Source organism: Pongo pygmaeus, chromosome 7 (genome assembly GCF_028885625.2).
Source record: "Pongo pygmaeus isolate AG05252 chromosome 7, NHGRI_mPonPyg2-v2.0_pri, whole genome shotgun sequence".
Taxonomy (NCBI): Eukaryota; Metazoa; Chordata; class Mammalia; order Primates; family Hominidae; genus Pongo; species Pongo pygmaeus.
Genome location: NC_072380.2, coordinates 54,774,320 through 54,917,780, shown reverse-complemented (window position 1 = coordinate 54,917,780; position 143,461 = coordinate 54,774,320).

The following is a 143,461-nucleotide window of genomic DNA, read 5'->3' as shown; positions in this document are numbered from 1 at the left end:
AAGGTTCAGGGAGGTTGGTCAGCTTGCTGGGCCCACACAGCAACCCATGGAGCCAGGACTGGGCCAGCAGTCTGCTACATGCTGGAGGGCATGCCTCTCTCTGGGGCTGCCTTTCCCTGCTCTGTGCACTCCTCCACTGTGGGCAAACTGAAGACAGGAAGTGGACCGCATCCACTTCTCTCCCAGGATTTGGGCAATATTCAGTACAGGGGGTCTTCCGAAAGTTCATAGAAAATGTACATGGTGAGAAATCTATGCATGGATTTCAATTCGTTTTCACTAAAATAAACATGTACTAACTTCTTACAACCTTTCTGAACTGGATCTCATTGGAGGCACTAAGAAGGATGGGACATCCACTGAAAAGGCCTCCTATCAGTGCAACTTGAATTCCGCTAAAATTGCAGCAAGAGCAAACATCCAATTGACGGTGAAGCTTGGGTGGAAGAATGAAGAAATCATTGATGTTTGAAGAAAAGCTTCTAAGGACACTAGCCCAAAGAAATCAACTCTTTACGGAGGTATGGCTTGTTTCAAGAAGAGATGAGAAGATGTGGAAGATGAATCCTGCAGTGGCTGTGAAAACCATTGTGCCCAGATCAGCTGCAGTGACGACGAGAGCTATCAGTGGAAATTTTCAACAGGAGGGATCACGATCCTGGGGCACCTGTTTGACAAATTGTAACCGGAATTTGGAACATGGCTTTGCCAATATGATCCTGAAGACAAAGCGTCATCAAAGCGATGGCTACCAAGAGATGGCAGTGGTCCAGTCAAAGGAAAAGGAGGGCAGACCAAAGGCAACATCATGGCATCAGTGTTATGGGACGCTCAAGGCATTTTGCATGTTGACTTTCTGAAGAGCCAAACATCTGCTTATTAGGAGAGTGTTTTGCGAAACTTAGACAAAGCTTTGGTAGAAACATGCTGGGAAAGTCTCACTCGAGTCCTTTTTGACCACATCAATGCTCTGCTCATTCCTCTCGTCAAACAAGGGCCATTTTGTCAGTTTCAATGGGCAATCCTTAGGAATTCACCTTCCAGGCTGGTTTCGTTCCTTCCAACTTCTTTTTGTTTCCTCATGAGAAAAAGTCTCCTTGCCTTGCTTGGAAAGATGAGAGAAAGTCTCGTTGCCTTGCTTGGAAAGATGAGAGATGAGATCCTCCTCTTGTCTCCCAGGGCAGAATGGTCAGACTTGAGTTTCCTTTCTCCTCACTCTTGTCTTCCTTGAGGGAGCTGCTGTGCCAGACAGAACTGCTCCCGTGTCTAGACACTGGTAGACTCGTTGAAGATCCGCACAGGCAATCCTCCGTGGGGTCAAAGTGGAAGGACTTATTTCTTTAGGGCTCAGTAGTCCGCATCCTGACGCGCACCTTCAGCAGGCCAGGGTGGGGAAAAGGAGGGTGAAAGGGGGTGGCTCAGAGCCCGCTTCTTCAGCTTGGGGGTATCCTGGGAGGAACCGTTGTCCAGTGAGCAGGTCTTCGTCTCCACCAAATTCCCTAGGGGGAAATTTCTGGCAGCCCTTCTTGTTCAGCAGCTTATTGGGGCCAGGTGGACCTCGGCTAGTCACCAGCCGGAAGGCCTTTCTCCATTTCAGTTAGTTTTGCAAGTTGCCTAGGTGACTATTGACCTCATTATCCAGAACAGCAAAGGGACGAGGGGTGAGAAGAGTGGCCGTCTGGGTTTGCAGCATATTGCTGCCTTATAGGAGTTGTGCAGTCATCGGGTGTGTGGAACTCCACCTGGCTGATCGGTGGGAACGCCTCCACAAACTCGCTAAATTCAGTAGCTTTTGCCTTCCAAGATTCATTTGCCCAATGTAGAATGCTTTAAACGAACGAGCATGAAGAGTGCTGGGCCGGAAAGTGACGATACGGATGGTAGGGGCTCCTCGGAGTAGAGGAGTAGAGTTTTACTATGATAACTAGGAGGCAAATAACAAGGAGCTGAACGTGATGCATAATAAACGAAGCACACACTCACGAAGCTCCATACCAACTACATTCAAATGGTAATCATGATATTTGGAAATACAACTTAATGGGAAATCATTAAGTAATCTCATCCAACTTTCTTTAGTGGGTCGCAGGGCTACGGAGGGGAAACAGCAATGGTTCTGGTACCTCCTTAACTTTCTTCCATTAAATTCACCCAACAAGCCTCCAGAGAAGATATTACTGCTTTGATATTACAAAGGGAAAGACAGGTATGGCATCTCTAAAGAGCACAATGTTCTAGGACTGGGATGACTTGAAATCCACACACACACATTTCTGAGAGAATTTTGCCATAAGGTACCTTACACCTTACTGTAAACTTATTTTACAATAAGTCTTGAACATCATTCCAAGTTACCATTTGGAAGAGTTTCCTCCATTTGGTTTTGTTCTAGCTGCATAGTATTCTTCTGTAAGGATGAACGTACTCTGATTTAGTTAGCCAGCCTCTTACTGATGTACAATTAAGTCGTTTTTAAATCTTTCACTCTTGAAAATCTTGTTTCTCACACATAAGTATTTGTTTCCAATAAATAGTTGAAGTAGAATTGTTGGAGTTCGAGACCAGCCTGGCCAACATGGTGAAAACCCATCTCTCCTAGAAACAGAAAATTGGCCGCACATGATGGGACATGCCTTTAATCTCAGCTGAGGCAGGAGAATCACTTCAGCCTGGGAGGCAGAGGTTGTAGTGAGCCGAAATCATGCCACTGCACTCCAGCCTGGGGAACACGAGCGAAACCATATCCCCCCCAAAACAATAATAATAAATGTCTATCTATCTATCTATCTATCTATCTATATAGGTACATATATCCAATAGAATCCTATTCAGCCTTGAAAAAGAAAGAAATCTTATCATTAGCAACATGAATGAGCCTAGAGGATGTTCTACTGTGTGAAATAAAGCAAAGGCCAGACACAGTGGCTCAGGCCTGTAATCCCAGGACTTTGGGAGGAGAAGGGAGGAGGAAGAGTTGAGCCCAGGAGTTGGAGATCAACCATCTCTACAAAAAATACAAAAATTAGCCAGGTGTGGTGTTGGACGCCTGTAGTCCTAGCTACTCAGGAGGCTGAAGTGGGAGGATCTCTTGACCCCGGGAGGTGGAGGCCGTGGTGAGCCGTGTTTGTGTCACTGTACTCCAGCCTTGGTGACAGACTCCGACACTGTCTGAAAAAATACATCAATACATCATAAAGTTTTAAAAAGCAAACACAGAAATACAAATACTGCACGATCTCACTTCTATGTGCAATGTAAAAAAGTGGAACTCAGAGTCGTAGAGAGCAGAACGCTGCTTACCCGAGGCAGGGGCCGGGGAGGGATTGGGAGATGTTAGTCTAATGATACAAAATTCCAGATACGAATAGTTCTAGAGATATGTTGAACAGCACGGCAACCACAGTGGGTAACTATGTACTGTATACTTGAAATGTGCTATCAGAGTAGATTTGAAACATGTTCTCATCACCATAAAATCAGTATGTGAGGAAACGAATGTGTTAATTAGCTTGATTTTTGTGTCATTCCACAATGTATACATATATGAAACATCATGTTGTACACCATAAATATATATCATTTTTATTTGTCAATTTCAAATGACAATTCAAATAAATTATAAAAATACAATGAAATAACGTACACTGCAAAAGACTTTTATCTATTAAATCTCCAGAGAAGAACTCTAAGTTATAAAGGAAAATAAAATTCCAGGAACGGTGAAATCCATCAGAAATGCCCTTCTTCAGCGCTTTCTGAAATTTGTCTGACACACTGGAAATCCAGTTCTTCACTAAGTCAGTGTTCTGGAAGTGTTAGTGTGTGTGTATATACGTGTGCGTGGGCTCACATACACAAATTAAATGAATGGAAATGTAAGCATCCAGATTATCAGTTTAATTTAGTTATCCATACATACACACACACACACACACTCACACACCGAAAACATTGACAAAATCAGCCATTCCACCAAAACTAGCTGCTTAGTGTCTCATCTCTCATTGAAGATTCCAAATAGAAACGTGGATTTAAAGAGGCATGGTGGTTCATTCTCTCTTGGAGCCCTGTTGGAAGTTGACTGACTGATTCAGGCATTGTGTTTGCTCTTGCTTCCCTGGTTCTTTGAATTGGGACGTGAGGGTGTCCATTTTAGATCTTTCCTGCTTTCTCTTGTGGGCATTTAATGCTACGTTTCCCTCTACACACTGCTTTCAATGTATCCCAGAGATTCTGGTATGTTGTGTCTTTGTTCTCATTGGTTTCAAAGAACATCTTTATTCTGTCTTCATTTCGCTATGTACCCAGTAGTCACTCAGGAGCAGATTGCTCCGTTTCCGTGTAGTTGAGCGGTTTTGAGTGAGTTTCTTCATCCTGAGGTCCAGTTTGACTGCCCTGGGGTCTGAGAGACAGTTGGTTGTAATTTCTGTTCTTTTGCATTTGCGGAGGAGTGCTTTCCTTCCAACTATGTGGTCAGTTTTGGAATAAGTGTGATGTGGTGCTGAGAAGAATGTATATTCTGTTGATTTGGGGTGGAGAGTTAATGTAGATGTCTATTCGGTCTGCTTGGTGCAGAGCTAAGTTCAGTTCCTGGATATCCTTTTCAACTTTCTGTCTCGTTGATCTGTTTCATGTTGACGGTGGGGTGTTAAAATCTCCCATTGCTATTGTGTGGGTGTCTAATTATCTTCTGATGACACTTGAAAGATCAAGAAGTAGAAGCGCAAAAAAGTTATGCGTCCAATATGACAAAGCTAGTCAGTGGTGGAATTGGAATGGGAACCCAGATGTCTAACTCCAGAGCCTAAGGGCTTGAGCCACCTCACAGTGGTGCCTCTAGAGAAAACCAGGTAAGCGCACATTCAAAAGCAAAGGACTTTGAGTTGTTTTTAGCTTTTTTTTTATTTTTAATTTTTAACTTCATACAGACATTTATTCTGCGCCTGCCCCGGGGGCGGGGGAAAAATCGGGTGGGGGAGGGGAGGTTCAGACAGCCCCACAGAAGGGGAAGAGGCCCAAGAACGAAGACGATCAGGAGGCTGGTGGGCCTGGGGGCTGGCCTTGTTGTCAGAGGCCGGGGAAGTCCAGGTGGCTGGGGGAGGCTAGTGGTGGAAGGCCAGAGGTCTGGGAGGGGCAGAGGGATGGGCACAGGCGCCAGGGGCGGCGGCAGGGTCTCCGGGGACTGGGAGTGGCGGCTGGGGCCTCGGGGAGCCCATTGGTGGAAGGACAGAGGTCTGGGAGGGGCAGAGGGATGGGGACAGGGACGACGGCCCGCGGCAGGGACTCCGGGGGACTGGGAGTCCGGGGTCGGGGTTAGTCTTGGCTTTTGGCCCTCTCCTGCCGCCGGCTGCTCCAGTTTCTTTCGCTTTGCGGCGAGGTGGACAGGGCTAGCTCTCGGGATCGATGGCAGTTTGGGAAGAGGCCTGGGGCTCAGGACAGGCCAGGGCGGCGGGAGAGGCGGACCGGTGGCGTGGCTGGATCTGGGCGCGCTGTCGAACCTTCCACATCGCCAGCTGCAGGCAGGCGTTTGCGTCCTCGCTGGAGTTGTGGCCGTCCTGGCTGTCCTGGATGATCTGTCCCAGGTAGTCGGCCGCGAGATTCCTGAGGGAACGCTTGTAGGGGAAACCCAGGTAGTGCGGGAAGAGCACGGCCGTGTCCACCACGGTGCTGTGGATCAGCTTGAGGGCCAGCAGATCGCTCTCCAGGCTGTGCCCGATGAGGATGGTTTGGGCGCTGAAAAAGCTCAGCAGGATGGCTTGGACTTCGGGCAACGTGACGCTCGTCTTGGCGACGTCGGCCTCGGTCACTCCGGAAAACCTGGTGTTGTAGTCCACGATCTCGTTGTCGGGCTTGACGAAGGTGTCGTACACCACTTGCATGTCGGCGTCCACCACGGTGACGCGGGTCAGCTCCAGGCCATGCGTGGTGTAGCACATCTCACAGTCCATGGCGTAGATTCCTGGATAAGCGTCTGTGGAAAACTCTTTCTTGAAGGTCTTCACGAAGCCATGGAGGCTCTCCTTGCGGCCGTCCCGCACGTGCTGCTTCGCCACCTGGCAGCCCACTGAGCCAGGAGCAGCTGCACAGCAGGTGTACTGGCTAACCCGGCCTCCAGCCACTTGGCTGGAGCGGACCCGCCCCCAGTGATAATAACACAACTGGTCGCGTAGACAGCGGCCCGAGGAGGACACCAGGTAGTCGGTGCCACAACGGCAGCAGACCCTGCAGGAGGAGTCGCCGGGCCCCTTCCCCTGGCCAGTGAAGAGGACGGCGCCTCCGGGCCGCTCGGGGTGCGGGAAGGGGTAGCCGTTCTCCTTGAGCTGGTCCTGGGTGAGCAGGAACTCCTGGAGGCGGCTGTACAGGGCGGCCCTGCTGAGGCCCGGCATGGAGCTGGGGGTCAGGCCCTTCAGTCTCTTGAGGGTGTTCAGGACCACATTCAGGTACATGTTCTTGTTGGGGCTGCAGTCGTAGGCCACCTTCTCCTCGTTCAGCGCCTTCTCCTCGGCCTCCTGCTGGGAGGCGCAGAACTTGAGACACTCTTTGGTGAACAGTTGGAGATAGCCTCGGCGGATGACGGTGGGGACTTGGCAGCGAGACCTTCGGAGGATAATGGGTTTCTTCCAAGTCGGTAAGGATGGACGACGGACGATTCGCTTAGAGCTGAGTGTGGTGGAGGTCTTGCATGCCCTCCCCCGTCTGTTGCGACCAGTCTTCCGTGGCTGTGTGCCGACCCTGGAGCCATTGGAGCGTTGGCTGCTGCCGGCCACCCGGGTTCTCTTGGCATCGGTGCGACCTGCGACCAAGCAGGGGCTGGGAAAGTGGGCGATCCTCTTCCTCTCCCTGGGGGCTGAGATGCGGACTCCACAGGGCCTCTCTGTCAGCCTTGGGGCGGCTGGCAAGCAGCAGGCCGACCCCCTCTGCGCGGGGAAGTACCACGCCTCCGTCGCCATCTTGGGCCACGCTGGGGGCACCGCCGGACCCCTATTCTGGGGCTCCGCCCGGATGTCCACGAGTGCTGAGGCCTGGTTGTGCATCTGGGGCACGCAGAGCCCGAAGCTCTGGGCAGGCTGATGAGAGGGCAGTGGGAATTCTGGAGCCTCGAGGGCCGCCTCCTCGGCCACCTTCTTGGCTTCTGGGTATGCAGGAGGGAACCAGCAGGGAGCTGTGGCTCGCAACATCTTGCTGCCTTCGGGAACACCGACCTGGCTCTGCTCCACTCCCAAATGGCGGCTTGCCTCGTGGGGCGCCTCCTCGGCCACCTTCTTAGCTTCTGGGTATGCAGGTGGGAACCAGCAGGGAGCTGTGGCTCGCAACATCTTGCCGCCTTTGGGAGCACCGGCCTGGCTCTGCTCCTCTCCCAACTGGCGGCTTGCCTCGAGGGCCGCCTCCTCGGCCACCTTCTTGGCTTCTGGGCATGCAGGTGGGAACCAGCAGGGAGCTGTGGCTCGCAACATCTTGCTGCCTTCGGGAACACCGACCTGGCTCTGCTCCTCTCCCAAATGGCGGCTTGCCTCGTGGGCCGCCTCCTCGGCCACCTTCTTAGCTTCTGGGTATGCAGGTGGGAACCAGCAGGGAGCTGTGGCTCGCAACATCTTGCTGCCTTCGGGAGCACCGGCCTGGCTCTGCTCCTCTCCCAACTGGCGGCTTCAATGAGTGGCGCGGCCGCCCCGCCTCACCTTTATACAGGCACAGGGCAGAGTGGGTGGGACTTCCCCTTCATTGGATTGGTGCTTCAGTCTAGTCACACTGAACCTCATCTTCCACGAGACTTCAGCTTGGGGATTCCTCAGGGGGTCCGCCCATGGAATCAACTGGAATTCCCGGTTGCCAACCTTGGAGCTAGGTTCCTTTTCTTAAGTTAATTGACTGTCCCTGCACAGCAGTCCTATAATAGCGAGTGGAATTGGGCTACCTAGGATTAAATTAAGGTTCAGGGAGGTTGGTCAGCTTGCTGGGCCCACACAGCAACCCATGGAGCCAGGACTGGGCCAGCAGTCTGCTACATGCTGGAGGGCATGCCTCTCTCTGGGGCTGCCTTTCCCTGCTCTGTGCACTCCTCCACTGTGGGCAAACTGAAGACAGGAAGTGGACCGCATCCACTTCTCTCCCAGGATTTGGGCAATATTCAGTACAGGGGGTCTTCCGAAAGTTCATAGAAAATGTACATGGTGAGAAATCTATGCATGGATTTCAATTCGTTTTCACTAAAATAAACATGTACTAACTTCTTACAACCTTTCTGAACTGGATCTCATTGGAGGCACTAAGAAGGATGGGACATCCACTGAAAAGGCCTCCTATCAGTGCAACTTGAATTCCGCTAAAATTGCAGCAAGAGCAAACATCCAATTGACGGTGAAGCTTGGGTGGAAGAATGAAGAAATCATTGATGTTTGAAGAAAAGCTTCTAAGGACACTAGCCCAAAGAAATCAACTCTTTACGGAGGTATGGCTTGTTTCAAGAAGAGATGAGAAGATGTGGAAGATGAATCCTGCAGTGGCTGTGAAAATCATTGTGCCCAGATCAGCTGCAGTGACGACGAGAGCTATCAGTGGAAATTTTCAACAGGAGGGATCACGATCCTGGGGCACCTGTTTGACAAATTGTAACCGGAATTTGGAACATGGCTTTGCCAATATGATCCTGAAGACAAAGCGTCATCAAAGCGATGGCTACCAAGAGATGGCAGTGGTCCAGTCAAAGGAAAAGGAGGGCAGACCAAAGGCAACATCATGGCATCAGTGTTATGGGACGCTCAAGGCATTTTGCATGTTGACTTTCTGAAGAGCCAAACATCTGCTTATTAGGAGAGTGTTTTGCGAAACTTAGACAAAGCTTTGGTAGAAACATGCTGGGAAAGTCTCACTCGAGTCCTTTTTGACCACATCAATGCTCTGCTCATTCCTCTCGTCAAACAAGGGCCATTTTGTCAGTTTCAATGGGCAATCCTTAGGAATTCACCTTCCAGGCTGGTTTCGTTCCTTCCAACTTCTTTTTGTTTCCTCATGAGAAAAAGTCTCCTTGCCTTGCTTGGAAAGATGAGAGAAAGTCTCGTTGCCTTGCTTGGAAAGATGAGAGATGAGATCCTCCTCTTGTCTCCCAGGGCAGAATGGTCAGACTTGAGTTTCCTTTCTCCTCACTCTTGTCTTCCTTGAGGGAGCTGCTGTGCCAGACAGAACTGCTCCCGTGTCTAGACACTGGTAGACTCGTTGAAGATCCGCACAGGCAATCCTCCGTGGGGTCAAAGTGGAAGGACTTATTTCTTTAGGGCTCAGTAGTCCGCATCCTGACGCGCACCTTCAGCAGGCCAGGGTGGGGAAAAGGAGGGTGAAAGGGGGTGGCTCAGAGCCCGCTTCTTCAGCTTGGGGGTATCCTGGGAGGAACCGTTGTCCAGTGAGCAGGTCTTCGTCTCCACCAAATTCCCTAGGGGGAAATTTCTGGCAGCCCTTCTTGTTCAGCAGCTTATTGGGGCCAGGTGGACCTCGGCTAGTCACCAGCCGGAAGGCCTTTCTCCATTTCAGTTAGTTTTGCAAGTTGCCTAGGTGACTATTGACCTCATTATCCAGAACAGCAAAGGGACGAGGGGTGAGAAGAGTGGCCGTCTGGGTTTGCAGCATATTGCTGCCTTATAGGAGTTGTGCAGTCATCGGGTGTGTGGAACTCCACCTGGCTGATCGGTGGGAACGCCTCCACAAACTCGCTAAATTCAGTAGCTTTTGCCTTCCAAGATTCATTTGCCCAATGTAGAATGCTTTAAACGAACGAGCATGAAGAGTGCTGGGCCGGAAAGTGACGATACGGATGGTAGGGGCTCCTCGGAGTAGAGGAGTAGAGTTTTACTATGATAACTAGGAGGCAAATAACAAGGAGCTGAACGTGATGCATAATAAACGAAGCACACACTCACGAAGCTCCATACCAACTACATTCAAATGGTAATCATGATATTTGGAAATACAACTTAATGGGAAATCATTAAGTAATCTCATCCAACTTTCTTTAGTGGGTCGCAGGGCTACGGAGGGGAAACAGCAATGGTTCTGGTACCTCCTTAACTTTCTTCCATTAAATTCACCCAACAAGCCTCCAGAGAAGATATTACTGCTTTGATATTACAAAGGGAAAGACAGGTATGGCATCTCTAAAGAGCACAATGTTCTAGGACTGGGATGACTTGAAATCCACACACACACATTTCTGAGAGAATTTTGCCATAAGGTACCTTACACCTTACTGTAAACTTATTTTACAATAAGTCTTGAACATCATTCCAAGTTACCATTTGGAAGAGTTTCCTCCATTTGGTTTTGTTCTAGCTGCATAGTATTCTTCTGTAAGGATGAACGTACTCTGATTTAGTTAGCCAGCCTCTTACTGATGTACAATTAAGTCGTTTTTAAATCTTTCACTCTTGAAAATCTTGTTTCTCACACATAAGTATTTGTTTCCAATAAATAGTTGAAGTAGAATTGTTGGAGTTCGAGACCAGCCTGGCCAACATGGTGAAAACCCATCTCTCCTAGAAACAGAAAATTGGCCGCACATGATGGGACATGCCTTTAATCTCAGCTGAGGCAGGAGAATCACTTCAGCCTGGGAGGCAGAGGTTGTAGTGAGCCGAAATCATGCCACTGCACTCCAGCCTGGGGAACACGAGCGAAACCATATCCCCCCCAAAACAATAATAATAAATGTCTATCTATCTATCTATCTATCTATCTATATAGGTACATATATCCAATAGAATCCTATTCAGCCTTGAAAAAGAAAGAAATCTTATCATTAGCAACATGAATGAGCCTAGAGGATGTTCTACTGTGTGAAATAAAGCAAAGGCCAGACACAGTGGCTCAGGCCTGTAATCCCAGGACTTTGGGAGGAGAAGGGAGGAGGAAGAGTTGAGCCCAGGAGTTGGAGATCAACCATCTCTACAAAAAATACAAAAATTAGCCAGGTGTGGTGTTGGACGCCTGTAGTCCTAGCTACTCAGGAGGCTGAAGTGGGAGGATCTCTTGACCCCGGGAGGTGGAGGCCGTGGTGAGCCGTGTTTGTGTCACTGTACTCCAGCCTTGGTGACAGACTCCGACACTGTCTGAAAAAATACATCAATACATCATAAAGTTTTAAAAAGCAAACACAGAAATACAAATACTGCACGATCTCACTTCTATGTGCAATGTAAAAAAGTGGAACTCAGAGTCGTAGAGAGCAGAACGCTGCTTACCCGAGGCAGGGGCCGGGGAGGGATTGGGAGATGTTAGTCTAATGATACAAAATTCCAGATACGAATAGTTCTAGAGATATGTTGAACAGCACGGCAACCACAGTGGGTAACTATGTACTGTATACTTGAAATGTGCTATCAGAGTAGATTTGAAACATGTTCTCATCACCATAAAATCAGTATGTGAGGAAACGAATGTGTTAATTAGCTTGATTTTTGTGTCATTCCACAATGTATACATATATGAAACATCATGTTGTACACCATAAATATATATCATTTTTATTTGTCAATTTCAAATGACAATTCAAATAAATTATAAAAATACAATGAAATAACGTACACTGCAAAAGACTTTTATCTATTAAATCTCCAGAGAAGAACTCTAAGTTATAAAGGAAAATAAAATTCCAGGAACGGTGAAATCCATCAGAAATGCCCTTCTTCAGCGCTTTCTGAAATTTGTCTGACACACTGGAAATCCAGTTCTTCACTAAGTCAGTGTTCTGGAAGTGTTAGTGTGTGTGTATATACGTGTGCGTGGGCTCACATACACAAATTAAATGAATGGAAATGTAAGCATCCAGATTATCAGTTTAATTTAGTTATCCATACATACACACACACACACACACTCACACACCGAAAACATTGACAAAATCAGCCATTCCACCAAAACTAGCTGCTTAGTGTCTCATCTCTCATTGAAGATTCCAAATAGAAACGTGGATTTAAAGAGGCATGGTGGTTCATTCTCTCTTGGAGCCCTGTTGGAAGTTGACTGACTGATTCAGGCATTGTGTTTGCTCTTGCTTCCCTGGTTCTTTGAATTGGGACGTGAGGGTGTCCATTTTAGATCTTTCCTGCTTTCTCTTGTGGGCATTTAATGCTACGTTTCCCTCTACACACTGCTTTCAATGTATCCCAGAGATTCTGGTATGTTGTGTCTTTGTTCTCATTGGTTTCAAAGAACATCTTTATTCTGTCTTCATTTCGCTATGTACCCAGTAGTCACTCAGGAGCAGATTGCTCCGTTTCCGTGTAGTTGAGCGGTTTTGAGTGAGTTTCTTCATCCTGAGGTCCAGTTTGACTGCCCTGGGGTCTGAGAGACAGTTGGTTGTAATTTCTGTTCTTTTGCATTTGCGGAGGAGTGCTTTCCTTCCAACTATGTGGTCAGTTTTGGAATAAGTGTGATGTGGTGCTGAGAAGAATGTATATTCTGTTGATTTGGGGTGGAGAGTTAATGTAGATGTCTATTCGGTCTGCTTGGTGCAGAGCTAAGTTCAGTTCCTGGATATCCTTTTCAACTTTCTGTCTCGTTGATCTGTTTCATGTTGACGGTGGGGTGTTAAAATCTCCCATTGCTATTGTGTGGGTGTCTAATTATCTTCTGATGACACTTGAAAGATCAAGAAGTAGAAGCGCAAAAAAGTTATGCGTCCAATATGACAAAGCTAGTCAGTGGTGGAATTGGAATGGGAACCCAGATGTCTAACTCCAGAGCCTAAGGGCTTGAGCCACCTCACAGTGGTGCCTCTAGAGAAAACCAGGTAAGCGCACATTCAAAAGCAAAGGACTTTGAGTTGTTTTTAGCTTTTTTTTTATTTTTAATTTTTAACTTCATACAGACATTTATTCTGCGCCTGCCCCGGGGGCGGGGGAAAAATCGGGTGGGGGAGGGGAGGTTCAGACAGCCCCACAGAAGGGGAAGAGGCCCAAGAACGAAGACGATCAGGAGGCTGGTGGGCCTGGGGGCTGGCCTTGTTGTCAGAGGCCGGGGAAGTCCAGGTGGCTGGGGGAGGCTAGTGGTGGAAGGCCAGAGGTCTGGGAGGGGCAGAGGGATGGGCACAGGCGCCAGGGGCGGCGGCAGGGTCTCCGGGGACTGGGAGTGGCGGCTGGGGCCTCGGGGAGCCCATTGGTGGAAGGACAGAGGTCTGGGAGGGGCAGAGGGATGGGGACAGGGACGACGGCCCGCGGCAGGGACTCCGGGGGACTGGGAGTCCGGGGTCGGGGTTAGTCTTGGCTTTTGGCCCTCTCCTGCCGCCGGCTGCTCCAGTTTCTTTCGCTTTGCGGCGAGGTGGACAGGGCTAGCTCTCGGGATCGATGGCAGTTTGGGAAGAGGCCTGGGGCTCAGGACAGGCCAGGGCGGCGGGAGAGGCGGACCGGTGGCGTGGCTGGATCTGGGCGCGCTGTCGAACCTTCCACATCGCCAGCTGCAGGCAGGCGTTTGCGTCCTCGCTGGAGTTGTGGCCGTCCTGGCTGTCCTGGATGATCTGTCCCAGGTAGTCGGCCGCGAGATTCCTGAGGGAACGCTTGTAGGGGAAACCCAGGTAGTGCGGGAAGAGCACGGCCGTGTCCACCACGGTGCTGTGGATCAGCTTGAGGGCCAGCAGATCGCTCTCCAGGCTGTGCCCGATGAGGATGGTTTGGGCGCTGAAAAAGCTCAGCAGGATGGCTTGGACTTCGGGCAACGTGACGCTCGTCTTGGCGACGTCGGCCTCGGTCACTCCGGAAAACCTGGTGTTGTAGTCCACGATCTCGTTGTCGGGCTTGACGAAGGTGTCGTACACCACTTGCATGTCGGCGTCCACCACGGTGACGCGGGTCAGCTCCAGGCCATGCGTGGTGTAGCACATCTCACAGTCCATGGCGTAGATTCCTGGATAAGCGTCTGTGGAAAACTCTTTCTTGAAGGTCTTCACGAAGCCATGGAGGCTCTCCTTGCGGCCGTCCCGCACGTGCTGCTTCGCCACCTGGCAGCCCACTGAGCCAGGAGCAGCTGCACAGCAGGTGTACTGGCTAACCCGGCCTCCAGCCACTTGGCTGGAGCGGACCCGCCCCCAGTGATAATAACACAACTGGTCGCGTAGACAGCGGCCCGAGGAGGACACCAGGTAGTCGGTGCCACAACGGCAGCAGACCCTGCAGGAGGAGTCGCCGGGCCCCTTCCCCTGGCCAGTGAAGAGGACGGCGCCTCCGGGCCGCTCGGGGTGCGGGAAGGGGTAGCCGTTCTCCTTGAGCTGGTCCTGGGTGAGCAGGAACTCCTGGAGGCGGCTGTACAGGGCGGCCCTGCTGAGGCCCGGCATGGAGCTGGGGGTCAGGCCCTTCAGTCTCTTGAGGGTGTTCAGGACCACATTCAGGTACATGTTCTTGTTGGGGCTGCAGTCGTAGGCCACCTTCTCCTCGTTCAGCGCCTTCTCCTCGGCCTCCTGCTGGGAGGCGCAGAACTTGAGACACTCTTTGGTGAACAGTTGGAGATAGCCTCGGCGGATGACGGTGGGGACTTGGCAGCGAGACCTTCGGAGGATAATGGGTTTCTTCCAAGTCGGTAAGGATGGACGACGGACGATTCGCTTAGAGCTGAGTGTGGTGGAGGTCTTGCATGCCCTCCCCCGTCTGTTGCGACCAGTCTTCCGTGGCTGTGTGCCGACCCTGGAGCCATTGGAGCGTTGGCTGCTGCCGGCCACCCGGGTTCTCTTGGCATCGGTGCGACCTGCGACCAAGCAGGGGCTGGGAAAGTGGGCGATCCTCTTCCTCTCCCTGGGGGCTGAGATGCGGACTCCACAGGGCCTCTCTGTCAGCCTTGGGGCGGCTGGCAAGCAGCAGGCCGACCCCCTCTGCGCGGGGAAGTACCACGCCTCCGTCGCCATCTTGGGCCACGCTGGGGGCACCGCCGGACCCCTATTCTGGGGCTCCGCCCGGATGTCCACGAGTGCTGAGGCCTGGTTGTGCATCTGGGGCACGCAGAGCCCGAAGCTCTGGGCAGGCTGATGAGAGGGCAGTGGGAATTCTGGAGCCTCGAGGGCCGCCTCCTCGGCCACCTTCTTGGCTTCTGGGTATGCAGGAGGGAACCAGCAGGGAGCTGTGGCTCGCAACATCTTGCTGCCTTCGGGAACACCGACCTGGCTCTGCTCCACTCCCAAATGGCGGCTTGCCTCGTGGGGCGCCTCCTCGGCCACCTTCTTAGCTTCTGGGTATGCAGGTGGGAACCAGCAGGGAGCTGTGGCTCGCAACATCTTGCCGCCTTTGGGAGCACCGGCCTGGCTCTGCTCCTCTCCCAACTGGCGGCTTGCCTCGAGGGCCGCCTCCTCGGCCACCTTCTTGGCTTCTGGGCATGCAGGTGGGAACCAGCAGGGAGCTGTGGCTCGCAACATCTTGCTGCCTTCGGGAACACCGACCTGGCTCTGCTCCTCTCCCAAATGGCGGCTTGCCTCGTGGGCCGCCTCCTCGGCCACCTTCTTAGCTTCTGGGTATGCAGGTGGGAACCAGCAGGGAGCTGTGGCTCGCAACATCTTGCTGCCTTCGGGAGCACCGGCCTGGCTCTGCTCCTCTCCCAACTGGCGGCTTCAATGAGTGGCGCGGCCGCCCCGCCTCACCTTTATACAGGCACAGGGCAGAGTGGGTGGGACTTCCCCTTCATTGGATTGGTGCTTCAGTCTAGTCACACTGAACCTCATCTTCCACGAGACTTCAGCTTGGGGATTCCTCAGGGGGTCCGCCCATGGAATCAACTGGAATTCCCGGTTGCCAACCTTGGAGCTAGGTTCCTTTTCTTAAGTTAATTGACTGTCCCTGCACAGCAGTCCTATAATAGCGAGTGGAATTGGGCTACCTAGGATTAAATTAAGGTTCAGGGAGGTTGGTCAGCTTGCTGGGCCCACACAGCAACCCATGGAGCCAGGACTGGGCCAGCAGTCTGCTACATGCTGGAGGGCATGCCTCTCTCTGGGGCTGCCTTTCCCTGCTCTGTGCACTCCTCCACTGTGGGCAAACTGAAGACAGGAAGTGGACCGCATCCACTTCTCTCCCAGGATTTGGGCAATATTCAGTACAGGGGGTCTTCCGAAAGTTCATAGAAAATGTACATGGTGAGAAATCTATGCATGGATTTCAATTCGTTTTCACTAAAATAAACATGTACTAACTTCTTACAACCTTTCTGAACTGGATCTCATTGGAGGCACTAAGAAGGATGGGACATCCACTGAAAAGGCCTCCTATCAGTGCAACTTGAATTCCGCTAAAATTGCAGCAAGAGCAAACATCCAATTGACGGTGAAGCTTGGGTGGAAGAATGAAGAAATCATTGATGTTTGAAGAAAAGCTTCTAAGGACACTAGCCCAAAGAAATCAACTCTTTACGGAGGTATGGCTTGTTTCAAGAAGAGATGAGAAGATGTGGAAGATGAATCCTGCAGTGGCTGTGAAAACCATTGTGCCCAGATCAGCTGCAGTGACGACGAGAGCTATCAGTGGAAATTTTCAACAGGAGGGATCACGATCCTGGGGCACCTGTTTGACAAATTGTAACCGGAATTTGGAACATGGCTTTGCCAATATGATCCTGAAGACAAAGCGTCATCAAAGCGATGGCTACCAAGAGATGGCAGTGGTCCAGTCAAAGGAAAAGGAGGGCAGACCAAAGGCAACATCATGGCATCAGTGTTATGGGACGCTCAAGGCATTTTGCATGTTGACTTTCTGAAGAGCCAAACATCTGCTTATTAGGAGAGTGTTTTGCGAAACTTAGACAAAGCTTTGGTAGAAACATGCTGGGAAAGTCTCACTCGAGTCCTTTTTGACCACATCAATGCTCTGCTCATTCCTCTCGTCAAACAAGGGCCATTTTGTCAGTTTCAATGGGCAATCCTTAGGAATTCACCTTCCAGGCTGGTTTCGTTCCTTCCAACTTCTTTTTGTTTCCTCATGAGAAAAAGTCTCCTTGCCTTGCTTGGAAAGATGAGAGAAAGTCTCGTTGCCTTGCTTGGAAAGATGAGAGATGAGATCCTCCTCTTGTCTCCCAGGGCAGAATGGTCAGACTTGAGTTTCCTTTCTCCTCACTCTTGTCTTCCTTGAGGGAGCTGCTGTGCCAGACAGAACTGCTCCCGTGTCTAGACACTGGTAGACTCGTTGAAGATCCGCACAGGCAATCCTCCGTGGGGTCAAAGTGGAAGGACTTATTTCTTTAGGGCTCAGTAGTCCGCATCCTGACGCGCACCTTCAGCAGGCCAGGGTGGGGAAAAGGAGGGTGAAAGGGGGTGGCTCAGAGCCCGCTTCTTCAGCTTGGGGGTATCCTGGGAGGAACCGTTGTCCAGTGAGCAGGTCTTCGTCTCCACCAAATTCCCTAGGGGGAAATTTCTGGCAGCCCTTCTTGTTCAGCAGCTTATTGGGGCCAGGTGGACCTCGGCTAGTCACCAGCCGGAAGGCCTTTCTCCATTTCAGTTAGTTTTGCAAGTTGCCTAGGTGACTATTGACCTCATTATCCAGAACAGCAAAGGGACGAGGGGTGAGAAGAGTGGCCGTCTGGGTTTGCAGCATATTGCTGCCTTATAGGAGTTGTGCAGTCATCGGGTGTGTGGAACTCCACCTGGCTGATCGGTGGGAACGCCTCCACAAACTCGCTAAATTCAGTAGCTTTTGCCTTCCAAGATTCATTTGCCCAATGTAGAATGCTTTAAACGAACGAGCATGAAGAGTGCTGGGCCGGAAAGTGACGATACGGATGGTAGGGGCTCCTCGGAGTAGAGGAGTAGAGTTTTACTATGATAACTAGGAGGCAAATAACAAGGAGCTGAACGTGATGCATAATAAACGAAGCACACACTCACGAAGCTCCATACCAACTACATTCAAATGGTAATCATGATATTTGGAAATACAACTTAATGGGAAATCATTAAGTAATCTCATCCAACTTTCTTTAGTGGGTCGCAGGGCTACGGAGGGGAAACAGCAATGGTTCTGGTACCTCCTTAACTTTCTTCCATTAAATTCACCCAACAAGCCTCCAGAGAAGATATTACTGCTTTGATATTACAAAGGGAAAGACAGGTATGGCATCTCTAAAGAGCACAATGTTCTAGGACTGGGATGACTTGAAATCCACACACACACATTTCTGAGAGAATTTTGCCATAAGGTACCTTACACCTTACTGTAAACTTATTTTACAATAAGTCTTGAACATCATTCCAAGTTACCATTTGGAAGAGTTTCCTCCATTTGGTTTTGTTCTAGCTGCATAGTATTCTTCTGTAAGGATGAACGTACTCTGATTTAGTTAGCCAGCCTCTTACTGATGTACAATTAAGTCGTTTTTAAATCTTTCACTCTTGAAAATCTTGTTTCTCACACATAAGTATTTGTTTCCAATAAATAGTTGAAGTAGAATTGTTGGAGTTCGAGACCAGCCTGGCCAACATGGTGAAAACCCATCTCTCCTAGAAACACAAAATTGGCCGCACATGATGGGACATGCCTTTAATCTCAGCTGAGGCAGGAGAATCACTTCAGCCTGGGAGGCAGAGGTTGTAGTGAGCCGAAATCATGCCACTGCACTCCAGCCTGGGGAACACGAGCGAAACCATATCCCCCCCAAAACAATAATAATAAATGTATATCTATCTATCTATCTATCTATCTATATAGGTACATATATCCAATAGAATCCTATTCAGCCTTGAAAAAGAAAGAAATCTTATCATTAGCAACATGAATGAGCCTAGAGGATGTTCTACTGTGTGAAATAAAGCAAAGGCCAGACACAGTGGCTCAGGCCTGTAATCCCAGGACTTTGGGAGGAGAAGGGAGGAGGAAGAGTTGAGCCCAGGAGTTGGAGATCAACCATCTCTACAAAAAATACAAAAATTAGCCAGGTGTGGTGTTGGACGCCTGTAGTCCTAGCTACTCAGGAGGCTGAAGTGGGAGGATCTCTTGACCCCGGGAGGTGGAGGCCGTGGTGAGCCGTGTTTGTGTCACTGTACTCCAGCCTTGGTGACAGACTCCGACACTGTCTGAAAAAATACATCAATACATCATAAAGTTTTAAAAAGCAAACACAGAAATACAAATACTGCACGATCTCACTTCTATGTGCAATGTAAAAAAGTGGAACTCAGAGTCGTAGAGAGCAGAACGCTGCTTACCCGAGGCAGGGGCCGGGGAGGGATTGGGAGATGTTAGTCTAATGATACAAAATTCCAGATACGAATAGTTCTAGAGATATGTTGAACAGCACGGCAACCACAGTGGGTAACTATGTACTGTATACTTGAAATGTGCTATCAGAGTAGATTTGAAACATGTTCTCATCACCATAAAATCAGTATGTGAGGAAACGAATGTGTTAATTAGCTTGATTTTTGTGTCATTCCACAATGTATACATATATGAAACATCATGTTGTACACCATAAATATCTATCATTTTTATTTGTCAATTTCAAATGACAATTCAAATAAATTATAAAAATACAATGAAATAACGTACACTGCAAAAGACTTTTATCTATTAAATCTCCAGAGAAGAACTCTAAGTTATAAAGGAAAATAAAATTCCAGGAACGGTGAAATCCATCAGAAATGCCCTTCTTCAGCGCTTTCTGAAATTTGTCTGACACACTGGAAATCCAGTTCTTCACTAAGTCAGTGTTCTGGAAGTGTTAGTGTGTGTGTATATACGTGTGCGTGGGCTCACATACACAAATTAAATGAATGGAAATGTAAGCATCCAGATTATCAGTTTAATTTAGTTATCCATACATACACACACACACACACACTCACACACCGAAAACATTGACAAAATCAGCCATTCCACCAAAACTAGCTGCTTAGTGTCTCATCTCTCATTGAAGATTCCAAATAGAAACGTGGATTTAAAGAGGCATGGTGGTTCATTCTCTCTTGGAGCCCTGTTGGAAGTTGACTGACTGATTCAGGCATTGTGTTTGCTCTTGCTTCCCTGGTTCTTTGAATTGGGACGTGAGGGTGTCCATTTTAGATCTTTCCTGCTTTCTCTTGTGGGCATTTAATGCTACGTTTCCCTCTACACACTGCTTTCAATGTATCCCAGAGATTCTGGTATGTTGTGTCTTTGTTCTCATTGGTTTCAAAGAACATCTTTATTCTGTCTTCATTTCGCTATGTACCCAGTAGTCACTCAGGAGCAGATTGCTCCGTTTCCGTGTAGTTGAGCGGTTTTGAGTGAGTTTCTTCATCCTGAGGTCCAGTTTGACTGCCCTGGGGTCTGAGAGACAGTTGGTTGTAATTTCTGTTCTTTTGCATTTGCGGAGGAGTGCTTTCCTTCCAACTATGTGGTCAGTTTTGGAATAAGTGTGATGTGGTGCTGAGAAGAATGTATATTCTGTTGATTTGGGGTGGAGAGTTAATGTAGATGTCTATTCGGTCTGCTTGGTGCAGAGCTAAGTTCAGTTCCTGGATATCCTTTTCAACTTTCTGTCTCGTTGATCTGTTTCATGTTGACGGTGGGGTGTTAAAATCTCCCATTGCTATTGTGTGGGTGTCTAATTATCTTCTGATGACACTTGAAAGATCAAGAAGTAGAAGCGCAAAAAAGTTATGCGTCCAATATGACAAAGCTAGTCAGTGGTGGAATTGGAATGGGAACCCAGATGTCTAACTCCAGAGCCTAAGGGCTTGAGCCACCTCACAGTGGTGCCTCTAGAGAAAACCAGGTAAGCGCACATTCAAAAGCAAAGGACTTTGAGTTGTTTTTAGCTTTTTTTTTATTTTTAATTTTTAACTTCATACAGACATTTATTCTGCGCCTGCCCCGGGGGCGGGGGAAAAATCGGGTGGGGGAGGGGAGGTTCAGACAGCCCCACAGAAGGGGAAGAGGCCCAAGAACGAAGACGATCAGGAGGCTGGTGGGCCTGGGGGCTGGCCTTGTTGTCAGAGGCCGGGGAAGTCCAGGTGGGCTGGGGGAGGCTAGTGGTGGAAGGCCAGAGGTCTGGGAGGGGCAGAGGGATGGGCACAGGCGCCAGGGGCGGCGGCAGGGTCTCCGGGGACTGGGAGTGGCGGCTGGGGCCTCGGGGAGCCCATTGGTGGAAGGACAGAGGTCTGGGAGGGGCAGAGGGATGGGGACAGGGACGACGGCCCGCGGCAGGGACTCCGGGGGACTGGGAGTCCGGGGTCGGGGTTAGTCTTGGCTTTTGGCCCTCTCCTGCCGCCGGCTGCTCCAGTTTCTTTCGCTTTGCGGCGAGGTGGACAGGGCTAGCTCTCGGGATCGATGGCAGTTTGGGAAGAGGCCTGGGGCTCAGGACAGGCCAGGGCGGCGGGAGAGGCGGACCGGTGGCGTGGCTGGATCTGGGCGCGCTGTCGAACCTTCCACATCGCCAGCTGCAGGCAGGCGTTTGCGTCCTCGCTGGAGTTGTGGCCGTCCTGGCTGTCCTGGATGATCTGTCCCAGGTAGTCGGCCGCGAGATTCCTGAGGGAACGCTTGTAGGGGAAACCCAGGTAGTGCGGGAAGAGCACGGCCGTGTCCACCACGGTGCTGTGGATCAGCTTGAGGGCCAGCAGATCGCTCTCCAGGCTGTGCCCGATGAGGATGGTTTGGGCGCTGAAAAAGCTCAGCAGGATGGCTTGGACTTCGGGCAACGTGACGCTCGTCTTGGCGACGTCGGCCTCGGTCACTCCGGAAAACCTGGTGTTGTAGTCCACGATCTCGTTGTCGGGCTTGACGAAGGTGTCGTACACCACTTGCATGTCGGCGTCCACCACGGTGACGCGGGTCAGCTCCAGGCCATGCGTGGTGTAGCACATCTCACAGTCCATGGCGTAGATTCCTGGATAAGCGTCTGTGGAAAACTCTTTCTTGAAGGTCTTCACGAAGCCATGGAGGCTCTCCTTGCGGCCGTCCCGCACGTGCTGCTTCGCCACCTGGCAGCCCACTGAGCCAGGAGCAGCTGCACAGCAGGTGTACTGGCTAACCCGGCCTCCAGCCACTTGGCTGGAGCGGACCCGCCCCCAGTGATAATAACACAACTGGTCGCGTAGACAGCGGCCCGAGGAGGACACCAGGTAGTCGGTGCCACAACGGCAGCAGACCCTGCAGGAGGAGTCGCCGGGCCCCTTCCCCTGGCCAGTGAAGAGGACGGCGCCTCCGGGCCGCTCGGGGTGCGGGAAGGGGTAGCCGTTCTCCTTGAGCTGGTCCTGGGTGAGCAGGAACTCCTGGAGGCGGCTGTACAGGGCGGCCCTGCTGAGGCCCGGCATGGAGCTGGGGGTCAGGCCCTTCAGTCTCTTGAGGGTGTTCAGGACCACATTCAGGTACATGTTCTTGTTGGGGCTGCAGTCGTAGGCCACCTTCTCCTCGTTCAGCGCCTTCTCCTCGGCCTCCTGCTGGGAGGCGCAGAACTTGAGACACTCTTTGGTGAACAGTTGGAGATAGCCTCGGCGGATGACGGTGGGGACTTGGCAGCGAGACCTTCGGAGGATAATGGGTTTCTTCCAAGTCGGTAAGGATGGACGACGGACGATTCGCTTAGAGCTGAGTGTGGTGGAGGTCTTGCATGCCCTCCCCCGTCTGTTGCGACCAGTCTTCCGTGGCTGTGTGCCGACCCTGGAGCCATTGGAGCGTTGGCTGCTGCCGGCCACCCGGGTTCTCTTGGCATCGGTGCGACCTGCGACCAAGCAGGGGCTGGGAAAGTGGGCGATCCTCTTCCTCTCCCTGGGGGCTGAGATGCGGACTCCACAGGGCCTCTCTGTCAGCCTTGGGGCGGCTGGCAAGCAGCAGGCCGACCCCCTCTGCGCGGGGAAGTACCACGCCTCCGTCGCCATCTTGGGCCACGCTGGGGGCACCGCCGGACCCCTATTCTGGGGCTCCGCCCGGATGTCCACGAGTGCTGAGGCCTGGTTGTGCATCTGGGGCACGCAGAGCCCGAAGCTCTGGGCAGGCTGATGAGAGGGCAGTGGGAATTCTGGAGCCTCGAGGGCCGCCTCCTCGGCCACCTTCTTGGCTTCTGGGTATGCAGGAGGGAACCAGCAGGGAGCTGTGGCTCGCAACATCTTGCTGCCTTCGGGAACACCGACCTGGCTCTGCTCCACTCCCAAATGGCGGCTTGCCTCGTGGGGCGCCTCCTCGGCCACCTTCTTAGCTTCTGGGTATGCAGGTGGGAACCAGCAGGGAGCTGTGGCTCGCAACATCTTGCCGCCTTCGGGAGCACCGGCCTGGCTCTGCTCCTCTCCCAACTGGCGGCTTGCCTCGAGGGCCGCCTCCTCGGCCACCTTCTTGGCTTCTGGGCATGCAGGTGGGAACCAGCAGGGAGCTGTGGCTCGCAACATCTTGCTGCCTTCAGGAACACCGACCTGGCTCTGCTCCTCTCCCAAATGGCGGCTTGCCTCGTGGGCCGCCTCCTCGGCCACCTTCTTAGCTTCTGGGTATGCAGGTGGGAACCAGCAGGGAGCTGTGGCTCGCAACATCTTGCTGCCTTCGGGAGCACCGGCCTGGCTCTGCTCCTCTCCCAACTGGCGGCTTCAATGAGTGGCGCGGCCGCCCCGCCTCACCTTTATACAGGCACAGGGCAGAGTGGGTGGGACTTCCCCTTCATTGGATTGGTGCTTCAGTCTAGTCACACTGAACCTCATCTTCCACGAGACTTCAGCTTGGGGATTCCTCAGGGGGTCCGCCCATGGAATCAACTGGAATTCCCGGTTGCCAACCTTGGAGCTAGGTTCCTTTTCTTAAGTTAATTGACTGTCCCTGCACAGCAGTCCTATAATAGCGAGTGGAATTGGGCTACCTAGGATTAAGTTAAGGTTCAGGGAGGTTGGTCAGCTTGCTGGGCCCGCACAGCAACCCATGGAGCCAGGACTGGGCCAGCAGTCTGCCGCATGCTGGAGGGCATGCCTCTCTCTGGGGCTGCCTTTCCCTGCTCTGTGCACTCCTCCACTGTGGGCAAACTGAAGACAGGAAGTGGACCGCATCCACTTCTCTCCCAGGATTTGGGCAATATTCAGTACAGGGGGTCTTCCGAAAGTTCATAGAAAATGTACATGGTGAGAAATCTATGCATGGATTTCAATTCGTTTTCACTAAAATAAACATGTACTAACTTCTTACAACCTTTCTGAACTGGATCTCATTGGAGGCACTAAGAAGGATGAGACATCCACTGAAAAGGCCTCCTATCAGTGCAACTTGAATTCCGCTAAAATTGCAGCAAGAGCAAACATCCAATTGACGGTGAAGCTTGGGTGGAAGAATGAAGAAATCATTGATGTTTGAAGAAAAGCTTCTAAGGACACTAGCCCAAAGAAATCAACTCTTTACGGAGGTATGGCTTGTTTCAAGAAGAGATGAGAAGATGTGGAAGATGAATCCTGCAGTGGCTGTGAAAACCATTGTGCCCAGATCAGCTGCAGTGACGACGAGAGCTATCAGTGGAAATTTTCAACAGGAGGGATCACGATCCTGGGGCACCTGTTTGACAAATTGTAACCGGAATTTGGAACATGGCTTTGCCAATATGATCCTGAAGACAAAGCGTCATCAAAGCGATGGCTACCAAGAGATGACAGTGGTCCAGTCAAAGGAAAAGGAGGGCAGACCAAAGGCAACATCATGGCATCAGTGTTATGGGACGCTCAAGGCATTTTGCATGTTGACTTTCTGAAGAGCCAAACATCTGCTTATTAGGAGAGTGTTTTGCGAAACTTAGACAAAGCTTTGGTAGAAACATGCTGGGAAAGTCTCACTCGAGTCCTTTTTGACCACATCAATGCTCTGCTCATTCCTCTCGTCAAACAAGGGCCATTTTGTCAGTTTCAATGGGCAATCCTTAGGAATTCACCTTCCAGGCTGGTTTCGTTCCTTCCAACTTCTTTTTGTTTCCTCATGAGAAAAAGTCTCCTTGCCTTGCTTGGAAAGATGAGAGAAAGTCTCGTTGCCTTGCTTGGAAAGATGAGAGATGAGATCCTCCTCTTGTCTCCCAGGGCAGAATGGTCAGACTTGAGTTTCCTTTCTCCTCACTCTTGTCTTCCTTGAGGGAGCTGCTGTGCCAGACAGAACTGCTCCCGTGTCTAGACACTGGTAGACTCGTTGAAGATCCGCACAGGCAATCCTCCGTGGGGTCAAAGTGGAAGGACTTATTTCTTTAGGGCTCAGTAGTCCGCATCCTGACGCGCACCTTCAGCAGGCCAGGGTGGGGAAAAGGAGGGTGAAAGGGGGTGGCTCAGAGCCCGCTTCTTCAGCTTGGGGGTATCCTGGGAAGAACCGTTGTCCAGTGAGCAGGTCTTCGTCTCCACCAAATTCCCTAGGGGGAAATTTCTGGCAGCCCTTCTTGTTCAGCAGCTTATTGGGGCCAGGTGGACCTCGGCTAGTCACCAGCCGGAAGGCCTTTCTCCATTTCAGTTAGTTTTGCAAGTTGCCTAGGTGACTATTGACCTCATTATCCAGAACAGCAAAGGGACGAGGGGTGAGAAGAGTGGCCGTCTGGGTTTGCAGCATATTGCTGCCTTATAGGAGTTGTGCAGTCATCGGGTGTGTGGAACTCCACCTGGCTGATCGGTGGGAACGCCTCCACAAACTCGCTAAATTCAGTAGCTTTTGCCTTCCAAGATTCATTTGCCCAATGTAGAATGCTTTAAACGAACGAGCATGAAGAGTGCTGGGCCGGAAAGTGACGATACGGATGGTAGGGGCTCCTCGGAGTAGAGGAGTAGAGTTTTACTATGATAACTAGGAGGCAAATAACAAGGAGCTGAACGTGATGCATAATAAACGAAGCACACACTCACGAAGCTCCATACCAACTACATTCAAATGGTAATCATGATATTTGGAAATACAACTTAATGGGAAATCATTAAGTAATCTCATCCAACTTTCTTTAGTGGGTGGCAGGGCTACGGAGGGGAAACAGCAATGGTTCTGGTACCTCCTTAACTTTCTTCCATTCAATTCACCCAACAAGCCTCCAGAGAAGATATTACTGCTTTGATATTACAAAGGGAAAGACAGGTATGGCATCTCTAAAGAGCACAATGTTCTAGGACTGGGATGACTTGAAATCCACACACACACATTTCTGAGAGAATTTTGCCATAAGGTACCTTACACCTTACTGTAAACTTATTTTACAATAAGTCTTGAACATCATTCCAAGTTACCATTTGGAAGAGTTTCCTCCATTTGGTTTTGTTCTAGCTGCATAGTATTCTTCTGTAAGGATGAACGTACTCTGATTTAGTTAGCCAGCCTCTTACTGATGTACAATTAAGTCGTTTTTAAATCTTTCACTCTTGAAAATCTTGTTTCTCACACATAAGTATTTGTTTCCAATAAATAGTTGAAGTAGAATTGTTGGAGTTCGAGACCAGCCTGGCCAACATGGTGAAAACCCATCTCTCCTAGAAACACAAAATTGGCCGCACATGATGGGACATGCCTTTAATCTCAGCTGAGGCAGGAGAATCACTTCAGCCTGGGAGGCAGAGGTTGTAGTGAGCCGAAATCATGCCACTGCACTCCAGCCTGGGGAACACGAGCGAAACCATATCCCCCCCAAAACAATAATAATAAATGTATATCTATCTATCTATCTATCTATCTATATAGGTACATATATCCAATAGAATCCTATTCAGCCTTGAAAAAGAAAGAAATCTTATCATTAGCAACATGAATGAGCCTAGAGGATGTTCTACTGTGTGAAATAAAGCAAAGGCCAGACACAGTGGCTCAGGCCTGTAATCCCAGGACTTTGGGAGGAGAAGGGAGGAGGAAGAGTTGAGCCCAGGAGTTGGAGATCAACCATCTCTACAAAAAATACAAAAATTAGCCAGGTGTGGTGTTGGACGCCTGTAGTCCTAGCTACTCAGGAGGCTGAAGTGGGAGGATCTCTTGACCCCGGGAGGTGGAGGCCGTGGTGAGCCGTGTTTGTGTCACTGTACTCCAGCCTTGGTGACAGACTCCGACACTGTCTGAAAAAATACATCAATACATCATAAAGTTTTAAAAAGCAAACACAGAAATACAAATACTGCACGATCTCACTTCTATGTGCAATGTAAAAAAGTGGAACTCAGAGTCGTAGAGAGCAGAACGCTGCTTACCCGAGGCAGGGGCCGGGGAGGGATTGGGAGATGTTAGTCTAATGATACAAAATTTCAGATACGAATAGTTCTAGAGATATGTTGAACAGCACGGCAACCACAGTGGGTAACTATGTACTGTATACTTGAAATGTGCTATCAGAGTAGATTTGAAACATGTTCTCATCACCATAAAATCAGTATGTGAGGAAACGAATGTGTTAATTAGCTTGATTTTTGTGTCATTCCACAATGTATACATATATGAAACATCATGTTGTACACCATAAATATCTATCATTTTTATTTGTCAATTTCAAATGACAATTCAAATAAATTATAAAAATACAATGAAATAACGTACACTGCAAAAGACTTTTATCTATTAAATCTCCAGAGAAGAACTCTAAGTTATAAAGGAAAATAAAATTCCAGGAACGGTGAAATCCATCAGAAATGCCCTTCTTCAGCGCTTTCTGAAATTTGTCTGACACACTGGAAATCCAGTTCTTCACTAAGTCAGTGTTCTGGAAGTGTTAGTGTGTGTGTATATACGTGTGCGTGGGCTCACATACACAAATTAAATGAATGGAAATGTAAGCATCCAGATTATCAGTTTAATTTAGTTATCCATACGTACACACACACACACACACACTCACACACCGAAAACATTGACAAAATCAGCCATTCCACCAAAACTAGCTGCTTAGTGTCTCATCTCTCATTGAAGATTCCAAATAGAAACGTGGATTTAAAGAGGCATGGTGGTTCATTCTCTCTTGGAGCCCTGTTGGAAGTTGACTGACTGATTCAGGCATTGTGTTTGCTCTTGCTTCCCTGGTTCTTTGAATTGGGACGTGAGGGTGTCCATTTTAGATCTTTCCTGCTTTCTCTTGTGGGCATTTAATGCTACGTTTCCCTCTACACACTGCTTTCAATGTATCCCAGAGATTCTGGTATGTTGTGTCTTGGTTCTCATTGGTTTCAAAGAACATCTTTATTCTGTCTTCATTTCGCTATGTACCCAGTAGTCACTCAGGAGCAGATTGCTCCGTTTCCGTGTAGTTGAGCGGTTTTGAGTGAGTTTCTTCATCCTGAGGTCCAGTTTGACTGCCCTGGGGTCTGAGAGACAGTTGGTTGTAATTTCTGTTCTTTTGCATTTGCGGAGGAGTGCTTTCCTTCCAACTATGTGGTCAGTTTTGGAATAAGTGTGATGTGGTGCTGAGAAGAATGTATATTCTGTTGATTTGGGGTGGAGAGTTAATGTAGATGTCTATTCGGTCTGCTTGGTGCAGAGCTAAGTTCAGTTCCTGGATATCCTTTTCAACTTTCTGTCTCGTTGATCTGTTTCATGTTGACGGTGGGGTGTTAAAATCTCCCATTGCTATTGTGTGGGTGTCTAATTATCTTCTGATGACACTTGAAAGATCAAGAAGTAGAAGCGCAAAAAAGTTATGCGTCCAATATGACAAAGCTAGTCAGTGGTGGAATTGGAATGGGAACCCAGATGTCTAACTCCAGAGCCTAAGGGCTTGAGCCACCTCACAGTGGTGCCTCTAGAGAAAACCAGGTAAGCGCACATTCAAAAGCAAAGGACTTTGAGTGGTTTTTAGCTTTTTTTTTATTTTTAATTTTTAACTTCATACAGACATTTATTCTGCGCCTGCCCCGGGGGCGGGGGAAAAATCGGGTGGGGGAGGGGAGGTTCAGACAGCCCCACAGAAGGGGAAGAGGCCCAAGAACGAAGACGATCAGGAGGCTGGTGGGCCTGGGGGCTGGCCTTGTTGTCAGAGGCCGGGGAAGTCCAGGTGGGCTGGGGGAGGCTAGTGGTGGAAGGCCAGAGGTCTGGGAGGGGCAGAGGGATGGGCACAGGCGCCAGGGGCGGCGGCAGGGTCTCCGGGGACTGGGAGTGGCGGCTGGGGCCTCGGGGAGCCCATTGGTGGAAGGACAGAGGTCTGGGAGGGGCAGAGGGATGGGGACAGGGACGACGGCCCGCGGCAGGGACTCCGGGGGACTGGGAGTCCGGGGTCGGGGTTAGTCTTGGCTTTTGGCCCTCTCCTGCCGCCGGCTGCTCCAGTTTCTTTCGCTTTGCGGCGAGGTGGACAGGGCTAGCTCTCGGGATCGATGGCAGTTTGGGAAGAGGCCTGGGGCTCAGGACAGGCCAGGGCGGCGGGAGAGGCGGACCGGTGGCGTGGCTGGATCTGGGCGCGCTGTCGAACCTTCCACATCGCCAGCTGCAGGCAGGCGTTTGCGTCCTCGCTGGAGTTGTGGCCGTCCTGGCTGTCCTGGATGATCTGTCCCAGGTAGTCGGCCGCGAGATTCCTGAGGGAACGCTTGTAGGGGAAACCCAGGTAGTGCGGGAAGAGCACGGCCGTGTCCACCACGGTGCTGTGGATCAGCTTGAGGGCCAGCAGATCGCTCTCCAGGCTGTGCCCGATGAGGATGGTTTGGGCGCTGAAAAAGCTCAGCAGGATGGCTTGGACTTCGGGCAACGTGACGCTCGTCTTGGCGACGTCGGCCTCGGTCACTCCGGAAAACCTGGTGTTGTAGTCCACGATCTCGTTGTCGGGCTTGACGAAGGTGTCGTACACCACTTGCATGTCGGCGTCCACCACGGTGACGCGGGTCAGCTCCAGGCCATGCGTGGTGTAGCACATCTCACAGTCCAAGGCGTAGATTCCTGGATAAGCGTCTGTGGAAAACTCTTTCTTGAAGGTCTTCACGAAGCCATGGAGGCTCTCCTTGCGGCCGTCCCGCACGTGCTGCTTCGCCACCTGGCAGCCCACTGAGCCAGGAGCAGCTGCACAGCAGGTGTACTGGCTAACCCGGCCTCCAGCCACTTGGCTGGAGCGGACCCGCCCCCAGTGATAATAACACAACTGGTCGCGTAGACAGCGGCCCGAGGAGGACACCAGGTAGTCGGTGCCACAACGGCAGCAGACCCTGCAGGAGGAGTCGCCGGGCCCCTTCCCCTGGCCAGTGAAGAGGACGGCGCCTCCGGGCCGCTCGGGGTGCGGGAAGGGGTAGCCGTTCTCCTTGAGCTGGTCCTGGGTGAGCAGGAACTCCTGGAGGCGGCTGTACAGGGCGGCCCTGCTGAGGCCCGGCATGGAGCTGGGGGTCAGGCCCTTCAGTCTCTTGAGGGTGTTCAGGACCACATTCAGGTACATGTTCTTGTTGGGGCTGCAGTCGTAGGCCACCTTCTCCTCGTTCAGCGCCTTCTCCTCGGCCACCTGCTGGGAGGCGCAGAACTTGAGACACTCTTTGGTGAACAGTTGGAGATAGCCTCGGCGGATGACGGTGGGGACTTGGCAGCGAGACCTTCGGAGGATAATGGGTTTCTTCCAAGTCGGTAAGGATGGACGACGGACGATTCGCTTAGAGCTGAGTGTGGTGGAGGTCTTGCATGCCCTCCCCCGTCTGTTGCGACCAGTCTTCCGTGGCTGTGTGCCGACCCTGGAGCCATTGGAGCGTTGGCTGCTGCCGGCCACCCGGGTTCTCTTGGCATCGGTGCGACCTGCGACCAAGCAGGGGCTGGGAAAGTGGGCGATCCTCTTCCTCTCCCTGGGGGCTGAGATGCGGACTCCACAGGGCCTCTCTGTCAGCCTTGGGGCGGCTGGCAAGCAGCAGGCCGACCCCCTCTGCGCGGGGAAGTACCACGCCTCCGTCGCCATCTTGGGCCACGCTGGGGGCACCGCCGGACCCCTATTCTGGGGCTCCGCCCGGATGTCCACGAGTGCTGAGGCCTGGTTGTGCATCTGGGGCACGCAGAGCCCGAAGCTCTGGGCAGGCTGATGAGAGGGCAGTGGGAATTCTGGAGCCTCGAGGGCCGCCTCCTCGGCCACCTTCTTGGCTTCTGGGTATGCAGGAGGGAACCAGCAGGGAGCTGTGGCTCGCAACATCTTGCTGCCTTCGGGAACACCGACCTGGCTCTGCTCCACTCCCAAATGGCGGCTTGCCTCGTGGGGCGCCTCCTCGGCCACCTTCTTAGCTTCTGGGTATGCAGGTGGGAACCAGCAGGGAGCTGTGGCTCGCAACATCTTGCTGCCTTCGGGAGCACCGGCCTGGCTCTGCTCCTCTCCCAACTGGCGGCTTGCCTCGAGGGCCGCCTCCTCGGCCACCTTCTTGGCTTCTGGGCATGCAGGTGGGAACCAGCAGGGAGCTGTGGCTCGCAACATCTTGCTGCCTTCGGGAACACCGACCTGGCTCTGCTCCTCTCCCAAATGGCGGCTTGCCTCGTGGGCCGCCTCCTCGGCCACCTTCTTAGCTTCTGGGTATGCAGGTGGGAACCAGCAGGGAGCTGTGGCTCGCAACATCTTGCTGCCTTCGGGAGCACCGGCCTGGCTCTGCTCCTCTCCCAACTGGCGGCTTCAATGAGTGGCGCGGCCGCCCCGCCTCACCTTTATACAGGCACAGGGCAGAGTGGGTGGGACTTCCCCTTCATTGGATTGGTGCTTCAGTCTAGTCACACTGAACCTCATCTTCCACGAGACTTCAGCTTGGGAATTCCTCAGGGGGTCCGCCCATGGAATCAACTGGAATTCCCGGTTGCCAACCTTGGAGCTAGGTTCCTTTTCTTAAGTTAATTGACTGTCCCTGCACAGCAGTCCTATAATAGCGAGTGGAATTGGGCTACCTAGGATTAAATTAAGGTTCAGGGAGGTTGTTCAGCTTGCTGGGCCCACACAGCAACCCATGGAGCCAGGACTGGGCCAGCAGTCTGCCGCATGCTGGAGGGCATGCCTCTCTCTGGGGCTGCCTTTCCCTGCTCTGTGCACTCCTCCACTGTGGGCAAACTGAAGACAGGAAGTGGACCGCATCCACTTCTCTCCCAGGATTTGGGCAATATTCAGTACAGGGGGTCTTCCGAAAGTTCATAGAAAATGTACATGGTGAGAAATCTATGCATGGATTTCAATTCGTTTTCACTAAAATAAACATGTACTAACTTCTTACAACCTTTCTGAACTGGATCTCATTGGAGGCACTAAGAAGGATGAGACATCCACTGAAAAGGCCTCCTATCAGTGCAACTTGAATTCCGCTAAAATTGCAGCAAGAGCAAACATCCAATTGACGGTGAAGCTTGGGTGGAAGAATGAAGAAATCATTGATGTTTGAAGAAAAGCTTCTAAGGACACTAGCCCAAAGAAATCAACTCTTTACGGAGGTATGGCTTGTTTCAAGAAGAGATGAGAAGATGTGGAAGATGAATCCTGCAGTGGCTGTGAAAACCATTGTGCCCAGATCAGCTGCAGTGACGACGAGAGCTATCAGTGGAAATTTTCAACAGGAGGGATCACGATCCTGGGGCACCTGTTTGACAAATTGTAACCGGAATTTGGAACATGGCTTTGCCAATATGATCCTGAAGACAAAGCGTCATCAAAGCGATGGCTACCAAGAGATGGCAGTGGTCCAGTCAAAGGAAAAGGAGGGCAGACCAAAGGCAACATCATGGCATCAGTGTTATGGGACGCTCAAGGCATTTTGCATGTTGACTTTCTGAAGAGCCAAACATCTGCTTATTAGGAGAGTGTTTTGCGAAACTTAGACAAAGCTTTGGTAGAAACATGCTGGGAAAGTCTCACTCGAGTCCTTTTTGACCACATCAATGCTCTGCTCATTCCTCTCGTCAAACAAGGGCCATTTTGTCAGTTTCAATGGGCAATCCTTAGGAATTCACCTTCCAGGCTGGTTTCGTTCCTTCCAACTTCTTTTTGTTTCCTCATGAGAAAAAGTCTCCTTGCCTTGCTTGGAAAGATGAGAGAAAGTCTCGTTGCCTTGCTTGGAAAGATGAGAGATGAGATCCTCCTCTTGTCTCCCAGGACAGAATGGTCAGACTTGAGTTTCCTTTCTCCTCACTCTTGTCTTCCTTGAGGGAGCTGCTGTGCCAGACAGAACTGCTCCCGTGTCTAGACACTGGTAGACTCGTTGAAGATCCGCACAGGCAATCCTCCGTGGGGTCAAAGTGGAAGGACTTATTTCTTTAGGGCTCAGTAGTCCGCATCCTGACGCGCACCTTCAGCAGGCCAGGGTGGGGAAAAGGAGGGTGAAAGGGGGTGGCTCAGAGCCCGCTTCTTCAGCTTGGGGGTATCCTGGGAGGAACCGTTGTCCAGTGAGCAGGTCTTCGTCTCCACCAAATTCCCTAGGGGGAAATTTCTGGCAGCCCTTCTTGTTCAGCAGCTTATTGGGGCCAGGTGGACCTCGGCTAGTCACCAGCCGGAAGGCCTTTCTCCATTTCAGTTAGTTTTGCAAGTTGCCTAGGTGACTATTGACCTCATTATCCAGAACAGCAAAGGGACGAGGGGTGAGAAGAGTGGCCGTCTGGGTTTGCAGCATATTGCTGCCTTATAGGAGCTGTGCAGTCATCGGGTGTGTGGAACTCCACCTGGCTGATCGGTGGGAACGCCTCCACAAACTCGCTAAATTCAGTAGCTTTTGCCTTCCAAGATTCATTTGTCCAATGTAGAATGCTTTAAACGAACGAGCATGAAGAGTGCTGGGCCGGAAAGTGACGATACGGATGGTAGGGGCTCCTCGGAGTAGAGGAGTAGAGTTTTACTATGATAACTAGGAGGCAAATAACAAGGAGCTGAACGTGATGCATAATAAACGAAGCACACACTCACGAAGCTCCATACCAACTACATTCAAATGGTAATCATGATATTTGGAAATACAACTTAATGGGAAATCATTAAGTAATCTCATCCAACTTTCTTTAGTGGGTGGCAGGGCTACGGAGGGGAAACAGCAATGGTTCTGGTACCTCCTTAACTTTCTTCCATTCAATTCACCCAACAAGCCTCCAGAGAAGATATTACTGCTTTGATATTACAAAGGGAAAGACAGGTATGGCATCTCTAAAGAGCACAATGTTCTAGGACTGGGATGACTTGAAATCCACACACACACATTTCTGAGAGAATTTTGCCATAAGGTACCTTACACCTTACTGTAAACTTATTTTACAATAAGTCTTGAACATCATTCCAAGTTACCATTTGGAAGAGTTTCCTCCATTTGGTTTTGTTCTAGCTGCATAGTATTCTTCTGTAAGGATGAACGTACTCTGATTTAGTTAGCCAGCCTCTTACTGATGTACAATTAAGTCGTTTTTAAATCTTTCACTCTTGAAAATCTTGTTTCTCACACATAAATATTTGTATCCAATAAATAGTTGAAGTAGAATTGTTGGAGTTCGAGACCAGCCTGGCCAACATGGTGAAAACCCATCTCTCCTAGAAACACAAAATTGGCCGCACATGATGGGACATGCCTTTAATCTCAGCTGAGGCAGGAGAATCACTTCAGCCTGGGAGGCAGAGGTTGTAGTGAGCCGAAATCATGCCACTGCACTCCAGCCTGGGGAACACGAGCGAAACCATATCCCCCCCAAAACAATAATAATAAATGTCTATCTATCTATCTATCTATCTATATAGGTACATATATCCAATAGAATCCTATTCAGCCTTGAGAAAGAAAGAAATCTTATCATTAGCAACATGAATGAGCCTAGAGGATGTTCTACTGTGTGAAATAAAGCAAAGGCCAGACACAGTGGCTCAGGCCTGTAATCCCAGGACTTTGGGAGGAGAAGGGAGGAGGAAGAGTTGAGCCCAGGAGTTGGAGATCAACCATCTCTACAAAAAATACAAAAATTAGCCAGGTGTGGTGTTGGACGCCTGTAGTCCTAGCTACTCAGGAGGCTGAAGTGGGAGGATCTCTTGACCCCGGGAGGTGGAGGCCGTGGTGAGCCGTGTTTGTGTCACTGTACTCCAGCCTTGGTGACAGACTCCGACACTGTCTGAAAAAATACATCAATACATCATAAAGTTTTAAAAAGCAAACACAGAAATACAAATACTGCACGATCTCACTTCTATGTGCAATGTAAAAAAGTGGAACTCAGAGTCGTAGAGAGCAGAACGCTGCTTACCCGAGGCAGGGGCCGGGGAGGGATTGGGAGATGTTAGTCTAATGATACAAAATTTCAGATACGAATAGTTCTAGAGATATGTTGAACAGCACGGCAACCACAGTGGGTAACTATGTACTGTATACTTGAAATGTGCTATCAGAGTAGATTTGAAACATGTTCTCATCACCATAAAATCAGTATGTGAGGAAACGAATGTGTTAATTAGCTTGATTTTTGTGTCATTCCACAATGTATACATATATGAAACATCATGTTGTACACCATAAATATATATCATTTTTATTTGTCAATTTAAAATGACAATTTAAATAAATTATAAAAATACAATGAAATAACGTACACTGCAAAAGACTTTTATCTATTAAATCTCCAGAGAAGAACTCTAAGTTATAAAGGAAAATAAAATTCCAGGAACGGTGAAATCCATCAGAAATGCCCTTCTTCAGCGCTTTCTGAAATTTGTCTGACACACTGGAAATCCAGTTCTTCACTAAGTCAGTGTTCTGGAAGTGTTAGTGTGTGTGTATATACGTGTGCGTGGGCTCACATACACAAATTAAATGAATGGAAATGTAAGCATCCAGATTATCAGTTTAATTTAGTTATCTATACATACACACACACACACACTCACACACCGAAAACATTGACAAAATCAGCCATTCCACCAAAACTAGCTGCTTAGTGTCTCATCTCTCATTGAAGATTCCAAATAGAAACGTGGATTTAAAGAGGCATGGTGGTTCAATCTCTCTTGGAGCCCTGTTGGAAGTTGACTGACTGATTCAGGCATTGTGTTTGCTCTTGCTTCCCTGGTTCTTTGAATTGGGACGTGAGGGTGTCCATTTTAGATCTTTCCTGCTTTCTCTTGTGGGCATTTAATGCTACGTTTCCCTCTACACACTGCTTTCAATGTATCCCAGAGATTCTGGTATGTTGTGTCTTGGTTCTCATTGGTTTCAAAGAACATCTTTATTCTGTCTTCATTTCGCTATGTACCCAGTAGTCACTCAGGAGCAGATTGCTCCGTTTCCGTGTAGTTGAGCGGTTTTGAGTGAGTTTCTTCATCCTGAGGTTCAGTTTGACTGCCCTGGGGTCTGAGAGACAGTTGGTTGTAATTTCTGTTCTTTTGCATTTGCGGAGGAGTGCTTTCCTTCCAACTATGTGGTCAGTTTTGGAATAAGTGTGATGTGGTGCTGAGAAGAATGTATATTCTGTTGATTTGGGGTGGAGAGTTAATGTAGATGTCTATTCGGTCTGCTTGGTGCAGAGCTAAGTTCAGTTCCTGGATATCCTTTTCAACTTTCTGTCTCGTTGATCTGTTTCATGTTGACGGTGGGGTGTTAAAATCTCCCATTGCTATTGTGTGGGTGTCTAATTATCTTCTGATGACACTTGAAAGATCAAGAAGTAGAAGCGCAAAAAAGTTATGCGTCCAATATGACAAAGCTAGTCAGTGGTGGAATTGGAATGGGAACCCAGATGTCTAACTCCAGAGCCTAAGGGCTTGAGCCACCTCACAGTGGTGCCTCTAGAGAAAACCAGGTAAGCGCACATTCAAAAGCAAAGGACTTTGAGTGGTTTTTAGCTTTTTTTTTATTTTTAATTTTTAACTTCATACAGACATTTATTCTGCGCCTGCCCCGGGGGCGGGGGAAAAATCGGGTGGGGGAGGGGAGGTTCAGACAGCCCCACAGAAGGGGAAGAGGCCCAAGAACGAAGACGATCAGGAGGCTGGTGGGCCTGGGGGCTGGCCTTGTTGTCAGAGGCCGGGGAAGTCCAGGTGGGCTGGGGGAGGCTAGTGGTGGAAGGCCAGAGGTCTGGGAGGGGCAGAGGGATGGGCACAGGCGCCAGGGGCGGCGGCAGGGTCTCCGGGGACTGGGAGTGGCGGCTGGGGCCTCGGGGAGCCCATTGGTGGAAGGACAGAGGTCTGGGAGGGGCAGAGGGATGGGGACAGGGACGACGGCCCGCGGCAGGGACTCCGGGGGACTGGGAGTCCGGGGTCGGGGTTAGTCTTGGCTTTTGGCCCTCTCCTGCCGCCGGCTGCTCCAGTTTCTTTCGCTTTGCGGCGAGGTGGACAGGGCTAGCTCTCGGGATCGATGTCAGTTTGGGAAGAGGCCTGGGGCTCAGGACAGGCCAGGGCGGCGGGAGAGGCGGACCGGTGGCGTGGCTGGATCTGGGCGCGCTGTCGAACCTTCCACATCGCCAGCTGCAGGCAGGCGTTTGCGTCCTCGCTGGAGTTGTGGCCGTCCTGGCTGTCCTGGATGATCTGTCCCAGGTAGTCGGCCGCGAGATTCCTGAGGGAACGCTTGTAGGGGAAACCCAGGTAGTGCGGGAAGAGCACGGCCGTGTCCACCACGGTGCTGTGGATCAGCTTGAGGGCCAGCAGATCGCTCTCCAGGCTGTGCCCGATGAGGATGGTTTGGGCGCTGAAAAAGCTCAGCAGGATGGCTTGGACTTCGGGCAACGTGACGCTCGTCTTGGCGACGTCGGCCTCGGTCACTCCGGAAAACCTGGTGTTGTAGTCCACGATCTCGTTGTCGGGCTTGACGAAGGTGTCGTACACCACTTGCATGTCGGCGTCCACCACGGTGACGCGGGTCAGCTCCAGGCCATGCGTGGTGTAGCACATCTCACAGTCCATGGCGTAGATTCCTGGATAAGCGTCTGTGGAAAACTCTTTCTTGAAGGTCTTCACGAAGCCATGGAGGCTCTCCTTGCGGCCGTCCCGCACGTGCTGCTTCGCCACCTGGCAGCCCACTGAGCCAGGAGCAGCTGCACAGCAGGTGTACTGGCTAACCCGGCCTCCAGCCACTTGGCTGGAGCGGACCCGCCCCCAGTGATAATAACACAACTGGTCGCGTAGACAGCGGCCCGAGGAGGACACCAGGTAGTCGGTGCCACAACGGCAGCAGACCCTGCAGGAGGAGTCGCCGGGCCCCTTCCCCTGGCCAGTGAAGAGGACGGCGCCTCCGGGCCGCTCGGGGTGCGGGAAGGGGTAGCCGTTCTCCTTGAGCTGGTCCTGGGTGAGCAGGAACTCCTGGAGGCGGCTGTACAGGGCGGCCCTGCTGAGGCCCGGCATGGAGCTGGGGGTCAGGCCCTTCAGTCTCTTGAGGGTGTTCAGGACCACATTCAGGTACATGTTCTTGTTGGGGCTGCAGTCGTAGGCCACCTTCTCCTCGTTCAGCGCCTTCTCCTCGGCCTCCTGCTGGGAGGCGCAGAACTTGAGACACTCTTTGGTGAACAGTTGGAGATAGCCTCGGCGGATGACGGTGGGGACTTGGCAGCGAGACCTTCGGAGGATAATGGGTTTCTTCCAAGTCGGTAAGGATGGACGACGGACGATTCGCTTAGAGCTGAGTGTGGTGGAGGTCTTGCATGCCCTCCCCCGTCTGTTGCGACCAGTCTTCCGTGGCTGTGTGCCGACCCTGGAGCCATTGGAGCGTTGGCTGCTGCCGGCCACCCGGGTTCTCTTGGCATCGGTGCGACCTGCGACCAAGCAGGGGCTGGGAAAGTGGGCGATCCTCTTCCTCTCCCTGGGGGCTGAGATGCGGACTCCACAGGGCCTCTCTGTCAGCCTTGGGGCGGCTGGCAAGCAGCAGGCCGACCCCCTCTGCGCGGGGAAGTACCACGCCTCCGTCGCCATCTTGGGCCACGCTGGGGGCACCGCCGGACCCCTATTCTGGGGCTCCGCCCGGATGTCCACGAGTGCTGAGGCCTGGTTGTGCATCTGGGGCACGCAGAGCCCGAAGCTCTGGGCAGGCTGATGAGAGGGCAGTGGGAATTCTGGAGCCTCGAGGGCCGCCTCCTCGGCCACCTTCTTGGCTTCTGGGTATGCAGGAGGGAACCAGCAGGGAGCTGTGGCTCGCAACATCTTGCTGCCTTCGGGAACACCGACCTGGCTCTGCTCCACTCCCAAATGGCGGCTTGCCTCGTGGGGCGCCTCCTCGGCCACCTTCTTAGCTTCTGGGTATGCAGGTGGGAACCAGCAGGGAGCTGTGGCTCGCAACATCTTGCCGCCTTCGGGAGCACCGGCCTGGCTCTGCTCCTCTCCCAACTGGCGGCTTGCCTCGAGGGCCGCCTCCTCGGCCACCTTCTTGGCTTCTGGGCATGCAGGTGGGAACCAGCAGGGAGCTGTGGCTCGCAACATCTTGCTGCCTTCAGGAACACCGACCTGGCTCTGCTCCTCTCCCAAATGGCGGCTTGCCTCGTGGGCCGCCTCCTCGGCCACCTTCTTAGCTTCTGGGTATGCAGGTGGGAACCAGCAGGGAGCTGTGGCTCGCAACATCTTGCTGCCTTCGGGAGCACCGGCCTGGCTCTGCTCCTCTCCCAACTGGCGGCTTCAATGAGTGGCGCGGCCGCCCCGCCTCACCTTTATACAGGCACAGGGCAGAGTGGGTGGGACTTCCCCTTCATTGGATTGGTGCTTCAGTCTAGTCACACTGAACCTCATCTTCCACGAGACTTCAGCTTGGGGATTCCTCAGGGGGTCCGCCCATGGAATCAACTGGAATTCCCGGTTGCCAACCTTGGAGCTAGGTTCCTTTTCTTAAGTTAATTGACTGTCCCTGCACAGCAGTCCTATAATAGCGAGTGGAATTGGGCTACCTAGGATTAAGTTAAGGTTCAGGGAGGTTGGTCAGCTTGCTGGGCCCGCACAGCAACCCATGGAGCCAGGACTGGGCCAGCAGTCTGCCGCATGCTGGAGGGCATGCCTCTCTCTGGGGCTGCCTTTCCCTGCTCTGTGCACTCCTCCACTGTGGGCAAACTGAAGACAGGAAGTGGACCGCATCCACTTCTCTCCCAGGATTTGGGCAATATTCAGTACAGGGGGTCTTCCGAAAGTTCATAGAAAATGTACATGGTGAGAAATCTATGCATGGATTTCAATTCGTTTTCACTAAAATAAACATGTACTAACTTCTTACAACCTTTCTGAACTGGATCTCATTGGAGGCACTAAGAAGGATGAGACATCCACTGAAAAGGCCTCCTATCAGTGCAACTTGAATTCCGCTAAAATTGCAGCAAGAGCAAACATCCAATTGACGGTGAAGCTTGGGTGGAAGAATGAAGAAATCATTGATGTTTGAAGAAAAGCTTCTAAGGACACTAGCCCAAAGAAATCAACTCTTTACGGAGGTATGGCTTGTTTCAAGAAGAGATGAGAAGATGTGGAAGATGAATCCTGCAGTGGCTGTGAAAACCATTGTGCCCAGATCAGCTGCAGTGACGACGAGAGCTATCAGTGGAAATTTTCAACAGGAGGGATCACGATCCTGGGGCACCTGTTTGACAAATTGTAACCGGAATTTGGAACATGGCTTTGCCAATATGATCCTGAAGACAAAGCGTCATCAAAGCGATGGCTACCAAGAGATGACAGTGGTCCAGTCAAAGGAAAAGGAGGGCAGACCAAAGGCAACATCATGGCATCAGTGTTATGGGACGCTCAAGGCATTTTGCATGTTGACTTTCTGAAGAGCCAAACATCTGCTTATTAGGAGAGTGTTTTGCGAAACTTAGACAAAGCTTTGGTAGAAACATGCTGGGAAAGTCTCACTCGAGTCCTTTTTGACCACATCAATGCTCTGCTCATTCCTCTCGTCAAACAAGGGCCATTTTGTCAGTTTCAATGGGCAATCCTTAGGAATTCACCTTCCAGGCTGGTTTCGTTCCTTCCAACTTCTTTTTGTTTCCTCATGAGAAAAAGTCTCCTTGCCTTGCTTGGAAAGATGAGAGAAAGTCTCGTTGCCTTGCTTGGAAAGATGAGAGATGAGATCCTCCTCTTGTCTCCCAGGGCAGAATGGTCAGACTTGAGTTTCCTTTCTCCTCACTCTTGTCTTCCTTGAGGGAGCTGCTGTGCCAGACAGAACTGCTCCCGTGTCTAGACACTGGTAGACTCGTTGAAGATCCGCACAGGCAATCCTCCGTGGGGTCAAAGTGGAAGGACTTATTTCTTTAGGGCTCAGTAGTCCGCATCCTGACGCGCACCTTCAGCAGGCCAGGGTGGGGAAAAGGAGGGTGAAAGGGGGTGGCTCAGAGCCCGCTTCTTCAGCTTGGGGGTATCCTGGGAAGAACCGTTGTCCAGTGAGCAGGTCTTCGTCTCCACCAAATTCCCTAGGGGGAAATTTCTGGCAGCCCTTCTTGTTCAGCAGCTTATTGGGGCCAGGTGGACCTCGGCTAGTCACCAGCCGGAAGGCCTTTCTCCATTTCAGTTAGTTTTGCAAGTTGCCTAGGTGACTATTGACCTCATTATCCAGAACAGCAAAGGGACGAGGGGTGAGAAGAGTGGCCGTCTGGGTTTGCAGCATATTGCTGCCTTATAGGAGTTGTGCAGTCATCGGGTGTGTGGAACTCCACCTGGCTGATCGGTGGGAACGCCTCCACAAACTCGCTAAATTCAGTAGCTTTTGCCTTCCAAGATTCATTTGCCCAATGTAGAATGCTTTAAACGAACGAGCATGAAGAGTGCTGGGCCGGAAAGTGACGATACGGATGGTAGGGGCTCCTCGGAGTAGAGGAGTAGAGTTTTACTATGATAACTAGGAGGCAAATAACAAGGAGCTGAACGTGATGCATAATAAACGAAGCACACACTCACGAAGCTCCATACCAACTACATTCAAATGGTAATCATGATATTTGGAAATACAACTTAATGGGAAATCATTAAGTAATCTCATCCAACTTTCTTTAGTGGGTGGCAGGGCTACGGAGGGGAAACAGCAATGGTTCTGGTACCTCCTTAACTTTCTTCCATTCAATTCACCCAACAAGCCTCCAGAGAAGATATTACTGCTTTGATATTACAAAGGGAAAGACAGGTATGGCATCTCTAAAGAGCACAATGTTCTAGGACTGGGATGACTTGAAATCCACACACACACATTTCTGAGAGAATTTTGCCATAAGGTACCTTACACCTTACTGTAAACTTATTTTACAATAAGTCTTGAACATCATTCCAAGTTACCATTTGGAAGAGTTTCCTCCATTTGGTTTTGTTCTAGCTGCATAGTATTCTTCTGTAAGGATGAACGTACTCTGATTTAGTTAGCCAGCCTCTTACTGATGTACAATTAAGTCGTTTTTAAATCTTTCACTCTTGAAAATCTTGTTTCTCACACATAAGTATTTGTTTCCAATAAATAGTTGAAGTAGAATTGTTGGAGTTCGAGACCAGCCTGGCCAACATGGTGAAAACCCATCTCTCCTAGAAACACAAAATTGGCCGCACATGATGGGACATGCCTTTAATCTCAGCTGAGGCAGGAGAATCACTTCAGCCTGGGAGGCAGAGGTTGTAGTGAGCCGAAATCATGCCACTGCACTCCAGCCTGGGGAACACGAGCGAAACCATATCCCCCCCAAAACAATAATAATAAATGTATATCTATCTATCTATCTATCTATCTATATAGGTACATATATCCAATAGAATCCTATTCAGCCTTGAAAAAGAAAGAAATCTTATCATTAGCAACATGAATGAGCCTAGAGGATGTTCTACTGTGTGAAATAAAGCAAAGGCCAGACACAGTGGCTCAGGCCTGTAATCCCAGGACTTTGGGAGGAGAAGGGAGGAGGAAGAGTTGAGCCCAGGAGTTGGAGATCAACCATCTCTACAAAAAATACAAAAATTAGCCAGGTGTGGTGTTGGACGCCTGTAGTCCTAGCTACTCAGGAGGCTGAAGTGGGAGGATCTCTTGACCCCGGGAGGTGGAGGCCGTGGTGAGCCGTGTTTGTGTCACTGTACTCCAGCCTTGGTGACAGACTCCGACACTGTCTGAAAAAATACATCAATACATCATAAAGTTTTAAAAAGCAAACACAGAAATACAAATACTGCACGATCTCACTTCTATGTGCAATGTAAAAAAGTGGAACTCAGAGTCGTAGAGAGCAGAACGCTGCTTACCCGAGGCAGGGGCCGGGGAGGGATTGGGAGATGTTAGTCTAATGATACAAAATTTCAGATACGAATAGTTCTAGAGATATGTTGAACAGCACGGCAACCACAGTGGGTAACTATGTACTGTATACTTGAAATGTGCTATCAGAGTAGATTTGAAACATGTTCTCATCACCATAAAATCAGTATGTGAGGAAACGAATGTGTTAATTAGCTTGATTTTTGTGTCATTCCACAATGTATACATATATGAAACATCATGTTGTACACCATAAATATCTATCATTTTTATTTGTCAATTTCAAATGACAATTCAAATAAATTATAAAAATACAATGAAATAACGTACACTGCAAAAGACTTTTATCTATTAAATCTCCAGAGAAGAACTCTAAGTTATAAAGGAAAATAAAATTCCAGGAACGGTGAAATCCATCAGAAATGCCCTTCTTCAGCGCTTTCTGAAATTTGTCTGACACACTGGAAATCCAGTTCTTCACTAAGTCAGTGTTCTGGAAGTGTTAGTGTGTGTGTATATACGTGTGCGTGGGCTCACATACACAAATTAAATGAATGGAAATGTAAGCATCCAGATTATCAGTTTAATTTAGTTATCCATACGTACACACACACACACACACACTCACACACCGAAAACATTGACAAAATCAGCCATTCCACCAAAACTAGCTGCTTAGTGTCTCATCTCTCATTGAAGATTCCAAATAGAAACGTGGATTTAAAGAGGCATGGTGGTTCATTCTCTCTTGGAGCCCTGTTGGAAGTTGACTGACTGATTCAGGCATTGTGTTTGCTCTTGCTTCCCTGGTTCTTTGAATTGGGACGTGAGGGTGTCCATTTTAGATCTTTCCTGCTTTCTCTTGTGGGCATTTAATGCTACGTTTCCCTCTACACACTGCTTTCAATGTATCCCAGAGATTCTGGTATGTTGTGTCTTGGTTCTCATTGGTTTCAAAGAACATCTTTATTCTGTCTTCATTTCGCTATGTACCCAGTAGTCACTCAGGAGCAGATTGCTCCGTTTCCGTGTAGTTGAGCGGTTTTGAGTGAGTTTCTTCATCCTGAGGTCCAGTTTGACTGCCCTGGGGTCTGAGAGACAGTTGGTTGTAATTTCTGTTCTTTTGCATTTGCGGAGGAGTGCTTTCCTTCCAACTATGTGGTCAGTTTTGGAATAAGTGTGATGTGGTGCTGAGAAGAATGTATATTCTGTTGATTTGGGGTGGAGAGTTAATGTAGATGTCTATTCGGTCTGCTTGGTGCAGAGCTAAGTTCAGTTCCTGGATATCCTTTTCAACTTTCTGTCTCGTTGATCTGTTTCATGTTGACGGTGGGGTGTTAAAATCTCCCATTGCTATTGTGTGGGTGTCTAATTATCTTCTGATGACACTTGAAAGATCAAGAAGTAGAAGCGCAAAAAAGTTATGCGTCCAATATGACAAAGCTAGTCAGTGGTGGAATTGGAATGGGAACCCAGATGTCTAACTCCAGAGCCTAAGGGCTTGAGCCACCTCACAGTGGTGCCTCTAGAGAAAACCAGGTAAGCGCACATTCAAAAGCAAAGGACTTTGAGTGGTTTTTAGCTTTTTTTTTATTTTTAATTTTTAACTTCATACAGACATTTATTCTGCGCCTGCCCCGGGGGCGGGGGAAAAATCGGGTGGGGGAGGGGAGGTTCAGACAGCCCCACAGAAGGGGAAGAGGCCCAAGAACGAAGACGATCAGGAGGCTGGTGGGCCTGGGGGCTGGCCTTGTTGTCAGAGGCCGGGGAAGTCCAGGTGGGCTGGGGGAGGCTAGTGGTGGAAGGCCAGAGGTCTGGGAGGGGCAGAGGGATGGGCACAGGCGCCAGGGGCGGCGGCAGGGTCTCCGGGGACTGGGAGTGGCGGCTGGGGCCTCGGGGAGCCCATTGGTGGAAGGACAGAGGTCTGGGAGGGGCAGAGGGATGGGGACAGGGACGACGGCCCGCGGCAGGGACTCCGGGGGACTGGGAGTCCGGGGTCGGGGTTAGTCTTGGCTTTTGGCCCTCTCCTGCCGCCGGCTGCTCCAGTTTCTTTCGCTTTGCGGCGAGGTGGACAGGGCTAGCTCTCGGGATCGATGGCAGTTTGGGAAGAGGCCTGGGGCTCAGGACAGGCCAGGGCGGCGGGAGAGGCGGACCGGTGGCGTGGCTGGATCTGGGCGCGCTGTCGAACCTTCCACATCGCCAGCTGCAGGCAGGCGTTTGCGTCCTCGCTGGAGTTGTGGCCGTCCTGGCTGTCCTGGATGATCTGTCCCAGGTAGTCGGCCGCGAGATTCCTGAGGGAACGCTTGTAGGGGAAACCCAGGTAGTGCGGGAAGAGCACGGCCGTGTCCACCACGGTGCTGTGGATCAGCTTGAGGGCCAGCAGATCGCTCTCCAGGCTGTGCCCGATGAGGATGGTTTGGGCGCTGAAAAAGCTCAGCAGGATGGCTTGGACTTCGGGCAACGTGACGCTCGTCTTGGCGACGTCGGCCTCGGTCACTCCGGAAAACCTGGTGTTGTAGTCCACGATCTCGTTGTCGGGCTTGACGAAGGTGTCGTACACCACTTGCATGTCGGCGTCCACCACGGTGACGCGGGTCAGCTCCAGGCCATGCGTGGTGTAGCACATCTCACAGTCCAAGGCGTAGATTCCTGGATAAGCGTCTGTGGAAAACTCTTTCTTGAAGGTCTTCACGAAGCCATGGAGGCTCTCCTTGCGGCCGTCCCGCACGTGCTGCTTCGCCACCTGGCAGCCCACTGAGCCAGGAGCAGCTGCACAGCAGGTGTACTGGCTAACCCGGCCTCCAGCCACTTGGCTGGAGCGGACCCGCCCCCAGTGATAATAACACAACTGGTCGCGTAGACAGCGGCCCGAGGAGGACACCAGGTAGTCGGTGCCACAACGGCAGCAGACCCTGCAGGAGGAGTCGCCGGGCCCCTTCCCCTGGCCAGTGAAGAGGACGGCGCCTCCGGGCCGCTCGGGGTGCGGGAAGGGGTAGCCGTTCTCCTTGAGCTGGTCCTGGGTGAGCAGGAACTCCTGGAGGCGGCTGTACAGGGCGGCCCTGCTGAGGCCCGGCATGGAGCTGGGGGTCAGGCCCTTCAGTCTCTTGAGGGTGTTCAGGACCACATTCAGGTACATGTTCTTGTTGGGGCTGCAGTCGTAGGCCACCTTCTCCTCGTTCAGCGCCTTCTCCTCGGCCACCTGCTGGGAGGCGCAGAACTTGAGACACTCTTTGGTGAACAGTTGGAGATAGCCTCGGCGGATGACGGTGGGGACTTGGCAGCGAGACCTTCGGAGGATAATGGGTTTCTTCCAAGTCGGTAAGGATGGACGACGGACGATTCGCTTAGAGCTGAGTGTGGTGGAGGTCTTGCATGCCCTCCCCCGTCTGTTGCGACCAGTCTTCCGTGGCTGTGTGCCGACCCTGGAGCCATTGGAGCGTTGGCTGCTGCCGGCCACCCGGGTTCTCTTGGCATCGGTGCGACCTGCGACCAAGCAGGGGCTGGGAAAGTGGGCGATCCTCTTCCTCTCCCTGGGGGCTGAGATGCGGACTCCACAGGGCCTCTCTGTCAGCCTTGGGGCGGCTGGCAAGCAGCAGGCCGACCCCCTCTGCGCGGGGAAGTACCACGCCTCCGTCGCCATCTTGGGCCACGCTGGGGGCACCGCCGGACCCCTATTCTGGGGCTCCGCCCGGATGTCCACGAGTGCTGAGGCCTGGTTGTGCATCTGGGGCACGCAGAGCCCGAAGCTCTGGGCAGGCTGATGAGAGGGCAGTGGGAATTCTGGAGCCTCGAGGGCCGCCTCCTCGGCCACCTTCTTGGCTTCTGGGTATGCAGGAGGGAACCAGCAGGGAGCTGTGGCTCGCAACATCTTGCTGCCTTCGGGAACACCGACCTGGCTCTGCTCCACTCCCAAATGGCGGCTTGCCTCGTGGGGCGCCTCCTCGGCCACCTTCTTAGCTTCTGGGTATGCAGGTGGGAACCAGCAGGGAGCTGTGGCTCGCAACATCTTGCTGCCTTCGGGAGCACCGGCCTGGCTCTGCTCCTCTCCCAACTGGCGGCTTGCCTCGAGGGCCGCCTCCTCGGCCACCTTCTTGGCTTCTGGGCATGCAGGTGGGAACCAGCAGGGAGCTGTGGCTCGCAACATCTTGCTGCCTTCGGGAACACCGACCTGGCTCTGCTCCTCTCCCAAATGGCGGCTTGCCTCGTGGGCCGCCTCCTCGGCCACCTTCTTAGCTTCTGGGTATGCAGGTGGGAACCAGCAGGGAGCTGTGGCTCGCAACATCTTGCTGCCTTCGGGAGCACCGGCCTGGCTCTGCTCCTCTCCCAACTGGCGGCTTCAATGAGTGGCGCGGCCGCCCCGCCTCACCTTTATACAGGCACAGGGCAGAGTGGGTGGGACTTCCCCTTCATTGGATTGGTGCTTCAGTCTAGTCACACTGAACCTCATCTTCCACGAGACTTCAGCTTGGGAATTCCTCAGGGGGTCCGCCCATGGAATCAACTGGAATTCCCGGTTGCCAACCTTGGAGCTAGGTTCCTTTTCTTAAGTTAATTGACTGTCCCTGCACAGCAGTCCTATAATAGCGAGTGGAATTGGGCTACCTAGGATTAAATTAAGGTTCAGGGAGGTTGTTCAGCTTGCTGGGCCCACACAGCAACCCATGGAGCCAGGACTGGGCCAGCAGTCTGCCGCATGCTGGAGGGCATGCCTCTCTCTGGGGCTGCCTTTCCCTGCTCTGTGCACTCCTCCACTGTGGGCAAACTGAAGACAGGAAGTGGACCGCATCCACTTCTCTCCCAGGATTTGGGCAATATTCAGTACAGGGGGTCTTCCGAAAGTTCATAGAAAATGTACATGGTGAGAAATCTATGCATGGATTTCAATTCGTTTTCACTAAAATAAACATGTACTAACTTCTTACAACCTTTCTGAACTGGATCTCATTGGAGGCACTAAGAAGGATGAGACATCCACTGAAAAGGCCTCCTATCAGTGCAACTTGAATTCCGCTAAAATTGCAGCAAGAGCAAACATCCAATTGACGGTGAAGCTTGGGTGGAAGAATGAAGAAATCATTGATGTTTGAAGAAAAGCTTCTAAGGACACTAGCCCAAAGAAATCAACTCTTTACGGAGGTATGGCTTGTTTCAAGAAGAGATGAGAAGATGTGGAAGATGAATCCTGCAGTGGCTGTGAAAACCATTGTGCCCAGATCAGCTGCAGTGACGACGAGAGCTATCAGTGGAAATTTTCAACAGGAGGGATCACGATCCTGGGGCACCTGTTTGACAAATTGTAACCGGAATTTGGAACATGGCTTTGCCAATATGATCCTGAAGACAAAGCGTCATCAAAGCGATGGCTACCAAGAGATGGCAGTGGTCCAGTCAAAGGAAAAGGAGGGCAGACCAAAGGCAACATCATGGCATCAGTGTTATGGGACGCTCAAGGCATTTTGCATGTTGACTTTCTGAAGAGCCAAACATCTGCTTATTAGGAGAGTGTTTTGCGAAACTTAGACAAAGCTTTGGTAGAAACATGCTGGGAAAGTCTCACTCGAGTCCTTTTTGACCACATCAATGCTCTGCTCATTCCTCTCGTCAAACAAGGGCCATTTTGTCAGTTTCAATGGGCAATCCTTAGGAATTCACCTTCCAGGCTGGTTTCGTTCCTTCCAACTTCTTTTTGTTTCCTCATGAGAAAAAGTCTCCTTGCCTTGCTTGGAAAGATGAGAGAAAGTCTCGTTGCCTTGCTTGGAAAGATGAGAGATGAGATCCTCCTCTTGTCTCCCAGGACAGAATGGTCAGACTTGAGTTTCCTTTCTCCTCACTCTTGTCTTCCTTGAGGGAGCTGCTGTGCCAGACAGAACTGCTCCCGTGTCTAGACACTGGTAGACTCGTTGAAGATCCGCACAGGCAATCCTCCGTGGGGTCAAAGTGGAAGGACTTATTTCTTTAGGGCTCAGTAGTCCGCATCCTGACGCGCACCTTCAGCAGGCCAGGGTGGGGAAAAGGAGGGTGAAAGGGGGTGGCTCAGAGCCCGCTTCTTCAGCTTGGGGGTATCCTGGGAGGAACCGTTGTCCAGTGAGCAGGTCTTCGTCTCCACCAAATTCCCTAGGGGGAAATTTCTGGCAGCCCTTCTTGTTCAGCAGCTTATTGGGGCCAGGTGGACCTCGGCTAGTCACCAGCCGGAAGGCCTTTCTCCATTTCAGTTAGTTTTGCAAGTTGCCTAGGTGACTATTGACCTCATTATCCAGAACAGCAAAGGGACGAGGGGTGAGAAGAGTGGCCGTCTGGGTTTGCAGCATATTGCTGCCTTATAGGAGCTGTGCAGTCATCGGGTGTGTGGAACTCCACCTGGCTGATCGGTGGGAACGCCTCCACAAACTCGCTAAATTCAGTAGCTTTTGCCTTCCAAGATTCATTTGTCCAATGTAGAATGCTTTAAACGAACGAGCATGAAGAGTGCTGGGCCGGAAAGTGACGATACGGATGGTAGGGGCTCCTCGGAGTAGAGGAGTAGAGTTTTACTATGATAACTAGGAGGCAAATAACAAGGAGCTGAACGTGATGCATAATAAACGAAGCACACACTCACGAAGCTCCATACCAACTACATTCAAATGGTAATCATGATATTTGGAAATACAACTTAATGGGAAATCATTAAGTAATCTCATCCAACTTTCTTTAGTGGGTGGCAGGGCTACGGAGGGGAAACAGCAATGGTTCTGGTACCTCCTTAACTTTCTTCCATTCAATTCACCCAACAAGCCTCCAGAGAAGATATTACTGCTTTGATATTACAAAGGGAAAGACAGGTATGGCATCTCTAAAGAGCACAATGTTCTAGGACTGGGATGACTTGAAATCCACACACACACATTTCTGAGAGAATTTTGCCATAAGGTACCTTACACCTTACTGTAAACTTATTTTACAATAAGTCTTGAACATCATTCCAAGTTACCATTTGGAAGAGTTTCCTCCATTTGGTTTTGTTCTAGCTGCATAGTATTCTTCTGTAAGGATGAACGTACTCTGATTTAGTTAGCCAGCCTCTTACTGATGTACAATTAAGTCGTTTTTAAATCTTTCACTCTTGAAAATCTTGTTTCTCACACATAAATATTTGTATCCAATAAATAGTTGAAGTAGAATTGTTGGAGTTCGAGACCAGCCTGGCCAACATGGTGAAAACCCATCTCTCCTAGAAACACAAAATTGGCCGCACATGATGGGACATGCCTTTAATCTCAGCTGAGGCAGGAGAATCACTTCAGCCTGGGAGGCAGAGGTTGTAGTGAGCCGAAATCATGCCACTGCACTCCAGCCTGGGGAACACGAGCGAAACCATATCCCCCCCAAAACAATAATAATAAATGTCTATCTATCTATCTATCTATCTATATAGGTACATATATCCAATAGAATCCTATTCAGCCTTGAAAAAGAAAGAAATCTTATCATTAGCAACATGAATGAGCCTAGAGGATGTTCTACTGTGTGAAATAAAGCAAAGGCCAGACACAGTGGCTCAGGCCTGTAATCCCAGGACTTTGGGAGGAGAAGGGAGGAGGAAGAGTTGAGCCCAGGAGTTGGAGATCAACCATCTCTACAAAAAATACAAAAATTAGCCAGGTGTGGTGTTGGACGCCTGTAGTCCTAGCTACTCAGGAGGCTGAAGTGGGAGGATCTCTTGACCCCGGGAGGTGGAGGCCGTGGTGAGCCGTGTTTGTGTCACTGTACTCCAGCCTTGGTGACAGACTCCGACACTGTCTGAAAAAATACATCAATACATCATAAAGTTTTAAAAAGCAAACACAGAAATACAAATACTGCACGATCTCACTTCTATGTGCAATGTAAAAAAGTGGAACTCAGAGTCGTAGAGAGCAGAACGCTGCTTACCCGAGGCAGGGGCCGGGGAGGGATTGGGAGATGTTAGTCTAATGATACAAAATTTCAGATACGAATAGTTCTAGAGATATGTTGAACAGCACGGCAACCACAGTGGGTAACTATGTACTGTATACTTGAAATGTGCTATCAGAGTAGATTTGAAACATGTTCTCATCACCATAAAATCAGTATGTGAGGAAACGAATGTGTTAATTAGCTTGATTTTTGTGTCATTCCACAATGTATACATATATGAAACATCATGTTGTACACCATAAATATATATCATTTTTATTTGTCAATTTAAAATGACAATTTAAATAAATTATAAAAATACAATGAAATAACGTACACTGCAAAAGACTTTTATCTATTAAATCTCCAGAGAAGAACTCTAAGTTATAAAGGAAAATAAAATTCCAGGAACGGTGAAATCCATCAGAAATGCCCTTCTTCAGCGCTTTCTGAAATTTGTCTGACACACTGGAAATCCAGTTCTTCACTAAGTCAGTGTTCTGGAAGTGTTAGTGTGTGTGTATATACGTGTGCGTGGGCTCACATACACAAATTAAATGAATGGAAATGTAAGCATCCAGATTATCAGTTTAATTTAGTTATCTATACATACACACACACACACACTCACACACCGAAAACATTGACAAAATCAGCCATTCCACCAAAACTAGCTGCTTAGTGTCTCATCTCTCATTGAAGATTCCAAATAGAAACGTGGATTTAAAGAGGCATGGTGGTTCAATCTCTCTTGGAGCCCTGTTGGAAGTTGACTGACTGATTCAGGCATTGTGTTTGCTCTTGCTTCCCTGGTTCTTTGAATTGGGACGTGAGGGTGTCCATTTTAGATCTTTCCTGCTTTCTCTTGTGGGCATTTAATGCTACGTTTCCCTCTACACACTGCTTTCAATGTATCCCAGAGATTCTGGTATGTTGTGTCTTGGTTCTCATTGGTTTCAAAGAACATCTTTATTCTGTCTTCATTTCGCTATGTACCCAGTAGTCACTCAGGAGCAGATTGCTCCGTTTCCGTGTAGTTGAGCGGTTTTGAGTGAGTTTCTTCATCCTGAGGTTCAGTTTGACTGCCCTGGGGTCTGAGAGACAGTTGGTTGTAATTTCTGTTCTTTTGCATTTGCGGAGGAGTGCTTTCCTTCCAACTATGTGGTCAGTTTTGGAATAAGTGTGATGTGGTGCTGAGAAGAATGTATATTCTGTTGATTTGGGGTGGAGAGTTAATGTAGATGTCTATTCGGTCTGCTTGGTGCAGAGCTAAGTTCAGTTCCTGGATATCCTTTTCAACTTTCTGTCTCGTTGATCTGTTTCATGTTGACGGTGGGGTGTTAAAATCTCCCATTGCTATTGTGTGGGTGTCTAATTATCTTCTGATGACACTTGAAAGATCAAGAAGTAGAAGCGCAAAAAAGTTATGCGTCCAATATGACAAAGCTAGTCAGTGGTGGAATTGGAATGGGAACCCAGATGTCTAACTCCAGAGCCTAAGGGCTTGAGCCACCTCACAGTGGTGCCTCTAGAGAAAACCAGGTAAGCGCACATTCAAAAGCAAAGGACTTTGAGTGGTTTTTAGCTTTTTTTTTATTTTTAATTTTTAACTTCATACAGACATTTATTCTGCGCCTGCCCCGGGGGCGGGGGAAAAATCGGGTGGGGGAGGGGAGGTTCAGACAGCCCCACAGAAGGGGAAGAGGCCCAAGAACGAAGACGATCAGGAGGCTGGTGGGCCTGGGGGCTGGCCTTGTTGTCAGAGGCCGGGGAAGTCCAGGTGGGCTGGGGGAGGCTAGTGGTGGAAGGCCAGAGGTCTGGGAGGGGCAGAGGGATGGGCACAGGCGCCAGGGGCGGCGGCAGGGTCTCCGGGGACTGGGAGTGGCGGCTGGGGCCTCGGGGAGCCCATTGGTGGAAGGACAGAGGTCTGGGAGGGGCAGAGGGATGGGGACAGGGACGACGGCCCGCGGCAGGGACTCCGGGGGACTGGGAGTCCGGGGTCGGGGTTAGTCTTGGCTTTTGGCCCTCTCCTGCCGCCGGCTGCTCCAGTTTCTTTCGCTTTGCGGCGAGGTGGACAGGGCTAGCTCTCGGGATCGATGTCAGTTTGGGAAGAGGCCTGGGGCTCAGGACAGGCCAGGGCGGCGGGAGAGGCGGACCGGTGGCGTGGCTGGATCTGGGCGCGCTGTCGAACCTTCCACATCGCCAGCTGCAGGCAGGCGTTTGCGTCCTCGCTGGAGTTGTGGCCGTCCTGGCTGTCCTGGATGATCTGTCCCAGGTAGTCGGCCGCGAGATTCCTGAGGGAACGCTTGTAGGGGAAACCCAGGTAGTGCGGGAAGAGCACGGCCGTGTCCACCACGGTGCTGTGGATCAGCTTGAGGGCCAGCAGATCGCTCTCCAGGCTGTGCCCGATGAGGATGGTTTGGGCGCTGAAAAAGCTCAGCAGGATGGCTTGGACTTCGGGCAACGTGACGCTCGTCTTGGCGACGTCGGCCTCGGTCACTCCGGAAAACCTGGTGTTGTAGTCCACGATCTCGTTGTCGGGCTTGACGAAGGTGTCGTACACCACTTGCATGTCGGCGTCCACCACGGTGACGCGGGTCAGCTCCAGGCCATGCGTGGTGTAGCACATCTCACAGTCCATGGCGTAGATTCCTGGATAAGCGTCTGTGGAAAACTCTTTCTTGAAGGTCTTCACGAAGCCATGGAGGCTCTCCTTGCGGCCGTCCCGCACGTGCTGCTTCGCCACCTGGCAGCCCACTGAGCCAGGAGCAGCTGCACAGCAGGTGTACTGGCTAACCCGGCCTCCAGCCACTTGGCTGGAGCGGACCCGCCCCCAGTGATAATAACACAACTGGTCGCGTAGACAGCGGCCCGAGGAGGACACCAGGTAGTCGGTGCCACAACGGCAGCAGACCCTGCAGGAGGAGTCGCCGGGCCCCTTCCCCTGGCCAGTGAAGAGGACGGCGCCTCCGGGCCGCTCGGGGTGCGGGAAGGGGTAGCCGTTCTCCTTGAGCTGGTCCTGGGTGAGCAGGAACTCCTGGAGGCGGCTGTACAGGGCGGCCCTGCTGAGGCCCGGCATGGAGCTGGGGGTCAGGCCCTTCAGTCTCTTGAGGGTGTTCAGGACCACATTCAGGTACATGTTCTTGTTGGGGCTGCAGTCGTAGGCCACCTTCTCCTCGTTCAGCGCCTTCTCCTCGGCCTCCTGCTGGGAGGCGCAGAACTTGAGACACTCTTTGGTGAACAGTTGGAGATAGCCTCGGCGGATGACGGTGGGGACTTGGCAGCGAGACCTTCGGAGGATAATGGGTTTCTTCCAAGTCGGTAAGGATGGACGACGGACGATTCGCTTAGAGCTGAGTGTGGTGGAGGTCTTGCATGCCCTCCCCCGTCTGTTGCGACCAGTCTTCCGTGGCTGTGTGCCGACCCTGGAGCCATTGGAGCGTTGGCTGCTGCCGGCCACCCGGGTTCTCTTGGCATCGGTGTGACCTGCGACCAAGCAGGGGCTGGGAAAGTGGGCGATCCTCTTCCTCTCCCTGGGGGCTGAGATGCGGACTCCACAGGGCCTCTCTGTCAGCCTTGGGGCGGCTGGCAAGCAGCAGGCCGACCCCCTCTGCGCGGGGAAGTACCACGCCTCCGTCGCCATCTTGGGCCACGCTGGGGGCACCGCCGGACCCCTATTCTGGGGCTCCGCCCGGATGTCCACGAGTGCTGAGGCCTGGTTGTGCATCTGGGGCACGCAGAGCCCGAAGCTCTGGGCAGGCTGATGAGAGGGCAGTGGGAATTCTGGAGCCTCGAGGGCCGCCTCCTCGGCCACCTTCTTGGCTTCTGGGTATGCAGGAGGGAACCAGCAGGGAGCTGTGGCTCGCAACATCTTGCTGCCTTCGGGAACACCGACCTGGCTCTGCTCCACTCCCAAATGGCGGCTTGCCTCGTGGGGCGCCTCCTCGGCCACCTTCTTAGCTTCTGGGTATGCAGGTGGGAACCAGCAGGGAGCTGTGGCTCGCAACATCTTGCCGCCTTCGGGAGCACCGGCCTGGCTCTGCTCCTCTCCCAACTGGCGGCTTGCCTCGAGGGCCGCCTCCTCGGCCACCTTCTTGGCTTCTGGGCATGCAGGTGGGAACCAGCAGGGAGCTGTGGCTCGCAACATCTTGCTGCCTTCAGGAACACCGACCTGGCTCTGCTCCTCTCCCAAATGGCGGCTTGCCTCGTGGGCCGCCTCCTCGGCCACCTTCTTAGCTTCTGGGTATGCAGGTGGGAACCAGCAGGGAGCTGTGGCTCGCAACATCTTGCTGCCTTCGGGAGCACCGGCCTGGCTCTGCTCCTCTCCCAACTGGCGGCTTCAATGAGTGGCGCGGCCGCCCCGCCTCACCTTTATACAGGCACAGGGCAGAGTGGGTGGGACTTCCCCTTCATTGGATTGGTGCTTCAGTCTAGTCACACTGAACCTCATCTTCCACGAGACTTCAGCTTGGGGATTCCTCAGGGGGTCCGCCCATGGAATCAACTGGAATTCCCGGTTGCCAACCTTGGAGCTAGGTTCCTTTTCTTAAGTTAATTGACTGTCCCTGCACAGCAGTCCTATAATAGCGAGTGGAATTGGGCTACCTAGGATTAAGTTAAGGTTCAGGGAGGTTGGTCAGCTTGCTGGGCCCGCACAGCAACCCATGGAGCCAGGACTGGGCCAGCAGTCTGCCGCATGCTGGAGGGCATGCCTCTCTCTGGGGCTGCCTTTCCCTGCTCTGTGCACTCCTCCACTGTGGGCAAACTGAAGACAGGAAGTGGACCGCATCCACTTCTCTCCCAGGATTTGGGCAATATTCAGTACAGGGGGTCTTCCGAAAGTTCATAGAAAATGTACATGGTGAGAAATCTATGCATGGATTTCAATTCGTTTTCACTAAAATAAACATGTACTAACTTCTTACAACCTTTCTGAACTGGATCTCATTGGAGGCACTAAGAAGGATGAGACATCCACTGAAAAGGCCTCCTATCAGTGCAACTTGAATTCCGCTAAAATTGCAGCAAGAGCAAACATCCAATTGACGGTGAAGCTTGGGTGGAAGAATGAAGAAATCATTGATGTTTGAAGAAAAGCTTCTAAGGACACTAGCCCAAAGAAATCAACTCTTTACGGAGGTATGGCTTGTTTCAAGAAGAGATGAGAAGATGTGGAAGATGAATCCTGCAGTGGCTGTGAAAACCATTGTGCCCAGATCAGCTGCAGTGACGACGAGAGCTATCAGTGGAAATTTTCAACAGGAGGGATCACGATCCTGGGGCACCTGTTTGACAAATTGTAACCGGAATTTGGAACATGGCTTTGCCAATATGATCCTGAAGACAAAGCGTCATCAAAGCGATGGCTACCAAGAGATGACAGTGGTCCAGTCAAAGGAAAAGGAGGGCAGACCAAAGGCAACATCATGGCATCAGTGTTATGGGACGCTCAAGGCATTTTGCATGTTGACTTTCTGAAGAGCCAAACATCTGCTTATTAGGAGAGTGTTTTGCGAAACTTAGACAAAGCTTTGGTAGAAACATGCTGGGAAAGTCTCACTCGAGTCCTTTTTGACCACATCAATGCTCTGCTCATTCCTCTCGTCAAACAAGGGCCATTTTGTCAGTTTCAATGGGCAATCCTTAGGAATTCACCTTCCAGGCTGGTTTCGTTCCTTCCAACTTCTTTTTGTTTCCTCATGAGAAAAAGTCTCCTTGCCTTGCTTGGAAAGATGAGAGAAAGTCTCGTTGCCTTGCTTGGAAAGATGAGAGATGAGATCCTCCTCTTGTCTCCCAGGGCAGAATGGTCAGACTTGAGTTTCCTTTCTCCTCACTCTTGTCTTCCTTGAGGGAGCTGCTGTGCCAGACAGAACTGCTCCCGTGTCTAGACACTGGTAGACTCGTTGAAGATCCGCACAGGCAATCCTCCGTGGGGTCAAAGTGGAAGGACTTATTTCTTTAGGGCTCAGTAGTCCGCATCCTGACGCGCACCTTCAGCAGGCCAGGGTGGGGAAAAGGAGGGTGAAAGGGGGTGGCTCAGAGCCCGCTTCTTCAGCTTGGGGGTATCCTGGGAAGAACCGTTGTCCAGTGAGCAGGTCTTCGTCTCCACCAAATTCCCTAGGGGGAAATTTCTGGCAGCCCTTCTTGTTCAGCAGCTTATTGGGGCCAGGTGGACCTCGGCTAGTCACCAGCCGGAAGGCCTTTCTCCATTTCAGTTAGTTTTGCAAGTTGCCTAGGTGACTATTGACCTCATTATCCAGAACAGCAAAGGGACGAGGGGTGAGAAGAGTGGCCGTCTGGGTTTGCAGCATATTGCTGCCTTATAGGAGTTGTGCAGTCATCGGGTGTGTGGAACTCCACCTGGCTGATCGGTGGGAACGCCTCCACAAACTCGCTAAATTCAGTAGCTTTTGCCTTCCAAGATTCATTTGCCCAATGTAGAATGCTTTAAACGAACGAGCATGAAGAGTGCTGGGCCGGAAAGTGACGATACGGATGGTAGGGGCTCCTCGGAGTAGAGGAGTAGAGTTTTACTATGATAACTAGGAGGCAAATAACAAGGAGCTGAACGTGATGCATAATAAACGAAGCACACACTCACGAAGCTCCATACCAACTACATTCAAATGGTAATCATGATATTTGGAAATACAACTTAATGGGAAATCATTAAGTAATCTCATCCAACTTTCTTTAGTGGGTGGCAGGGCTACGGAGGGGAAACAGCAATGGTTCTGGTACCTCCTTAACTTTCTTCCATTCAATTCACCCAACAAGCCTCCAGAGAAGATATTACTGCTTTGATATTACAAAGGGAAAGACAGGTATGGCATCTCTAAAGAGCACAATGTTCTAGGACTGGGATGACTTGAAATCCACACACACACATTTCTGAGAGAATTTTGCCATAAGGTACCTTACACCTTACTGTAAACTTATTTTACAATAAGTCTTGAACATCATTCCAAGTTACCATTTGGAAGAGTTTCCTCCATTTGGTTTTGTTCTAGCTGCATAGTATTCTTCTGTAAGGATGAACGTACTCTGATTTAGTTAGCCAGCCTCTTACTGATGTACAATTAAGTCGTTTTTAAATCTTTCACTCTTGAAAATCTTGTTTCTCACACATAAGTATTTGTTTCCAATAAATAGTTGAAGTAGAATTGTTGGAGTTCGAGACCAGCCTGGCCAACATGGTGAAAACCCATCTCTCCTAGAAACACAAAATTGGCCGCACATGATGGGACATGCCTTTAATCTCAGCTGAGGCAGGAGAATCACTTCAGCCTGGGAGGCAGAGGTTGTAGTGAGCCGAAATCATGCCACTGCACTCCAGCCTGGGGAACACGAGCGAAACCATATCCCCCCCAAAACAATAATAATAAATGTATATCTATCTATCTATCTATCTATCTATATAGGTACATATATCCAATAGAATCCTATTCAGCCTTGAAAAAGAAAGAAATCTTATCATTAGCAACATGAATGAGCCTAGAGGATGTTCTACTGTGTGAAATAAAGCAAAGGCCAGACACAGTGGCTCAGGCCTGTAATCCCAGGACTTTGGGAGGAGAAGGGAGGAGGAAGAGTTGAGCCCAGGAGTTGGAGATCAACCATCTCTACAAAAAATACAAAAATTAGCCAGGTGTGGTGTTGGACGCCTGTAGTCCTAGCTACTCAGGAGGCTGAAGTGGGAGGATCTCTTGACCCCGGGAGGTGGAGGCCGTGGTGAGCCGTGTTTGTGTCACTGTACTCCAGCCTTGGTGACAGACTCCGACACTGTCTGAAAAAATACATCAATACATCATAAAGTTTTAAAAAGCAAACACAGAAATACAAATACTGCACGATCTCACTTCTATGTGCAATGTAAAAAAGTGGAACTCAGAGTCGTAGAGAGCAGAACGCTGCTTACCCGAGGCAGGGGCCGGGGAGGGATTGGGAGATGTTAGTCTAATGATACAAAATTTCAGATACGAATAGTTCTAGAGATATGTTGAACAGCACGGCAACCACAGTGGGTAACTATGTACTGTATACTTGAAATGTGCTATCAGAGTAGATTTGAAACATGTTCTCATCACCATAAAATCAGTATGTGAGGAAACGAATGTGTTAATTAGCTTGATTTTTGTGTCATTCCACAATGTATACATATATGAAACATCATGTTGTACACCATAAATATATATCATTTTTATTTGTCAATTTAAAATGACAATTCAAATAAATTATAAAAATACAATGAAATAACGTACACTGCAAAAGACTTTTATCTATTAAATCTCCAGAGAAGAACTCTAAGTTATAAAGGAAAATAAAATTCCAGGAACGGTGAAATCCATCAGAAATGCCCTTCTTCAGCGCTTTCTGAAATTTGTCTGACACACTGGAAATCCAGTTCTTCACTAAGTCAGTGTTCTGGAAGTGTTAGTGTGTGTGTATATACGTGTGCGTGGGCTCACATACACAAATTAAATGAATGGAAATGTAAGCATCCAGATTATCAGTTTAATTTAGTTATCCATACGTACACACACACACACACACTCACACACCGAAAACATTGACAAAATCAGCCATTCCACCAAAACTAGCTGCTTAGTGTCTCATCTCTCATTGAAGATTCCAAATAGAAACGTGGATTTAAAGAGGCATGGTGGTTCATTCTCTCTTGGAGCCCTGTTGGAAGTTGACTGACTGATTCAGGCATTGTGTTTGCTCTTGCTTCCCTGGTTCTTTGAATTGGGACGTGAGGGTGTCCATTTTAGATCTTTCCTGCTTTCTCTTGTGGGCATTTAATGCTACGTTTCCCTCTACACACTGCTTTCAATGTATCCCAGAGATTCTGGTATGTTGTGTCTTGGTTCTCATTGGTTTCAAAGAACATCTTTATTCTGTCTTCATTTCGCTATGTACCCAGTAGTCACTCAGGAGCAGATTGCTCCGTTTCCGTGTAGTTGAGCGGTTTTGAGTGAGTTTCTTCATCCTGAGGTCCAGTTTGACTGCCCTGGGGTCTGAGAGACAGTTGGTTGTAATTTCTGTTCTTTTGCATTTGCGGAGGAGTGCTTTCCTTCCAACTATGTGGTCAGTTTTGGAATAAGTGTGATGTGGTGCTGAGAAGAATGTATATTCTGTTGATTTGGGGTGGAGAGTTAATGTAGATGTCTATTCGGTCTGCTTGGTGCAGAGCTAAGTTCAGTTCCTGGATATCCTTTTCAACTTTCTGTCTCGTTGATCTGTTTCATGTTGACGGTGGGGTGTTAAAATCTCCCATTGCTATTGTGTGGGTGTCTAATTATCTTCTGATGACACTTGAAAGATCAAGAAGTAGAAGCGCAAAAAAGTTATGCGTCCAATATGACAAAGCTAGTCAGTGGTGGAATTGGAATGGGAACCCAGATGTCTAACTCCAGAGCCTAAGGGCTTGAGCCACCTCACAGTGGTGCCTCTAGAGAAAACCAGGTAAGCGCACATTCAAAAGCAAAGGACTTTGAGTGGTTTTTAGCTTTTTTTTTATTTTTAATTTTTAACTTCATACAGACATTTATTCTGCGCCTGCCCCGGGGGCGGGGGAAAAATCGGGTGGGGGAGGGGAGGTTCAGACAGCCCCACAGAAGGGGAAGAGGCCCAAGAACGAAGACGATCAGGAGGCTGGTGGGCCTGGGGGCTGGCCTTGTTGTCAGAGGCCGGGGAAGTCCAGGTGGGCTGGGGGAGGCTAGTGGTGGAAGGCCAGAGGTCTGGGAGGGGCAGAGGGATGGGCACAGGCGCCAGGGGCGGCGGCAGGGTCTCCGGGGACTGGGAGTGGCGGCTGGGGCCTCGGGGAGCCCATTGGTGGAAGGACAGAGGTCTGGGAGGGGCAGAGGGATGGGGACAGGGACGACGGCCCGCGGCAGGGACTCCGGGGGACTGGGAGTCCGGGGTCGGGGTTAGTCTTGGCTTTTGGCCCTCTCCTGCCGCCGGCTGCTCCAGTTTCTTTCGCTTTGCGGCGAGGTGGACAGGGCTAGCTCTCGGGATCGATGGCAGTTTGGGAAGAGGCCTGGGGCTCAGGACAGGCCAGGGCGGCGGGAGAGGCGGACCGGTGGCGTGGCTGGATCTGGGCGCGCTGTCGAACCTTCCACATCGCCAGCTGCAGGCAGGCGTTTGCGTCCTCGCTGGAGTTGTGGCCGTCCTGGCTGTCCTGGATGATCTGTCCCAGGTAGTCGGCCGCGAGATTCCTGAGGGAACGCTTGTAGGGGAAACCCAGGTAGTGCGGGAAGAGCACGGCCGTGTCCACCACGGTGCTGTGGATCAGCTTGAGGGCCAGCAGATCGCTCTCCAGGCTGTGCCCGATGAGGATGGTTTGGGCGCTGAAAAAGCTCAGCAGGATGGCTTGGACTTCGGGCAACGTGACGCTCGTCTTGGCGACGTCGGCCTCGGTCACTCCGGAAAACCTGGTGTTGTAGTCCACGATCTCGTTGTCGGGCTTGACGAAGGTGTCGTACACCACTTGCATGTCGGCGTCCACCACGGTGACGCGGGTCAGCTCCAGGCCATGCGTGGTGTAGCACATCTCACAGTCCAAGGCGTAGATTCCTGGATAAGCGTCTGTGGAAAACTCTTTCTTGAAGGTCTTCACGAAGCCATGGAGGCTCTCCTTGCGGCCGTCCCGCACGTGCTGCTTCGCCACCTGGCAGCCCACTGAGCCAGGAGCAGCTGCACAGCAGGTGTACTGGCTAACCCGGCCTCCAGCCACTTGGCTGGAGCGGACCCGCCCCCAGTGATAATAACACAACTGGTCGCGTAGACAGCGGCCCGAGGAGGACACCAGGTAGTCGGTGCCACAACGGCAGCAGACCCTGCAGGAGAAGTCGCCGGGCCCCTTCCCCTGGCCAGTGAAGAGGACGGCGCCTCCGGGCCGCTCGGGGTGCGGGAAGGGGTAGCCGTTCTCCTTGAGCTGGTCCTGGGTGAGCAGGAACTCCTGGAGGCGGCTGTACAGGGCGGCCCTGCTGAGGCCCGGCATGGAGCTGGGGGTCAGGCCCTTCAGTCTCTTGAGGGTGTTCAGGACCACATTCAGGTACATGTTCTTGTTGGGGCTGCAGTCGTAGGCCACCTTCTCCTCGTTCAGCGCCTTCTCCTCGGCCACCTGCTGGGAGGCGCAGAACTTGAGACACTCTTTGGTGAACAGTTGGAGATAGCCTCGGCGGATGACGGTGGGGACTTGGCAGCGAGACCTTCGGAGGATAATGGGTTTCTTCCAAGTCGGTAAGGATGGACGACGGACGATTCGCTTAGAGCTGAGTGTGGTGGAGGTCTTGCATGCCCTCCCCCGTCTGTTGCGACCAGTCTTCCGTGGCTGTGTGCCGACCCTGGAGCCATTGGAGCGTTGGCTGCTGCCGGCCACCCGGGTTCTCTTGGCATCGGTGCGACCTGCGACCAAGCAGGGGCTGGGAAAGTGGGCGATCCTCTTCCTCTCCCTGGGGGCTGAGATGCGGACTCCACAGGGCCTCTCTGTCAGCCTTGGGGCGGCTGGCAAGCAGCAGGCCGACCCCCTCTGCGCGGGGAAGTACCACGCCTCCGTCGCCATCTTGGGCCACGCTGGGGGCACCGCCGGACCCCTATTCTGGGGCTCCGCCCGGATGTCCACGAGTGCTGAGGCCTGGTTGTGCATCTGGGGCACGCAGAGCCCGAAGCTCTGGGCAGGCTGATGAGAGGGCAGTGGGAATTCTGGAGCCTCGAGGGCCGCCTCCTCGGCCACCTTCTTGGCTTCTGGGTATGCAGGAGGGAACCAGCAGGGAGCTGTGGCTCGCAACATCTTGCTGCCTTCGGGAACACCGACCTGGCTCTGCTCCACTCCCAAATGGCGGCTTGCCTCGTGGGGCGCCTCCTCGGCCACCTTCTTAGCTTCTGGGTATGCAGGTGGGAACCAGCAGGGAGCTGTGGCTCGCAACATCTTGCTGCCTTCGGGAGCACCGGCCTGGCTCTGCTCCTCTCCCAACTGGCGGCTTGCCTCGAGGGCCGCCTCCTCGGCCACCTTCTTGGCTTCTGGGCATGCAGGTGGGAACCAGCAGGGAGCTGTGGCTCGCAACATCTTGCTGCCTTCGGGAACACCGACCTGGCTCTGCTCCTCTCCCAAATGGCGGCTTGCCTCGTGGGCCGCCTCCTCGGCCACCTTCTTAGCTTCTGGGTATGCAGGTGGGAACCAGCAGGGAGCTGTGGCTCGCAACATCTTGCTGCCTTCGGGAGCACCGGCCTGGCTCTGCTCCTCTCCCAACTGGCGGCTTCAATGAGTGGCGCGGCCGCCCCGCCTCACCTTTATACAGGCACAGGGCAGAGTGGGTGGGACTTCCCCTTCATTGGATTGGTGCTTCAGTCTAGTCACACTGAACCTCATCTTCCACGAGACTTCAGCTTGGGAATTCCTCAGGGGGTCCGCCCATGGAATCAACTGGAATTCCCGGTTGCCAACCTTGGAGCTAGGTTCCTTTTCTTAAGTTAATTGACTGTCCCTGCACAGCAGTCCTATAATAGCGAGTGGAATTGGGCTACCTAGGATTAAATTAAGGTTCAGGGAGGTTGTTCAGCTTGCTGGGCCCACACAGCAACCCATGGAGCCAGGACTGGGCCAGCAGTCTGCCGCATGCTGGAGGGCATGCCTCTCTCTGGGGCTGCCTTTCCCTGCTCTGTGCACTCCTCCACTGTGGGCAAACTGAAGACAGGAAGTGGACCGCATCCACTTCTCTCCCAGGATTTGGGCAATATTCAGTACAGGGGGTCTTCCGAAAGTTCATAGAAAATGTACATGGTGAGAAATCTATGCATGGATTTCAATTCGTTTTCACTAAAATAAACATGTACTAACTTCTTACAACCTTTCTGAACTGGATCTCATTGGAGGCACTAAGAAGGATGAGACATCCACTGAAAAGGCCTCCTATCAGTGCAACTTGAATTCCGCTAAAATTGCAGCAAGAGCAAACATCCAATTGACGGTGAAGCTTGGGTGGAAGAATGAAGAAATCATTGATGTTTGAAGAAAAGCTTCTAAGGACACTAGCCCAAAGAAATCAACTCTTTACGGAGGTATGGCTTGTTTCAAGAAGAGATGAGAAGATGTGGAAGATGAATCCTGCAGTGGCTGTGAAAACCATTGTGCCCAGATCAGCTGCAGTGACGACGAGAGCTATCAGTGGAAATTTTCAACAGGAGGGATCACGATCCTGGGGCACCTGTTTGACAAATTGTAACCGGAATTTGGAACATGGCTTTGCCAATATGATCCTGAAGACAAAGCGTCATCAAAGCGATGGCTACCAAGAGATGGCAGTGGTCCAGTCAAAGGAAAAGGAGGGCAGACCAAAGGCAACATCATGGCATCAGTGTTATGGGACGCTCAAGGCATTTTGCATGTTGACTTTCTGAAGAGCCAAACATCTGCTTATTAGGAGAGTGTTTTGCGAAACTTAGACAAAGCTTTGGTAGAAACATGCTGGGAAAGTCTCACTCGAGTCCTTTTTGACCACATCAATGCTCTGCTCATTCCTCTCGTCAAACAAGGGCCATTTTGTCAGTTTCAATGGGCAATCCTTAGGAATTCACCTTCCAGGCTGGTTTCGTTCCTTCCAACTTCTTTTTGTTTCCTCATGAGAAAAAGTCTCCTTGCCTTGCTTGGAAAGATGAGAGAAAGTCTCGTTGCCTTGCTTGGAAAGATGAGAGATGAGATCCTCCTCTTGTCTCCCAGGACAGAATGGTCAGACTTGAGTTTCCTTTCTCCTCACTCTTGTCTTCCTTGAGGGAGCTGCTGTGCCAGACAGAACTGCTCCCGTGTCTAGACACTGGTAGACTCGTTGAAGATCCGCACAGGCAATCCTCCGTGGGGTCAAAGTGGAAGGACTTATTTCTTTAGGGCTCAGTAGTCCGCATCCTGACGCGCACCTTCAGCAGGCCAGGGTGGGGAAAAGGAGGGTGAAAGGGGGTGGCTCAGAGCCCGCTTCTTCAGCTTGGGGGTATCCTGGGAGGAACCGTTGTCCAGTGAGCAGGTCTTCGTCTCCACCAAATTCCCTAGGGGGAAATTTCTGGCAGCCCTTCTTGTTCAGCAGCTTATTGGGGCCAGGTGGACCTCGGCTAGTCACCAGCCGGAAGGCCTTTCTCCATTTCAGTTAGTTTTGCAAGTTGCCTAGGTGACTATTGACCTCATTATCCAGAACAGCAAAGGGACGAGGGGTGAGAAGAGTGGCCGTCTGGGTTTGCAGCATATTGCTGCCTTATAGGAGCTGTGCAGTCATCGGGTGTGTGGAACTCCACCTGGCTGATCGGTGGGAACGCCTCCACAAACTCGCTAAATTCAGTAGCTTTTGCCTTCCAAGATTCATTTGTCCAATGTAGAATGCTTTAAACGAACGAGCATGAAGAGTGCTGGGCCGGAAAGTGACGATACGGATGGTAGGGGCTCCTCGGAGTAGAGGAGTAGAGTTTTACTATGATAACTAGGAGGCAAATAACAAGGAGCTGAACGTGATGCATAATAAACGAAGCACACACTCACGAAGCTCCATACCAACTACATTCAAATGGTAATCATGATATTTGGAAATACAACTTAATGGGAAATCATTAAGTAATCTCATCCAACTTTCTTTAGTGGGTGGCAGGGCTACGGAGGGGAAACAGCAATGGTTCTGGTACCTCCTTAACTTTCTTCCATTCAATTCACCCAACAAGCCTCCAGAGAAGATATTACTGCTTTGATATTACAAAGGGAAAGACAGGTATGGCATCTCTAAAGAGCACAATGTTCTAGGACTGGGATGACTTGAAATCCACACACACACATTTCTGAGAGAATTTTGCCATAAGGTACCTTACACCTTACTGTAAACTTATTTTACAATAAGTCTTGAACATCATTCCAAGTTACCATTTGGAAGAGTTTCCTCCATTTGGTTTTGTTCTAGCTGCATAGTATTCTTCTGTAAGGATGAACGTACTCTGATTTAGTTAGCCAGCCTCTTACTGATGTACAATTAAGTCGTTTTTAAATCTTTCACTCTTGAAAATCTTGTTTCTCACACATAAATATTTGTATCCAATAAATAGTTGAAGTAGAATTGTTGGAGTTCGAGACCAGCCTGGCCAACATGGTGAAAACCCATCTCTCCTAGAAACACAAAATTGGCCGCACATGATGGGACATGCCTTTAATCTCAGCTGAGGCAGGAGAATCACTTCAGCCTGGGAGGCAGAGGTTGTAGTGAGCCGAAATCATGCCACTGCACTCCAGCCTGGGGAACACGAGCGAAACCATATCCCCCCCAAAACAATAATAATAAATGTCTATCTATCTATCTATCTATCTATATAGGTACATATATCCAATAGAATCCTATTCAGCCTTGAAAAAGAAAGAAATCTTATCATTAGCAACATGAATGAGCCTAGAGGATGTTCTACTGTGTGAAATAAAGCAAAGGCCAGACACAGTGGCTCAGGCCTGTAATCCCAGGACTTTGGGAGGAGAAGGGAGGAGGAAGAGTTGAGCCCAGGAGTTGGAGATCAACCATCTCTACAAAAAATACAAAAATTAGCCAGGTGTGGTGTTGGACGCCTGTAGTCCTAGCTACTCAGGAGGCTGAAGTGGGAGGATCTCTTGACCCCGGGAGGTGGAGGCCGTGGTGAGCCGTGTTTGTGTCACTGTACTCCAGCCTTGGTGACAGACTCCGACACTGTCTGAAAAAATACATCAATACATCATAAAGTTTTAAAAAGCAAACACAGAAATACAAATACTGCACGATCTCACTTCTATGTGCAATGTAAAAAAGTGGAACTCAGAGTCGTAGAGAGCAGAACGCTGCTTACCCGAGGCAGGGGCCGGGGAGGGATTGGGAGATGTTAGTCTAATGATACAAAATTTCAGATACGAATAGTTCTAGAGATATGTTGAACAGCACGGCAACCACAGTGGGTAACTATGTACTGTATACTTGAAATGTGCTATCAGAGTAGATTTGAAACATGTTCTCATCACCATAAAATCAGTATGTGAGGAAACGAATGTGTTAATTAGCTTGATTTTTGTGTCATTCCACAATGTATACATATATGAAACATCATGTTGTACACCATAAATATATATCATTTTTATTTGTCAATTTAAAATGACAATTTAAATAAATTATAAAAATACAATGAAATAACGTACACTGCAAAAGACTTTTATCTATTAAATCTCCAGAGAAGAACTCTAAGTTATAAAGGAAAATAAAATTCCAGGAACGGTGAAATCCATCAGAAATGCCCTTCTTCAGCGCTTTCTGAAATTTGTCTGACACACTGGAAATCCAGTTCTTCACTAAGTCAGTGTTCTGGAAGTGTTAGTGTGTGTGTATATACGTGTGCGTGGGCTCACATACACAAATTAAATGAATGGAAATGTAAGCATCCAGATTATCAGTTTAATTTAGTTATCTATACATACACACACACACACACTCACACACCGAAAACATTGACAAAATCAGCCATTCCACCAAAACTAGCTGCTTAGTGTCTCATCTCTCATTGAAGATTCCAAATAGAAACGTGGATTTAAAGAGGCATGGTGGTTCAATCTCTCTTGGAGCCCTGTTGGAAGTTGACTGACTGATTCAGGCATTGTGTTTGCTCTTGCTTCCCTGGTTCTTTGAATTGGGACGTGAGGGTGTCCATTTTAGATCTTTCCTGCTTTCTCTTGTGGGCATTTAATGCTACGTTTCCCTCTACACACTGCTTTCAATGTATCCCAGAGATTCTGGTATGTTGTGTCTTGGTTCTCATTGGTTTCAAAGAACATCTTTATTCTGTCTTCATTTCGCTATGTACCCAGTAGTCACTCAGGAGCAGATTGCTCCGTTTCCGTGTAGTTGAGCGGTTTTGAGTGAGTTTCTTCATCCTGAGGTTCAGTTTGACTGCCCTGGGGTCTGAGAGACAGTTGGTTGTAATTTCTGTTCTTTTGCATTTGCGGAGGAGTGCTTTCCTTCCAACTATGTGGTCAGTTTTGGAATAAGTGTGATGTGGTGCTGAGAAGAATGTATATTCTGTTGATTTGGGGTGGAGAGTTAATGTAGATGTCTATTCGGTCTGCTTGGTGCAGAGCTAAGTTCAGTTCCTGGATATCCTTTTCAACTTTCTGTCTCGTTGATCTGTTTCATGTTGACGGTGGGGTGTTAAAATCTCCCATTGCTATTGTGTGGGTGTCTAATTATCTTCTGATGACACTTGAAAGATCAAGAAGTAGAAGCGCAAAAAAGTTATGCGTCCAATATGACAAAGCTAGTCAGTGGTGGAATTGGAATGGGAACCCAGATGTCTAACTCCAGAGCCTAAGGGCTTGAGCCACCTCACAGTGGTGCCTCTAGAGAAAACCAGGTAAGCGCACATTCAAAAGCAAAGGACTTTGAGTGGTTTTTAGCTTTTTTTTTATTTTTAATTTTTAACTTCATACAGACATTTATTCTGCGCCTGCCCCGGGGGCGGGGGAAAAATCGGGTGGGGGAGGGGAGGTTCAGACAGCCCCACAGAAGGGGAAGAGGCCCAAGAACGAAGACGATCAGGAGGCTGGTGGGCCTGGGGGCTGGCCTTGTTGTCAGAGGCCGGGGAAGTCCAGGTGGGCTGGGGGAGGCTAGTGGTGGAAGGCCAGAGGTCTGGGAGGGGCAGAGGGATGGGCACAGGCGCCAGGGGCGGCGGCAGGGTCTCCGGGGACTGGGAGTGGCGGCTGGGGCCTCGGGGAGCCCATTGGTGGAAGGACAGAGGTCTGGGAGGGGCAGAGGGATGGGGACAGGGACGACGGCCCGCGGCAGGGACTCCGGGGGACTGGGAGTCCGGGGTCGGGGTTAGTCTTGGCTTTTGGCCCTCTCCTGCCGCCGGCTGCTCCAGTTTCTTTCGCTTTGCGGCGAGGTGGACAGGGCTAGCTCTCGGGATCGATGTCAGTTTGGGAAGAGGCCTGGGGCTCAGGACAGGCCAGGGCGGCGGGAGAGGCGGACCGGTGGCGTGGCTGGATCTGGGCGCGCTGTCGAACCTTCCACATCGCCAGCTGCAGGCAGGCGTTTGCGTCCTCGCTGGAGTTGTGGCCGTCCTGGCTGTCCTGGATGATCTGTCCCAGGTAGTCGGCCGCGAGATTCCTGAGGGAACGCTTGTAGGGGAAACCCAGGTAGTGCGGGAAGAGCACGGCCGTGTCCACCACGGTGCTGTGGATCAGCTTGAGGGCCAGCAGATCGCTCTCCAGGCTGTGCCCGATGAGGATGGTTTGGGCGCTGAAAAAGCTCAGCAGGATGGCTTGGACTTCGGGCAACGTGACGCTCGTCTTGGCGACGTCGGCCTCGGTCACTCCGGAAAACCTGGTGTTGTAGTCCACGATCTCGTTGTCGGGCTTGACGAAGGTGTCGTACACCACTTGCATGTCGGCGTCCACCACGGTGACGCGGGTCAGCTCCAGGCCATGCGTGGTGTAGCACATCTCACAGTCCATGGCGTAGATTCCTGGATAAGCGTCTGTGGAAAACTCTTTCTTGAAGGTCTTCACGAAGCCATGGAGGCTCTCCTTGCGGCCGTCCCGCACGTGCTGCTTCGCCACCTGGCAGCCCACTGAGCCAGGAGCAGCTGCACAGCAGGTGTACTGGCTAACCCGGCCTCCAGCCACTTGGCTGGAGCGGACCCGCCCCCAGTGATAATAACACAACTGGTCGCGTAGACAGCGGCCCGAGGAGGACACCAGGTAGTCGGTGCCACAACGGCAGCAGACCCTGCAGGAGGAGTCGCCGGGCCCCTTCCCCTGGCCAGTGAAGAGGACGGCGCCTCCGGGCCGCTCGGGGTGCGGGAAGGGGTAGCCGTTCTCCTTGAGCTGGTCCTGGGTGAGCAGGAACTCCTGGAGGCGGCCGTACAGGGCGGCCCTGCTGAGGCCCGGCATGGAGCTGGGGGTCAGGCCCTTCAGTCTCTTGAGGGTGTTCAGGACCACATTCAGGTACATGTTCTTGTTGGGGCTGCAGTCGTAGGCCACCTTCTCCTCGTTCAGCGCCTTCTCCTCGGCCTCCTGCTGGGAGGCGCAGAACTTGAGACACTCTTTGGTGAACAGTTGGAGATAGCCTCGGCGGATGACGGTGGGGACTTGGCAGCGAGACCTTCGGAGGATAATGGGTTTCTTCCAAGTCGGTAAGGATGGACGACGGACGATTCGCTTAGAGCTGAGTGTGGTGGAGGTCTTGCATGCCCTCCCCCGTCTGTTGCGACCAGTCTTCCGTGGCTGTGTGCCGACCCTGGAGCCATTGGAGCGTTGGCTGCTGCCGGCCACCCGGGTTCTCTTGGCATCGGTGCGACCTGCGACCAAGCAGGGGCTGGGAAAGTGGGCGATCCTCTTCCTCTCCCTGGGGGCTGAGATGCGGACTCCACAGGGCCTCTCTGTCAGCCTTGGGGCGGCTGGCAAGCAGCAGGCCGACCCCCTCTGCGCGGGGAAGTACCACGCCTCCGTCGCCATCTTGGGCCACGCTGGGGGCACCGCCGGACCCCTATTCTGGGGCTCCGCCCGGATGTCCACGAGTGCTGAGGCCTGGTTGTGCATCTGGGGCATGCAGAGCCCGAAGCTCTGGGCAGGCTGATGAGAGGGCAGTGGGAATTCTGGAGCCTCGAGGGCCGCCTCCTCGGCCACCTTCTTGGCTTCTGGGTATGCAGGAGGGAACCAGCAGGGAGCTGTGGCTCGCAACATCTTGCTGCCTTCGGGAACACCGACCTGGCTCTGCTCCACTCCCAAATGGCGGCTTGCCTCGTGGGGCGCCTCCTCGGCCACCTTCTTAGCTTCTGGGTATGCAGGTGGGAACCAGCAGGGAGCTGTGGCTCGCAACATCTTGCTGCCTTCGGGAGCACCGGCCTGGCTCTGCTCCTCTCCCAACTGGCGGCTTGCCTCGAGGGCCGCCTCCTCGGCCACCTTCTTGGCTTCTGGGCATGCAGGTGGGAACCAGCAGGGAGCTGTGGCTCGCAACATCTTGCTGCCTTCGGGAACACCGACCTGGCTCTGCTCCTCTCCCAAATGGCGGCTTGCCTCGTGGGCCGCCTCCTCGGCCACCTTCTTAGCTTCTGGGTATGCAGGTGGGAACCAGCAGGGAGCTGTGGCTCGCAACATCTTGCTGCCTTCGGGAGCACCGGCCTGGCTCTGCTCCTCTCCCAACTGGCGGCTTCAATGAGTGGCGCGGCCGCCCCGCCTCACCTTTATACAGGCACAGGGCAGAGTGGGTGGGACTTCCCCTTCATTGGATTGGTGCTTCAGTCTAGTCACACTGAACCTCATCTTCCACGAGACTTCAGCTTGGGAATTCCTCAGGGGGTCCGCCCATGGAATCAACTGGAATTCCCGGTTGCCAACCTTGGAGCTAGGTTCCTTTTCTTAAGTTAATTGACTGTCCCTGCACAGCAGTCCTATAATAGCGAGTGGAATTGGGCTACCTAGGATTAAATTAAGGTTCAGGGAGGTTGGTCAGCTTGCTGGGCCCACACAGCAACCCATGGAGCCAGGACTGGGCCAGCAGTCTGCCGCATGCTGGAGGGCATGCCTCTCTCTGGGGCTGCCTTTCCCTGCTCTGTGCACTCCTCCACTGTGGGCAAACTGAAGACAGGAAGTGGACCGCATCCACTTCTCTCCCAGGATTTGGGCAATATTCAGTACAGGGGGTCTTCCGAAAGTTCATAGAAAATGTACATGGTGAGAAATCTATGCATGGATTTCAATTCGTTTTCACTAAAATAAACATGTACTAACTTCTTACAACCTTTCTGAACTGGATCTCATTGGAGGCACTAAGAAGGATGAGACATCCACTGAAAAGGCCTCCTATCAGTGCAACTTGAATTCCGCTAAAATTGCAGCAAGAGCAAACATCCAATTGACGGTGAAGCTAGGGTGGAAGAATGAAGAAATCATTGATGTTTGAAGAAAAGCTTCTAAGGACACTAGCCCAAAGAAATCAACTCTTTACGGAGGTATGGCTTGTTTCAAGAAGAGATGAGAAGATGTGGAAGATGAATCCTGCAGTGGCTGTGAAAACCATTGTGCCCAGATCAGCTGCAGTGACGACGAGAGCTATCAGTGGAAATTTTCAACAGGAGGGATCACGATCCTGGGGCACCTGTTTGACAAATTGTAACCGGAATTTGGAACATGGCTTTGCCAATATGATCCTGAAGACAAAGCGTCATCAAAGCGATGGCTACCAAGAGATGGCAGTGGTCCAGTCAAAGGAAAAGGAGGGCAGACCAAAGGCAACATCATGGCATCAGTGTTATGGGACGCTCAAGGCATTTTGCATGTTGACTTTCTGAAGAGCCAAACATCTGCTTATTAGGAGAGTGTTTTGCGAAACTTAGACAAAGCTTTGGTAGAAACATGCTGGGAAAGTCTCACTCGAGTCCTTTTTGACCACATCAATGCTCTGCTCATTCCTCTCGTCAAACAAGGGCCATTTTGTCAGTTTCAATGGGCAATCCTTAGGAATTCACCTTCCAGGCTGGTTTCGTTCCTTCCAACTTCTTTTTGTTTCCTCATGAGAAAAAGTCTCCTTGCCTTGCTTGGAAAGATGAGAGAAAGTCTCGTTGCCTTGCTTGGAAAGATGAGAGATGAGATCCTCCTCTTGTCTCCCAGGACAGAATGGTCAGACTTGAGTTTCCTTTCTCCTCACTCTTGTCTTCCTTGAGGGAGCTGCTGTGCCAGACAGAACTGCTCCCGTGTCTAGACACTGGTAGACTCGTTGAAGATCCGCACAGGCAATCCTCCGTGGGGTCAAAGTGGAAGGACTTATTTCTTTAGGGCTCAGTAGTCCGCATCCTGACGCGCACCTTCAGCAGGCCAGGGTGGGGAAAAGGAGGGTGAAAGGGGGTGGCTCAGAGCCCGCTTCTTCAGCTTGGGGGTATCCTGGGAGGAACCGTTGTCCAGTGAGCAGGTCTTCGTCTCCACCAAATTCCCTAGGGGGAAATTTCTGGCAGCCCTTCTTGTTCAGCAGCTTATTGGGGCCAGGTGGACCTCGGCTAGTCACCAGCCGGAAGGCCTTTCTCCATTTCAGTTAGTTTTGCAAGTTGCCTAGGTGACTATTGACCTCATTATCCAGAACAGCAAAGGGACGAGGGGTGAGAAGAGTGGCCGTCTGGGTTTGCAGCATATTGCTGCCTTATAGGAGCTGTGCAGTCATCGGGTGTGTGGAACTCCACCTGGCTGATCGGTGGGAACGCCTCCACAAACTCGCTAAATTCAGTAGCTTTTGCCTTCCAAGATTCATTTGTCCAATGTAGAATGCTTTAAACGAACGAGCATGAAGAGTGCTGGGCCGGAAAGTGACGATACGGATGGTAGGGGCTCCTCGGAGTAGAGGAGTAGAGTTTTACTATGATAACTAGGAGGCAAATAACAAGGAGCTGAACGTGATGCATAATAAACGAAGCACACACTCACGAAGCTCCATACCAACTACATTCAAATGGTAATCATGATATTTGGAAATACAACTTAATGGGAAATCATTAAGTAATCTCATCCAACTTTCTTTAGTGGGTGGCAGGGCTACGGAGGGGAAACAGCAATGGTTCTGGTACCTCCTTAACTTTCTTCCATTCAATTCACCCAACAAGCCTCCAGAGAAGATATTACTGCTTTGATATTACAAAGGGAAAGACAGGTATGGCATCTCTAAAGAGCACAATGTTCTAGGACTGGGATGACTTGAAATCCACACACACACATTTCTGAGAGAATTTTGCCATAAGGTACCTTACACCTTACTGTAAACTTATTTTACAATAAGTCTTGAACATCATTCCAAGTTACCATTTGGAAGAGTTTCCTCCATTTGGTTTTGTTCTAGCTGCATAGTATTCTTCTGTAAGGATGAACGTACTCTGATTTAGTTAGCCAGCCTCTTACTGATGTACAATTAAGTCGTTTTTAAATCTTTCACTCTTGAAAATCTTGTTTCTCACACATAAATATTTGTATCCAATAAATAGTTGAAGTAGAATTGTTGGAGTTCGAGACCAGCCTGGCCAACATGGTGAAAACCCATCTCTCCTAGAAACACAAAATTGGCCGCACATGATGGGACATGCCTTTAATCTCAGCTGAGGCAGGAGAATCACTTCAGCCTGGGAGGCAGAGGTTGTAGTGAGCCGAAATCATGCCACTGCACTCCAGCCTGGGGAACACGAGCGAAACCATATCCCCCCCAAAACAATAATAATAAATGTCTATCTATCTATCTCTCTATCTATATAGGTACATATATCCAATAGAATCCTATTCAGCCTTGAAAAAGAAAGAAATCTTATCATTAGCAACATGAATGAGCCTAGAGGATGTTCTACGGTGTGAAATAAAGCAAAGGCCAGACACAGTGGCTCAGGCCTGTAATCCCAGGACTTTGGGAGGAGAAGGGAGGAGGAAGAGTTGAGCCCAGGAGTTGGAGATCAACCATCTCTACAAAAAATACAAAAATTAGCCAGGTGTGGTGTTGGACGCCTGTAGTCCTAGCTACTCAGGAGGCTGAAGTGGGAGGATCTCTTGACCCCGGGAGGTGGAGGCCGTGGTGAGCCGTGTTTGTGTCACTGTACTCCAGCCTTGGTGACAGACTCCGACACTGTCTGAAAAAATACATCAATACATCATAAAGTTTTAAAAAGCAAACACAGAAATACAAATACTGCACGATCTCACTTCTATGTGCAATGTAAAAAAGTGGAACTCAGAGTCGTAGAGAGCAGAACGCTGCTTACCCGAGGCAGGAGCCGGGGAGGGATTGGGAGATGTTAGTCTAATGATACAAAATTTCAGATACGAATAGTTCTAGAGATATGTTGAACAGCACGGCAACCACAGTGGGTAACTATGTACTGTATACTTGAAATGTGCTATCAGAGTAGATTTGAAACATGTTCTCATCACCATAAAATCAGTATGTGAGGAAACGAATGTGTTAATTAGCTTGATTTTTGTGTCATTCCACAATGTATACATATATGAAACATCATGTTGTACACCATAAATATATATCATTTTTATTTGTCAATTTAAAATGACAATTCAAATAAATTATAAAAATAGAATGAAATAACGTACACTGCAAAAGACTTTTATCTATTAAATCTCCAGAGAAGAACTCTAAGTTATAAAGGAAAATAAAATTCCAGGAACGGTGAAATCCATCAGAAATGCCCTTCTTCAGCGCTTTCTGAAATTTGTCTGACACACTGGAAATCCAGTTCTTCACTAAGTCAGTGTTCTGGAAGTGTTAGTGTGTGTGTATATACGTGTGCGTGGGCTCACATACACAAATTAAATGAATGGAAATGTAAGCATCCAGATTATCAGTTTAATTTAGTTATCCATACGTACACACACACACACACACTCACACACCGAAAACATTGACAAAATCAGCCATTCCACCAAAACTAGCTGCTTAGTGTCTCATCTCTCATTGAAGATTCCAAATAGAAACGTGGATTTAAAGAGGCATGGTGGTTCAATCTCTCTTGGAGCCCTGTTGGAAGTTGACTGACTGATTCAGGCATTGTGTTTGCTCTTGCTTCCCTGGTTCTTTGAATTGGGACGTGAGGGTGTCCATTTTAGATCTTTCCTGCTTTCTCTTGTGGGCATTTAATGCTACGTTTCCCTCTACACACTGCTTTCAATGTATCCCAGAGATTCTGGTATGTTGTGTCTTTGTTCTCATTGGTTTCAAAGAACATCTTTATTCTGTCTTCATTTCGCTATGTACCCAGTAGTCACTCAGGAGCAGATTGCTCCGTTTCCGTGTAGTTGAGCGGTTTTGAGTGAGTTTCTTCATCCTGAGGTCCAGTTTGACTGCCCTGTGGTCTGAGAGACAGTTGGTTGTAATTTCTGTTCTTTTGCATTTGCGGAGGAGTGCTTTCCTTCCAACTATGTGGTCAGTTTTGGAATAAGTGTGATGTGGTGCTGAGAAGAATGTATATTCTGTTGATTTGGGGTGGAGAGTTAATGTAGATGTCTATTCGGTCTGCTTGGTGCAGAGCTAAGTTCAGTTCCTGGATATCCTTTTCAACTTTCTGTCTCGTTGATCTGTTTCATGTTGACGGTGGGGTGTTAAAATCTCCCATTGCTATTGTGTGGGTGTCTAATTATCTTCTGATGACACTTGAAAGATCAAGAAGTAGAAGCGCAAAAAAGTTATGCGTCCAATATGACAAAGCTAGTAAGTGGTGGAATTGGAATGGGAACCCAGATGTCTAACTCCAGAGCCTAAGGGCTTGAGCCACCTCACAGTGGTGCCTCTAGAGAAAACCAGGTAAGCGCACATTCAAAAGCAAAGGACTTTCAGTGGTTTTTAGCTTTTTTTTTATTTTTAATTTTTAACTTCATACAGACATTTATTCTGCGCCTGCCCCGGGGGCGGGGGAAAAATCGGGTGGGGGAGGGGAGGTTCAGACAGCCCCACAGAAGGGGAAGAGGCCCAAGAACGAAGACGATCAGGAGGCTGGTGGGCCTGGGGGCTGGCCTTGTTGTCAGAGGCCGGGGAAGTCCAGGTGGGCTGGGGGAGGCTAGTGGTGGAAGGCCAGAGGTCTGGGAGGGGCAGAGGGATGGGCATAGGCGCCAGGGGCGGCGGCAGGGTCTCCGGGGACTGGGAGTGGCGGCTGGGGCCTCGGGGAGCCCATTGGTGGAAGGACAGAGGTCTGGGAGGGGCAGAGGGATGGGGACAGGGATGACGGCCCGCGGCAGGGACTCCGGGGGACTGGGAGTCCGGGGTCGGGGTTAGTCTTGGCTTTTGGCCCTCTCCTGCCGCCGGCTGCTCCAGTTTCTTTCGCTTTGCGGCGAGGTGGACAGGGCTAGCTCTCGGGATCGATGGCAGTTTGGGAAGAGGCCTGGGGCTCAGGACAGGCCAGGGCGGCGGGAGAGGCGGACCGGTGGCGTGGCTGGATCTGGGCGCGCTGTCGAACCTTCCACATCGCCAGCTGCAGGCAGGCGTTTGCGTCCTCGCTGGAGTTGTGGCCGTCCTGGCTGTCCTGGATGATCTGTCCCAGGTAGTCGGCCGCGAGATTCCTGAGGGAACGCTTGTAGGGGAAACCCAGGTAGTGCGGGAAGAGCACGGCCGTGTCCACCACGGTGCTGTGGATCAGCTTGAGGGCCAGCAGATCGCTCTCCAGGCTGTGCCCGATGAGGATGGTTTGGGCGCTGAAAAAGCTCAGCAGGATGGCTTGGACTTCGGGCAACGTGACGCTCGTCTTGGCGACGTTGGCCTCGGTCACTCCGGAAAACCTGGTGTTGTAGTCCACGATCTCGTTGTCGGGCTTGACGAAGGTGTCGTACACCACTTGCATGTCGGCGTCCACCACGGTGACGCGGGTCAGCTCCAGGCCATGCGTGGTGTAGCACATCTCACAGTCCATGGCGTAGATTCCTGGATAAGCGTCTGTGGAAAACTCTTTCTTGAAGGTCTTCACGAAGCCATGGAGGCTCTCCTTGCGGCCGTCCCGCACGTGCTGCTTCGCCACCTGGCAGCCCACTGAGCCAGGAGCAGCTGCACAGCAGGTGTACTGGCTAACCCGGCCTCCAGCCACTTGGCTGGAGCGGACCCGCCCCCAGTGATAATAACACAACTGGTCGCGTAGACAGCGGCCCGAGGAGGACACCAGGTAGTCGGTGCCACAACGGCAGCAGACCCTGCAGGAGGAGTCGCCGGGCCCCTTCCCCTGGCCAGTGAAGAGGACGGCGCCTCCGGGCCGCTCGGGGTGCGGGAAGGGGTAGCCGTTCTCCTTGAGCTGGTCCTGGGTGAGCAGGAACTCCTGGAGGCGGCTGTACAGGGCGGCCCTGCTGAGGCCCGGCATGGAGCTGGGGGTCAGGCCCTTCAGTCTCTTGAGGGTGTTCAGGACCACATTCAGGTACATGTTCTTGTTGGGGCTGCAGTCGTAGGCCACCTTCTCCTCATTCAGCGCCTTCTCCTCGGCCTCCTGCTGGGAGGCGCAGAACTTGAGACACTCTTTGGTGAACAGTTGGAGATAGCCTCGGCGGATGACGGTGGGGACTTGGCAGCGAGACCTTCGGAGGATAATGGGTTTCTTCCAAGTCGGTAAGGATGGACGACGGACGATTCGCTTAGAGCTGAGTGTGGTGGAGGTCTTGCATGCCCTCCCCCGTCTGTTGCGACCAGTCTTCCGTGGCTGTGTGCCGACCCTGGAGCCATTGGAGCGTTGGCTGCTGCCGGCCACCCGGGTTCTCTTGGCATCGGTGCGACCTGCGAACAAGCAGGGGCTGGGAAAGTGGGCGATCCTCTTCCTCTCCCTGGGGGCTGAGATGCGGACTCCACAGGGCCTCTCTGTCAGCCTTGGGGCGGCTGGCAAGCAGCAGGCCGACCCCCTCTGTGCGGGGAAGTACCACGCCTCCGTCGCCATCTTGGGCCACGCTGGGGGCACCGCCGGACCCCTATTCTGGGGCTCCGCCCGGATGTCCACGAGTGCTGAGGCCTGGTTGTGCATCTGGGGCACGCAGAGCCCGAAGCTCTGGGCAGGCTGATGAGAGGGCAGTGGGAATTCTGGAGCCTCGAGGGCCGCCTCCTCGGCCACCTTCTTGGCTTCTGGGTATGCAGGAGGGAACCAGCAGGGAGCTGTGGCTCGCAACATCTTGCTGCCTTCGGGAACACCGACCTGGCTCTGCTCCACTCCCAAATGGCGGCTTGCCTCGTGGGGCGCCTCCTCGGCCACCTTCTTAGCTTCTGGGTATGCAGGTGGGAACCAGCAGGGAGCTGTGGCTCGCAACATCTTGCTGCCTTCGGGAGCACCGGCCTGGCTCTGCTCCTCTCCCAACTGGCGGCTTGCCTCGAGGGCCGCCTCCTCGGCCACCTTCTTGGCTTCTGGGCATGCAGGTGGGAACCAGCAGGGAGCTGTGGCTCGCAACATCTTGCTGCCTTCGGGAACACCGACCTGGCTCTGCTCCTCTCCCAAATGGCGGCTTGCCTCGTGGGCCGCCTCCTCGGCCACCTTCTTAGCTTCTGGGTATGCAGGTGGGAACCAGCAGGGAGCTGTGGCTCGCAACATCTTGCTGCCTTCGGGAGCACCGGCCTGGCTCTGCTCCTCTCCCAACTGGCGGCTTCAATGAGTGGCGCGGCCGCCCCGCCTCACCTTTATACAGGCACAGGGCAGAGTGGGTGGGACTTCCCCTTCATTGGATTGGTGCTTCAGTCTAGTCACACTGAACCTCATCTTCCACGAGACTTCAGCTTGGGAATTCCTCAGGGGGTCCGCCCATGGAATCAACTGGAATTCCCGGTTGCCAACCTTGGAGCTAGGTTCCTTTTCTTAAGTTAATTGACTGTCCCTGCACAGCAGTCCTATAATAGCGAGTGGAATTGGGCTACCTAGGATTAAATTAAGGTTCAGGGAGGTTGGTCAGCTTGCTGGGCCCACACAGCAACCCATGGAGCCAGGACTGGGCCAGCAGTCTGCCGCATGCTGGAGGGCATGCCTCTCTCTGGGGCTGCCTTTCCCTGCTCTGTGCACTCCTCCACTGTGGGCAAACTGAAGACAGGAAGTGGACCGCATCCACTTCTCTCCCAGGATTTGGGCAATATTCAGTACAGGGGGTCTTCCGAAAGTTCATAGAAAATGTACATGGTGAGAAATCTATGCATGGATTTCAATTCGTTTTCACTAAAATAAACATGTACTAACTTCTTACAACCTTTCTGAACTGGATCTCATTGGAGGCACTAAGAAGGATGAGACATCCACTGAAAAGGCCTCCTATCAGTGCAACTTGAATTCCGCTAAAATTGCAGCAAGAGCAAACATCCAATTGACGGTGAAGCTTGGGTGGAAGAATGAAGAAATCATTGATGTTTGAAGAAAAGCTTCTAAGGACACTAGCCCAAAGAAATCAACTCTTTACGGAGGTATGGCTTGTTTCAAGAAGAGATGAGAAGATGTGGAAGATGAATCCTGCAGTGGCTGTGAAAACCATTGTGCCCAGATCAGCTGCAGTGACGACGAGAGCTATCAGTGGAAATTTTCAACAGGAGGGATCACGATCCTGGGGCACCTGTTTGACAAATTGTAACCGGAATTTGGAACATGGCTTTGCCAATATGATCCTGAAGACAAAGCGTCATCAAAGCGATGGCTACCAAGAGATGGCAGTGGTCCAGTCAAAGGAAAAGGAGGGCAGACCAAAGGCAACATCATGGCATCAGTGTTATGGGACGCTCAAGGCATTTTGCATGTTGACTTTCTGAAGAGCCAAACATCTGCTTATTAGGAGAGTGTTTTGCGAAACTTAGACAAAGCTTTGGTAGAAACATGCTGGGAAAGTCTCACTCGAGTCCTTTTTGACCACATCAATGCTCTGCTCATTCCTCTCGTCAAACAAGGGCCATTTTGTCAGTTTCAATGGGCAATCCTTAGGAATTCACCTTCCAGGCTGGTTTCGTTCCTTCCAACTTCTTTTTGTTTCCTCATGAGAAAAAGTCTCCTTGCCTTGCTTGGAAAGATGAGAGAAAGTCTCGTTGCCTTGCTTGGAAAGATGAGAGATGAGATCCTCCTCTTGTCTCCCAGGACAGAATGGTCAGACTTGAGTTTCCTTTCTCCTCACTCTTGTCTTCCTTGAGGGAGCTGCTGTGCCAGACAGAACTGCTCCCGTGTCTAGACACTGGTAGACTCGTTGAAGATCCGCACAGGCAATCCTCCGTGGGGTCAAAGTGGAAGGACTTATTTCTTTAGGGCTCAGTAGTCCGCATCCTGACGCGCACCTTCAGCAGGCCAGGGTGGGGAAAAGGAGGGTGAAAGGGGGTGGCTCAGAGCCCGCTTCTTCAGCTTGGGGGTATCCTGGGAGGAACCGTTGTCCAGTGAGCAGGTCTTCGTCTCCACCAAATTCCCTAGGGGGAAATTTCTGGCAGCCCTTCTTGTTCAGCAGCTTATTGGGGCCAGGTGGACCTCGGCTAGTCACCAGCCGGAAGGCCTTTCTCCATTTCAGTTAGTTTTGCAAGTTGCCTAGGTGACTATTGACCTCATTATCCAGAACAGCAAAGGGACGAGGGGTGAGAAGAGTGGCCGTCTGGGTTTGCAGCATATTGCTGCCTTATAGGAGCTGTGCAGTCATCGGGTGTGTGGAACTCCACCTGGCTGATCGGTGGGAACGCCTCCACAAACTCGCTAAATTCAGTAGCTTTTGCCTTCCAAGATTCATTTGTCCAATGTAGAATGCTTTAAACGAACGAGCATGAAGAGTGCTGGGCCGGAAAGTGACGATACGGATGGTAGGGGCTCCTCGGAGTAGAGGAGTAGAGTTTTACTATGATAACTAGGAGGCAAATAACAAGGAGCTGAACGTGATGCATAATAAACGAAGCACACACTCACGAAGCTCCATACCAACTACATTCAAATGGTAATCATGATATTTGGAAATACAACTTAATGGGAAATCATTAAGTAATCTCATCCAACTTTCTTTAGTGGGTGGCAGGGCTACGGAGGGGAAACAGCAATGGTTCTGGTACCTCCTTAACTTTCTTCCATTCAATTCACCCAACAAGCCTCCAGAGAAGATATTACTGCTTTGATATTACAAAGGGAAAGACAGGTATGGCATCTCTAAAGAGCACAATGTTCTAGGACTGGGATGACTTGAAATCCACACACACACATTTCTGAGAGAATTTTGCCATAAGGTACCTTACACCTTACTGTAAACTTATTTTACAATAAGTCTTGAACATCATTCCAAGTTACCATTTGGAAGAGTTTCCTCCATTTGGTTTTGTTCTAGCTGCATAGTATTCTTCTGTAAGGATGAACGTACTCTGATTTAGTTAGCCAGCCTCTTACTGATGTACAATTAAGTCGTTTTTAAATCTTTCACTCTTGAAAATCTTGTTTCTCACACATAAATATTTGTATCCAATAAATAGTTGAAGTAGAATTGTTGGAGTTCGAGACCAGCCTGGCCAACATGGTGAAAACCCATCTCTCCTAGAAACACAAAATTGGCCGCACATGATGGGACATGCCTTTAATCTCAGCTGAGGCAGGAGAATCACTTCAGCCTGGGAGGCAGAGGTTGTAGTGAGCCGAAATCATGCCACTGCACTCCAGCCTGGGGAACACGAGCGAAACCATATCCCCCCCAAAACAATAATAATAAATGTCTATCTATCTATCTATCTATCTATCTATATAGGTACATATATCCAATAGAATCCTATTCAGCCTTGAAAAAGAAAGAAATCTTATCATTAGCAACATGAATGAGCCTAGAGGATGTTCTACTGTGTGAAATAAAGCAAAGGCCAGACACAGTGGCTCAGGCCTGTAATCCCAGGACTTTGGGAGGAGAAGGGAGGAGGAAGAGTTGAGCCCAGGAGTTGGAGATCAACCATCTCTACAAAAAATACAAAAATTAGCCAGGTGTGGTGTTGGACGCCTGTAGTCCTAGCTACTCAGGAGGCTGAAGTGGGAGGATCTCTTGACCCCGGGAGGTGGAGGCCGTGGTGAGCCGTGTTTGTGTCACTGTACTCCAGCCTTGGTGACAGACTCCGACACTGTCTGAAAAAATACATCAATACATCATAAAGTTTTAAAAAGCAAACACAGAAATACAAATACTGCACGATCTCACTTCTATGTGCAATGTAAAAAAGTGGAACTCAGAGTCGTAGAGAGCAGAACGCTGCTTACCCGAGGCAGGGGCCGGGGAGGGATTGGGAGATGTTAGTCTAATGATACAAAATTTCAGATACGAATAGTTCTAGAGATATGTTGAACAGCACGGCAACCACAGTGGGTAACTATGTACTGTATACTTGAAATGTGCTATCAGAGTAGATTTGAAACATGTTCTCATCACCATAAAATCAGTATGTGAGGAAACGAATGTGTTAATTAGCTTGATTTTTGTGTCATTCCACAATGTATACATATATGAAACATCATGTTGTACACCATAAATATCTATCATTTTTATTTGTCAATTTAAAATGACAATTTAAATAAATTATAAAAATACAATGAAATAACGTACACTGCAAAAGACTTTTATCTATTAAATCTCCAGAGAAGAACTCTAAGTTATAAAGGAAAATAAAATTCCAGGAACGGTGAAATCCATCAGAAATGCCCTTCTTCAGCGCTTTCTGAAATTTGTCTGACACACTGGAAATCCAGTTCTTCACTAAGTCAGTGTTCTGGAAGTGTTAGTGTGTGTGTATATACGTGTGCGTGGGCTCACATACACAAATTAAATGAATGGAAATGTAAGCATCCAGATTATCAGTTTAATTTAGTTATCTATACATACACACACACACACACTCACACACCGAAAACATTGACAAAATCAGCCATTCCACCAAAACTAGCTGCTTAGTGTCTCATCTCTCATTGAAGATTCCAAATAGAAACGTGGATTTAAAGAGGCATGGTGGTTCAATCTCTCTTGGAGCCCTGTTGGAAGTTGACTGACTGATTCAGGCATTGTGTTTGCTCTTGCTTCCCTGGTTCTTTGAATTGGGACGTGAGGGTGTCCATTTTAGATCTTTCCTGCTTTCTCTTGTGGGCATTTAATGCTACGTTTCCCTCTACACACTGCTTTCAATGTATCCCAGAGATTCTGGTATGTTGTGTCTTTGTTCTCATTGGTTTCAAAGAACATCTTTATTCTGTCTTCATTTCGCTATGTACCCAGTAGTCACTCAGGAGCAGATTGCTCCGTTTCCGTGTAGTTGAGCGGTTTTGAGTGAGTTTCTTCATCCTGAGGTCCAGTTTGACTGCCCTGTGGTCTGAGAGACAGTTGGTTGTAATTTCTGTTCTTTTGCATTTGCGGAGGAGTGCTTTCCTTCCAACTATGTGGTCAGTTTTGGAATAAGTGTGATGTGGTGCTGAGAAGAATGTATATTCTGTTGATTTGGGGTGGAGAGTTAATGTAGATGTCTATTCGGTCTGCTTGGTGCAGAGCTAAGTTCAGTTCCTGGATATCCTTTTCAACTTTCTGTCTCGTTGATCTGTTTCATGTTGACGGTGGGGTGTTAAAATCTCCCATTGCTATTGTGTGGGTGTCTAATTATCTTCTGATGACACTTGAAAGATCAAGAAGTAGAAGCGCAAAAAAGTTATGCGTCCAATATGACAAAGCTAGTAAGTGGTGGAATTGGAATGGGAACCCAGATGTCTAACTCCAGAGCCTAAGGGCTTGAGCCACCTCACAGTGGTGCCTCTAGAGAAAACCAGGTAAGCGCACATTCAAAAGCAAAGGACTTTCAGTGGTTTTTAGCTTTTTTTTTATTTTTAATTTTTAACTTCATACAGACATTTATTCTGCGCCTGCCCCGGGGGCGGGGGAAAAATCGGGTGGGGGAGGGGAGGTTCAGACAGCCCCACAGAAGGGGAAGAGGCCCAAGAACGAAGACGATCAGGAGGCTGGTGGGCCTGGGGGCTGGCCTTGATGTCAGAGGCCGGGGAAGTCCAGGTGGGCTGGGGGAGGCTAGTGGTGGAAGGCCAGAGGTCTGGGAGGGGCAGAGGGATGGGCATAGGCGCCAGGGGCGGCGGCAGGGTCTCCGGGGACTGGGAGTGGCGGCTGGGGCCTCGGGGAGCCCATTGGTGGAAGGACAGAGGTCTGGGAGGGGCAGAGGGATGGGGACAGGGATGACGGCCCGCGGCAGGGACTCCGGGGGACTGGGAGTCCGGGGTCGGGGTTAGTCTTGGCTTTTGGCCCTCTCCTGCCGCCGGCTGCTCCAGTTTCTTTCGCTTTGCGGCGAGGTGGACAGGGCTAGCTCTCGGGATCGATGTCAGTTTGGGAAGAGGCCTGGGGCTCAGGACAGGCCAGGGCGGCGGGAGAGGCGGACCGGTGGCGTGGCTGGATCTGGGCGCGCTGTCGAACCTTCCACATCGCCAGCTGCAGGCAGGCGTTTGCGTCCTCGCTGGAGTTGTGGCCGTCCTGGCTGTCCTGGATGATCTGTCCCAGGTAGTCGGCCGCGAGATTCCTGAGGGAACGCTTGTAGGGGAAACCCAGGTAGTGCGGGAAGAGCACGGCCGTGTCCACCACGGTGCTGTGGATCAGCTTGAGGGCCAGCAGATCGCTCTCCAGGCTGTGCCCGATGAGGATGGTTTGGGCGCTGAAAAAGCTCAGCAGGATGGCTTGGACTTCGGGCAACGTGACGCTCGTCTTGGCGACGTCGGCCTCGGTCACTCCGGAAAACCTGGTGTTGTAGTCCACGATCTCGTTGTCGGGCTTGACGAAGGTGTCGTACACCACTTGCATGTCGGCGTCCACCACGGTGACGCGGGTCAGCTCCAGGCCATGCGTGGTGTAGCACATCTCACAGTCCATGGCGTAGATTCCTGGATAAGCGTCTGTGGAAAACTCTTTCTTGAAGGTCTTCACGAAGCCATGGAGGCTCTCCTTGCGGCCGTCCCGCACGTGCTGCTTCGCCACCTGGCAGCCCACTGAGCCAGGAGCAGCTGCACAGCAGGTGTACTGGCTAACCCGGCCTCCAGCCACTTGGCTGGAGCGGACCCGCCCCCAGTGATAATAACACAACTGGTCGCGTAGACAGCGGCCCGAGGAGGACACCAGGTAGTCGGTGCCACAACGGCAGCAGACCCTGCAGGAGGAGTCGCCGGGCCCCTTCCCCTGGCCAGTGAAGAGGACGGCGCCTCCGGGCCGCTCGGGGAGCGGGAAGGGGTAGCCGTTCTCCTTGAGCTGGTCCTGGGTGAGCAGGAACTCCTGGAGGCGGCTGTACAGGGCGGCCCTGCTGAGGCCCGGCATGGAGCTGGGGGTCAGGCCCTTCAGTCTCTTGAGGGTGTTCAGGACCACATTCAGGTACATGTTCTTGTTGGGGCTGCAGTCGTAGGCCACCTTCTCCTCGTTCAGCGCCTTCTCCTCGGCCTCCTGCTGGGAGGCGCAGAACTTGAGACACTCTTTGGTGAACAGTTGGAGATAGCCTCGGCGGATGACGGTGGGGACTTGGCAGCGAGACCTTCGGAGGATAATGGGTTTCTTCCAAGTCGGTAAGGATGGACGACGGACGATTCGCTTAGAGCTGAGTGTGGTGGAGGTCTTGCATGCCCTCCCCCGTCTGTTGCGACCAGTCTTCCGTGGCTGTGTGCCGACCCTGGAGCCATTGGAGCGTTGGCTGCTGCCGGCCACCCGGGTTCTCTTGGCATCGGTGCGACCTGCGACCAAGCAGGGGCTGGGAAAGTGGGCGATCCTCTTCCTCTCCCTGGGGGCTGAGATGCGGACTCCACAGGGCCTCTCTGTCAGCCTTGGGGCGGCTGGCAAGCAGCAGGCCGACCCCCTCTGCGCGGGGAAGTACCACGCCTCCGTCGCCATCTTGGGCCACGCTGGGGGCACCGCCGGACCCCTATTCTGGGGCTCCGCCCGGATGTCCACGAGTGCTGAGGCCTGGTTGTGCATCTGGGGCACGCAGAGCCCGAAGCTCTGGGCAGGCTGATGAGAGGGCAGTGGGAATTCTGGAGCCTCGAGGGCCGCCTCCTCGGCCACCTTCTTGGCTTCTGGGTATGCAGGAGGGAACCAGCAGGGAGCTGTGGCTCGCAACATCTTGCTGCCTTCGGGAACACCGACCTGGCTCTGCTCCACTCCCAAATGGCGGCTTGCCTCGTGGGGCGCCTCCTCGGCCACCTTCTTAGCTTCTGGGTATGCAGGTGGGAACCAGCAGGGAGCTGTGGCTCGCAACATCTTGCTGCCTTCGGGAGCACCGGCCTGGCTCTGCTCCTCTCCCAACTGGCGGCTTGCCTCGAGGGCCGCCTCCTCGGCCACCTTCTTGGCTTCTGGGCATGCAGGTGGGAACCAGCAGGGAGCTGTGGCTCGCAACATCTTGCTGCCTTCGGGAACACCGACCTGGCTCTGCTCCTCTCCCAAATGGCGGCTTGCCTCGTGGGCCGCCTCCTCGGCCACCTTCTTAGCTTCTGGGTATGCAGGTGGGAACCAGCAGGGAGCTGTGGCTCGCAACATCTTGCTGCCTTCGGGAGCACCGGCCTGGCTCTGCTCCTCTCCCAACTGGCGGCTTCAATGAGTGGCGCGGCCGCCCCGCCTCACCTTTATACAGGCACAGGGCAGAGTGGGTGGGACTTCCCCTTCATTGGATTGGTGCTTCAGTCTAGTCACACTGAACCTCATCTTCCACGAGACTTCAGCTTGGGAATTCCTCAGGGGGTCCGCCCATGGAATCAACTGGAATTCCCGGTTGCCAACCTTGGAGCTAGGTTCCTTTTCTTAAGTTAATTGACTGTCCCTGCACAGCAGTCCTATAATAGCGAGTGGAATTGGGCTACCTAGGATTAAATTAAGGTTCAGGGAGGTTGGTCAGCTTGCTGGGCCCACACAGCAACCCATGGAGCCAGGACTGGGCCAGCAGTCTGCCGCATGCTGGAGGGCATGCCTCTCTCTGGGGCTGCCTTTCCCTGCTCTGTGCACTCCTCCACTGTGGGCAAACTGAAGACAGGAAGTGGACCGCATCCACTTCTCTCCCAGGATTTGGGCAATATTCAGTACAGGGGGTCTTCCGAAAGTTCATAGAAAATGTACATGGTGAGAAATCTATGCATGGATTTCAATTCGTTTTCACTAAAATAAACATGTACTAACTTCTTACAACCTTTCTGAACTGGATCTCATTGGAGGCACTAAGAAGGATGAGACATCCACTGAAAAGGCCTCCTATCAGTGCAACTTGAATTCCGCTAAAATTGCAGCAAGAGCAAACATCCAATTGACGGTGAAGCTAGGGTGGAAGAATGAAGAAATCATTGATGTTTGAAGAAAAGCTTCTAAGGACACTAGCCCAAAGAAATCAACTCTTTACGGAGGTATGGCTTGTTTCAAGAAGAGATGAGAAGATGTGGAAGATGAATCCTGCAGTGGCTGTGAAAACCATTGTGCCCAGATCAGCTGCAGTGACGACGAGAGCTATCAGTGGAAATTTTCAACAGGAGGGATCACGATCCTGGGGCACCTGTTTGACAAATTGTAACCGGAATTTGGAACATGGCTTTGCCAATATGATCCTGAAGACAAAGCGTCATCAAAGCGATGGCTACCAAGAGATGGCAGTGGTCCAGTCAAAGGAAAAGGAGGGCAGACCAAAGGCAACATCATGGCATCAGTGTTATGGGACGCTCAAGGCATTTTGCATGTTGACTTTCTGAAGAGCCAAACATCTGCTTATTAGGAGAGTGTTTTGCGAAACTTAGACAAAGCTTTGGTAGAAACATGCTGGGAAAGTCTCACTCGAGTCCTTTTTGACCACATCAATGCTCTGCTCATTCCTCTCGTCAAACAAGGGCCATTTTGTCAGTTTCAATGGGCAATCCTTAGGAATTCACCTTCCAGGCTGGTTTCGTTCCTTCCAACTTCTTTTTGTTTCCTCATGAGAAAAAGTCTCCTTGCCTTGCTTGGAAAGATGAGAGAAAGTCTCGTTGCCTTGCTTGGAAAGATGAGAGATGAGATCCTCCTCTTGTCTCCCAGGACAGAATGGTCAGACTTGAGTTTCCTTTCTCCTCACTCTTGTCTTCCTTGAGGGAGCTGCTGTGCCAGACAGAACTGCTCCCGTGTCTAGACACTGGTAGACTCGTTGAAGATCCGCACAGGCAATCCTCCGTGGGGTCAAAGTGGAAGGACTTATTTCTTTAGGGCTCAGTAGTCCGCATCCTGACGCGCACCTTCAGCAGGCCAGGGTGGGGAAAAGGAGGGTGAAAGGGGGTGGCTCAGAGCCCGCTTCTTCAGCTTGGGGGTATCCTGGGAGGAACCGTTGTCCAGTGAGCAGGTCTTCGTCTCCACCAAATTCCCTAGGGGGAAATTTCTGGCAGCCCTTCTTGTTCAGCAGCTTATTGGGGCCAGGTGGACCTCGGCTAGTCACCAGCCGGAAGGCCTTTCTCCATTTCAGTTAGTTTTGCAAGTTGCCTAGGTGACTATTGACCTCATTATCCAGAACAGCAAAGGGACGAGGGGTGAGAAGAGTGGCCGTCTGGGTTTGCAGCATATTGCTGCCTTATAGGAGCTGTGCAGTCATCGGGTGTGTGGAACTCCACCTGGCTGATCGGTGGGAACGCCTCCACAAACTCGCTAAATTCAGTAGCTTTTGCCTTCCAAGATTCATTTGTCCAATGTAGAATGCTTTAAACGAACGAGCATGAAGAGTGCTGGGCCGGAAAGTGACGATACGGATGGTAGGGGCTCCTCGGAGTAGAGGAGTAGAGTTTTACTATGATAACTAGGAGGCAAATAACAAGGAGCTGAACGTGATGCATAATAAACGAAGCACACACTCACGAAGCTCCATACCAACTACATTCAAATGGTAATCATGATATTTGGAAATACAACTTAATGGGAAATCATTAAGTAATCTCATCCAACTTTCTTTAGTGGGTGGCAGGGCTACGGAGGGGAAACAGCAATGGTTCTGGTACCTCCTTAACTTTCTTCCATTCAATTCACCCAACAAGCCTCCAGAGAAGATATTACTGCTTTGATATTACAAAGGGAAAGACAGGTATGGCATCTCTAAAGAGCACAATGTTCTAGGACTGGGATGACTTGAAATCCACACACACACATTTCTGAGAGAATTTTGCCATAAGGTACCTTACACCTTACTGTAAACTTATTTTACAATAAGTCTTGAACATCATTCCAAGTTACCATTTGGAAGAGTTTCCTCCATTTGGTTTTGTTCTAGCTGCATAGTATTCTTCTGTAAGGATGAACGTACTCTGATTTAGTTAGCCAGCCTCTTACTGATGTACAATTAAGTCGTTTTTAAATCTTTCACTCTTGAAAATCTTGTTTCTCACACATAAATATTTGTATCCAATAAATAGTTGAAGTAGAATTGTTGGAGTTCGAGACCAGCCTGGCCAACATGGTGAAAACCCATCTCTCCTAGAAACACAAAATTGGCCGCACATGATGGGACATGCCTTTAATCTCAGCTGAGGCAGGAGAATCACTTCAGCCTGGGAGGCAGAGGTTGTAGTGAGCCGAAATCATGCCACTGCACTCCAGCCTGGGGAACACGAGCGAAACCATATCCCCCCCAAAACAATAATAATAAATGTCTATCTATCTATCTATCTATCTATATAGGTACATATATCCAATAGAATCCTATTCAGCCTTGAAAAAGAAAGAAATCTTATCATTAGCAACATGAATGAGCCTAGAGGATGTTCTACTGTGTGAAATAAAGCAAAGGCCAGACACAGTGGCTCAGGCCTGTAATCCCAGGACTTTGGGAGGAGAAGGGAGGAGGAAGAGTTGAGCCCAGGAGTTGGAGATCAACCATCTCTACAAAAAATACAAAAATTAGCCAGGTGTGGTGTTGGACGCCTGTAGTCCTAGCTACTCAGGAGGCTGAAGTGGGAGGATCTCTTGACCCCGGGAGGTGGAGGCCGTGGTGAGCCGTGTTTGTGTCACTGTACTCCAGCCTTGGTGACAGACTCCGACACTGTCTGAAAAAATACATCAATACATCATAAAGTTTTAAAAAGCAAACACAGAAATACAAATACTGCACGATCTCACTTCTATGTGCAATGTAAAAAAGTGGAACTCAGAGTCGTAGAGAGCAGAACGCTGCTTACCCGAGGCAGGGGCCGGGGAGGGATTGGGAGATGTTAGTCTAATGATACAAAATTTCAGATACGAATAGTTCTAGAGATATGTTGAACAGCACGGCAACCACAGTGGGTAACTATGTACTGTATACTTGAAATGTGCTATCAGAGTAGATTTGAAACATGTTCTCATCACCATAAAATCAGTATGTGAGGAAACGAATGTGTTAATTAGCTTGATTTTTGTGTCATTCCACAATGTATACATATATGAAACATCATGTTGTACACCATAAATATATATCATTTTTATTTGTCAATTTAAAATGACAATTTAAATAAATTATAAAAATACAATGAAATAACGTACACTGCAAAAGACTTTTATCTATTAAATCTCCAGAGAAGAACTCTAAGTTATAAAGGAAAATAAAATTCCAGGAACGGTGAAATCCATCAGAAATGCCCTTCTTCAGCGCTTTCTGAAATTTGTCTGACACACTGGAAATCCAGTTCTTCACTAAGTCAGTGTTCTGGAAGTGTTAGTGTGTGTGTATATACGTGTGCGTGGGCTCACATACACAAATTAAATGAATGGAAATGTAAGCATCCAGATTATCAGTTTAATTTAGTTATCTATACATACACACACACACACACTCACACACCGAAAACATTGACAAAATCAGCCATTCCACCAAAACTAGCTGCTTAGTGTCTCATCTCTCATTGAAGATTCCAAATAGAAACGTGGATTTAAAGAGGCATGGTGGTTCAATCTCTCTTGGAGCCCTGTTGGAAGTTGACTGACTGATTCAGGCATTGTGTTTGCTCTTGCTTCCCTGGTTCTTTGAATTGGGACGTGAGGGTGTCCATTTTAGATCTTTCCTGCTTTCTCTTGTGGGCATTTAATGCTACGTTTCCCTCTACACACTGCTTTCAATGTATCCCAGAGATTCTGGTATGTTGTGTCTTGGTTCTCATTGGTTTCAAAGAACATCTTTATTCTGTCTTCATTTCGCTATGTACCCAGTAGTCACTCAGGAGCAGATTGCTCCGTTTCCGTGTAGTTGAGCGGTTTTGAGTGAGTTTCTTCATCCTGAGGTTCAGTTTGACTGCCCTGGGGTCTGAGAGACAGTTGGTTGTAATTTCTGTTCTTTTGCATTTGCGGAGGAGTGCTTTCCTTCCAACTATGTGGTCAGTTTTGGAATAAGTGTGATGTGGTGCTGAGAAGAATGTATATTCTGTTGATTTGGGGTGGAGAGTTAATGTAGATGTCTATTCGGTCTGCTTGGTGCAGAGCTAAGTTCAGTTCCTGGATATCCTTTTCAACTTTCTGTCTCGTTGATCTGTTTCATGTTGACGGTGGGGTGTTAAAATCTCCCATTGCTATTGTGTGGGTGTCTAATTATCTTCTGATGACACTTGAAAGATCAAGAAGTAGAAGCGCAAAAAAGTTATGCGTCCAATATGACAAAGCTAGTCAGTGGTGGAATTGGAATGGGAACCCAGATGTCTAACTCCAGAGCCTAAGGGCTTGAGCCACCTCACAGTGGTGCCTCTAGAGAAAACCAGGTAAGCGCACATTCAAAAGCAAAGGACTTTGAGTGGTTTTTAGCTTTTTTTTTATTTTTAATTTTTAACTTCATACAGACATTTATTCTGCGCCTGCCCCGGGGGCGGGGGAAAAATCGGGTGGGGGAGGGGAGGTTCAGACAGCCCCACAGAAGGGGAAGAGGCCCAAGAACGAAGACGATCAGGAGGCTGGTGGGCCTGGGGGCTGGCCTTGTTGTCAGAGGCCGGGGAAGTCCAGGTGGGCTGGGGGAGGCTAGTGGTGGAAGGCCAGAGGTCTGGGAGGGGCAGAGGGATGGGCACAGGCGCCAGGGGCGGCGGCAGGGTCTCCGGGGACTGGGAGTGGCGGCTGGGGCCTCGGGGAGCCCATTGGTGGAAGGACAGAGGTCTGGGAGGGGCAGAGGGATGGGGACAGGGACGACGGCCCGCGGCAGGGACTCCGGGGGACTGGGAGTCCGGGGTCGGGGTTAGTCTTGGCTTTTGGCCCTCTCCTGCCGCCGGCTGCTCCAGTTTCTTTCGCTTTGCGGCGAGGTGGACAGGGCTAGCTCTCGGGATCGATGTCAGTTTGGGAAGAGGCCTGGGGCTCAGGACAGGCCAGGGCGGCGGGAGAGGCGGACCGGTGGCGTGGCTGGATCTGGGCGCGCTGTCGAACCTTCCACATCGCCAGCTGCAGGCAGGCGTTTGCGTCCTCGCTGGAGTTGTGGCCGTCCTGGCTGTCCTGGATGATCTGTCCCAGGTAGTCGGCCGCGAGATTCCTGAGGGAACGCTTGTAGGGGAAACCCAGGTAGTGCGGGAAGAGCACGGCCGTGTCCACCACGGTGCTGTGGATCAGCTTGAGGGCCAGCAGATCGCTCTCCAGGCTGTGCCCGATGAGGATGGTTTGGGCGCTGAAAAAGCTCAGCAGGATGGCTTGGACTTCGGGCAACGTGACGCTCGTCTTGGCGACGTCGGCCTCGGTCACTCCGGAAAACCTGGTGTTGTAGTCCACGATCTCGTTGTCGGGCTTGACGAAGGTGTCGTACACCACTTGCATGTCGGCGTCCACCACGGTGACGCGGGTCAGCTCCAGGCCATGCGTGGTGTAGCACATCTCACAGTCCATGGCGTAGATTCCTGGATAAGCGTCTGTGGAAAACTCTTTCTTGAAGGTCTTCACGAAGCCATGGAGGCTCTCCTTGCGGCCGTCCCGCACGTGCTGCTTCGCCACCTGGCAGCCCACTGAGCCAGGAGCAGCTGCACAGCAGGTGTACTGGCTAACCCGGCCTCCAGCCACTTGGCTGGAGCGGACCCGCCCCCAGTGATAATAACACAACTGGTCGCGTAGACAGCGGCCCGAGGAGGACACCAGGTAGTCGGTGCCACAACGGCAGCAGACCCTGCAGGAGGAGTCGCCGGGCCCCTTCCCCTGGCCAGTGAAGAGGACGGCGCCTCCGGGCCGCTCGGGGTGCGGGAAGGGGTAGCCGTTCTCCTTGAGCTGGTCCTGGGTGAGCAGGAACTCCTGGAGGCGGCCGTACAGGGCGGCCCTGCTGAGGCCCGGCATGGAGCTGGGGGTCAGGCCCTTCAGTCTCTTGAGGGTGTTCAGGACCACATTCAGGTACATGTTCTTGTTGGGGCTGCAGTCGTAGGCCACCTTCTCCTCGTTCAGCGCCTTCTCCTCGGCCTCCTGCTGGGAGGCGCAGAACTTGAGACACTCTTTGGTGAACAGTTGGAGATAGCCTCGGCGGATGACGGTGGGGACTTGGCAGCGAGACCTTCGGAGGATAATGGGTTTCTTCCAAGTCGGTAAGGATGGACGACGGACGATTCGCTTAGAGCTGAGTGTGGTGGAGGTCTTGCATGCCCTCCCCCGTCTGTTGCGACCAGTCTTCCGTGGCTGTGTGCCGACCCTGGAGCCATTGGAGCGTTGGCTGCTGCCGGCCACCCGGGTTCTCTTGGCATCGGTGCGACCTGCGACCAAGCAGGGGCTGGGAAAGTGGGCGATCCTCTTCCTCTCCCTGGGGGCTGAGATGCGGACTCCACAGGGCCTCTCTGTCAGCCTTGGGGCGGCTGGCAAGCAGCAGGCCGACCCCCTCTGCGCGGGGAAGTACCACGCCTCCGTCGCCATCTTGGGCCACGCTGGGGGCACCGCCGGACCCCTATTCTGGGGCTCCGCCCGGATGTCCACGAGTGCTGAGGCCTGGTTGTGCATCTGGGGCATGCAGAGCCCGAAGCTCTGGGCAGGCTGATGAGAGGGCAGTGGGAATTCTGGAGCCTCGAGGGCCGCCTCCTCGGCCACCTTCTTGGCTTCTGGGTATGCAGGAGGGAACCAGCAGGGAGCTGTGGCTCGCAACATCTTGCTGCCTTCGGGAACACCGACCTGGCTCTGCTCCACTCCCAAATGGCGGCTTGCCTCGTGGGGCGCCTCCTCGGCCACCTTCTTAGCTTCTGGGTATGCAGGTGGGAACCAGCAGGGAGCTGTGGCTCGCAACATCTTGCTGCCTTCGGGAGCACCGGCCTGGCTCTGCTCCTCTCCCAACTGGCGGCTTGCCTCGAGGGCCGCCTCCTCGGCCACCTTCTTGGCTTCTGGGCATGCAGGTGGGAACCAGCAGGGAGCTGTGGCTCGCAACATCTTGCTGCCTTCGGGAACACCGACCTGGCTCTGCTCCTCTCCCAAATGGCGGCTTGCCTCGTGGGCCGCCTCCTCGGCCACCTTCTTAGCTTCTGGGTATGCAGGTGGGAACCAGCAGGGAGCTGTGGCTCGCAACATCTTGCTGCCTTCGGGAGCACCGGCCTGGCTCTGCTCCTCTCCCAACTGGCGGCTTCAATGAGTGGCGCGGCCGCCCCGCCTCACCTTTATACAGGCACAGGGCAGAGTGGGTGGGACTTCCCCTTCATTGGATTGGTGCTTCAGTCTAGTCACACTGAACCTCATCTTCCACGAGACTTCAGCTTGGGAATTCCTCAGGGGGTCCGCCCATGGAATCAACTGGAATTCCCGGTTGCCAACCTTGGAGCTAGGTTCCTTTTCTTAAGTTAATTGACTGTCCCTGCACAGCAGTCCTATAATAGCGAGTGGAATTGGGCTACCTAGGATTAAATTAAGGTTCAGGGAGGTTGGTCAGCTTGCTGGGCCCACACAGCAACCCATGGAGCCAGGACTGGGCCAGCAGTCTGCCGCATGCTGGAGGGCATGCCTCTCTCTGGGGCTGCCTTTCCCTGCTCTGTGCACTCCTCCACTGTGGGCAAACTGAAGACAGGAAGTGGACCGCATCCACTTCTCTCCCAGGATTTGGGCAATATTCAGTACAGGGGGTCTTCCGAAAGTTCATAGAAAATGTACATGGTGAGAAATCTATGCATGGATTTCAATTCGTTTTCACTAAAATAAACATGTACTAACTTCTTACAACCTTTCTGAACTGGATCTCATTGGAGGCACTAAGAAGGATGAGACATCCACTGAAAAGGCCTCCTATCAGTGCAACTTGAATTCCGCTAAAATTGCAGCAAGAGCAAACATCCAATTGACGGTGAAGCTAGGGTGGAAGAATGAAGAAATCATTGATGTTTGAAGAAAAGCTTCTAAGGACACTAGCCCAAAGAAATCAACTCTTTACGGAGGTATGGCTTGTTTCAAGAAGAGATGAGAAGATGTGGAAGATGAATCCTGCAGTGGCTGTGAAAACCATTGTGCCCAGATCAGCTGCAGTGACGACGAGAGCTATCAGTGGAAATTTTCAACAGGAGGGATCACGATCCTGGGGCACCTGTTTGACAAATTGTAACCGGAATTTGGAACATGGCTTTGCCAATATGATCCTGAAGACAAAGCGTCATCAAAGCGATGGCTACCAAGAGATGGCAGTGGTCCAGTCAAAGGAAAAGGAGGGCAGACCAAAGGCAACATCATGGCATCAGTGTTATGGGACGCTCAAGGCATTTTGCATGTTGACTTTCTGAAGAGCCAAACATCTGCTTATTAGGAGAGTGTTTTGCGAAACTTAGACAAAGCTTTGGTAGAAACATGCTGGGAAAGTCTCACTCGAGTCCTTTTTGACCACATCAATGCTCTGCTCATTCCTCTCGTCAAACAAGGGCCATTTTGTCAGTTTCAATGGGCAATCCTTAGGAATTCACCTTCCAGGCTGGTTTCGTTCCTTCCAACTTCTTTTTGTTTCCTCATGAGAAAAAGTCTCCTTGCCTTGCTTGGAAAGATGAGAGAAAGTCTCGTTGCCTTGCTTGGAAAGATGAGAGATGAGATCCTCCTCTTGTCTCCCAGGACAGAATGGTCAGACTTGAGTTTCCTTTCTCCTCACTCTTGTCTTCCTTGAGGGAGCTGCTGTGCCAGACAGAACTGCTCCCGTGTCTAGACACTGGTAGACTCGTTGAAGATCCGCACAGGCAATCCTCCGTGGGGTCAAAGTGGAAGGACTTATTTCTTTAGGGCTCAGTAGTCCGCATCCTGACGCGCACCTTCAGCAGGCCAGGGTGGGGAAAAGGAGGGTGAAAGGGGGTGGCTCAGAGCCCGCTTCTTCAGCTTGGGGGTATCCTGGGAGGAACCGTTGTCCAGTGAGCAGGTCTTCGTCTCCACCAAATTCCCTAGGGGGAAATTTCTGGCAGCCCTTCTTGTTCAGCAGCTTATTGGGGCCAGGTGGACCTCGGCTAGTCACCAGCCGGAAGGCCTTTCTCCATTTCAGTTAGTTTTGCAAGTTGCCTAGGTGACTATTGACCTCATTATCCAGAACAGCAAAGGGACGAGGGGTGAGAAGAGTGGCCGTCTGGGTTTGCAGCATATTGCTGCCTTATAGGAGCTGTGCAGTCATCGGGTGTGTGGAACTCCACCTGGCTGATCGGTGGGAACGCCTCCACAAACTCGCTAAATTCAGTAGCTTTTGCCTTCCAAGATTCATTTGTCCAATGTAGAATGCTTTAAACGAACGAGCATGAAGAGTGCTGGGCCGGAAAGTGACGATACGGATGGTAGGGGCTCCTCGGAGTAGAGGAGTAGAGTTTTACTATGATAACTAGGAGGCAAATAACAAGGAGCTGAACGTGATGCATAATAAACGAAGCACACACTCACGAAGCTCCATACCAACTACATTCAAATGGTAATCATGATATTTGGAAATACAACTTAATGGGAAATCATTAAGTAATCTCATCCAACTTTCTTTAGTGGGTGGCAGGGCTACGGAGGGGAAACAGCAATGGTTCTGGTACCTCCTTAACTTTCTTCCATTCAATTCACCCAACAAGCCTCCAGAGAAGATATTACTGCTTTGATATTACAAAGGGAAAGACAGGTATGGCATCTCTAAAGAGCACAATGTTCTAGGACTGGGATGACTTGAAATCCACACACACACATTTCTGAGAGAATTTTGCCATAAGGTACCTTACACCTTACTGTAAACTTATTTTACAATAAGTCTTGAACATCATTCCAAGTTACCATTTGGAAGAGTTTCCTCCATTTGGTTTTGTTCTAGCTGCATAGTATTCTTCTGTAAGGATGAACGTACTCTGATTTAGTTAGCCAGCCTCTTACTGATGTACAATTAAGTCGTTTTTAAATCTTTCACTCTTGAAAATCTTGTTTCTCACACATAAATATTTGTATCCAATAAATAGTTGAAGTAGAATTGTTGGAGTTCGAGACCAGCCTGGCCAACATGGTGAAAACCCATCTCTCCTAGAAACACAAAATTGGCCGCACATGATGGGACATGCCTTTAATCTCAGCTGAGGCAGGAGAATCACTTCAGCCTGGGAGGCAGAGGTTGTAGTGAGCCGAAATCATGCCACTGCACTCCAGCCTGGGGAACACGAGCGAAACCATATCCCCCCCAAAACAATAATAATAAATGTCTATCTATCTATCTCTCTATCTATATAGGTACATATATCCAATAGAATCCTATTCAGCCTTGAAAAAGAAAGAAATCTTATCATTAGCAACATGAATGAGCCTAGAGGATGTTCTACTGTGTGAAATAAAGCAAAGGCCAGACACAGTGGCTCAGGCCTGTAATCCCAGGACTTTGGGAGGAGAAGGGAGGAGGAAGAGTTGAGCCCAGGAGTTGGAGATCAACCATCTCTACAAAAAATACAAAAATTAGCCAGGTGTGGTGTTGGACGCCTGTAGTCCTAGCTACTCAGGAGGCTGAAGTGGGAGGATCTCTTGACCCCGGGAGGTGGAGGCCGTGGTGAGCCGTGTTTGTGTCACTGTACTCCAGCCTTGGTGACAGACTCCGACACTGTCTGAAAAAATACATCAATACATCATAAAGTTTTAAAAAGCAAACACAGAAATACAAATACTGCACGATCTCACTTCTATGTGCAATGTAAAAAAGTGGAACTCAGAGTCGTAGAGAGCAGAACGCTGCTTACCCGAGGCAGGAGCCGGGGAGGGATTGGGAGATGTTAGTCTAATGATACAAAATTTCAGATACGAATAGTTCTAGAGATATGTTGAACAGCACGGCAACCACAGTGGGTAACTATGTACTGTATACTTGAAATGTGCTATCAGAGTAGATTTGAAACATGTTCTCATCACCATAAAATCAGTATGTGAGGAAACGAATGTGTTAATTAGCTTGATTTTTGTGTCATTCCACAATGTATACATATATGAAACATCATGTTGTACACCATAAATATATATCATTTTTATTTGTCAATTTAAAATGACAATTCAAATAAATTATAAAAATAGAATGAAATAACGTACACTGCAAAAGACTTTTATCTATTAAATCTCCAGAGAAGAACTCTAAGTTATAAAGGAAAATAAAATTCCAGGAACGGTGAAATCCATCAGAAATGCCCTTCTTCAGCGCTTTCTGAAATTTGTCTGACACACTGGAAATCCAGTTCTTCACTAAGTCAGTGTTCTGGAAGTGTTAGTGTGTGTGTATATACGTGTGCGTGGGCTCACATACACAAATTAAATGAATGGAAATGTAAGCATCCAGATTATCAGTTTAATTTAGTTATCCATACGTACACACACACACACACACTCACACACCGAAAACATTGACAAAATCAGCCATTCCACCAAAACTAGCTGCTTAGTGTCTCATCTCTCATTGAAGATTCCAAATAGAAACGTGGATTTAAAGAGGCATGGTGGTTCAATCTCTCTTGGAGCCCTGTTGGAAGTTGACTGACTGATTCAGGCATTGTGTTTGCTCTTGCTTCCCTGGTTCTTTGAATTGGGACGTGAGGGTGTCCATTTTAGATCTTTCCTGCTTTCTCTTGTGGGCATTTAATGCTACGTTTCCCTCTACACACTGCTTTCAATGTATCCCAGAGATTCTGGTATGTTGTGTCTTTGTTCTCATTGGTTTCAAAGAACATCTTTATTCTGTCTTCATTTCGCTATGTACCCAGTAGTCACTCAGGAGCAGATTGCTCCGTTTCCGTGTAGTTGAGCGGTTTTGAGTGAGTTTCTTCATCCTGAGGTCCAGTTTGACTGCCCTGTGGTCTGAGAGACAGTTGGTTGTAATTTCTGTTCTTTTGCATTTGCGGAGGAGTGCTTTCCTTCCAACTATGTGGTCAGTTTTGGAATAAGTGTGATGTGGTGCTGAGAAGAATGTATATTCTGTTGATTTGGGGTGGAGAGTTAATGTAGATGTCTATTCGGTCTGCTTGGTGCAGAGCTAAGTTCAGTTCCTGGATATCCTTTTCAACTTTCTGTCTCGTTGATCTGTTTCATGTTGACGGTGGGGTGTTAAAATCTCCCATTGCTATTGTGTGGGTGTCTAATTATCTTCTGATGACACTTGAAAGATCAAGAAGTAGAAGCGCAAAAAAGTTATGCGTCCAATATGACAAAGCTAGTAAGTGGTGGAATTGGAATGGGAACCCAGATGTCTAACTCCAGAGCCTAAGGGCTTGAGCCACCTCACAGTGGTGCCTCTAGAGAAAACCAGGTAAGCGCACATTCAAAAGCAAAGGACTTTCAGTGGTTTTTAGCTTTTTTTTTATTTTTAATTTTTAACTTCATACAGACATTTATTCTGCGCCTGCCCCGGGGGCGGGGGAAAAATCGGGTGGGGGAGGGGAGGTTCAGACAGCCCCACAGAAGGGGAAGAGGCCCAAGAACGAAGACGATCAGGAGGCTGGTGGGCCTGGGGGCTGGCCTTGTTGTCAGAGGCCGGGGAAGTCCAGGTGGGCTGGGGGAGGCTAGTGGTGGAAGGCCAGAGGTCTGGGAGGGGCAGAGGGATGGGCATAGGCGCCAGGGGCGGCGGCAGGGTCTCCGGGGACTGGGAGTGGCGGCTGGGGCCTCGGGGAGCCCATTGGTGGAAGGACAGAGGTCTGGGAGGGGCAGAGGGATGGGGACAGGGATGACGGCCCGCGGCAGGGACTCCGGGGGACTGGGAGTCCGGGGTCGGGGTTAGTCTTGGCTTTTGGCCCTCTCCTGCCGCCGGCTGCTCCAGTTTCTTTCGCTTTGCGGCGAGGTGGACAGGGCTAGCTCTCGGGATCGATGGCAGTTTGGGAAGAGGCCTGGGGCTCAGGACAGGCCAGGGCGGCGGGAGAGGCGGACCGGTGGCGTGGCTGGATCTGGGCGCGCTGTCGAACCTTCCACATCGCCAGCTGCAGGCAGGCGTTTGCGTCCTCGCTGGAGTTGTGGCCGTCCTGGCTGTCCTGGATGATCTGTCCCAGGTAGTCGGCCGCGAGATTCCTGAGGGAACGCTTGTAGGGGAAACCCAGGTAGTGCGGGAAGAGCACGGCCGTGTCCACCACGGTGCTGTGGATCAGCTTGAGGGCCAGCAGATCGCTCTCCAGGCTGTGCCCGATGAGGATGGTTTGGGCGCTGAAAAAGCTCAGCAGGATGGCTTGGACTTCGGGCAACGTGACGCTCGTCTTGGCGACGTCGGCCTCGGTCACTCCGGAAAACCTGGTGTTGTAGTCCACGATCTCGTTGTCGGGCTTGACGAAGGTGTCGTACACCACTTGCATGTCGGCGTCCACCACGGTGACGCGGGTCAGCTCCAGGCCATGCGTGGTGTAGCACATCTCACAGTCCATGGCGTAGATTCCTGGATAAGCGTCTGTGGAAAACTCTTTCTTGAAGGTCTTCACGAAGCCATGGAGGCTCTCCTTGCGGCCGTCCCGCACGTGCTGCTTCGCCACCTGGCAGCCCACTGAGCCAGGAGCAGCTGCACAGCAGGTGTACTGGCTAACCCGGCCTCCAGCCACTTGGCTGGAGCGGACCCGCCCCCAGTGATAATAACACAACTGGTCGCGTAGACAGCGGCCCGAGGAGGACACCAGGTAGTCGGTGCCACAACGGCAGCAGACCCTGCAGGAGGAGTCGCCGGGCCCCTTCCCCTGGCCAGTGAAGAGGACGGCGCCTCCGGGCCGCTCGGGGTGCGGGAAGGGGTAGCCGTTCTCCTTGAGCTGGTCCTGGGTGAGCAGGAACTCCTGGAGGCGGCTGTACAGGGCGGCCCTGCTGAGGCCCGGCATGGAGCTGGGGGTCAGGCCCTTCAGTCTCTTGAGGGTGTTCAGGACCACATTCAGGTACATGTTCTTGTTGGGGCTGCAGTCGTAGGCCACCTTCTCCTCGTTCAGCGCCTTCTCCTCGGCCTCCTGCTGGGAGGCGCAGAACTTGAGACACTCTTTGGTGAACAGTTGGAGATAGCCTCGGCGGATGACGGTGGGGACTTGGCAGCGAGACCTTCGGAGGATAATGGGTTTCTTCCAAGTCGGTAAGGATGGACGACGGACGATTCGCTTAGAGCTGAGTGTGGTGGAGGTCTTGCATGCCCTCCCCCGTCTGTTGCGACCAGTCTTCCGTGGCTGTGTGCCGACCCTGGAGCCATTGGAGCGTTGGCTGCTGCCGGCCACCCGGGTTCTCTTGGCATCGGTGCGACCTGCGAACAAGCAGGGGCTGGGAAAGTGGGCGATCCTCTTCCTCTCCCTGGGGGCTGAGATGCGGACTCCACAGGGCCTCTCTGTCAGCCTTGGGGCGGCTGGCAAGCAGCAGGCCGACCCCCTCTGCGCGGGGAAGTACCACGCCTCCGTCGCCATCTTGGGCCACGCTGGGGGCACCGCCGGACCCCTATTCTGGGGCTCCGCCCGGATGTCCACGAGTGCTGAGGCCTGGTTGTGCATCTGGGGCACGCAGAGCCCGAAGCTCTGGGCAGGCTGATGAGAGGGCAGTGGGAATTCTGGAGCCTCGAGGGCCGCCTCCTCGGCCACCTTCTTGGCTTCTGGGTATGCAGGAGGGAACCAGCAGGGAGCTGTGGCTCGCAACATCTTGCTGCCTTCGGGAACACCGACCTGGCTCTGCTCCACTCCCAAATGGCGGCTTGCCTCGTGGGGCGCCTCCTCGGCCACCTTCTTAGCTTCTGGGTATGCAGGTGGGAACCAGCAGGGAGCTGTGGCTCGCAACATCTTGCTGCCTTCGGGAGCACCGGCCTGGCTCTGCTCCTCTCCCAACTGGCGGCTTGCCTCGAGGGCCGCCTCCTCGGCCACCTTCTTGGCTTCTGGGCATGCAGGTGGGAACCAGCAGGGAGCTGTGGCTCGCAACATCTTGCTGCCTTCGGGAACACCGACCTGGCTCTGCTCCTCTCCCAAATGGCGGCTTGCCTCGTGGGCCGCCTCCTCGGCCACCTTCTTAGCTTCTGGGTATGCAGGTGGGAACCAGCAGGGAGCTGTGGCTCGCAACATCTTGCTGCCTTCGGGAGCACCGGCCTGGCTCTGCTCCTCTCCCAACTGGCGGCTTCAATGAGTGGCGCGGCCGCCCCGCCTCACCTTTATACAGGCACAGGGCAGAGTGGGTGGGACTTCCCCTTCATTGGATTGGTGCTTCAGTCTAGTCACACTGAACCTCATCTTCCACGAGACTTCAGCTTGGGAATTCCTCAGGGGGTCCGCCCATGGAATCAACTGGAATTCCCGGTTGCCAACCTTGGAGCTAGGTTCCTTTTCTTAAGTTAATTGACTGTCCCTGCACAGCAGTCCTATAATAGCGAGTGGAATTGGGCTACCTAGGATTAAATTAAGGTTCAGGGAGGTTGGTCAGCTTGCTGGGCCCACACAGCAACCCATGGAGCCAGGACTGGGCCAGCAGTCTGCCGCATGCTGGAGGGCATGCCTCTCTCTGGGGCTGCCTTTCCCTGCTCTGTGCACTCCTCCACTGTGGGCAAACTGAAGACAGGAAGTGGACCGCATCCACTTCTCTCCCAGGATTTGGGCAATATTCAGTACAGGGGGTCTTCCGAAAGTTCATAGAAAATGTACATGGTGAGAAATCTATGCATGGATTTCAATTCGTTTTCACTAAAATAAACATGTACTAACTTCTTACAACCTTTCTGAACTGGATCTCATTGGAGGCACTAAGAAGGATGAGACATCCACTGAAAAGGCCTCCTATCAGTGCAACTTGAATTCCGCTAAAATTGCAGCAAGAGCAAACATCCAATTGACGGTGAAGCTTGGGTGGAAGAATGAAGAAATCATTGATGTTTGAAGAAAAGCTTCTAAGGACACTAGCCCAAAGAAATCAACTCTTTACGGAGGTATGGCTTGTTTCAAGAAGAGATGAGAAGATGTGGAAGATGAATCCTGCAGTGGCTGTGAAAACCATTGTGCCCAGATCAGCTGCAGTGACGACGAGAGCTATCAGTGGAAATTTTCAACAGGAGGGATCACGATCCTGGGGCACCTGTTTGACAAATTGTAACCGGAATTTGGAACATGGCTTTGCCAATATGATCCTGAAGACAAAGCGTCATCAAAGCGATGGCTACCAAGAGATGGCAGTGGTCCAGTCAAAGGAAAAGGAGGGCAGACCAAAGGCAACATCATGGCATCAGTGTTATGGGACGCTCAAGGCATTTTGCATGTTGACTTTCTGAAGAGCCAAACATCTGCTTATTAGGAGAGTGTTTTGCGAAACTTAGACAAAGCTTTGGTAGAAACATGCTGGGAAAGTCTCACTCGAGTCCTTTTTGACCACATCAATGCTCTGCTCATTCCTCTCGTCAAACAAGGGCCATTTTGTCAGTTTCAATGGGCAATCCTTAGGAATTCACCTTCCAGGCTGGTTTCGTTCCTTCCAACTTCTTTTTGTTTCCTCATGAGAAAAAGTCTCCTTGCCTTGCTTGGAAAGATGAGAGAAAGTCTCGTTGCCTTGCTTGGAAAGATGAGAGATGAGATCCTCCTCTTGTCTCCCAGGACAGAATGGTCAGACTTGAGTTTCCTTTCTCCTCACTCTTGTCTTCCTTGAGGGAGCTGCTGTGCCAGACAGAACTGCTCCCGTGTCTAGACACTGGTAGACTCGTTGAAGATCCGCACAGGCAATCCTCCGTGGGGTCAAAGTGGAAGGACTTATTTCTTTAGGGCTCAGTAGTCCGCATCCTGACGCGCACCTTCAGCAGGCCAGGGTGGGGAAAAGGAGGGTGAAAGGGGGTGGCTCAGAGCCCGCTTCTTCAGCTTGGGGGTATCCTGGGAGGAACCGTTGTCCAGTGAGCAGGTCTTCGTCTCCACCAAATTCCCTAGGGGGAAATTTCTGGCAGCCCTTCTTGTTCAGCAGCTTATTGGGGCCAGGTGGACCTCGGCTAGTCACCAGCCGGAAGGCCTTTCTCCATTTCAGTTAGTTTTGCAAGTTGCCTAGGTGACTATTGACCTCATTATCCAGAACAGCAAAGGGACGAGGGGTGAGAAGAGTGGCCGTCTGGGTTTGCAGCATATTGCTGCCTTATAGGAGCTGTGCAGTCATCGGGTGTGTGGAACTCCACCTGGCTGATCGGTGGGAACGCCTCCACAAACTCGCTAAATTCAGTAGCTTTTGCCTTCCAAGATTCATTTGTCCAATGTAGAATGCTTTAAACGAACGAGCATGAAGAGTGCTGGGCCGGAAAGTGACGATACGGATGGTAGGGGCTCCTCGGAGTAGAGGAGTAGAGTTTTACTATGATAACTAGGAGGCAAATAACAAGGAGCTGAACGTGATGCATAATAAACGAAGCACACACTCACGAAGCTCCATACCAACTACATTCAAATGGTAATCATGATATTTGGAAATACAACTTAATGGGAAATCATTAAGTAATCTCATCCAACTTTCTTTAGTGGGTGGCAGGGCTACGGAGGGGAAACAGCAATGGTTCTGGTACCTCCTTAACTTTCTTCCATTCAATTCACCCAACAAGCCTCCAGAGAAGATATTACTGCTTTGATATTACAAAGGGAAAGACAGGTATGGCATCTCTAAAGAGCACAATGTTCTAGGACTGGGATGACTTGAAATCCACACACACACATTTCTGAGAGAATTTTGCCATAAGGTACCTTACACCTTACTGTAAACTTATTTTACAATAAGTCTTGAACATCATTCCAAGTTACCATTTGGAAGAGTTTCCTCCATTTGGTTTTGTTCTAGCTGCATAGTATTCTTCTGTAAGGATGAACGTACTCTGATTTAGTTAGCCAGCCTCTTACTGATGTACAATTAAGTCGTTTTTAAATCTTTCACTCTTGAAAATCTTGTTTCTCACACATAAATATTTGTATCCAATAAATAGTTGAAGTAGAATTGTTGGAGTTCGAGACCAGCCTGGCCAACATGGTGAAAACCCATCTCTCCTAGAAACACAAAATTGGCCGCACATGATGGGACATGCCTTTAATCTCAGCTGAGGCAGGAGAATCACTTCAGCCTGGGAGGCAGAGGTTGTAGTGAGCCGAAATCATGCCACTGCACTCCAGCCTGGGGAACACGAGCGAAACCATATCCCCCCCAAAACAATAATAATAAATGTCTATCTATCTATCTATCTATCTATCTATATAGGTACATATATCCAATAGAATCCTATTCAGCCTTGAAAAAGAAAGAAATCTTATCATTAGCAACATGAATGAGCCTAGAGGATGTTCTACTGTGTGAAATAAAGCAAAGGCCAGACACAGTGGCTCAGGCCTGTAATCCCAGGACTTTGGGAGGAGAAGGGAGGAGGAAGAGTTGAGCCCAGGAGTTGGAGATCAACCATCTCTACAAAAAATACAAAAATTAGCCAGGTGTGGTGTTGGACGCCTGTAGTCCTAGCTACTCAGGAGGCTGAAGTGGGAGGATCTCTTGACCCCGGGAGGTGGAGGCCGTGGTGAGCCGTGTTTGTGTCACTGTACTCCAGCCTTGGTGACAGACTCCGACACTGTCTGAAAAAATACATCAATACATCATAAAGTTTTAAAAAGCAAACACAGAAATACAAATACTGCACGATCTCACTTCTATGTGCAATGTAAAAAAGTGGAACTCAGAGTCGTAGAGAGCAGAACGCTGCTTACCCGAGGCAGGGGCCGGGGAGGGATTGGGAGATGTTAGTCTAATGATACAAAATTTCAGATACGAATAGTTCTAGAGATATGTTGAACAGCACGGCAACCACAGTGGGTAACTATGTACTGTATACTTGAAATGTGCTATCAGAGTAGATTTGAAACATGTTCTCATCACCATAAAATCAGTATGTGAGGAAACGAATGTGTTAATTAGCTTGATTTTTGTGTCATTCCACAATGTATACATATATGAAACATCATGTTGTACACCATAAATATCTATCATTTTTATTTGTCAATTTAAAATGACAATTTAAATAAATTATAAAAATACAATGAAATAACGTACACTGCAAAAGACTTTTATCTATTAAATCTCCAGAGAAGAACTCTAAGTTATAAAGGAAAATAAAATTCCAGGAACGGTGAAATCCATCAGAAATGCCCTTCTTCAGCGCTTTCTGAAATTTGTCTGACACACTGGAAATCCAGTTCTTGACTAAGTCAGTGTTCTGGAAGTGTTAGTGTGTGTGTATATACGTGTGCGTGGGCTCACATACACAAATTAAATGAATGGAAATGTAAGCATCCAGATTATCAGTTTAATTTAGTTATCTATACATACACACACACACACACTCACACACCGAAAACATTGACAAAATCAGCCATTCCACCAAAACTAGCTGCTTAGTGTCTCATCTCTCATTGAAGATTCCAAATAGAAACGTGGATTTAAAGAGGCATGGTGGTTCAATCTCTCTTGGAGCCCTGTTGGAAGTTGACTGACTGATTCAGGCATTGTGTTTGCTCTTGCTTCCCTGGTTCTTTGAATTGGGACGTGAGGGTGTCCATTTTAGATCTTTCCTGCTTTCTCTTGTGGGCATTTAATGCTACGTTTCCCTCTACACACTGCTTTCAATGTATCCCAGAGATTCTGGTATGTTGTGTCTTTGTTCTCATTGGTTTCAAAGAACATCTTTATTCTGTCTTCATTTCGCTATGTACCCAGTAGTCACTCAGGAGCAGATTGCTCCGTTTCCGTGTAGTTGAGCGGTTTTGAGTGAGTTTCTTCATCCTGAGGTCCAGTTTGACTGCCCTGTGGTCTGAGAGACAGTTGGTTGTAATTTCTGTTCTTTTGCATTTGCGGAGGAGTGCTTTCCTTCCAACTATGTGGTCAGTTTTGGAATAAGTGTGATGTGGTGCTGAGAAGAATGTATATTCTGTTGATTTGGGGTGGAGAGTTAATGTAGATGTCTATTCGGTCTGCTTGGTGCAGAGCTAAGTTCAGTTCCTGGATATCCTTTTCAACTTTCTGTCTCGTTGATCTGTTTCATGTTGACGGTGGGGTGTTAAAATCTCCCATTGCTATTGTGTGGGTGTCTAATTATCTTCTGATGACACTTGAAAGATCAAGAAGTAGAAGCGCAAAAATGTTATGCGTCCAATATGACAAAGCTAGTAAGTGGTGGAATTGGAATGGGAACCCAGATGTCTAACTCCAGAGCCTAAGGGCTTGAGCCACCTCACAGTGGTGCCTCTAGAGAAAACCAGGTAAGCGCACATTCAAAAGCAAAGGACTTTGAGTGGTTTTTAGCTTTTTTTTTATTTTTAATTTTTAACTTCATACAGACATTTATTCTGCGCCTGCCCCGGGGGCGGGGGAAAAATCGGGTGGGGGAGGGGAGGTTCAGACAGCCCCACAGAAGGGGAAGAGGCCCAAGAACGAAGACGATCAGGAGGCTGGTGGGCCTGGGGGCTGGCCTTGATGTCAGAGGCCGGGGAAGTCCAGGTGGGCTGGGGGAGGCTAGTGGTGGAAGGCCAGAGGTCTGGGAGGGGCAGAGGGATGGGCATAGGCGCCAGGGGCGGCGGCAGGGTCTCCGGGGACTGGGAGTGGCGGCTGGGGCCTCGGGGAGCCCATTGGTGGAAGGACAGAGGTCTGGGAGGGGCAGAGGGATGGGGACAGGGATGACGGCCCGCGGCAGGGACTCCGGGGGACTGGGAGTCCGGGGTCGGGGTTAGTCTTGGCTTTTGGCCCTCTCCTGCCGCCGGCTGCTCCAGTTTCTTTCGCTTTGCGGCGAGGTGGACAGGGCTAGCTCTCGGGATCGATGTCAGTTTGGGAAGAGGCCTGGGGCTCAGGACAGGCCAGGGCGGCGGGAGAGGCGGACCGGTGGCGTGGCTGGATCTGGGCGCGCTGTCGAACCTTCCACATCGCCAGCTGCAGGCAGGCGTTTGCGTCCTCGCTGGAGTTGTGGCCGTCCTGGCTGTCCTGGATGATCTGTCCCAGGTAGTCGGCCGCGAGATTCCTGAGGGAACGCTTGTAGGGGAAACCCAGGTAGTGCGGGAAGAGCACGGCCGTGTCCACCACGGTGCTGTGGATCAGCTTGAGGGCCAGCAGATCGCTCTCCAGGCTGTGCCCGATGAGGATGGTTTGGGCGCTGAAAAAGCTCAGCAGGATGGCTTGGACTTCGGGCAACGTGACGCTCGTCTTGGCGACGTCGGCCTCGGTCACTCCGGAAAACCTGGTGTTGTAGTCCACGATCTCGTTGTCGGGCTTGACGAAGGTGTCGTACACCACTTGCATGTCGGCGTCCACCACGGTGACGCGGGTCAGCTCCAGGCCATGCGTGGTGTAGCACATCTCACAGTCCATGGCGTAGATTCCTGGATAAGCGTCTGTGGAAAACTCTTTCTTGAAGGTCTTCACGAAGCCATGGAGGCTCTCCTTGCGGCCGTCCCGCACGTGCTGCTTCGCCACCTGGCAGCCCACTGAGCCAGGAGCAGCTGCACAGCAGGTGTACTGGCTAACCCGGCCTCCAGCCACTTGGCTGGAGCGGACCCGCCCCCAGTGATAATAACACAACTGGTCGCGTAGACAGCGGCCCGAGGAGGACACCAGGTAGTCGGTGCCACAACGGCAGCAGACCCTGCAGGAGGAGTCGCCGGGCCCCTTCCCCTGGCCAGTGAAGAGGACGGCGCCTCCGGGCCGCTCGGGGAGCGGGAAGGGGTAGCCGTTCTCCTTGAGCTGGTCCTGGGTGAGCAGGAACTCCTGGAGGCGGCTGTACAGGGCGGCCCTGCTGAGGCCCGGCATGGAGCTGGGGGTCAGGCCCTTCAGTCTCTTGAGGGTGTTCAGGACCACATTCAGGTACATGTTCTTGTTGGGGCTGCAGTCGTAGGCCACCTTCTCCTCGTTCAGCGCCTTCTCCTCGGCCTCCTGCTGGGAGGCGCAGAACTTGAGACACTCTTTGGTGAACAGTTGGAGATAGCCTCGGCGGATGACGGTGGGGACTTGGCAGCGAGACCTTCGGAGGATAATGGGTTTCTTCCAAGTCGGTAAGGATGGACGACGGACGATTCGCTTAGAGCTGAGTGTGGTGGAGGTCTTGCATGCCCTCCCCCGTCTGTTGCGACCAGTCTTCCGTGGCTGTGTGCCGACCCTGGAGCCATTGGAGCGTTGGCTGCTGCCGGCCACCCGGGTTCTCTTGGCATCGGTGCGACCTGCGACCAAGCAGGGGCTGGGAAAGTGGGCGATCCTCTTCCTCTCCCTGGGGGCTGAGATGCGGACTCCACAGGGCCTCTCTGTCAGCCTTGGGGCGGCTGGCAAGCAGCAGGCCGACCCCCTCTGCGCGGGGAAGTACCACGCCTCCGTCGCCATCTTGGGCCACGCTGGGGGCACCGCCGGACCCCTATTCTGGGGCTCCGCCCGGATGTCCACGAGTGCTGAGGCCTGGTTGTGCATCTGGGGCACGCAGAGCCCGAAGCTCTGGGCAGGCTGATGAGAGGGCAGTGGGAATTCTGGAGCCTCGAGGGCCGCCTCCTCGGCCACCTTCTTGGCTTCTGGGTATGCAGGAGGGAACCAGCAGGGAGCTGTGGCTCGCAACATCTTGCTGCCTTCGGGAACACCGACCTGGCTCTGCTCCACTCCCAAATGGCGGCTTGCCTCGTGGGGCGCCTCCTCGGCCACCTTCTTAGCTTCTGGGTATGCAGGTGGGAACCAGCAGGGAGCTGTGGCTCGCAACATCTTGCTGCCTTCGGGAGCACCGGCCTGGCTCTGCTCCTCTCCCAACTGGCGGCTTGCCTCGAGGGCCGCCTCCTCGGCCACCTTCTTGGCTTCTGGGCATGCAGGTGGGAACCAGCAGGGAGCTGTGGCTCGCAACATCTTGCTGCCTTCGGGAACACCGACCTGGCTCTGCTCCTCTCCCAAATGGCGGCTTGCCTCGTGGGCCGCCTCCTCGGCCACCTTCTTAGCTTCTGGGTATGCAGGTGGGAACCAGCAGGGAGCTGTGGCTCGCAACATCTTGCTGCCTTCGGGAGCACCGGCCTGGCTCTGCTCCTCTCCCAACTGGCGGCTTCAATGAGTGGCGCGGCCGCCCCGCCTCACCTTTATACAGGCACAGGGCAGAGTGGGTGGGACTTCCCCTTCATTGGATTGGTGCTTCAGTCTAGTCACACTGAACCTCATCTTCCACGAGACTTCAGCTTGGGAATTCCTCAGGGGGTCCGCCCATGGAATCAACTGGAATTCCCGGTTGCCAACCTTGGAGCTAGGTTCCTTTTCTTAAGTTAATTGACTGTCCCTGCACAGCAGTCCTATAATAGCGAGTGGAATTGGGCTACCTAGGATTAAATTAAGGTTCAGGGAGGTTGGTCAGCTTGCTGGGCCCACACAGCAACCCATGGAGCCAGGACTGGGCCAGCAGTCTGCCGCATGCTGGAGGGCATGCCTCTCTCTGGGGCTGCCTTTCCCTGCTCTGTGCACTCCTCCACTGTGGGCAAACTGAAGACAGGAAGTGGACCGCATCCACTTCTCTCCCAGGATTTGGGCAATATTCAGTACAGGGGGTCTTCCGAAAGTTCATAGAAAATGTACATGGTGAGAAATCTATGCATGGATTTCAATTCGTTTTCACTAAAATAAACATGTACTAACTTCTTACAACCTTTCTGAACTGGATCTCATTGGAGGCACTAAGAAGGATGAGACATCCACTGAAAAGGCCTCCTATCAGTGCAACTTGAATTCCGCTAAAATTGCAGCAAGAGCAAACATCCAATTGACGGTGAAGCTTGGGTGGAAGAATGAAGAAATCATTGATGTTTGAAGAAAAGCTTCTAAGGACACTAGCCCAAAGAAATCAACTCTTTACGGAGGTATGGCTTGTTTCAAGAAGAGATGAGAAGATGTGGAAGATGAATCCTGCAGTGGCTGTGAAAACCATTGTGCCCAGATCAGCTGCAGTGACGACGAGAGCTATCAGTGGAAATTTTCAACAGGAGGGATCACGATCCTGGGGCACCTGTTTGACAAATTGTAACCGGAATTTGGAACATGGCTTTGCCAATATGATCCTGAAGACAAAGCGTCATCAAAGCGATGGCTACCAAGAGATGGCAGTGGTCCAGTCAAAGGAAAAGGAGGGCAGACCAAAGGCAACATCATGGCATCAGTGTTATGGGACGCTCAAGGCATTTTGCATGTTGACTTTCTGAAGAGCCAAACATCTGCTTATTAGGAGAGTGTTTTGCGAAACTTAGACAAAGCTTTGGTAGAAACATGCTGGGAAAGTCTCACTCGAGTCCTTTTTGACCACATCAATGCTCTGCTCATTCCTCTCGTCAAACAAGGGCCATTTTGTCAGTTTCAATGGGCAATCCTTAGGAATTCACCTTCCAGGCTGGTTTCGTTCCTTCCAACTTCTTTTTGTTTCCTCATGAGAAAAAGTCTCCTTGCCTTGCTTGGAAAGATGAGAGAAAGTCTCGTTGCCTTGCTTGGAAAGATGAGAGATGAGATCCTCCTCTTGTCTCCCAGGACAGAATGGTCAGACTTGAGTTTCCTTTCTCCTCACTCTTGTCTTCCTTGAGGGAGCTGCTGTGCCAGACAGAACTGCTCCCGTGTCTAGACACTGGTAGACTCGTTGAAGATCCGCACAGGCAATCCTCCGTGGGGTCAAAGTGGAAGGACTTATTTCTTTAGGGCTCAGTAGTCCGCATCCTGACGCGCACCTTCAGCAGGCCAGGGTGGGGAAAAGGAGGGTGAAAGGGGGTGGCTCAGAGCCCGCTTCTTCAGCTTGGGGGTATCCTGGGAGGAACCGTTGTCCAGTGAGCAGGTCTTCGTCTCCACCAAATTCCCTAGGGGGAAATTTCTGGCAGCCCTTCTTGTTCAGCAGCTTATTGGGGCCAGGTGGACCTCGGCTAGTCACCAGCCGGAAGGCCTTTCTCCATTTCAGTTAGTTTTGCAAGTTGCCTAGGTGACTATTGACCTCATTATCCAGAACAGCAAAGGGACGAGGGGTGAGAAGAGTGGCCGTCTGGGTTTGCAGCATATTGCTGCCTTATAGGAGCTGTGCAGTCATCGGGTGTGTGGAACTCCACCTGGCTGATCGGTGGGAACGCCTCCACAAACTCGCTAAATTCAGTAGCTTTTGCCTTCCAAGATTCATTTGTCCAATGTAGAATGCTTTAAACGAACGAGCATGAAGAGTGCTGGGCCGGAAAGTGACGATACGGATGGTAGGGGCTCCTCGGAGTAGAGGAGTAGAGTTTTACTATGATAACTAGGAGGCAAATAACAAGGAGCTGAACGTGATGCATAATAAACGAAGCACACACTCACGAAGCTCCATACCAACTACATTCAAATGGTAATCATGATATTTGGAAATACAACTTAATGGGAAATCATTAAGTAATCTCATCCAACTTTCTTTAGTGGGTGGCAGGGCTACGGAGGGGAAACAGCAATGGTTCTGGTACCTCCTTAACTTTCTTCCATTCAATTCACCCAACAAGCCTCCAGAGAAGATATTACTGCTTTGATATTACAAAGGGAAAGACAGGTATGGCATCTCTAAAGAGCACAATGTTCTAGGACTGGGATGACTTGAAATCCACACACACACATTTCTGAGAGAATTTTGCCATAAGGTACCTTACACCTTACTGTAAACTTATTTTACAATAAGTCTTGAACATCATTCCAAGTTACCATTTGGAAGAGTTTCCTCCATTTGGTTTTGTTCTAGCTGCATAGTATTCTTCTGTAAGGATGAACGTACTCTGATTTAGTTAGCCAGCCTCTTACTGATGTACAATTAAGTCGTTTTTAAATCTTTCACTCTTGAAAATCTTGTTTCTCACACATAAATATTTGTATCCAATAAATAGTTGAAGTAGAATTGTTGGAGTTCGAGACCAGCCTGGCCAACATGGTGAAAACCCATCTCTCCTAGAAACACAAAATTGGCCGCACATGATGGGACATGCCTTTAATCTCAGCTGAGGCAGGAGAATCACTTCAGCCTGGGAGGCAGAGGTTGTAGTGAGCCGAAATCATGCCACTGCACTCCAGCCTGGGGAACACGAGCGAAACCATATCCCCCCCAAAACAATAATAATAAATGTCTATCTATCTATCTATCTATCTATCTATATAGGTACATATATCCAATAGAATCCTATTCAGCCTTGAAAAAGAAAGAAATCTTATCATTAGCAACATGAATGAGCCTAGAGGATGTTCTACTGTGTGAAATAAAGCAAAGGCCAGACACAGTGGCTCAGGCCTGTAATCCCAGGACTTTGGGAGGAGAAGGGAGGAGGAAGAGTTGAGCCCAGGAGTTGGAGATCAACCATCTCTACAAAAAATACAAAAATTAGCCAGGTGTGGTGTTGGACGCCTGTAGTCCTAGCTACTCAGGAGGCTGAAGTGGGAGGATCTCTTGACCCCGGGAGGTGGAGGCCGTGGTGAGCCGTGTTTGTGTCACTGTACTCCAGCCTTGGTGACAGACTCCGACACTGTCTGAAAAAATACATCAATACATCATAAAGTTTTAAAAAGCAAACACAGAAATACAAATACTGCACGATCTCACTTCTATGTGCAATGTAAAAAAGTGGAACTCAGAGTCGTAGAGAGCAGAACGCTGCTTACCCGAGGCAGGGGCCGGGGAGGGATTGGGAGATGTTAGTCTAATGATACAAAATTTCAGATACGAATAGTTCTAGAGATATGTTGAACAGCACGGCAACCACAGTGGGTAACTATGTACTGTATACTTGAAATGTGCTATCAGAGTAGATTTGAAACATGTTCTCATCACCATAAAATCAGTATGTGAGGAAACGAATGTGTTAATTAGCTTGATTTTTGTGTCATTCCACAATGTATACATATATGAAACATCATGTTGTACACCATAAATATCTATCATTTTTATTTGTCAATTTAAAATGACAATTTAAATAAATTATAAAAATACAATGAAATAACGTACACTGCAAAAGACTTTTATCTATTAAATCTCCAGAGAAGAACTCTAAGTTATAAAGGAAAATAAAATTCCAGGAACGGTGAAATCCATCAGAAATGCCCTTCTTCAGCGCTTTCTGAAATTTGTCTGACACACTGGAAATCCAGTTCTTGACTAAGTCAGTGTTCTGGAAGTGTTAGTGTGTGTGTATATACGTGTGCGTGGGCTCACATACACAAATTAAATGAATGGAAATGTAAGCATCCAGATTATCAGTTTAATTTAGTTATCTATACATACACACACACACACACTCACACACCGAAAACATTGACAAAATCAGCCATTCCACCAAAACTAGCTGCTTAGTGTCTCATCTCTCATTGAAGATTCCAAATAGAAACGTGGATTTAAAGAGGCATGGTGGTTCAATCTCTCTTGGAGCCCTGTTGGAAGTTGACTGACTGATTCAGGCATTGTGTTTGCTCTTGCTTCCCTGGTTCTTTGAATTGGGACGTGAGGGTGTCCATTTTAGATCTTTCCTGCTTTCTCTTGTGGGCATTTAATGCTACGTTTCCCTCTACACACTGCTTTCAATGTATCCCAGAGATTCTGGTATGTTGTGTCTTTGTTCTCATTGGTTTCAAAGAACATCTTTATTCTGTCTTCATTTCGCTATGTACCCAGTAGTCACTCAGGAGCAGATTGCTCCGTTTCCGTGTAGTTGAGCGGTTTTGAGTGAGTTTCTTCATCCTGAGGTCCAGTTTGACTGCCCTGTGGTCTGAGAGACAGTTGGTTGTAATTTCTGTTCTTTTGCATTTGCGGAGGAGTGCTTTCCTTCCAACTATGTGGTCAGTTTTGGAATAAGTGTGATGTGGTGCTGAGAAGAATGTATATTCTGTTGATTTGGGGTGGAGAGTTAATGTAGATGTCTATTCGGTCTGCTTGGTGCAGAGCTAAGTTCAGTTCCTGGATATCCTTTTCAACTTTCTGTCTCGTTGATCTGTTTCATGTTGACGGTGGGGTGTTAAAATCTCCCATTGCTATTGTGTGGGTGTCTAATTATCTTCTGATGACACTTGAAAGATCAAGAAGTAGAAGCGCAAAAATGTTATGCGTCCAATATGACAAAGCTAGTAAGTGGTGGAATTGGAATGGGAACCCAGATGTCTAACTCCAGAGCCTAAGGGCTTGAGCCACCTCACAGTGGTGCCTCTAGAGAAAACCAGGTAAGCGCACATTCAAAAGCAAAGGACTTTGAGTGGTTTTTAGCTTTTTTTTTATTTTTAATTTTTAACTTCATACAGACATTTATTCTGCGCCTGCCCCGGGGGCGGGGGAAAAATCGGGTGGGGGAGGGGAGGTTCAGACAGCCCCACAGAAGGGGAAGAGGCCCAAGAACGAAGACGATCAGGAGGCTGGTGGGCCTGGGGGCTGGCCTTGATGTCAGAGGCCGGGGAAGTCCAGGTGGGCTGGGGGAGGCTAGTGGTGGAAGGCCAGAGGTCTGGGAGGGGCAGAGGGATGGGCATAGGCGCCAGGGGCGGCGGCAGGGTCTCCGGGGACTGGGAGTGGCGGCTGGGGCCTCGGGGAGCCCATTGGTGGAAGGACAGAGGTCTGGGAGGGGCAGAGGGATGGGGACAGGGATGACGGCCCGCGGCAGGGACTCCGGGGGACTGGGAGTCCGGGGTCGGGGTTAGTCTTGGCTTTTGGCCCTCTCCTGCCGCCGGCTGCTCCAGTTTCTTTCGCTTTGCGGCGAGGTGGACAGGGCTAGCTCTCGGGATCGATGTCAGTTTGGGAAGAGGCCTGGGGCTCAGGACAGGCCAGGGCGGCGGGAGAGGCGGACCGGTGGCGTGGCTGGATCTGGGCGCGCTGTCGAACCTTCCACATCGCCAGCTGCAGGCAGGCGTTTGCGTCCTCGCTGGAGTTGTGGCCGTCCTGGCTGTCCTGGATGATCTGTCCCAGGTAGTCGGCCGCGAGATTCCTGAGGGAACGCTTGTAGGGGAAACCCAGGTAGTGCGGGAAGAGCACGGCCGTGTCCACCACGGTGCTGTGGATCAGCTTGAGGGCCAGCAGATCGCTCTCCAGGCTGTGCCCGATGAGGATGGTTTGGGCGCTGAAAAAGCTCAGCAGGATGGCTTGGACTTCGGGCAACGTGACGCTCGTCTTGGCGACGTCGGCCTCGGTCACTCCGGAAAACCTGGTGTTGTAGTCCACGATCTCGTTGTCGGGCTTGACGAAGGTGTCGTACACCACTTGCATGTCGGCGTCCACCACGGTGACGCGGGTCAGCTCCAGGCCATGCGTGGTGTAGCACATCTCACAGTCCATGGCGTAGATTCCTGGATAAGCGTCTGTGGAAAACTCTTTCTTGAAGGTCTTCACGAAGCCATGGAGGCTCTCCTTGCGGCCGTCCCGCACGTGCTGCTTCGCCACCTGGCAGCCCACTGAGCCAGGAGCAGCTGCACAGCAGGTGTACTGGCTAACCCGGCCTCCAGCCACTTGGCTGGAGCGGACCCGCCCCCAGTGATAATAACACAACTGGTCGCGTAGACAGCGGCCCGAGGAGGACACCAGGTAGTCGGTGCCACAACGGCAGCAGACCCTGCAGGAGGAGTCGCCGGGCCCCTTCCCCTGGCCAGTGAAGAGGACGGCGCCTCCGGGCCGCTCGGGGAGCGGGAAGGGGTAGCCGTTCTCCTTGAGCTGGTCCTGGGTGAGCAGGAACTCCTGGAGGCGGCTGTACAGGGCGGCCCTGCTGAGGCCCGGCATGGAGCTGGGGGTCAGGCCCTTCAGTCTCTTGAGGGTGTTCAGGACCACATTCAGGTACATGTTCTTGTTGGGGCTGCAGTCGTAGGCCACCTTCTCCTCGTTCAGCGCCTTCTCCTCGGCCTCCTGCTGGGAGGCGCAGAACTTGAGACACTCTTTGGTGAACAGTTGGAGATAGCCTCGGCGGATGACGGTGGGGACTTGGCAGCGAGACCTTCGGAGGATAATGGGTTTCTTCCAAGTCGGTAAGGATGGACGACGGACGATTCGCTTAGAGCTGAGTGTGGTGGAGGTCTTGCATGCCCTCCCCCGTCTGTTGCGACCAGTCTTCCGTGGCTGTGTGCCGACCCTGGAGCCATTGGAGCGTTGGCTGCTGCCGGCCACCCGGGTTCTCTTGGCATCGGTGCGACCTGCGACCAAGCAGGGGCTGGGAAAGTGGGCGATCCTCTTCCTCTCCCTGGGGGCTGAGATGCGGACTCCACAGGGCCTCTCTGTCAGCCTTGGGGCGGCTGGCAAGCAGCAGGCCGACCCCCTCTGCGCGGGGAAGTACCACGCCTCCGTCGCCATCTTGGGCCACGCTGGGGGCACCGCCGGACCCCTATTCTGGGGCTCCGCCCGGATGTCCACGAGTGCTGAGGCCTGGTTGTGCATCTGGGGCACGCAGAGCCCGAAGCTCTGGGCAGGCTGATGAGAGGGCAGTGGGAATTCTGGAGCCTCGAGGGCCGCCTCCTCGGCCACCTTCTTGGCTTCTGGGTATGCAGGAGGGAACCAGCAGGGAGCTGTGGCTCGCAACATCTTGCTGCCTTCGGGAACACCGACCTGGCTCTGCTCCACTCCCAAATGGCGGCTTGCCTCGTGGGGCGCCTCCTCGGCCACCTTCTTAGCTTCTGGGTATGCAGGTGGGAACCAGCAGGGAGCTGTGGCTCGCAACATCTTGCTGCCTTCGGGAGCACCGGCCTGGCTCTGCTCCTCTCCCAACTGGCGGCTTGCCTCGAGGGCCGCCTCCTCGGCCACCTTCTTGGCTTCTGGGCATGCAGGTGGGAACCAGCAGGGAGCTGTGGCTCGCAACATCTTGCTGCCTTCGGGAACACCGACCTGGCTCTGCTCCTCTCCCAAATGGCGGCTTGCCTCGTGGGCCGCCTCCTCGGCCACCTTCTTAGCTTCTGGGTATGCAGGTGGGAACCAGCAGGGAGCTGTGGCTCGCAACATCTTGCTGCCTTCGGGAGCACCGGCCTGGCTCTGCTCCTCTCCCAACTGGCGGCTTCAATGAGTGGCGCGGCCGCCCCGCCTCACCTTTATACAGGCACAGGGCAGAGTGGGTGGGACTTCCCCTTCATTGGATTGGTGCTTCAGTCTAGTCACACTGAACCTCATCTTCCACGAGACTTCAGCTTGGGAATTCCTCAGGGGGTCCGCCCATGGAATCAACTGGAATTCCCGGTTGCCAACCTTGGAGCTAGGTTCCTTTTCTTAAGTTAATTGACTGTCCCTGCACAGCAGTCCTATAATAGCGAGTGGAATTGGGCTACCTAGGATTAAATTAAGGTTCAGGGAGGTTGGTCAGCTTGCTGGGCCCACACAGCAACCCATGGAGCCAGGACTGGGCCAGCAGTCTGCCGCATGCTGGAGGGCATGCCTCTCTCTGGGGCTGCCTTTCCCTGCTCTGTGCACTCCTCCACTGTGGGCAAACTGAAGACAGGAAGTGGACCGCATCCACTTCTCTCCCAGGATTTGGGCAATATTCAGTACAGGGGGTCTTCCGAAAGTTCATAGAAAATGTACATGGTGAGAAATCTATGCATGGATTTCAATTCGTTTTCACTAAAATAAACATGTACTAACTTCTTACAACCTTTCTGAACTGGATCTCATTGGAGGCACTAAGAAGGATGAGACATCCACTGAAAAGGCCTCCTATCAGTGCAACTTGAATTCCGCTAAAATTGCAGCAAGAGCAAACATCCAATTGACGGTGAAGCTTGGGTGGAAGAATGAAGAAATCATTGATGTTTGAAGAAAAGCTTCTAAGGACACTAGCCCAAAGAAATCAACTCTTTACGGAGGTATGGCTTGTTTCAAGAAGAGATGAGAAGATGTGGAAGATGAATCCTGCAGTGGCTGTGAAAACCATTGTGCCCAGATCAGCTGCAGTGACGACGAGAGCTATCAGTGGAAATTTTCAACAGGAGGGATCACGATCCTGGGGCACCTGTTTGACAAATTGTAACCGGAATTTGGAACATGGCTTTGCCAATATGATCCTGAAGACAAAGCGTCATCAAAGCGATGGCTACCAAGAGATGGCAGTGGTCCAGTCAAAGGAAAAGGAGGGCAGACCAAAGGCAACATCATGGCATCAGTGTTATGGGACGCTCAAGGCATTTTGCATGTTGACTTTCTGAAGAGCCAAACATCTGCTTATTAGGAGAGTGTTTTGCGAAACTTAGACAAAGCTTTGGTAGAAACATGCTGGGAAAGTCTCACTCGAGTCCTTTTTGACCACATCAATGCTCTGCTCATTCCTCTCGTCAAACAAGGGCCATTTTGTCAGTTTCAATGGGCAATCCTTAGGAACTCACCTTCCAGGCTGGTTTCGTTCCTTCCAACTTCTTTTTGTTTCCTCATGAGAAAAAGTCTCCTTGCCTTGCTTGGAAAGATGAGAGAAAGTCTCGTTGCCTTGCTTGGAAAGATGAGAGATGAGATCCTCCTCTTGTCTCCCAGGACAGAATGGTCAGACTTGAGTTTCCTTTCTCCTCACTCTTGTCTTCCTTGAGGGAGCTGCTGTGCCAGACAGAACTGCTCCCGTGTCTAGACACTGGTAGACTCGTTGAAGATCCGCACAGGCAATCCTCCGTGGGGTCAAAGTGGAAGGACTTATTTCTTTAGGGCTCAGTAGTCCGCATCCTGACGCGCACCTTCAGCAGGCCAGGGTGGGGAAAAGGAGGGTGAAAGGGGGTGGCTCAGAGCCCGCTTCTTCAGCTTGGGGGTATCCTGGGAGGAACCGTTGTCCAGTGAGCAGGTCTTCGTCTCCACCAAATTCCCTAGGGGGAAATTTCTGGCAGCCCTTCTTGTTCAGCAGCTTATTGGGGCCAGGTGGACCTCGGCTAGTCACCAGCCGGAAGGCCTTTCTCCATTTCAGTTAGTTTTGCAAGTTGCCTAGGTGACTATTGACCTCATTATCCAGAACAGCAAAGGGACGAGGGGTGAGAAGAGTGGCCGTCTGGGTTTGCAGCATATTGCTGCCTTATAGGAGCTGTGCAGTCATCGGGTGTGTGGAACTCCACCTGGCTGATCGGTGGGAACGCCTCCACAAACTCGCTAAATTCAGTAGCTTTTGCCTTCCAAGATTCATTTGTCCAATGTAGAATGCTTTAAACGAACGAGCATGAAGAGTGCTGGGCCGGAAAGTGACGATACGGATGGTAGGGGCTCCTCGGAGTAGAGGAGTAGAGTTTTACTATGATAACTAGGAGGCAAATAACAAGGAGCTGAACGTGATGCATAATAAACGAAGCACACACTCACGAAGCTCCATACCAACTACATTCAAATGGTAATCATGATATTTGGAAATACAACTTAATGGGAAATCATTAAGTAATCTCATCCAACTTTCTTTAGTGGGTGGCAGGGCTACGGAGGGGAAACAGCAATGGTTCTGGTACCTCCTTAACTTTCTTCCATTCAATTCACCCAACAAGCCTCCAGAGAAGATATTACTGCTTTGATATTACAAAGGGAAAGACAGGTATGGCATCTCTAAAGAGCACAATGTTCTAGGACTGGGATGACTTGAAATCCACACACACACATTTCTGAGAGAATTTTGCCATAAGGTACCTTACACCTTACTGTAAACTTATTTTACAATAAGTCTTGAACATCATTCCAAGTTACCATTTGGAAGAGTTTCCTCCATTTGGTTTTGTTCTAGCTGCATAGTATTCTTCTGTAAGGATGAACGTACTCTGATTTAGTTAGCCAGCCTCTTACTGATGTACAATTAAGTCGTTTTTAAATCTTTCACTCTTGAAAATCTTGTTTCTCACACATAAATATTTGTATCCAATAAATAGTTGAAGTAGAATTGTTGGAGTTCGAGACCAGCCTGGCCAACATGGTGAAAACCCATCTCTCCTAGAAACACAAAATTGGCCGCACATGATGGGACATGCCTTTAATCTCAGCTGAGGCAGGAGAATCACTTCAGCCTGGGAGGCAGAGGTTGTAGTGAGCCGAAATCATGCCACTGCACTCCAGCCTGGGGAACACGAGCGAAACCATATCCCCCCCAAAACAATAATAATAAATGTCTATCTATCTATCTATCTATCTATCTATATAGGTACATATATCCAATAGAATCCTATTCAGCCTTGAAAAAGAAAGAAATCTTATCATTAGCAACATGAATGAGCCTAGAGGATGTTCTACTGTGTGAAATAAAGCAAAGGCCAGACACAGTGGCTCAGGCCTGTAATCCCAGGACTTTGGGAGGAGAAGGGAGGAGGAAGAGTTGAGCCCAGGAGTTGGAGATCAACCATCTCTACAAAAAATACAAAAATTAGCCAGGTGTGGTGTTGGACGCCTGTAGTCCTAGCTACTCAGGAGGCTGAAGTGGGAGGATCTCTTGACCCCGGGAGGTGGAGGCCGTGGTGAGCCGTGTTTGTGTCACTGTACTCCAGCCTTGGTGACAGACTCCGACACTGTCTGAAAAAATACATCAATACATCATAAAGTTTTAAAAAGCAAACACAGAAATACAAATACTGCACGATCTCACTTCTATGTGCAATGTAAAAAAGTGGAACTCAGAGTCGTAGAGAGCAGAACGCTGCTTACCCGAGGCAGGGGCCGGGGAGGGATTGGGAGATGTTAGTCTAATGATACAAAATTTCAGATACGAATAGTTCTAGAGATATGTTGAACAGCACGGCAACCACAGTGGGTAACTATGTACTGTATACTTGAAATGTGCTATCAGAGTAGATTTGAAACATGTTCTCATCACCATAAAATCAGTATGTGAGGAAACGAATGTGTTAATTAGCTTGATTTTTGTGTCATTCCACAATGTATACATATATGAAACATCATGTTGTACACCATAAATATCTATCATTTTTATTTGTCAATTTAAAATGACAATTTAAATAAATTATAAAAATACAATGAAATAACGTACACTGCAAAAGACTTTTATCTATTAAATCTCCAGAGAAGAACTCTAAGTTATAAAGGAAAATAAAATTCCAGGAACGGTGAAATCCATCAGAAATGCCCTTCTTCAGCGCTTTCTGAAATTTGTCTGACACACTGGAAATCCAGTTCTTCACTAAGTCAGTGTTCTGGAAGTGTTAGTGTGTGTGTATATACGTGTGCGTGGGCTCACATACACAAATTAAATGAATGGAAATGTAAGCATCCAGATTATCAGTTTAATTTAGTTATCTATACATACACACACACACACACTCACACACCGAAAACATTGACAAAATCAGCCATTCCACCAAAACTAGCTGCTTAGTGTCTCATCTCTCATTGAAGATTCCAAATAGAAACGTGGATTTAAAGAGGCATGGTGGTTCAATCTCTCTTGGAGCCCTGTTGGAAGTTGACTGACTGATTCAGGCATTGTGTTTGCTCTTGCTTCCCTGGTTCTTTGAATTGGGACGTGAGGGTGTCCATTTTAGATCTTTCCTGCTTTCTCTTGTGGGCATTTAATGCTACGTTTCCCTCTACACACTGCTTTCAATGTATCCCAGAGATTCTGGTATGTTGTGTCTTTGTTCTCATTGGTTTCAAAGAACATCTTTATTCTGTCTTCATTTCGCTATGTACCCAGTAGTCACTCAGGAGCAGATTGCTCCGTTTCCGTGTAGTTGAGCGGTTTTGAGTGAGTTTCTTCATCCTGAGGTCCAGTTTGACTGCCCTGTGGTCTGAGAGACAGTTGGTTGTAATTTCTGTTCTTTTGCATTTGCGGAGGAGTGCTTTCCTTCCAACTATGTGGTCAGTTTTGGAATAAGTGTGATGTGGTGCTGAGAAGAATGTATATTCTGTTGATTTGGGGTGGAGAGTTAATGTAGATGTCTATTCGGTCTGCTTGGTGCAGAGCTAAGTTCAGTTCCTGGATATCCTTTTCAACTTTCTGTCTCGTTGATCTGTTTCATGTTGACGGTGGGGTGTTAAAATCTCCCATTGCTATTGTGTGGGTGTCTAATTATCTTCTGATGACACTTGAAAGATCAAGAAGTAGAAGCGCAAAAAAGTTATGCGTCCAATATGACAAAGCTAGTCAGTGGTGGAATTGGAATGGGAACCCAGATGTCTAACTCCAGAGCCTAAGGGCTTGAGCCACCTCACAGTGGTGCCTCTAGAGAAAACCAGGTAAGCGCACATTCAAAAGCAAAGGACTTTGAGTGGTTTTTAGCTTTTTTTTTATTTTTAATTTTTAACTTCATACAGACATTTATTCTGCGCCTGCCCCGGGGGCGGGGGAAAAATCGGGTGGGGGAGGGGAGGTTCAGACAGCCCCACAGAAGGGGAAGAGGCCCAAGAACGAAGACGATCAGGAGGCTGGTGGGCCTGGGGGCTGGCCTTGATGTCAGAGGCCGGGGAAGTCCAGGTGGGCTGGGGGAGGCTAGTGGTGGAAGGCCAGAGGTCTGGGAGGGGCAGAGGGATGGGCATAGGCGCCAGGGGCGGCGGCAGGGTCTCCGGGGACTGGGAGTGGCGGCTGGGGCCTCGGGGAGCCCATTGGTGGAAGGACAGAGGTCTGGGAGGGGCAGAGGGATGGGGACAGGGATGACGGCCCGCGGCAGGGACTCCGGGGGACTGGGAGTCCGGGGTCGGGGTTAGTCTTGGCTTTTGGCCCTCTCCTGCCGCCGGCTGCTCCAGTTTCTTTCGCTTTGCGGCGAGGTGGACAGGGCTAGCTCTCGGGATCGATGTCAGTTTGGGAAGAGGCCTGGGGCTCAGGACAGGCCAGGGCGGCGGGAGAGGCGGACCGGTGGCGTGGCTGGATCTGGGCGCGCTGTCGAACCTTCCACATCGCCAGCTGCAGGCAGGCGTTTGCGTCCTCGCTGGAGTTGTGGCCGTCCTGGCTGTCCTGGATGATCTGTCCCAGGTAGTCGGCCGCGAGATTCCTGAGGGAACGCTTGTAGGGGAAACCCAGGTAGTGCGGGAAGAGCACGGCCGTGTCCACCACGGTGCTGTGGATCAGCTTGAGGGCCAGCAGATCGCTCTCCAGGCTGTGCCCGATGAGGATGGTTTGGGCGCTGAAAAAGCTCAGCAGGATGGCTTGGACTTCGGGCAACGTGACGCTCGTCTTGGCGACGTCGGCCTCGGTCACTCCGGAAAACCTGGTGTTGTAGTCCACGATCTCGTTGTCGGGCTTGACGAAGGTGTCGTACACCACTTGCATGTCGGCGTCCACCACGGTGACGCGGGTCAGCTCCAGGCCATGCGTGGTGTAGCACATCTCACAGTCCATGGCGTAGATTCCTGGATAAGCGTCTGTGGAAAACTCTTTCTTGAAGGTCTTCACGAAGCCATGGAGGCTCTCCTTGCGGCCGTCCCGCACGTGCTGCTTCGCCACCTGGCAGCCCACTGAGCCAGGAGCAGCTGCACAGCAGGTGTACTGGCTAACCCGGCCTCCAGCCACTTGGCTGGAGCGGACCCGCCCCCAGTGATAATAACACAACTGGTCGCGTAGACAGCGGCCCGAGGAGGACACCAGGTAGTCGGTGCCACAACGGCAGCAGACCCTGCAGGAGGAGTCGCCGGGCCCCTTCCCCTGGCCAGTGAAGAGGACGGCGCCTCCGGGCCGCTCGGGGAGCGGGAAGGGGTAGCCGTTCTCCTTGAGCTGGTCCTGGGTGAGCAGGAACTCCTGGAGGCGGCTGTACAGGGCGGCCCTGCTGAGGCCCGGCATGGAGCTGGGGGTCAGGCCCTTCAGTCTCTTGAGGGTGTTCAGGACCACATTCAGGTACATGTTCTTGTTGGGGCTGCAGTCGTAGGCCACCTTCTCCTCGTTCAGCGCCTTCTCCTCGGCCTCCTGCTGGGAGGCGCAGAACTTGAGACACTCTTTGGTGAACAGTTGGAGATAGCCTCGGCGGATGACGGTGGGGACTTGGCAGCGAGACCTTCGGAGGATAATGGGTTTCTTCCAAGTCGGTAAGGATGGACGACGGACGATTCGCTTAGAGCTGAGTGTGGTGGAGGTCTTGCATGCCCTCCCCCGTCTGTTGCGACCAGTCTTCCGTGGCTGTGTGCCGACCCTGGAGCCATTGGAGCGTTGGCTGCTGCCGGCCACCCGGGTTCTCTTGGCATCGGTGCGACCTGCGACCAAGCAGGGGCTGGGAAAGTGGGCGATCCTCTTCCTCTCCCTGGGGGCTGAGATGCGGACTCCACAGGGCCTCTCTGTCAGCCTTGGGGCGGCTGGCAAGCAGCAGGCCGACCCCCTCTGCGCGGGGAAGTACCACGCCTCCGTCGCCATCTTGGGCCACGCTGGGGGCACCGCCGGACCCCTATTCTGGGGCTCCGCCCGGATGTCCACGAGTGCTGAGGCCTGGTTGTGCATCTGGGGCACGCAGAGCCCGAAGCTCTGGGCAGGCTGATGAGAGGGCAGTGGGAATTCTGGAGCCTCGAGGGCCGCCTCCTCGGCCACCTTCTTGGCTTCTGGGTATGCAGGAGGGAACCAGCAGGGAGCTGTGGCTCGCAACATCTTGCTGCCTTCGGGAACACCGACCTGGCTCTGCTCCACTCCCAAATGGCGGCTTGCCTCGTGGGGCGCCTCCTCGGCCACCTTCTTAGCTTCTGGGTATGCAGGTGGGAACCAGCAGGGAGCTGTGGCTCGCAACATCTTGCTGCCTTCGGGAGCACCGGCCTGGCTCTGCTCCTCTCCCAACTGGCGGCTTGCCTCGAGGGCCGCCTCCTCGGCCACCTTCTTGGCTTCTGGGCATGCAGGTGGGAACCAGCAGGGAGCTGTGGCTCGCAACATCTTGCTGCCTTCGGGAACACCGACCTGGCTCTGCTCCTCTCCCAAATGGCGGCTTGCCTCGTGGGCCGCCTCCTCGGCCACCTTCTTAGCTTCTGGGTATGCAGGTGGGAACCAGCAGGGAGCTGTGGCTCGCAACATCTTGCTGCCTTCGGGAGCACCGGCCTGGCTCTGCTCCTCTCCCAACTGGCGGCTTCAATGAGTGGCGCGGCCGCCCCGCCTCACCTTTATACAGGCACAGGGCAGAGTGGGTGGGACTTCCCCTTCATTGGATTGGTGCTTCAGTCTAGTCACACTGAACCTCATCTTCCACGAGACTTCAGCTTGGGAATTCCTCAGGGGGTCCGCCCATGGAATCAACTGGAATTCCCGGTTGCCAACCTTGGAGCTAGGTTCCTTTTCTTAAGTTAATTGACTGTCCCTGCACAGCAGTCCTATAATAGCGAGTGGAATTGGGCTACCTAGGATTAAATTAAGGTTCAGGGAGGTTGGTCAGCTTGCTGGGCCCACACAGCAACCCATGGAGCCAGGACTGGGCCAGCAGTCTGCCGCATGCTGGAGGGCATGCCTCTCTCTGGGGCTGCCTTTCCCTGCTCTGTGCACTCCTCCACTGTGGGCAAACTGAAGACAGGAAGTGGACCGCATCCACTTCTCTCCCAGGATTTGGGCAATATTCAGTACAGGGGGTCTTCCGAAAGTTCATAGAAAATGTACATGGTGAGAAATCTATGCATGGATTTCAATTCGTTTTCACTAAAATAAACATGTACTAACTTCTTACAACCTTTCTGAACTGGATCTCATTGGAGGCACTAAGAAGGATGAGACATCCACTGAAAAGGCCTCCTATCAGTGCAACTTGAATTCCGCTAAAATTGCAGCAAGAGCAAACATCCAATTGACGGTGAAGCTTGGGTGGAAGAATGAAGAAATCATTGATGTTTGAAGAAAAGCTTCTAAGGACACTAGCCCAAAGAAATCAACTCTTTACGGAGGTATGGCTTGTTTCAAGAAGAGATGAGAAGATGTGGAAGATGAATCCTGCAGTGGCTGTGAAAACCATTGTGCCCAGATCAGCTGCAGTGACGACGAGAGCTATCAGTGGAAATTTTCAACAGGAGGGATCACGATCCTGGGGCACCTGTTTGACAAATTGTAACCGGAATTTGGAACATGGCTTTGCCAATATGATCCTGAAGACAAAGCGTCATCAAAGCGATGGCTACCAAGAGATGGCAGTGGTCCAGTCAAAGGAAAAGGAGGGCAGACCAAAGGCAACATCATGGCATCAGTGTTATGGGACGCTCAAGGCATTTTGCATGTTGACTTTCTGAAGAGCCAAACATCTGCTTATTAGGAGAGTGTTTTGCGAAACTTAGACAAAGCTTTGGTAGAAACATGCTGGGAAAGTCTCACTCGAGTCCTTTTTGACCACATCAATGCTCTGCTCATTCCTCTCGTCAAACAAGGGCCATTTTGTCAGTTTCAATGGGCAATCCTTAGGAATTCACCTTCCAGGCTGGTTTCGTTCCTTCCAACTTCTTTTTGTTTCCTCATGAGAAAAAGTCTCCTTGCCTTGCTTGGAAAGATGAGAGAAAGTCTCGTTGCCTTGCTTGGAAAGATGAGAGATGAGATCCTCCTCTTGTCTCCCAGGACAGAATGGTCAGACTTGAGTTTCCTTTCTCCTCACTCTTGTCTTCCTTGAGGGAGCTGCTGTGCCAGACAGAACTGCTCCCGTGTCTAGACACTGGTAGACTCGTTGAAGATCCGCACAGGCAATCCTCCGTGGGGTCAAAGTGGAAGGACTTATTTCTTTAGGGCTCAGTAGTCCGCATCCTGACGCGCACCTTCAGCAGGCCAGGGTGGGGAAAAGGAGGGTGAAAGGGGGTGGCTCAGAGCCCGCTTCTTCAGCTTGGGGGTATCCTGGGAGGAACCGTTGTCCAGTGAGCAGGTCTTCGTCTCCACCAAATTCCCTAGGGGGAAATTTCTGGCAGCCCTTCTTGTTCAGCAGCTTATTGGGGCCAGGTGGACCTCGGCTAGTCACCAGCCGGAAGGCCTTTCTCCATTTCAGTTAGTTTTGCAAGTTGCCTAGGTGACTATTGACCTCATTATCCAGAACAGCAAAGGGACGAGGGGTGAGAAGAGTGGCCGTCTGGGTTTGCAGCATATTGCTGCCTTATAGGAGCTGTGCAGTCATCGGGTGTGTGGAACTCCACCTGGCTGATCGGTGGGAACGCCTCCACAAACTCGCTAAATTCAGTAGCTTTTGCCTTCCAAGATTCATTTGTCCAATGTAGAATGCTTTAAACGAACGAGCATGAAGAGTGCTGGGCCGGAAAGTGACGATACGGATGGTAGGGGCTCCTCGGAGTAGAGGAGTAGAGTTTTACTATGATAACTAGGAGGCAAATAACAAGGAGCTGAACGTGATGCATAATAAACGAAGCACACACTCACGAAGCTCCATACCAACTACATTCAAATGGTAATCATGATATTTGGAAATACAACTTAATGGGAAATCATTAAGTAATCTCATCCAACTTTCTTTAGTGGGTGGCAGGGCTACGGAGGGGAAACAGCAATGGTTCTGGTACCTCCTTAACTTTCTTCCATTCAATTCACCCAACAAGCCTCCAGAGAAGATATTACTGCTTTGATATTACAAAGGGAAAGACAGGTATGGCATCTCTAAAGAGCACAATGTTCTAGGACTGGGATGACTTGAAATCCACACACACACATTTCTGAGAGAATTTTGCCATAAGGTACCTTACACCTTACTGTAAACTTATTTTACAATAAGTCTTGAACATCATTCCAAGTTACCATTTGGAAGAGTTTCCTCCATTTGGTTTTGTTCTAGCTGCATAGTATTCTTCTGTAAGGATGAACGTACTCTGATTTAGTTAGCCAGCCTCTTACTGATGTACAATTAAGTCGTTTTTAAATCTTTCACTCTTGAAAATCTTGTTTCTCACACATAAATATTTGTATCCAATAAATAGTTGAAGTAGAATTGTTGGAGTTCGAGACCAGCCTGGCCAACATGGTGAAAACCCATCTCTCCTAGAAACACAAAATTGGCCGCACATGATGGGACATGCCTTTAATCTCAGCTGAGGCAGGAGAATCACTTCAGCCTGGGAGGCAGAGGTTGTAGTGAGCCGAAATCATGCCACTGCACTCCAGCCTGGGGAACACGAGCGAAACCATATCCCCCCCAAAACAATAATAATAAATGTCTATCTATCTATCTATCTATCTATCTATATAGGTACATATATCCAATAGAATCCTATTCAGCCTTGAAAAAGAAAGAAATCTTATCATTAGCAACATGAATGAGCCTAGAGGATGTTCTACTGTGTGAAATAAAGCAAAGGCCAGACACAGTGGCTCAGGCCTGTAATCCCAGGACTTTGGGAGGAGAAGGGAGGAGGAAGAGTTGAGCCCAGGAGTTGGAGATCAACCATCTCTACAAAAAATACAAAAATTAGCCAGGTGTGGTGTTGGACGCCTGTAGTCCTAGCTACTCAGGAGGCTGAAGTGGGAGGATCTCTTGACCCCGGGAGGTGGAGGCCGTGGTGAGCCGTGTTTGTGTCACTGTACTCCAGCCTTGGTGACAGACTCCGACACTGTCTGAAAAAATACATCAATACATCATAAAGTTTTAAAAAGCAAACACAGAAATACAAATACTGCACGATCTCACTTCTATGTGCAATGTAAAAAAGTGGAACTCAGAGTCGTAGAGAGCAGAACGCTGCTTACCCGAGGCAGGGGCCGGGGAGGGATTGGGAGATGTTAGTCTAATGATACAAAATTTCAGATACGAATAGTTCTAGAGATATGTTGAACAGCACGGCAACCACAGTGGGTAACTATGTACTGTATACTTGAAATGTGCTATCAGAGTAGATTTGAAACATGTTCTCATCACCATAAAATCAGTATGTGAGGAAACGAATGTGTTAATTAGCTTGATTTTTGTGTCATTCCACAATGTATACATATATGAAACATCATGTTGTACACCATAAATATCTATCATTTTTATTTGTCAATTTAAAATGACAATTTAAATAAATTATAAAAATACAATGAAATAACGTACACTGCAAAAGACTTTTATCTATTAAATCTCCAGAGAAGAACTCTAAGTTATAAAGGAAAATAAAATTCCAGGAACGGTGAAATCCATCAGAAATGCCCTTCTTCAGCGCTTTCTGAAATTTGTCTGACACACTGGAAATCCAGTTCTTCACTAAGTCAGTGTTCTGGAAGTGTTAGTGTGTGTGTATATACGTGTGCGTGGGCTCACATACACAAATTAAATGAATGGAAATGTAAGCATCCAGATTATCAGTTTAATTTAGTTATCTATACATACACACACACACACACTCACACACCGAAAACATTGACAAAATCAGCCATTCCACCAAAACTAGCTGCTTAGTGTCTCATCTCTCATTGAAGATTCCAAATAGAAACGTGGATTTAAAGAGGCATGGTGGTTCAATCTCTCTTGGAGCCCTGTTGGAAGTTGACTGACTGATTCAGGCATTGTGTTTGCTCTTGCTTCCCTGGTTCTTTGAATTGGGACGTGAGGGTGTCCATTTTAGATCTTTCCTGCTTTCTCTTGTGGGCATTTAATGCTACGTTTCCCTCTACACACTGCTTTCAATGTATCCCAGAGATTCTGGTATGTTGTGTCTTTGTTCTCATTGGTTTCAAAGAACATCTTTATTCTGTCTTCATTTCGCTATGTACCCAGTAGTCACTCAGGAGCAGATTGCTCCGTTTCCGTGTAGTTGAGCGGTTTTGAGTGAGTTTCTTCATCCTGAGGTCCAGTTTGACTGCCCTGTGGTCTGAGAGACAGTTGGTTGTAATTTCTGTTCTTTTGCATTTGCGGAGGAGTGCTTTCCTTCCAACTATGTGGTCAGTTTTGGAATAAGTGTGATGTGGTGCTGAGAAGAATGTATATTCTGTTGATTTGGGGTGGAGAGTTAATGTAGATGTCTATTCGGTCTGCTTGGTGCAGAGCTAAGTTCAGTTCCTGGATATCCTTTTCAACTTTCTGTCTCGTTGATCTGTTTCATGTTGACGGTGGGGTGTTAAAATCTCCCATTGCTATTGTGTGGGTGTCTAATTATCTTCTGATGACACTTGAAAGATCAAGAAGTAGAAGCGCAAAAAAGTTATGCGTCCAATATGACAAAGCTAGTAAGTGGTGGAATTGGAATGGGAACCCAGATGTCTAACTCCAGAGCCTAAGGGCTTGAGCCACCTCACAGTGGTGCCTCTAGAGAAAACCAGGTAAGCGCACATTCAAAAGCAAAGGACTTTGAGTGGTTTTTAGCTTTTTTTTTATTTTTAATTTTTAACTTCATACAGACATTTATTCTGCGCCTGCCCCGGGGGCGGGGGAAAAATCGGGTGGGGGAGGGGAGGTTCAGACAGCCCCACAGAAGGGGAAGAGGCCCAAGAACGAAGACGATCAGGAGGCTGGTGGGCCTGGGGGCTGGCCTTGATGTCAGAGGCCGGGGAAGTCCAGGTGGGCTGGGGGAGGCTAGTGGTGGAAGGCCAGAGGTCTGGGAGGGGCAGAGGGATGGGCATAGGCGCCAGGGGCGGCGGCAGGGTCTCCGGGGACTGGGAGTGGCGGCTGGGGCCTCGGGGAGCCCATTGGTGGAAGGACAGAGGTCTGGGAGGGGCAGAGGGATGGGGACAGGGATGACGGCCCGCGGCAGGGACTCCGGGGGACTGGGAGTCCGGGGTCGGGGTTAGTCTTGGCTTTTGGCCCTCTCCTGCCGCCGGCTGCTCCAGTTTCTTTCGCTTTGCGGCGAGGTGGACAGGGCTAGCTCTCGGGATCGATGTCAGTTTGGGAAGAGGCCTGGGGCTCAGGACAGGCCAGGGCGGCGGGAGAGGCGGACCGGTGGCGTGGCTGGATCTGGGCGCGCTGTCGAACCTTCCACATCGCCAGCTGCAGGCAGGCGTTTGCGTCCTCGCTGGAGTTGTGGCCGTCCTGGCTGTCCTGGATGATCTGTCCCAGGTAGTCGGCCGCGAGATTCCTGAGGGAACGCTTGTAGGGGAAACCCAGGTAGTGCGGGAAGAGCACGGCCGTGTCCACCACGGTGCTGTGGATCAGCTTGAGGGCCAGCAGATCGCTCTCCAGGCTGTGCCCGATGAGGATGGTTTGGGCGCTGAAAAAGCTCAGCAGGATGGCTTGGACTTCGGGCAACGTGACGCTCGTCTTGGCGACGTCGGCCTCGGTCACTCCGGAAAACCTGGTGTTGTAGTCCACGATCTCGTTGTCGGGCTTGACGAAGGTGTCGTACACCACTTGCATGTCGGCGTCCACCACGGTGACGCGGGTCAGCTCCAGGCCATGCGTGGTGTAGCACATCTCACAGTCCATGGCGTAGATTCCTGGATAAGCGTCTGTGGAAAACTCTTTCTTGAAGGTCTTCACGAAGCCATGGAGGCTCTCCTTGCGGCCGTCCCGCACGTGCTGCTTCGCCACCTGGCAGCCCACTGAGCCAGGAGCAGCTGCACAGCAGGTGTACTGGCTAACCCGGCCTCCAGCCACTTGGCTGGAGCGGACCCGCCCCCAGTGATAATAACACAACTGGTCGCGTAGACAGCGGCCCGAGGAGGACACCAGGTAGTCGGTGCCACAACGGCAGCAGACCCTGCAGGAGGAGTCGCCGGGCCCCTTCCCCTGGCCAGTGAAGAGGACGGCGCCTCCGGGCCGCTCGGGGAGCGGGAAGGGGTAGCCGTTCTCCTTGAGCTGGTCCTGGGTGAGCAGGAACTCCTGGAGGCGGCTGTACAGGGCGGCCCTGCTGAGGCCCGGCATGGAGCTGGGGGTCAGGCCCTTCAGTCTCTTGAGGGTGTTCAGGACCACATTCAGGTACATGTTCTTGTTGGGGCTGCAGTCGTAGGCCACCTTCTCCTCGTTCAGCGCCTTCTCCTCGGCCTCCTGCTGGGAGGCGCAGAACTTGAGACACTCTTTGGTGAACAGTTGGAGATAGCCTCGGCGGATGACGGTGGGGACTTGGCAGCGAGACCTTCGGAGGATAATGGGTTTCTTCCAAGTCGGTAAGGATGGACGACGGACGATTCGCTTAGAGCTGAGTGTGGTGGAGGTCTTGCATGCCCTCCCCCGTCTGTTGCGACCAGTCTTCCGTGGCTGTGTGCCGACCCTGGAGCCATTGGAGCGTTGGCTGCTGCCGGCCACCCGGGTTCTCTTGGCATCGGTGCGACCTGCGACCAAGCAGGGGCTGGGAAAGTGGGCGATCCTCTTCCTCTCCCTGGGGGCTGAGATGCGGACTCCACAGGGCCTCTCTGTCAGCCTTGGGGCGGCTGGCAAGCAGCAGGCCGACCCCCTCTGCGCGGGGAAGTACCACGCCTCCGTCGCCATCTTGGGCCACGCTGGGGGCACCGCCGGACCCCTATTCTGGGGCTCCGCCCGGATGTCCACGAGTGCTGAGGCCTGGTTGTGCATCTGGGGCACGCAGAGCCCGAAGCTCTGGGCAGGCTGATGAGAGGGCAGTGGGAATTCTGGAGCCTCGAGGGCCGCCTCCTCGGCCACCTTCTTGGCTTCTGGGTATGCAGGAGGGAACCAGCAGGGAGCTGTGGCTCGCAACATCTTGCTGCCTTCGGGAACACCGACCTGGCTCTGCTCCACTCCCAAATGGCGGCTTGCCTCGTGGGGCGCCTCCTCGGCCACCTTCTTAGCTTCTGGGTATGCAGGTGGGAACCAGCAGGGAGCTGTGGCTCGCAACATCTTGCTGCCTTCGGGAGCACCGGCCTGGCTCTGCTCCTCTCCCAACTGGCGGCTTGCCTCGAGGGCCGCCTCCTCGGCCACCTTCTTGGCTTCTGGGCATGCAGGTGGGAACCAGCAGGGAGCTGTGGCTCGCAACATCTTGCTGCCTTCGGGAACACCGACCTGGCTCTGCTCCTCTCCCAAATGGCGGCTTGCCTCGTGGGCCGCCTCCTCGGCCACCTTCTTAGCTTCTGGGTATGCAGGTGGGAACCAGCAGGGAGCTGTGGCTCGCAACATCTTGCTGCCTTCGGGAGCACCGGCCTGGCTCTGCTCCTCTCCCAACTGGCGGCTTCAATGAGTGGCGCGGCCGCCCCGCCTCACCTTTATACAGGCACAGGGCAGAGTGGGTGGGACTTCCCCTTCATTGGATTGGTGCTTCAGTCTAGTCACACTGAACCTCATCTTCCACGAGACTTCAGCTTGGGAATTCCTCAGGGGGTCCGCCCATGGAATCAACTGGAATTCCCGGTTGCCAACCTTGGAGCTAGGTTCCTTTTCTTAAGTTAATTGACTGTCCCTGCACAGCAGTCCTATAATAGCGAGTGGAATTGGGCTACCTAGGATTAAATTAAGGTTCAGGGAGGTTGGTCAGCTTGCTGGGCCCACACAGCAACCCATGGAGCCAGGACTGGGCCAGCAGTCTGCCGCATGCTGGAGGGCATGCCTCTCTCTGGGGCTGCCTTTCCCTGCTCTGTGCACTCCTCCACTGTGGGCAAACTGAAGACAGGAAGTGGACCGCATCCACTTCTCTCCCAGGATTTGGGCAATATTCAGTACAGGGGGTCTTCCGAAAGTTCATAGAAAATGTACATGGTGAGAAATCTATGCATGGATTTCAATTCGTTTTCACTAAAATAAACATGTACTAACTTCTTACAACCTTTCTGAACTGGATCTCATTGGAGGCACTAAGAAGGATGAGACATCCACTGAAAAGGCCTCCTATCAGTGCAACTTGAATTCCGCTAAAATTGCAGCAAGAGCAAACATCCAATTGACGGTGAAGCTTGGGTGGAAGAATGAAGAAATCATTGATGTTTGAAGAAAAGCTTCTAAGGACACTAGCCCAAAGAAATCAACTCTTTACGGAGGTATGGCTTGTTTCAAGAAGAGATGAGAAGATGTGGAAGATGAATCCTGCAGTGGCTGTGAAAACCATTGTGCCCAGATCAGCTGCAGTGACGACGAGAGCTATCAGTGGAAATTTTCAACAGGAGGGATCACGATCCTGGGGCACCTGTTTGACAAATTGTAACCGGAATTTGGAACATGGCTTTGCCAATATGATCCTGAAGACAAAGCGTCATCAAAGCGATGGCTACCAAGAGATGGCAGTGGTCCAGTCAAAGGAAAAGGAGGGCAGACCAAAGGCAACATCATGGCATCAGTGTTATGGGACGCTCAAGGCATTTTGCATGTTGACTTTCTGAAGAGCCAAACATCTGCTTATTAGGAGAGTGTTTTGCGAAACTTAGACAAAGCTTTGGTAGAAACATGCTGGGAAAGTCTCACTCGAGTCCTTTTTGACCACATCAATGCTCTGCTCATTCCTCTCGTCAAACAAGGGCCATTTTGTCAGTTTCAATGGGCAATCCTTAGGAATTCACCTTCCAGGCTGGTTTCGTTCCTTCCAACTTCTTTTTGTTTCCTCATGAGAAAAAGTCTCCTTGCCTTGCTTGGAAAGATGAGAGAAAGTCTCGTTGCCTTGCTTGGAAAGATGAGAGATGAGATCCTCCTCTTGTCTCCCAGGACAGAATGGTCAGACTTGAGTTTCCTTTCTCCTCACTCTTGTCTTCCTTGAGGGAGCTGCTGTGCCAGACAGAACTGCTCCCGTGTCTAGACACTGGTAGACTCGTTGAAGATCCGCACAGGCAATCCTCCGTGGGGTCAAAGTGGAAGGACTTATTTCTTTAGGGCTCAGTAGTCCGCATCCTGACGCGCACCTTCAGCAGGCCAGGGTGGGGAAAAGGAGGGTGAAAGGGGGTGGCTCAGAGCCCGCTTCTTCAGCTTGGGGGTATCCTGGGAGGAACCGTTGTCCAGTGAGCAGGTCTTCGTCTCCACCAAATTCCCTAGGGGGAAATTTCTGGCAGCCCTTCTTGTTCAGCAGCTTATTGGGGCCAGGTGGACCTCGGCTAGTCACCAGCCGGAAGGCCTTTCTCCATTTCAGTTAGTTTTGCAAGTTGCCTAGGTGACTATTGACCTCATTATCCAGAACAGCAAAGGGACGAGGGGTGAGAAGAGTGGCCGTCTGGGTTTGCAGCATATTGCTGCCTTATAGGAGCTGTGCAGTCATCGGGTGTGTGGAACTCCACCTGGCTGATCGGTGGGAACGCCTCCACAAACTCGCTAAATTCAGTAGCTTTTGCCTTCCAAGATTCATTTGTCCAATGTAGAATGCTTTAAACGAACGAGCATGAAGAGTGCTGGGCCGGAAAGTGACGATACGGATGGTAGGGGCTCCTCGGAGTAGAGGAGTAGAGTTTTACTATGATAACTAGGAGGCAAATAACAAGGAGCTGAACGTGATGCATAATAAACGAAGCACACACTCACGAAGCTCCATACCAACTACATTCAAATGGTAATCATGATATTTGGAAATACAACTTAATGGGAAATCATTAAGTAATCTCATCCAACTTTCTTTAGTGGGTGGCAGGGCTACGGAGGGGAAACAGCAATGGTTCTGGTACCTCCTTAACTTTCTTCCATTCAATTCACCCAACAAGCCTCCAGAGAAGATATTACTGCTTTGATATTACAAAGGGAAAGACAGGTATGGCATCTCTAAAGAGCACAATGTTCTAGGACTGGGATGACTTGAAATCCACACACACACATTTCTGAGAGAATTTTGCCATAAGGTACCTTACACCTTACTGTAAACTTATTTTACAATAAGTCTTGAACATCATTCCAAGTTACCATTTGGAAGAGTTTCCTCCATTTGGTTTTGTTCTAGCTGCATAGTATTCTTCTGTAAGGATGAACGTACTCTGATTTAGTTAGCCAGCCTCTTACTGATGTACAATTAAGTCGTTTTTAAATCTTTCACTCTTGAAAATCTTGTTTCTCACACATAAATATTTGTATCCAATAAATAGTTGAAGTAGAATTGTTGGAGTTCGAGACCAGCCTGGCCAACATGGTGAAAACCCATCTCTCCTAGAAACACAAAATTGGCCGCACATGATGGGACATGCCTTTAATCTCAGCTGAGGCAGGAGAATCACTTCAGCCTGGGAGGCAGAGGTTGTAGTGAGCCGAAATCATGCCACTGCACTCCAGCCTGGGGAACACGAGCGAAACCATATCCCCCCCAAAACAATAATAATAAATGTCTATCTATCTATCTATCTATCTATCTATCTATATAGGTACATATATCCAATAGAATCCTATTCAGCCTTGAAAAAGAAAGAAATCTTATCATTAGCAACATGAATGAGCCTAGAGGATGTTCTACTGTGTGAAATAAAGCAAAGGCCAGACACAGTGGCTCAGGCCTGTAATCCCAGGACTTTGGGAGGAGAAGGGAGGAGGAAGAGTTGAGCCCAGGAGTTGGAGATCAACCATCTCTACAAAAAATACAAAAATTAGCCAGGTGTGGTGTTGGACGCCTGTAGTCCTAGCTACTCAGGAGGCTGAAGTGGGAGGATCTCTTGACCCCGGGAGGTGGAGGCCGTGGTGAGCCGTGTTTGTGTCACTGTACTCCAGCCTTGGTGACAGACTCCGACACTGTCTGAAAAAATACATCAATACATCATAAAGTTTTAAAAAGCAAACACAGAAATACAAATACTGCACGATCTCACTTCTATGTGCAATGTAAAAAAGTGGAACTCAGAGTCGTAGAGAGCAGAACGCTGCTTACCCGAGGCAGGGGCCGGGGAGGGATTGGGAGATGTTAGTCTAATGATACAAAATTTCAGATACGAATAGTTCTAGAGATATGTTGAACAGCACGGCAACCACAGTGGGTAACTATGTACTGTGTACTTGAAATGTGCTATCAGAGTAGATTTGAAACATGTTCTCATCACCATAAAATCAGTATGTGAGGAAACGAATGTGTTAATTAGCTTGATTTTTGTGTCATTCCACAATGTATACATATATGAAACATCATGTTGTACACCATAAATATCTATCATTTTTATTTGTCAATTTAAAATGACAATTTAAATAAATTATAAAAATACAATGAAATAACGTACACTGCAAAAGACTTTTATCTATTAAATCTCCAGAGAAGAACTCTAAGTTATAAAGGAAAATAAAATTCCAGGAACGGTGAAATCCATCAGAAATGCCCTTCTTCAGCGCTTTCTGAAATTTGTCTGACACACTGGAAATCCAGTTCTTCACTAAGTCAGTGTTCTGGAAGTGTTAGTGTGTGTGTATATACGTGTGCGTGGGCTCACATACACAAATTAAATGAATGGAAATGTAAGCATCCAGATTATCAGTTTAATTTAGTTATCTATACATACACACACACACACACTCACACACCGAAAACATTGACAAAATCAGCCATTCCACCAAAACTAGCTGCTTAGTGTCTCATCTCTCATTGAAGATTCCAAATAGAAACGTGGATTTAAAGAGGCATGGTGGTTCAATCTCTCTTGGAGCCCTGTTGGAAGTTGACTGACTGATTCAGGCATTGTGTTTGCTCTTGCTTCCCTGGTTCTTTGAATTGGGACGTGAGGGTGTCCATTTTAGATCTTTCCTGCTTTCTCTTGTGGGCATTTAATGCTACGTTTCCCTCTACACACTGCTTTCAATGTATCCCAGAGATTCTGGTATGTTGTGTCTTTGTTCTCATTGGTTTCAAAGAACATCTTTATTCTGTCTTCATTTCGCTATGTACCCAGTAGTCACTCAGGAGCAGATTGCTCCGTTTCCGTGTAGTTGAGCGGTTTTGAGTGAGTTTCTTCATCCTGAGGTCCAGTTTGACTGCCCTGTGGTCTGAGAGACAGTTGGTTGTAATTTCTGTTCTTTTGCATTTGCGGAGGAGTGCTTTCCTTCCAACTATGTGGTCAGTTTTGGAATAAGTGTGATGTGGTGCTGAGAAGAATGTATATTCTGTTGATTTGGGGTGGAGAGTTAATGTAGATGTCTATTCGGTCTGCTTGGTGCAGAGCTAAGTTCAGTTCCTGGATATCCTTTTCAACTTTCTGTCTCGTTGATCTGTTTCATGTTGACGGTGGGGTGTTAAAATCTCCCATTGCTATTGTGTGGGTGTCTAATTATCTTCTGATGACACTTGAAAGATCAAGAAGTAGAAGCGCAAAAAAGTTATGCGTCCAATATGACAAAGCTAGTAAGTGGTGGAATTGGAATGGGAACCCAGATGTCTAACTCCAGAGCCTAAGGGCTTGAGCCACCTCACAGTGGTGCCTCTAGAGAAAACCAGGTAAGCGCACATTCAAAAGCAAAGGACTTTGAGTGGTTTTTAGCTTTTTTTTTATTTTTAATTTTTAACTTCATACAGACATTTATTCTGCGCCTGCCCCGGGGGCGGGGGAAAAATCGGGTGGGGGAGGGGAGGTTCAGACAGCCCCACAGAAGGGGAAGAGGCCCAAGAACGAAGACGATCAGGAGGCTGGTGGGCCTGGGGGCTGGCCTTGATGTCAGAGGCCGGGGAAGTCCAGGTGGGCTGGGGGAGGCTAGTGGTGGAAGGCCAGAGGTCTGGGAGGGGCAGAGGGATGGGCATAGGCGCCAGGGGCGGCGGCAGGGTCTCCGGGGACTGGGAGTGGCGGCTGGGGCCTCGGGGAGCCCATTGGTGGAAGGACAGAGGTCTGGGAGGGGCAGAGGGATGGGGACAGGGATGACGGCCCGCGGCAGGGACTCCGGGGGACTGGGAGTCCGGGGTCGGGGTTAGTCTTGGCTTTTGGCCCTCTCCTGCCGCCGGCTGCTCCAGTTTCTTTCGCTTTGCGGCGAGGTGGACAGGGCTAGCTCTCGGGATCGATGTCAGTTTGGGAAGAGGCCTGGGGCTCAGGACAGGCCAGGGCGGCGGGAGAGGCGGACCGGTGGCGTGGCTGGATCTGGGCGCGCTGTCGAACCTTCCACATCGCCAGCTGCAGGCAGGCGTTTGCGTCCTCGCTGGAGTTGTGGCCGTCCTGGCTGTCCTGGATGATCTGTCCCAGGTAGTCGGCCGCGAGATTCCTGAGGGAACGCTTGTAGGGGAAACCCAGGTAGTGCGGGAAGAGCACGGCCGTGTCCACCACGGTGCTGTGGATCAGCTTGAGGGCCAGCAGATCGCTCTCCAGGCTGTGCCCGATGAGGATGGTTTGGGCGCTGAAAAAGCTCAGCAGGATGGCTTGGACTTCGGGCAACGTGACGCTCGTCTTGGCGACGTCGGCCTCGGTCACTCCGGAAAACCTGGTGTTGTAGTCCACGATCTCGTTGTCGGGCTTGACGAAGGTGTCGTACACCACTTGCATGTCGGCGTCCACCACGGTGACGCGGGTCAGCTCCAGGCCATGCGTGGTGTAGCACATCTCACAGTCCATGGCGTAGATTCCTGGATAAGCGTCTGTGGAAAACTCTTTCTTGAAGGTCTTCACGAAGCCATGGAGGCTCTCCTTGCGGCCGTCCCGCACGTGCTGCTTCGCCACCTGGCAGCCCACTGAGCCAGGAGCAGCTGCACAGCAGGTGTACTGGCTAACCCGGCCTCCAGCCACTTGGCTGGAGCGGACCCGCCCCCAGTGATAATAACACAACTGGTCGCGTAGACAGCGGCCCGAGGAGGACACCAGGTAGTCGGTGCCACAACGGCAGCAGACCCTGCAGGAGGAGTCGCCGGGCCCCTTCCCCTGGCCAGTGAAGAGGACGGCGCCTCCGGGCCGCTCGGGGAGCGGGAAGGGGTAGCCGTTCTCCTTGAGCTGGTCCTGGGTGAGCAGGAACTCCTGGAGGCGGCTGTACAGGGCGGCCCTGCTGAGGCCCGGCATGGAGCTGGGGGTCAGGCCCTTCAGTCTCTTGAGGGTGTTCAGGACCACATTCAGGTACATGTTCTTGTTGGGGCTGCAGTCGTAGGCCACCTTCTCCTCGTTCAGCGCCTTCTCCTCGGCCTCCTGCTGGGAGGCGCAGAACTTGAGACACTCTTTGGTGAACAGTTGGAGATAGCCTCGGCGGATGACGGTGGGGACTTGGCAGCGAGACCTTCGGAGGATAATGGGTTTCTTCCAAGTCGGTAAGGATGGACGACGGACGATTCGCTTAGAGCTGAGTGTGGTGGAGGTCTTGCATGCCCTCCCCCGTCTGTTGCGACCAGTCTTCCGTGGCTGTGTGCCGACCCTGGAGCCATTGGAGCGTTGGCTGCTGCCGGCCACCCGGGTTCTCTTGGCATCGGTGCGACCTGCGACCAAGCAGGGGCTGGGAAAGTGGGCGATCCTCTTCCTCTCCCTGGGGGCTGAGATGCGGACTCCACAGGGCCTCTCTGTCAGCCTTGGGGCGGCTGGCAAGCAGCAGGCCGACCCCCTCTGCGCGGGGAAGTACCACGCCTCCGTCGCCATCTTGGGCCACGCTGGGGGCACCGCCGGACCCCTATTCTGGGGCTCCGCCCGGATGTCCACGAGTGCTGAGGCCTGGTTGTGCATCTGGGGCACGCAGAGCCCGAAGCTCTGGGCAGGCTGATGAGAGGGCAGTGGGAATTCTGGCGCCTCGAGGGCCGCCTCCTCGGCCACCTTCTTGGCTTCTGGGTATGCAGGAGGGAACCAGCAGGGAGCTGTGGCTCGCAACATCTTGCTGCCTTCGGGAACACCGACCTGGCTCTGCTCCACTCCCAAATGGCGGCTTGCCTCGTGGGGCGCCTCCTCGGCCACCTTCTTAGCTTCTGGGTATGCAGGTGGGAACCAGCAGGGAGCTGTGGCTCGCAACATCTTGCTGCCTTCGGGAGCACCGGCCTGGCTCTGCTCCTCTCCCAACTGGCGGCTTGCCTCGAGGGCCGCCTCCTCGGCCACCTTCTTGGCTTCTGGGCATGCAGGTGGGAACCAGCAGGGAGCTGTGGCTCGCAACATCTTGCTGCCTTCGGGAACACCGACCTGGCTCTGCTCCTCTCCCAAATGGCGGCTTGCCTCGTGGGCCGCCTCCTCGGCCACCTTCTTAGCTTCTGGGTATGCAGGTGGGAACCAGCAGGGAGCTGTGGCTCGCAACATCTTGCTGCCTTCGGGAGCACCGGCCTGGCTCTGCTCCTCTCCCAACTGGCGGCTTCAATGAGTGGCGCGGCCGCCCCGCCTCACCTTTATACAGGCACAGGGCAGAGTGGGTGGGACTTCCCCTTCATTGGATTGGTGCTTCAGTCTAGTCACACTGAACCTCATCTTCCACGAGACTTCAGCTTGGGAATTCCTCAGGGGGTCCGCCCATGGAATCAACTGGAATTCCCGGTTGCCAACCTTGGAGCTAGGTTCCTTTTCTTAAGTTAATTGACTGTCCCTGCACAGCAGTCCTATAATAGCGAGTGGAATTGGGCTACCTAGGATTAAATTAAGGTTCAGGGAGGTTGGTCAGCTTGCTGGGCCCACACAGCAACCCATGGAGCCAGGACTGGGCCAGCAGTCTGCCGCATGCTGGAGGGCATGCCTCTCTCTGGGGCTGCCTTTCCCTGCTCTGTGCACTCCTCCACTGTGGGCAAACTGAAGACAGGAAGTGGACCGCATCCACTTCTCTCCCAGGATTTGGGCAATATTCAGTACAGGGGGTCTTCCGAAAGTTCATAGAAAATGTACATGGTGAGAAATCTATGCATGGATTTCAATTCGTTTTCACTAAAATAAACATGTACTAACTTCTTACAACCTTTCTGAACTGGATCTCATTGGAGGCACTAAGAAGGATGAGACATCCACTGAAAAGGCCTCCTATCAGTGCAACTTGAATTCCGCTAAAATTGCAGCAAGAGCAAACATCCAATTGACGGTGAAGCTTGGGTGGAAGAATGAAGAAATCATTGATGTTTGAAGAAAAGCTTCTAAGGACACTAGCCCAAAGAAATCAACTCTTTACGGAGGTATGGCTTGTTTCAAGAAGAGATGAGAAGATGTGGAAGATGAATCCTGCAGTGGCTGTGAAAACCATTGTGCCCAGATCAGCTGCAGTGACGACGAGAGCTATCAGTGGAAATTTTCAACAGGAGGGATCACGATCCTGGGGCACCTGTTTGACAAATTGTAACCGGAATTTGGAACATGGCTTTGCCAATATGATCCTGAAGACAAAGCGTCATCAAAGCGATGGCTACCAAGAGATGGCAGTGGTCCAGTCAAAGGAAAAGGAGGGCAGACCAAAGGCAACATCATGGCATCAGTGTTATGGGACGC